The sequence below is a fragment of the Ricinus communis genome, chromosome 2 (genome assembly GCF_019578655.1).
Source record: "Ricinus communis isolate WT05 ecotype wild-type chromosome 2, ASM1957865v1, whole genome shotgun sequence".
NCBI classification, from domain to species: domain Eukaryota; kingdom Viridiplantae; phylum Streptophyta; class Magnoliopsida; order Malpighiales; family Euphorbiaceae; genus Ricinus; species Ricinus communis.
This window is the reverse complement of record NC_063257.1, coordinates 8,277,234-8,379,060: the sequence shown is the minus strand read 5'-3', so window position 1 is coordinate 8,379,060 and position 101,827 is coordinate 8,277,234. Positions and strand designations below refer to the sequence as shown.

Below are 101,827 nucleotides of genomic sequence, written 5' to 3'. Positions count from 1 at the left end.
TTATTCTTTTTTTTATCCGGAAGACGATTTCAAATAAATAGGTATGGAAGCTATAATTGTAAACCACGATTGAATTTATGGAAGCATTGGTTTATACATTCCTTTTAGTCTCAACTTTAGGAATCATTTTTTTTTTGCTATCTTTTTTCGCGAACCACCTAAAGTTCCAACTAAAAAGATAAATTAGGAGATTTTCTAGAAGACGGGGCTCTGCTTCTGGCGGCAACATGCTATGGGGTGGTGGTCCCGCTTATGGGGTTAAATCAATACGTTCTAAGAAGAAATTTTTAAATATCAATCTCATCGATCTCATAAGTATCATACCAAATCCCATCAATCGAATCACATTTTCGAGAAATACGAGACATCTAAGTCATACAAGTAAAAAGATTTATTCATTGATAAGAAAAAGAAAAAACGTGAACGGTGATTGGATTGCAATTTCTGGATTATTATATGATGATTTTTAAACTTTCCATATATATAGAAATAGAAAAAGATAGACTAGAAACGACATCTCTTATGTCAATGACACCAAAGAAAAGAGGATATTAAATGAATGGAATTGGAATATGGATGAAATATAATGAAATAGAACCACTTTGAGGTTCCTATGAAATGAGGCATGAAACGAAGAAACTACGAAGAAATTTCGGGAGTTACGAAGGAAACTTCGAGCTCATATTGGTCATGGGTTGAGAACGGGAATTGAACTCTATGGTGGTGATATTGCCCCACCTTATTTTGTTAAGGCCAAATTTTAAAATTTTGTATTCAATTTAAGAACTATTTTAGTCATAATAAGATCAGGTCATTAAATTAAACAAAATTAACCAATAATCATATAAAATAATTTCATATTTAATCTTATACTAATTATATTAAACCTTTTATTTTATTTCTTTTACCATAATATTATTATTTGCGGAATTTTTATTTTTTAGTATTTTTGATAAGTCATAAATGTCTTTAAAGATAGTCATTATTAAAAGTACAAATAAATTTATAGTTTTTTAATTAAAATAAAGAATAAACAATTTGATTTATTTTAATTAAAACACATTAAATTATAAAGCAAATTGGAATCTTTAAAAAATATCATTTCATATCATATGAATCATTATTAAAAATAAAAAATATATTTATAATAAAAGATTATTAAAGATAATATAAAATCTATGTGGATAGGTATTTTACTAGAGAAAATAAATATAATACTTATTTTTTAAATATTAAATAAATAATTTAACTAAGTAAATTTTTTCATAAACAAACTAAAAAAGTTAAGTTTTTATGAAGTGAACAAGATTTATGGACCACTAATTTTTTTTTATAAATTTATTGATAAATAAAATTATCTTTTTATATTAAATGGATTTTTTTAGTTTGGTGTTAATAAAATAGGGTATGGTAATAACACCACCCCTTATGCCTGCCAATTTTTTTAAAAACTTTGCATTGCAGAATAAATGCCTTTAGTTACTTAAATTACCCACCAAGTAGTTCTCATTTGTACAACTATTTAATGTACCATCTCTTACAATTTATTACTTTCTTTCTATATTAACTATTACGGAAAGAAATTTTATCTAAGCTAAGTCAATATTTTCACTTATATATTAAATTAATAAATTGATATAAATAATTAATTTTAAATAATAAAGTAAGTGGCATGTCATTTAAAATGTAAAATACTCGTATATACGTGTCATTCTCTTATTTATTATAATGTATATATTATATAAAGACTAGATAAAAATTATTCTGAAAAGAAAAAACTTTATATTAAAATTGATTGGTATAATCATATTTCTTTTCATTTTATTTTGTTTGCTTATTTTGGTTTAATTTCTTTTTTATTTCTTATCACACAATGTTAGGAGTTAGTTGAGATGATAGTTAAATTTATTCTCTTATTTTTTAATTCAAATACAAATTTAAAAATTGAATATGATATCATTTTTTCGAATTTGGTTTCGAATTTAGATAAATATAAAGTAAGCTTGTTAAAATGACATTATTATTTTAGCATTTTTCCTCTATATATTTTCCTCATTGAAATGTTCTTTTGCTTCTTTTTTTCTGGGGGTTGGCAATTAGGATCTCTCAATTGCAGATTGGACTGGTGATTTGGAGATATAAAAAAATATATATAACAAAAAGAAGAAAATATTATCTTTTGTTGAATTACCCAATTGTGGCCTAACATTTTTTAATCTATTTGGAGAGGGAGTAGGTGTCGAACCCACCCGAGACACGAAAGCAAGCAGATGGATTAGATAGTTTCAGCAACTCTTTAGCGTTATCCCTCTAAAATCTTTCATTTTTCATAGTTTTAATTCCCCACCTATAGCACATGGAAATTTTTAATTTCATAATTTTAAATATGATGAATTGTTATAATATTTTATTTATTCTGACATTGTCGCTAATAAATTTACATTATTTAAAAAAAAAATTAACTTTAAATAAAATTTCATTATTTTTATATTTAATTCAAATGATAGAAATTTATAAATTTATAAATTTTATATCTATGGGTTTTGACTAAATTCATATATTCTGCAATTTTTTAACCAAAATGATATTAAAAAAATAAAAAAGTGCAAACCTCGACATTATAAAAAAATAAATCTTACGTAAGCTTGATGTATATCCTTATCTATACATTAAATCGATAGATGATTGATATATATATTTATTAGTTTTAAATAAATTAATATGTGTCAATCACCTAATACCAAAGTGTAAACTACTTATAATATGTGTCACTCTTCTATTAGTTGCGATGTTTATACCACATTATAAGTTATTACACTTTGGTATTAGATGATTGACACATATTCATTTAAAAGTAATAAATATGTGTCAATTATCTATGGATTTAGCATATAGTTGGAGAGAAACACCATGTCTGGAAAATAATTTTTTTATAAAAATTACCCTTATAAAAATTAAATAGAAATTTTTATTTAGGCTTGGTGTATACATCACAGTTAATATGAGAATGACATATATATATGAGTGTTTTATACTTTAGTATTGGATGATTGACACATATTTTATCATTTAAATCTAATGAATATGTCAACCATCTATCGGTTTGGTGTATAGATTGGGAGAATGCATCAAATCTATTCAAGAATTTTTCAAAATAAAAATAGGGTGATGATTTATGACATTGTTGATGTGGTTTATCTTTCGTAGAAAAACCACATCCATTTCTTTTCTGATTTTCTTCGAGTCTTCATTTCTGAATTGTCCTTACTTTGTTGATCATTTCCACTTGAACTTTAATGGATGGAAGTAAAAAAGAATGGCTGAGAGAACACAACTGTAAGGCGTTGTATATATGCCATTGCTCAATTTGGAGTATTATTGTTTTAGTACATTAAGAACTGATCCTACAAAATCTATTAAAAAGCTCAATGAAGTATTGTCTCTTCTTAACAAATTTAGGAAACAACAATAATAACTCTTGACATTATACAGATTAATTATAACAAAAATAACAATTAACATAAAATGAAAAGCAAAGTACGTAAATTTACAGTATATTGCTGAAGGAAGCCATGCTTGGAGGAACTGGTATTTCTACATTAGCTTCCAACATTAAAACCACCTTCTTCATCGATGGACGTAGCGATATGTCTCATCTTGTATGCACCAAAGTCCAATGCTCAACATCCTCTTCAATGTTTCATCATCCACTTCTTCTCCACTGATCAGCTTGTGCAATTCATTTTCTTCAAAACAACTGTAGACCCATTCTGCAAGAATAGCTTTGTTCCCTGGAACATCCATACTCACATTCCTCCTGCAACATGTAATCTCCAGGAACACTATTCTAAAACTGTAGACATCTGCTTTCATTGTAATAGGCTGGTTCTTGTACCATTCTGGGACAACATATCCCCTAGTTCCCCTGATCCCAGTCATTGTCTTGCTTTGGTCTGGCATCAGCAGCTTTGCTAGTCCGAAATCTGATATCTTTTGCAGACCAATTCTCATCCATTAGTATGTTTCTCGGATTTATATCGCAATGGATGATCTGTGTCTCGCATTCCTCGTGAAGATAAAGGATGCCTATTGCTATATTTAAAGCAATTCTAATTCTGTCATCCCAATTAGGCCTTGTTTTGGATTTAGAAAGAAAGCTGCAAGTGATCCATTTTCCATGTACTCATAAACCAACAGTATGTTGGATTTATCTGGCAGTAACCGAGAAAGCGAACAAGGTTTCTGTGGTGAGTTCTACCTATTGATCTCATTTCATTTTGGAACTCAACTTCTCCCTCAGCCATCACTTTCTCTAATTTCTTTACAGCAATATTTGTCTGCCCATTCGATTAGGTTCCCTTGAAAGCTGTCCTAAAAGCTCCCCTTCCTAATTTTTCACGGAACCCATCTGTCGCCCTTTCGAGTTCCTGGTATGTAAATGATCTTAGAGAGACATCCCAAACCCGTTCTCTGTTTGCTTCCGTGGAGATTGCTTTGTATTCCCAAGCACGGTATCTATGAACAAGAGCACAGGATATTGCTAAGACAATGAACGCAATACTTAAACAAGTAACACCAGTAACTAATATACCAATTTGCAGGCCATTCTTGTTTTTCTTGGAGGAATCTGATCGCGTTTTTTTTTTTCTCCCAAAATTCTCCAATGTTTACCTTAATAAAAGTTGAGATTTGACCTTTTTGGGTTCTCCCAAATCTCAGAGGAAGCTTTTGTTTTCTGCACTCTTGATTCTGATTATATATATGCAGCTTCACAGTTGCAGTCTCCTAAAAATTCCTCTCTGCATGCAGCTCTTGTGCTGGATGAGAGAATAGAATATGGGTTGCCTTCCCATGTTATATCCCTCAGTTCATGCATGGTAAAATTACTCTCTGCCAAGCTCATACAATCAATTGAAGAGGAATTCTTCTTGCAGCCCAAATTCTTCTGGCTCTGATCAATAAAATCAAATCCAGCAGTACAAACACATGTAGGAACCCGATCTGCTAGAGTACAATATGAATTCAAGCCGCACAAGACAATTGGATCGCACAAGTGGTCAGATGATGACCATTCAATCGACCAATTACCGTTTTGATCCAGATTATGTGAATATAGCCTGAATATTCCATCCATCAACTGTTGCACGATAGATTGGATTACCAGATATAGTTCCCGAATCTTTCAGATTCTTTATAAAAAAGCCAGTAGAATTTAGCAGGTATAACTGCCCGTTGTGATTGAGACTCAAACTCACATTATTTCCAGCAGCAAATGTTGCTGTAGACCAATAAGCATAAGCTACTGCTCTTGGAGATTGTGAAGGATACATCACCAGGTTCACATCTGTTTGCATAATAAGTTCAAATCTTCCACTTGAATGATTTGTGCTGGAGATGCTAGCCACCAGTTGTTTCCCTGCCAGAAGGCGTTGTCCTGATATAATAGTGTCTGTTGGAGCATCAAAAGTCTGTCAAATGATCCTTGATTCTGAATCATAGAGTACAAGGTTAACGGAATCAAGCATGGAGGCTGAGGAAGCATACAGAGTAGCATCTGAAATGGGTATCTCCTGGCCTTGATTAAACTGTAAGACGAGCATGCCATCAGTACTCAAGGTCAAGATCACATCACTTGGAAGTGGAGTGTCATCGCGATTTGCCGTCCATATGACTGTTCTCTGCTGGATGTTCGCAAACCAAATGCCAACAGCAAAGCTATTCCCTTCTCGGTAAAAACCAAAAGCAAAATGGCCAGGATTTGATGAACGCAGTACTTAAAACAAGTAACACCAATAACTAAAATACCAATTTGCAGCTCATTCTTGCTTTTTGTTGAGAATTCACTCTTGGCCCCAAATTCTCTGATGCTTACTTTGATAAAGGTTGTCATTTGATCTCCAGAGTATTGAAACCTCCAAATCTCAAAGGAAGCTTTTGTTTCCTGCACTGTCGTTTGCTATATATTGCAGCTTCACATTAGCAGTCTCCTAAACGCTCATCTCTGCATGCAATGCTTGTACTGGATTCGAGTATATAGTAAGGGTCATCTTCCCATGATATGCTCGTCAGTTCTTGCATGGTAATATTACTTTCTCTGAAGCTTATGCAATCATCTAGAGTGGAATTCCTCTTGCAGCCCAGATTCTCTTGGCCCTGGTCAACAAATTCGAAACCAGGAAGACAAATACATGCAGAATCCTGATCCACAAGAGTACAATATGAATTCAGGCCACACAAGTTAATCGGATCACACTTGGAAGATGAAGACCACTCAACGGACCAATTACTGTTTTGATCCAGATTATGTAAATACAGCCTGAATATTCCATCTTCATCAATAGTTCCACGGTAGATTGGGTTACCAGATATAATTGCCCTCTCTTTCAGAGTCTTTATAGTAAAGCCAGTAGAATTTAGCAGGTATAACTGACCATTGCTATCGAGATTCAAACTCACATTATTTCCAGCGGTATATGTTGCTGTAGACCAATATGCATAAGCTGCCACTCTTGCAAATAGTACTGCAGGATACATCACCAGATTTCCATCTGTTTGCATATTGAGTTCAAATCCTCCACTTGACTGATTTGTGTTGGAGGTGCTAGACACCAGTTTTTGCCCTGCCAAAAGGCGCTGTTCTGATACAATATTGTCTGTTGGAGAAGCAAAAGTCTGCCGAATGATCTTTGATTCTGAATCATAGAGTACAAAGTTACCCGAATCAAGCATGGAGGCCGAGGAAGCAGACTGATTAGCGTTTGAAACAAGTTTATGATGGCCTTGATGCCATGTAAGACGAGCTTACCATCAGTATTCAAGGTCAAGGTCACATCACTTGGAAGTGGCGGGTCATTAAGATTTGCCGTCCATATGACAGTTTTCTGCTGGATTCTTGGCATCCAGATGCCTAAAGCAAAGCCATCTCCTTGTTGATAAAAGCCAAAGGCAAAATGGCCAGAATCTGATGACCAATATGAGTTGCTAGTTGTAATGAGCGAAGAAACTTTTTCAATAATGGAAGCACTTTGTTGAGCTGTTGCTCCATAAAATATGCAGCTTAGAAGTAATAACAGGAGCATTTCAGCAGCAAAATATGACTGGTAGAGAGTGCCTCAATCCTCGCAGAGCCCAGTGTCGTTTTTTCTTTCTTCTTTTTTGTGTTTAATGTGTGTTTATCACTTTCTTTCCCTGCTAACAATCCTACGACTCCTTCAAGAAATACATTTCCTTGCTCTTGCTTGCTGCACTATCAAATTAATGAAGTTCAAAGGAAACTGCTACTTTGATGAGACTTTGAAATATTCAATTCCATAGACTATATATTCAATTACTCGATCCTGACAGTTGACACAGTAAAGTGTTCCTTTCTTTTTGCTCTTGCTTGCTGGTTCATCAAATTAATAAAATTTCCAAAGAAGTTGGAATTCTGATCTTTGATGAGACTTTGAAATATTCACTTCCACAGATTATGCAAGTGAAGCTGCTTCTACGTAATTAAAACTATGAAGCATAATTCCATATTGTTTGTTATGTTCGACTTTTTAGATAGAAATTGCTCTCTATAACATTTCCATATCCCAAATTTTTCATCAGAGAGTTAACGGAAAATCTAACTTCTTACTTTTAATCACTACCATTTAATTATTCAGTGATGTGATAGGATAGGCCAGAAATAGAAAGTATATAGGCTCCATCAGAACACAAGCAAGTGAAAAATAATAATTAATATAAAAAGCAATTATATAAACAGTATTGCAATGACTAATTAAAATATTTATGAAATAATGTTAGAACATGACATTTAAAAATAATTATAATCATAATAAATTAGATTATCAGAGTTATTCTATTAACAGAATATAATAATATTTATTGACACAAATAAACTTTCTTTGTCTTCTCACCATGAAACCTATTTATTATTTTATTTAAAGATAGAAACAAAGAATCATTTTTGTGCAGATGCAATCCCTGTTTTTGTTTTTGGGTTATATATGCAATCCCTTTTCAGAATTTAGCTCCCAATGATCTAACCATCAAAGAAACAAACTGGAAAAGACCTAACCACAAAGCAGTAGCAAGAACAACATTCAAGTCTCCTTTTTCCGTATTCACACTGCAAGTAGTAATATTTATTTCTCTGCAAATGAAAATCTTGAAGGCCAATATTGGATGACAGATACAGTTCAATCACACTGATAAATAACCCATTTCCAATTCCTTATGGAAAAAAAAGAAAAAAAAAAAGACAGGAGACAACATCATAGACATTGGCAGGTTAAAAAATTTCAAAATAATTCTGTTGATGGTACAATGATTTCCATTCGTTTTGATTGCCAATGTACTTGTGGTTTAAGCCTGAACTTTTATCAACTCCATCATTAAGAATCTTGCTGATTATGAGGGTGCCACCAAAATTGGGCAATGAGCAAAATCTTCTCCATGTTTTCCTTCAAAGTGTTTGTGAAAGCTACATTACGATAACCTCTTTTAGTGATGAAGAAAAGAATAGATAAAATAAAATAGTGTTCATGTCAGGAATAATGCAGACAAAGCAAAATACTGGCCCCTCCAGAAAAGTGATTAATAATTGTAGTAGTCCTTGTTAAAGTAGTTCTATATATATATATATATAATGCTCTGTGGACTGCTTGATTCTAAAAGTTTCAGTAGTTCCTTTCCTCTTTTCTTTTTTTCTTTTTGTACTATTCTTTTTCTTTAAGCTATCAGATTCTTACATCATACTAATAATAATAAGTTCATCACTTCAGTTTGATGGAAGCATTCTGAAACATGTATTTGATACATATTTACAGATTCGGATAAACGATGGATTCAGTTTTTGGAATATTGTTATTAAGAAAACAGCTAGGCGGGCTAATGCTAATTAGATATAGTCTGATTGATATTTTTTTCCATAAAAATTAAAAGATTTCGAATTCAAATTTCTATATCATAATTGTAATTGGTGTGAATTTATCATAATAAAAAAATAATAATTATTTATATTATATAATATACCATCTATCGAATTAAATTAAATCGAAAAAATTATCGATTTGAGAAGGAAAAAAGGAAAAAAAAAAAGTGTGCATGAATGATGAATCCATAATAAACCATGAGCCTAGATATGTACTAATCAACGAACCCAAGTTTCATAATTATTGGGAGGCTAATGAGAATTGCAAGGTTAGGGTAGTGTGTGATTTGAAGGTTCAGAGTGGAGTTGCATTGCAAGCCCAAACAAACTCCAATTTTGACCTAAAATGGTGTAAGCAACTTTTCGTTTACACAGGACAGGACTAGACACTATCTAAACTAAACGTTGTTAAGGGGAGACAAGTAATTATATGCAGCCCCACAGTTGTGCCATAAATAATCATCTTTCACGATCAGGATAGAGTTAACGGATTGAAGCTTTCCAAGAAGCAAGAAATGCATCTCCTCCTGCAATTTCACAAAGTACCTGTCAGTCACATGAATAATTATATTTTTGAACTAAGTATTCCAATGTAACATGGAATTATAAACCAATGTATCAAAAATAAAATACAGAAAAATAGATAGCTTTTTGACTAAAAAGTAGTAGAGCAGTTTTCTTTGAGTTAATGGGTAGTTTTTTTTTCCTTTTTTATTACTGATTTTGACTTATTTAATTTTTTTATTAATTCATTAATTCATATCGGATACGGAGATAAAATATTTGATTTATTATATAATTTATTTTACTACTTGTGATTTGCACTTATTGATTTTACTTTTTATTAGATTAGAAAACAAAGCTCGTCTATCTATATTCTTATTTAACCAATATCCTTTGTTCTTTTTTTTATTAAAAGAATTTATCAATTAGAAAAATTCAGAATAATAATATAAATTGTTATTGAATTTTGCACTTAGTTTTATTTTGATTACAAAATTTTAATTTTAATTTAATTACATTATCAATATAAATCAATTATTCAATTTTAATTTTAATTATAATTTAATCACATTTTCAATAAAAAAATTAACATTTTATGTTTTTCTTTAACTATTCTTTTCTTATTAGTGTGTTTTTGCTAAGAGTCAATATATTTTTTTTATAAAATATTAAACTGAAATAAAATAAAATAAAATCTTATAATTAAACTGAAATTAAATACGAAATTAATAGGCAGTTATATCATCCCAAGAAAACAATGGAGCAAATATCAAAATGAATATCACACAATGTGCATGAACTTTGAATGAAACACATGCTCGACTCTCACAAAAACATCTATCCATTAATTTATTCCTTTGTTAGCATTGATTGCTTCACGGACTCTTTTCTGAATCCTGTTACTCCTTCTACTTTGCATGAAACATTCAATTCTATCATAAATACTTTATTCTATTGTCTCCTCCCAGTGGCTATATAATTAAAAAATAATAATAATCTTTTTATATTAACTTTAAAAGTGATATTAGTATCTCAATTGCATATAAATGAGATGACAAGTCTTTTTTTATCAAATTTTAGATATGTAATTACGTTAAAACTCTTGAGAGAATGTTTTGTCACTCGTAATAATCCTGCCCGACACGCTCTATATTAAATCTAGATATATATACACTGATAAAAAGTAATAATAATACATATGAGATAATAAACTTCTACCTCAAGAGTAAAATATTCTTGATATTTGAGCTAGATTTTAAGTGTTAATCATGAAATTTAGAAATAATTTGTGTTACTTGAGTGTGTATATTCATTGCCCAGTGTAATTCAGCCACATTAAATGATAAATACCCAAAAAGAAAAATTAATTAAGAAATTACATGTTAATGCATCCTCTTTCAATTTTTCATGGACCCCTAATTAATTTCTTTTATAAGTATTCTAATAGCAACCTAAGCATATGACAAAACCTAGTAAAAGCAAGGTAGGATGTGCTTTAATCATTTGCGGAAAACATGGAATGATCATAAAATAATTGGACATTAGTGTTTTAATTAATTACTTCAGTAATATTATATACCATGAATGATAATAGAAAATTAATTAATATGCTCTGTTATTATTGAATTACTAATCCGTGGGTAACCAAAAATAACCTTTCTATATAAGGCCACGACATTATTGTTATATTCACTAATTAGTTGAAGGTTTCTTTTCATATACAGTAGACATTTTAATAATTAATATATTAAATAAATTAAAAAGTTTTTTAAGTTATTAAATATTTAATGATCTAAAGCTAAAAATAAACGTACTTAAAACAAACACCATATGCAGGTTTAATGTCAATAAGTTATTACACTACTTTTAATTGATCAATAAGGTATTATAAATAAAATAAAAACATGACATATAATCTAATGATTTCTAATATTTTTCTGATACAATAATAATAGAAATTCTTTTGTTTAGTTATATTTTTTATAATAATTAAATATTCTATCTATCTTTTCATCAAATTTATTCGTTATCAAATATTCAATAGGAGAAAAAGGTTAATTTCTTAAAACAAATTATTAATGATTAAAACTATTATTAATTTATTAAATGTTAAAAATATAGGAGGGTCCATTATAAATATATTACTTAACAAAATGAATGTAAATAAAGTGAAAATTGTTAGTATTATAATAATTAAAGATGACAATTAAATCCTCAAATGTGAATGAATGATAGAGCTAGGTAACCCCCATGTTCCTCCCTTTTAAAGTCCATGAAAAACACCCTTTAGATCTTTTCCTCCATTAGTTAGCAGTAAGGCATATTCATGTCTAGAATGATGCAGACATTGCCATATAATTGGGGCCTAAAGTGCACTAACATTGCATGGATACATATGCTACCTTAATTTGTTTCTTTCTTTCTCTCTCTTTTTTTATTCTTCCTCTGCCTCTTTTTCTTTTCCTTCTTTTTATTTTCCTCTTCAAATAACTGGAATACAATCCTTATTTGGCCCTGACTCTTTATATTAATTACCCACTAGTAAAATCTGTTCTCTGCATATGATAATTAACCAATTTTCAGAACAAAGAATAATTATTTAAGGGTTATTACATGAAATTAATAGGGAGAGTTCTATTATGTTTTGCTTTTGTTCTTTATAATAATAATATGTTTTCTTTCTTGCTCTATCCACCAAAGAGGTTTTGGTATATTAGGGTTTTAACAGTAGTTGTAATGTGGAGTTTGCCTTCTGTCCTGTGTGCGGTCGTGCAAAAAGAGCAAAGTGAAAGTTAAGAAGAAGAAAAAAAAAGAAAAAGAAAAGGAAAGGAAAAGTAAGTGTGCACACTATGCCTTTTGTTTGGTAGCTTTTAACCCTAATTATAGTGTTCAAAATATTTTACTGCTTTCTCTCTAAAAGGATAAATCGCCAAAACCCAAAATATATGTATTTAAATAATGAAAAAAAAGTATTTATAATATGTATATAGATATAATTACTTAAAATTAAAAATTCTAACACTTATTATTTTTTTAAAATTGGCTTAATAACATAATATAGTTTCGATTAAGTTTTAAAAACTACTTAAATTAATAAGTTAAAATATATAGTTTTTATTAAGTTATTGGTTTTTTCATATTTTTAATGGAGTGATTTTTTTATACCCTTAATATTTTTTAAAGTATCAATACCAAATAAAAAATTATTCATTTAACTTTTATGTTATTAATATATCCCTTAAATTACTATTGACGTTTATGCTCTTATTCTTATATATTTATAAAAAAGTTATTTTTTATTATATAATTGTTATTTTTAAATTTTTTTATTCTCAATATGATTTCAAATATATATTTAATAACTACATTTTAAAACTTAATATTATAGTATTATATTTGTTCATTCAACGATTTTAGTAATTTTCAATATTCATTATTATAGTGTTATATATTCAGTGTTTAAACTTATTGTCCTTAAAAATGTTGTTTTTAAGGAAATATATGGATAAATTAAGAGAGGTACTCCTAAGGTATATTACAAAAAGAACTTCAGAATTTATTATTTTAAGAAAATATGTTAATGTCGAATGCTCTAATATAATAACAATTCATTTTAAGAATAAATTTAGGCTCATAGTTGATTTAATCATATATATATATATATCAAAAGAAAATGGGTAAAGAAATTAAATAAAAAGGAAAAACAAAGAATCAGACAAGCAATTGAACCCAATGAATACACCAAACCCCACTACCACACCTCAATGAAAAGAATTATAAAAGAAATATTTGTGGCCCCATTTTGCAAAGCAATTGTATTGGATATGATTTTATGCAAAAGAAATAAAAATAAAAATATTAGTGTCGAAATCAAAAGAGGAGGAAGAGGGCCCTCACTTTACAATTTTGGCTTCTTCTCTACAAAGTTAGCCTTTGGAAGCAGCCTATTTATTTTCCTCTTCTCTTCTTTCCTTTCTCTTTCTATCACTCTCTTATCATTCATTTCATTTTGATTTCATTTTTAATTTCCCTTCTTCAACATTTTCAATCTACTTTGCCTTTCCCCATCACAGCTAATAATAATTACTCTAACCAAACAAGGCGGCTGTCAAGGTGATTATTATGTTGTTTTTACAATCATGATAATTACTCCATAATAACCCATTCTTTCTTTTTGCTTCCTATAAAATCGAATAATTAAACGTTTAATATATTTTTATTAATTAATATAAATTTTAATATCTGCAATTAACTTTTACTCTATTGACTTTAAACATATAAATTGTTATAAAAATTCTTTTGAGTTTCACTATAGATTTCTTTTTATTTTATTTTTATAAAGTATAAATGAATCGGTAAATTCATCAATTTTTAAATTATTAAAAAGTCTGTTAAGAATCTTTTAGAAAAAGATGGATTAAAAATAATTAAATTAATTTAAAACCAATTCTTTTAATTTTTAGAAATGACTTATTAAATTTGAACATTAGATTTGAACGGTAATAATGATATGTGAATCCACCATTCCTTGTTCAGTAGTTATTTAGTTTAGCAATTAAGGTTCAACTACTGGTCTATTTCATGTTCTGTTGATTAAATTTATAAATATTTTAAGAATTTTATAATTAAATTAATTTTATAAATGTCGTAATTGATAATTTTAGTTTTACTCAATATACTCTTGCTATGTTTTCTCATGTTTTACTCATTGAATTGAATTTTAAAAAATATCATTATATGCACATTTTTTTATAAGTTAAGCTTTTATAAATAAAAATGCATACAATGAATAATAATCGCTTAAAATAGATTAGTAGTAAAAGAAGAGCTTCTTAATCTAATAAATTCTTTAATATTTTTAATATTTCATTAAATAACAGTCGCACTTGATTTACACTATTGTATCTATAAAAATCTCTTTTTAAATAACATTCATATAGTTTTTGAACTTATTATATTTGTTCAATTGAATTCCTAATAAAGCTAGTTATCAAAATTTCCCAACAATTTAGTTATTTTAATGGATATAAATTTAAAATTTTTTATTTTTATTATTATTATTGATTATATAAGATTCCTAGAGCTTCAAAATTTAACTACGTACATAATAAATATAAATTTATCTGAAGAAGATAATATTGTTTGTATAAAACCATAGTCGCCTTTCTATTTTTTTCTATTTTATTATTTTTAATTCAAATTTTTATTTTTAGTTTCTACCGATTATTTTTTAGATTTTTTTATTTATATATTTATATTTGAATAAATAAATACAAATCTTTCAGATCTGTTTGTGTTTTCTTTATTATTATTATTATTATTATTAGGATTTTTTAATTTCTCCTTTTATGGAGTTTTTTTCTTTCTTTTTGTAAGAATTTTAATTCCTTTTGTGGAGATTTTGATTATTTCTTTTATAGAATTTGAATATTTCGTAATAGATGCATTCATGAGATTTTATGGTAGTTGTAATGTTTATAGTAAGAACTTTTTCATTAATATTTTTGCAATTATACTTATTTAAAGACCAAAGAGTTGATTTGTAGTTTAAAAAGACAACCGAGTGGAGTGCGTAAATCCTCAAATTGTAAATAAAAATAGCTTTGCTAACACGATTGAAAAATATGAATACAAATTTTTATTATTCAAGTGAAACTCTTCTTTTATACGTTTTAATTATAGCGGTCTTTATTTTTATTAATGATTAAATTGTACTATTTATTTTTCAATGAATGAAAAATTTATGATTTTTATGAAAGAAAAAAAAAAAGATTTATCCGAAGAACAAATTTGGAACTATCATGTATTGGTAGATCTGTAAAATTTTAAAGGATTTACTATAATGCAAATACACTAGTCTACCAGGCTCTAGAAGATCCCCTAGAATTGTAGGGGATTCACCCCGATTTAAAATGCCACAAATTTACGATTTTATTGTTGGCAATTTTTCTTTTTATTTTATCTTTTTTATGAATAGGAGCTTCATTTGCTCATTTTAATTCCACCATTCCTTGTTTAGTATGAATTGAATACGAATCAATGCGTATAAATTCTTTGAAAAGAAAATAATTATTGTCAAAGTCAAAGATGATAGGAATGAAAAGTCTCGAAAAAGGGCGGCTAGGATGGTCATTGTTTTTTTTTTTTATATATATAATCATATTTCTTTTTTCTTTTCTGTTTATTAACACTTTTAATTTTATAATGGAAAATAAAATAAAAATACAAATTGGGTCATATATTGTCCCTCCAATCCAAATCTAAAGATGACAACAGCCCTTAATCAAAAAGTGGGTCCTAAAGCACCTTTGTAATTAACCCAATATTTTTAGCATCCTCAACTAATTAATTAAATATGGTGGCTCAAATAGTCCCACAAAAATTTAATTTACTAATCACAACCCTGATATATATATGACCCGATTCAAGCGGGTCTCGAATCCGTTTTCTTTTTATTAATCAATAACTTTAATTATGGCTTACTATTAATCAAGCATGCAGTGCTAAATCGTAATGGGGAAGCAAGCAATCAATTGAAAGGCCATTATTTGGGGGATGCGATTGGCATCATCAAATAACTTGTTTTTTTTTTTTTTTTGAAAAATATAAATTTAGAAATGCGAATGAGTCTAGTATTTACGAATATTCATCGAAAAGTAATATTAAATTCCTCACATTTAAAACTTCGTATTGGTAATCTAAATTGTTCTAATACAATTTTTGATTGAATTGAGCCTATTAACAGAAAGCCTACAGGGGAATTGGCTAAGGAGCTGTTTATCCACTATTCAAATAAAAGTTAAAAAAATGGCAAAAAACAAATATTTCAGTTTATTTTACTTAGTCTGTGATGATATTGCATTTTAATTCTTGTAATTTTGTTTTTTTTTTCGTTTTTATTCCTTCTGTTAAAATATGTATATATACATCGTCAAACATGCCAACAAAACATTTCATTTGATTTGTTAGATCTCTAAAAATTTATTTTACTTTAAAATATTTCTGAGATTTTTTCTAATGAAAATTAAATCCTTACATGAAAATTAATTTGTTTCTAATAAATAAAAAAATCAACTCCTGAATTGATGTACAACAACTTATTTGGAAAAATCGTCATTATATTTTCTTTGGATTTTAATAAATTGCTACGAAATTGATATTTATTAAAAAGAATTAGCTTGTAAAACAAAAAAAAAAAATTAACGCTAATAGTTTGATATTAACTGAGTTTGAAATTTCACAAAGTTTTATAGGGTTCATTGAGATAAGAGGAAAATAATTCTAAAAAATAAAAAATAAAATTTAATGAATTACTTTGTATTGATATTTAGAAAATTATTTTTTTATATTAAATAAGAATAGATAAAATAATAAAAAATATAAAAAGATGTGTAACAATTATTTTATACAAATTCAATGGCATTGAAATGTGAAAAATATAACAAAATATTATATAAATCTTTAAGGGTCTAATAAATCATGATTAAAAAGTTAGGAGATTTTTACTAATAACAGATTTTTTTTTTCTAGGAATTGATGACATCATAAACATAAAAAAAAAAAAATGAAAGAAAAGCCTAATCTTAAAGATATTCTATTCAACCATATTGTATAAACAAGGACTTGAAATATGAAGAGGAGTAGGAATATTAGACCTATATAAAAAGTAATATCCCAGGTAATTGGAGAAAATTCAAGATATCAAATGACATGAGACCTAAAACTTCCTACTGTATTTGCTAAAACTAAAATGATATATATCTTTGGGTAAACCCCTAGATTTCATCCCCACATCAAAATCTTTTCACTCTTCCCTAAAACTAAAATTATCTCTACACATTACAATTGCCTATTTGGTTATTGGTTTCAGCTAACCAATACATCTTCCTTCTTTGTCTCCTCTGTCTCTAAAATCCAAGCATCCAAAAACCTCAAAATATTGTTCCCCTCTAATATTTTCTATTTAATACTGTAGATAAATTAATTACATTTTAATATTATTTATATTAATTTGATTATTTATTGTTAAGTATTAAAAATCAATTAATATAAATTTAATAAATAATATTATATATTTTTTATTATAATTAAGTATGACACACTAAGTTACTTAAAATTTTTTATGTACCATACCTGTGCCACCCACCTTCTTTTAAAGTTTAAAGTACCTAACCCTACCCCTCGCTTGCGTTAAACTAAAGTACATGCCCGCCGCTTTTTTGACCAGTACGTCACGCTCGATGAGGGATATTAAAGTCATTTACCAAGGCAGGGGAATAAACTTACTTGACTTGAAAATTTTTGACAACGTGCCGCGTACATGAAATTACCTTAGCACCCTTCCACGGCACATGACATACAGGATACCTGCGTGCGTGCGTGCGTCCCTGCCTTCAAGAACAGCATAATATTAATATTGCACTGTTTATTCTTCCCTCTTCTCTTCCCGAGTTGTAGGACCTGTTTGGCTAACTTCTACTTCCCTTCGAGTTATAATCAAACCTGCTCGTGGGATGGGACGCCTGGTTGCCTACGAGCCGAGTCAATCAGCCTGACCTCTGAACATTTACCTAAATCCGGTCAGGTCAGGTTTTTTTTAGCCCTATTAAAAAATATATATTTCCTTTTTGAGAAAAAATATATTTATTTTAAAAGATATTTTATATGAAATATTAGAAAAGATATCTAAACTGAATCAATTTATAAATTTACTTGAAATAAGTTTATGAATAAATATAATTACAAATTAGTTAGGACATAGTAAATACAATCTCAATTTAATTTTTTTTATAGGGAAAAGTCTCCAACCATTTTTATATATTGTATTATATGATTAGAATATTTTTTTCTATTATGTAATTTCATTATTATCTATCCAACAAAACTAAATATAAATTAGTCATTTATTCGTGCGTTACATGACTATTATTATTATTATTATTTTAATTATAAATTTAAGTTAAATAGATATAATTTAATAACATTTTCAATATATGTTATTGATTTATAACATTTTAAAAAATAATAGCAAACTAACTATTTTTAAATATTTTTAAAATTTTAAAATTTTATTAATGCCATAATATAAAAAATATTTTAAAACTTATTTATTAATTAATTTTAATATTATATAAATTAACATATCAATATAACTGATATTATTATTATTTTTTAGAACTACATATATTTATTATATAATTAAAAAATTAATTTATTATTGAATATAATATTAAAAATATTATTTAAAATATTATCGTCTATATTAAAATTATTATCTAATTATAAAACTACTTTATTAGTTAATATAATATTAAAATATAATTAATATATTATTTCTTAGAATAAAATTAGTATCATTAACTGATTAAAAAATTATTAGTATTATTAACTGATTACAGAATTATTTATTAGTTAATATAATATCATAATATAATTAATAATATTAATTTTAGAATTAAAGTCAGTATTTAATTAGAATATAATTAATAAATTAATAAAAAATTATAAAATTATAAATAAACTTAAATCTCATATGTCAAAATAAAATTTTTATATGTTAAAATTTAAATATATACACTAAAAAAATATTTAAATCTCAAAAATTAATATATTTATATATATAAATAAACTCTAAGCTAATATAAATTTTATATTTTAAAAACAAGCTGAAGTTAAATATAATTATAAGTTATAATATTGTCACAATATCTTTGTAATGATAAGTTATACATATGACATAAAGTGACAATCAATGTAGGACGGTAAAATAAATAAATAAAAAATAAATTTATATAATTTTCTGAAAATAAATAACAAAGGCCCTTTTTCATCTATGTAAGACATAAAATATTTTTAAAATTAATATGGAACAAGAATTTATTTTTTCTTTAAATATAAGTTATTTACTCATTATAATTAATTAGTTAAAATATTAACTGAATTAATTTATTATATTTACATTGTTAATTCTAATACGTCGGACTCGTACATAATTTCTTTTTCTTTTTTAATTTATTTATGTTAACATATGGAGTACAAGTTAAATCCATTAATCATATAAGAGAATTAAATAAAAAATATCAAATTTAAATTTGATAAATTTAATTTGAATCTAAAGATTAAAATTAAAATTAAACTTGAGACTTATAAATTTAATCTGCCGAACATGAAATAGACCAGAAGGAGAGGAGGTAACTAGTTTAAATCAGAAATGAAATGCCAAACAAGTCCTTAGAATAGCTACAAGAAAAGTAAAAAAAGAAAAAGAAAAAATAAACAAAAATACTCCTAAAAATTATCAAAACAAAATTGAGAAAAAGGTTTAAAAATAATGCATTGGAAATGTCTACTCATATCATATCTTTATTCACTCGTAAATCTATCAGGGGATTTCATGCTTTGTTTCTCATATATAAGATAGCAGAGACTTTACTTGTTACTTTTTCTAATTTTCTTTTCTTTTTTTTTCTTTCTTTTTGTTCTCCAATTTCCATCTTTGACTCTCTCCGTACTTTTTATTTTTTACAAAACCAACGCCTCCCTCTCTCTCTCTTCATTCCTTTCTCTCCTCTCCTCCCGCCTTTTCCGGCTAGTCCGACACGACGCCGTCCTGTTCTCTTCTCTTTCAACTTCGTTTCTCCGCCGGAAAACAGCTTTCATGCGCCGGAAAGCTACTGTCACGAGCTGAGAGAATTAAAAAAGAAAAAAAAAGAAGAAGAAGAAGACGCTAGCTAGTTAGCTAGCAAGCAGCGGGTTGTTTTGAGTGAAACGTGGAGATTTTGACTTAGTTTCAGGTAGTGAAGAGACTTGATAATAGATCTGCGAGGGAGGTAGAGAAAGAGAGGTGTGGTTTTGATGTTCGGAGAATTAGTTAGTTAGATGGTATATGATGAACGGAGCTCCGGTGAACGATCGGAGAGGGAGGTGGCGTTTTGGTAAATTTCTTCACATGGAATGGCAGATCTTGTTAGTTTCGGTAATGCCGAACGTGACATCGAGCAGGTCACTTCAATTTCTTTTTTTTAGAATGCAAGTTCTCATTTTTAATTTCTTCTTCATTTCAATTTTCAGCTCCGTAAAATTACTTCCAGAGATGAATGCCTGAGAAATCCGTAGCCTTTTTTTTTTCCTCTTTGTTTTTATATATTTATCTATTTTTACTCTTTTCGTTGAGTAAAACAATGATTTGTATTTTCATTTGATATTAAAATGCTATATTTTGGGGATTTTGTTTAAGGTTCTGTTTGGTGTAAGGAAAATCTCTCTCTCTCTCTCTCTCTCTCTCTCAAAACTCTTTTCTATGGCATGTAAAATTACCCTGTTGGTGAGTAAAAAGTAGTTAAATGTCTTTCTTATTTTTTAAATTGTGCTAAATATTTTCTTTTCGCAACTTTTTAATTAATTGCCTATTTTTAGCAATTCAAATGGGGCTTTTGGGTTTTATTTAGAGGGAACCTCTGAGATAGGAGAATCGTGCATGTGCCTGCCTAATTTCGTCCATTGTACTATAGTCCTATTTTTTTGGTTGTAAAAAAGAATTGAGTGAAATATTAGTTGAATATAGTATGTCATTGCATAAAGCTCAATTTTACTCAAGTGCTCTGCAAACATATAAAGGTTATAGGTTAATAACCAACTTGTGAGATGTAAAAATAAAAATAAGCAATGATGCACGTTTATAAATTGATGTTATCCCACTGGAAATTGTTTGATTGAATAAAATGACATCATTCATTTAGTGTTCTAATGGTAAGTAGACTGGTGGAGTTGTAAATCATCTTTCTACCCTTTGCAGGCATTAATTGCTCTAAAGAAGGGTGCTCAACTTCTGAAGTATGGTCGTAAGGGAAAGCCTAAGTTTTGTCCTTTTAGACTCTCTAATGTAAGTTTAGCTCTTGAGTGTTTTATATTGAGGGTACTATTGGATGTCAATGCTAAAATGTACTTGGTTCTTTTTGTTTTAAGTGAAATTTTAAAAGTAAAATGTGATTCAACAACACTAGCTGTAATAAAAGAACTTATAATTTATGATACAGAGATTGATTTTTGTTGGTAGATTGAACTTTTTTGTGCTAATATATCTTCGACACTGGAACCAATGATTCAGCTAAATGTTTCTATTTAACTATCATCTTTTTATTTTATATTGTATTTTCTGATACATAAAAATTCTCAAGTCATCTTTCTCTCACATGAGCTGCAATTTATACTGAGAAAATTTGTCATTGGTAGGTAGTTGCTTTATGTTTGTCTGTTGGAATTTCTAAGAAATTAGTATACAATTGTTTGAGGTTGTTATTCAAGATATATTTTCTGTTATGCTTGTGCGCATGGATGATTGTAGAAGCAGGAATGCAAAATAGCAAGTAGTCATGAAGAAACTTTAGCCATATAGGATATTATTCATAGGGTTTATTAGACAACCTTTGCATATTTTTTATGCCTAAGTATATGTTGAAATTCTGCTTCAATCTCTTGTGAGTTAAGAATGCTTCAATGAACAGTTTTCCTGTTTATGATCTGCAACTTGTTAATTACGTAGTCTGCTTCCTCATTAAGAGGTTGTGAAAATCAGTGTTATGACCTAAACATCCTGCCATGAGCTATCTATTGCATGATTTGGTTTTTGATATTCTTATGTTTTCCTACTGTCTTTGTTTCTCTGATTGTCATGTTTTCGACAATTCAGTTTCTGATTCCATAATTCCATGTTCTGCCCTTCCTTCATGTACACAAATATCATTTTAACTATCTTATTGTTACCTCTCATGTCTAAAATCACAGGACGAAACAACTTTAATCTGGATTTCAAGTAGTGGTGAACGGAGTTTGAAGTTAGCTTCTGTCTCTAAAATTATTCCTGGACAAAGAACTGTAAGATTTCTATACATACTTTGCAACAATTTGATGCTTTTATTGTGATATTTATTGTATAATACACTGATAAAGCTTCTATATTCAAAATCACATTTGAAGCATTTCTCTTATGTTGTCAGGCTGTTTTCCAACGTTATCTCCGGCCTGAAAAGGATTATTTATCTTTTTCTCTTATTTACAACGACGGAAAGCGGTCCCTTGATCTGGTTGGTGGTGCTTTATAATTGTCTTTTCAGTTCTTTTGTTATCTGCTTAAGCTCTAAGCTTTACGTGTTGTTGCCTTATAGATTTGCAAGGACAAAGTTGAGGCAGAGGTGTGGATAGCAGGCTTAAAAGCGCTAATATCCTCTGGGCAAGGTGGACGCTCCAAAATTGATGGATGGAGTGATGGAGGCCTCTATCTTGATGTAATCCTATCTATTTTGACTTAATGTTTGTCTGCACTATGGTTCTTCATTTTCCTTCTGACACATGCAGTTTTGAGTTTAGTTTTGTTTCACTTTATCTAGTATTATGCTGTGGTGCAAAAAGATTGGATGTCTAATGACATTATGGCCAAACAATGACCACTTATCATATCAAATCGCTTGCTTAAGCTTATTTATTTATCTTTTTATGGGAAAGAGAGGGGTGTCGATATGTGAAAAGGAAGCTGGTTGTCTGCTACTGTAGTTAATGAGTCCTAAATGACACATAGATCTTGGCTTTCTTTTTGGTTAGAATGTGTATTGCTCAAGGTATATGTTGTAACCATCTTTAATGCAATCGCAATCTTATAAAGGAGAGTGATAATTATGATTTCTTCACATTTTATACTGTTGCGGATGATGTCTGATGTATAAATGTGTTAAAATTGATTTCAGGATGGCAGAGACTTGACGTCAAATAGTGCAAGCGACAGTTCCATTAGTGTTACACGAGAAATTAGCTCTCCAGATATTTCCGTCAGTTTTAATCCAAATATTTCTCCAAGGAGTTCTCGGCCAGAAAATTCTCCAAATTCTGATAGGTCACATGTAGCATCAGACAACACAAATATGCAAGTAAAGGGATCTGGTTCAGATGCTTTTCGAGTTAGTGTTTCTAGTGCCCCAAGCACTTCAAGTCATGGTTCTGCACCAGATGATTGTGATGCTTTAGGTGATGTATACATATGGGGTGAGGTCATATATGATAATGCTGTCAAGATTGGGGCCGATAAGAATGCAAATTATGTTAGCACTAGAGCAGATGTGCTTCTTCCCAGGCCTTTAGAGTCTAATGTAGTTCTAGATGTGCATCATATAGCCTGTGGGGTAAGGCATGCCGCATTGGTAACAAGACAAGGTGAGGTTTTTACATGGGGTGAAGAATCTGGTGGACGGCTTGGCCATGGCGTCGGGAAGGATGTTATTCAACCTCGTCTTGTTGAATCTTTGGCTGTTAGCACTGTTGATTTTGTAGCCTGCGGAGAGTTTCATACTTGTGCTGTTACAATGGCTGGAGAAATCTATACATGGGGAGATGGCACACATAATGCTGGGCTTCTTGGTCATGGTAATGATGTCAGCCACTGGATACCCAAGAGAATCTCTGGTCCACTTGAGGGACTTCAGGTTGCTTCAGTAACTTGTGGTCCATGGCATACAGCCTTAGTAACATCAACAGGGCAGCTGTTTACTTTTGGTGATGGGACATTTGGTGTATTGGGCCATGGGGACAGAGAAAATGTTGCATATCCTAGAGAAGTAGAATCTCTTTCAGGTTTGAGGACAATTGCTGCTGCATGTGGGGTGTGGCATACTGCTGCTGTTGTAGAAGTTATTGTCACACAATCTAGTTCCAGTATTTCATCAGGAAAGTTGTTTACTTGGGGTGATGGGGATAAAAATCGACTTGGGCATGGAGACAAGGAACCTCGCCTAAAACCCACATGTGTGCCAGCACTAATTGATTACAATTTTCATAAAATTGCCTGTGGGCATAGTTTAACTGTTGGCTTGACTACATCAGGACATGTCTTTGCAATGGGTAGTACTGTTTATGGTCAACTGGGGAATCCTTATGCTGATGGGAAGCTACCTTGCTTGGTAGAAGATAAGCTTTCTGGAGAATCTGTTGAGGAAATTGCTTGTGGTGCATATCATGTAGCAGTTTTAACATCCAGGAATGAAGTTTATACATGGGGAAAGGGTGCCAATGGGAGGTTGGGCCATGGAGATATCGAGGATCGTAAAGCACCTATTCTAGTTGAAGCTTTGAAGGACAGGCATGTAAAGTATATTGCTTGTGGTGCAAACTACACTGCAGCTATATGTCTTCATAAGTTGGTATCTGGTGCTGAGCAATCACAGTGTTCATCATGCAGGCAGGCTTTTGGGTTTACTCGAAAGAGACATAATTGCTATAATTGTGGTCTTGTGCATTGCCATTCATGCAGTTCCAGAAAAGCAACAAGAGCAGCCTTAGCTCCCAATCCTGGAAAACCATATCGTGTTTGTGATTCTTGTTTTGTAAAACTAAACAAGGTATCAGATGCTAGTAATCATAATAGGAGGAATTCTGTCCCTTGTCTTTCAGGTGAAAACAAGGACAGGTTGGACAAAGCTGAGATAAGACTGTCAAAGTCTACTTTGCCTTCAAATATGGATTTGATTAAGCAGTTAGATACCAAAGCAGCCAAACAAGGAAAGAAAGCTGATACATTTTCTCTTGTTCGCTCCTCTCAAGCACCATCTTTGTTACAGCTGAAAGATGTTGTATTTTCTAGCGCCATTGATCTGCGAGCAAAAGTTCCAAAACCTGTTCTTACACCATCTGGAGTAAATTCCAGGTCTGTCTCACCTTTCTCAAGGAGACCTAGCCCCCCACGATCTGCTACACCTGTTCCAACTACATCAGGACTTTCTTTTTCGAAAAGTGTTACTGATAGTTTGAGAAAAACAAATGAACTTTTGAATCAAGAAGTGATCAAGTTGCGTGCACAGGTATATTGGTTCAAGTTTTCATGTTATGCATTGATTGAGCTTCCTATGCTAATTATATATTCCTTAATAAAAAAATTTAGTTTTTTGAGTGAGAATTGCCTATTTGCCTGTTCCCTTTTTTGTGATGGAATTTGAGGATATATAATTTTGGGTGGACCTTTATGGGAAATATATTTATTTTGACCTCTATGTATCTGGTTTAGGTTGAGAGCCTGAAACAGAGATGCGACTTTCAAGAACTAGAGCTTCAGAAATCAGCAAAGAAGGTACAAGAAGCCATGGCATTAGCTGCAGAAGAATCTTCTAAATCTAAAGCTGCAAAAGATGTGATAAAGTCACTTACTGCACAGGTACTCCCACTTTTTGCATGTTGTGATATGTTATTTATTTGCCAAGTATTCATCTGTGCCATCAGATCAGGGGTTTCCTCTGGAATTGGAAAAGATTGGTTGCCATTAGCTCTGTTGACACTTCATCCGTAGTAATTGGAGATGCTAATATGTTGACATTCCTTTTGTTTAATGATTCTTCATATCATATTCTTTCTTTAATCTGTTGTAATTTTTTTAAATTTTGTACATTATTACCCCAGCTGAAGGATATGGCTGAAAGATTGCCACCAGGTGTCTCTGACTCCGAAAACATGAAGCCTGCTTACCTAACAAATGGTTTGGAGCCAAATGGTATACACTATGTTGATGCAAATGGAGAGAGGCATTCAAGATCTGATTCTATAAGTTTAACTTCTTTGGCTTCCCCCACTGGAAACGACTCTACTTTGTCAAATGGAGCTCAAGGTCCAGCTTATTCATTTCGGGATTCATTTCCAACCAATGGAAGGGATGACCATCCAGATGCCAGACTGTCCAATGGTGGAGGCGTTCAATCCAGTCATAATGTGTCAGAGGGTGTTGATGGGAAGGAATCTAGGTCTCTTCAAGATGGTGAGAATGGTATAAGATCGAGAGACTCAGCATTGGCTGCTAGCAGTAATCAAGTTGAGGCCGAGTGGATCGAACAGTATGAACCCGGTGTGTACATAACACTAGTGGCCCTGCGTGATGGAACTAGAGATCTTAAACGAGTGCGCTTCAGGTACTCTTTCTTTCAATTCTTGATCTCGAATCTGACATATTTATAGCTGCTCTTGTTTGTAAGGCTTGGAAGTAGAAAGAAACCAAAAGTGGCTAAGTACCAAAATATCAAGACATGTTGAGAGATTCTCAGATTGCTATAGTAATGCTGATGGCCGTCAAAGGAGTTTCCCCTCACTTTTGGTCAATTTATTTTTCTTCTCATCAAGCAGTATAAGATGCCAAAATATGGCCTATGAAGCTGTTGGATCAGATGTTGAATTATCTATAGTTTGCATGTGTTTAGCCATTGAAATATTCTAATATGGTAACCATTGATTATGAAAATGTTCTGCAGCCGGAGAAGATTTGGGGAGCACCAAGCAGAGACTTGGTGGTCTGAGAATCGCGAGAAGGTGTATGAAAAGTATAATGTTCGTGGATCTGATAAATCATCAGTTTCTGGCCAGGCTGCACGCAGATCAGAGGGAGCCATGTCTTCCTCTTCCCAACCTTAGCAACAAAGGAAGGGAGGGAAGTCCAGTCTCCACATATTTTGTACCTTCCACAATGAAGGCTTTGATGGTTAAGCAAGTTGAAGCTAAACCAACATCTGCTGTCTTCTTTTTTGTTCTCCTCCCCTCCTTCCCTCAATTTATTTTTTCTTCCATTTAATTTCTAGGGTATTTGCCCATTGCAAAATCTGTTGTATTGTAGTGTATATAAAAGCATCGACCGTGAGCAAAATTTTTTTCCTTTCTCGCATTCCCGCTCCCCACACCTTTTCACAACTGTTTATGATAGACAACACCTCCTCGAAAATCAGGGAGCCCCAGTGCACTAGGGATGCTATTTTATTCTTTTACAATTTTTGCTTCAGGTTGTGCATCCGGGGATGGACTTTTCACTTGCGTGCCTGACAACGCAGAGGTAGCTTCATCATGCCTTTGATTTCGTTATTCTAGGTATATCATGTATTTCCTGGATGTAAACTTGTATAGTTATTCCTGGACTATCCAGCTTTTGCTAGTTAATATTTATTTATTTTGTTAAAATCCATCCCTCTCAGAAATACAGACGCTTCCTGGAATCAAAATGTTTGGTTGCACTAGGCACTTTGGTTGGAGTTGGATCGTTAGTTTGTAGGATTTGGTTCTTGAAGAAGAAAAGCATCTGAGGCCATTTGTTTTTTGTTTTTTGTTTTGAAAGAGAATCGGGTTGTCCTTGGGGACCTGTACACATTAGCTCATACATATTTTGGGAAGTCTTATCTTGTAAAAAAGCTAGCTTTTGGGTTTATAACATTCTTTATAAGCATCATTATTGTAGGGAAAATGAATGGCTGGTCTATGTTTAGTTATATGCCACTAAAAATGTTTGATCACATTACTATTTACATTTATTATTATTTTGTTACTACTGCAATAATTACTAAAAAGAAAATCATCTTAGCCATCATCTAACCATAGTTGATGGTGAAATCATACTCGTACATCTGGTGAACCACTGTTGCTGTTTCTGCTGGCAATGCAGAATTTTTCTTTCGGGATGACGGTTACTCTTTCTCCTAGCAAGCAATGTTAACTTCCACTCCCAGTCCCACAACTGTGCTGCTTTGATAGTAAGGCTAGACAATCACTAGCAAGCTTTACGCCGTTTATGGCTCGAGGCTCGAGGGGCACGACACGAGTGCAGGGTTGTTTGTGCCCGGACCATGGTGCATTGCACAACAAACAAGAAGGACGGGCGAACCCATCATGCAAATGGGACCCACACTTAAGATCCAATGGTCTGTGATCTATGTTGCAAGTACCTCGACCACAGGTTCAAGTCTTTGCTTCCTTGATACTGTGATTGTATAGTGGAGAAAACATGCAAACTAATAAAACCATACGCATTTCGCTTCCAACTTCAAATCATTCCCTTCCCTGCAGTGGTCTTGATTTATGTAAATTTTTGATATTGCCTTAGTTTGGTTGGTTTACCTGTTACCCAATTGAAACTGTGGCCTTACATCATATAAGCTAATAGCAATTTCCAAAATGGGGGCTGACTGATTTTGTCAGATAGAAGAATGACAGAATATTTAGATCACATGTGTCAATATTACAGTCTTTTTTTCTTTTAATAATTTGTACGGAACAAAGTTTTGTTATCACCTATTAATATAGTAATAGATTTTTTGATATTATCTAAAATTTAATTATGTCGCACCTCCTATCGAATTCGAATTTTCACCTATACAATGTATAAAGATGTCCTTAAACATTGTATACGGTTCACCATTTTATTATCTTCGTAATTAATTATAATCAAAGGTGACTTCATTTACATAAAAATTCCACATCCTACTGACTTTATTGGTATCCATGCATATTTCAGTTTAACTTGTGCTTGTGAGTGGTGTGGATTATCTCTAACAATAATGTATTCTTTATTTAATAATTTTTTGTAGCAATGGAATGAGTCATAAAAAAAAATAAAAATAAATAAATCAGATGTTTGTCTGTTGATATTCAATAACGAGCTTAGAAAATGAGTAGTAGTCAACCAATAGGCTTAAGAAATAATTCTCTTTCTCTAAGTCAACTAATACTAGTATTATTATATCTACCAAGGAAAATTTTAATAATTAGTGGAAGGTTCTTTTTTTTTTTTTTTCCTTATGTGTCCATGTTTAACCAAACCCACATGAAATTTCTCCTCTATATGAAAATCCAAAGTTTAGTTATTTAAACAAACATTGACTTTTAGGTTTGTCATTGAGGATGACCATTTCTCTCATGAATTGCCCCCATTCTTCTTAAGTTAGATTTGAATTTCAATGCCTATGGGATAAAATTTCAACTCATTCTCATTGAACATTAAGGTGGCTGCTCTTTTGAACCTTTTGCTTACCTGTGTATGAATGAATGACCATTAAATTCTTGAGCCAGTTTTGGGTCATTTGAAATGAATATGATATGTTTATCTCAAGCTAAAAATGGTTCACGAACTTTTTACTATGCTTTTCCCAAATTGTTTTCTTTTTCCAAAATATTCTTTTGAAAATTGCTTTAAAAACTCGGAGTAGCTTTGAGAAGCAATTTATAAAAAATAGAAGAAAAATCAATCTCTCAAATTGAAAAAAGAAAATATTTAAACCTACTTTCTTAAGTACCTAGTGGCAATCTAAAAGGGTTCTATAGAAGTTTTGATTTTCCATGTTGATGCATATTTATTGAACATTTATGCAAGTATATGATATTAGGAGGCAGTTTTAATTAGATATACAAGGAAGTTCATACTTTATGACCTTATGCAAATCACACTTAGATTATGAGGGACTAAAATATTAAGGATACTTATCTTCTTATTATGACTCTTTCCTTAATTAGTCACATATTCTATCTACAATTTCTTTTTATTGTTTTAAGGGGGTGGGAGGATATTCGTATTACATTAAAGACACTTACACTTGCTATATTAGGCAAAACAATTGGGATTTTATTTTGTTTTATTTGATTTTTGTTTGTTTCAATAATTCTTGTGATCTTTTAAAATTTAACATCTCTTTGTTTCTTAAGATCTGCATACATATTCTTTTTGACTTTATTCTTTGTTGTATTAAAGATGGACATGCATGTGTATATATATATTAATTTTATCGCAAGAAAGGCTCTTATTATATTCTTAATTGCGCTTTTGTTTCTGACAACAAAAGTGCAGTTATGTCTGTGTATGTATATATATATATATATACATACAAAGGAGTAGTAGATATACATCCATCTCCGCAAGTTGCAGTAGACAGTGGGTAACTGGGTATGAAATTGCAACTGAAGTAAGCAAATGTGATATTCTCCATTGTATTTCTGTTCTATACCTAAGGCCAAAAAGAAAATTCATTAGACCTACATTCTGAAAACTGAGTGAAGGGTACTGAGGCAGGCAATGCTTTCGTAGACCTAGAGAGTGAGTAGCTAGACGTAGTAGTCAGAAAGGACTGTTTGAAGAAAGAAATAAAGAAGAAGAAGAAGATCTAGTTCATTAATTATTATATCAGATCAAATCAAAACAAACATGATATCACGTCACCTTCACATAATTTATGGGTATGTATGGTCACTCCCATCAAACTGTTTATTGTCTTGCACGCATTCACATTTTCAGACAGTGTGTAGTACGTACCGCCACACCCACTCGTATGAGAATCAGAATCATGAGCGTTTGTGCTCTTAATCTAATAAAAGAAAAGAAAGGACTGCTGCCATTGTTATCATATATCAGCTTTATACTCTTTTAGGCATGAAACTGAGCCAATTTAAACGATAAAAATGAAGTCTTCATATATATATATAGATAAGATAAATGCATCTCTAAGTAATTAGAGACAAATTATCCATTTCTATCGAAAATCATATAAATAAAAGTTTTCGTATACATATATAGATGATTGACTTTGTTTTTGTATCAGAAAAGTTGGACATATCCCATGATTATCAAGTGAACTAAAGTAAGGCAATGAAATTAACAATTAGAATGATTAGTTCAATAAAAACACCCACACAGGCCAAAACCTTGATTGACAAAAAGCAAAAAGCTTTCATGTTTTCAGACTAATTTTCTTGTTTGTGTACAAAAATAAATACTTTTGCTCAATCTTGATGCCCCTTTGAACTCGTAAAGATTCTATCTACAGCTATTGCTATACTAGAATTTAAAAAACAACACAAAAAAAGAACTCATGATTAAGATAAGCAATCTTCCCTTTTGATCTCATGAGAGCTAACAGAAGATAAAACCCAAAAAAAAAAAGGTTATAAGGAAAGAATTCCCCCAGTCAGCCCCATATACATACATCAAGATTTTTGTATGAGTAGAAGAAGAGAAACAAAAAAAAAAAAAGAAGAAAAGAAATACAGTCGTATATATTCTTGGGCTGTTGCTGTTATCCTTCATGGTGATACTGTTGTGCTTTGTAAGCCAATGTCATTGTGTTTCTTTGAAGGACCAGATGGTGGGATTGGCATTGCTTTTGGCAAGAAACCAAAGAAAGTACGAGGTGAATTTTGAGTATCGGGCTTGATCTTAAAACTTTGAGCCTGTCTTGAGCAATGAGAATGTGCAACAAAAAATATTAGCAAAAGAAGCCAGAGCAATACTAGAACTTGATGACTACTCTTTCCCATTATTTTCACCAATCCCAAAACCTAGCTGTGTGAGAACAGAGAAAAGAGGAAGAGAAGAGAACTTCAAAGAGAGAGAGAGAGATTTGGTAAGCTAAAAAGTCCAAGAAGAGATGAATCTGCTGATGTGCAAAACACAAACTTCAAAAGATTATGCTTATGATATGCATATAATATTATGGCTTATAAATAAGGAATACTATGTGGTATGTTGGTGTTGGTGTAGGGTTAAGGTTGGCTTGTAAGTGAAGGAAATAAATGGGTAGAGAGATATAGGAGCAATAGAAGAATGGGAAAAACAAAGAGGAAAATTATAGAAACATGGGAAAGTAAATGCTGGGTCATGTGCTACAGATTGAGCTGTTGGCTAATTTCTGTTTCTTGTGTTGGGCAATTGATGACTAATGCAAGTACCCAATTTTTTATTTATTTTTTGTTTAAAAACACTTATAATAATAGTCTTTTTGTGATTGTGTATTAAATTAGATTTTTTTGTTGAGGAAAGCTTATGAGAGAAGAAGGCCAAGAACGGGTCTTTAGGAGATGTGTCTTTTGAGTGAAAAATCAAAGAGGAAAACATAAAAAGGCCAAAAGGGCGTTTATTTCCCAAATGAAAGAAAAAGTTGGAAAGATTTGGAGAAAAAAGAGGGAGTTGTGTAGTTTGGTTAGGTGTTTATGTGGGTCCGTAGCACATTGAATGGCCGACTAGAGAACTTGAACAAAATAACATGCAAATTTTTGTCACATAGACGAAGTGAATAGACCCTGTAATTGGGCTTTTGGAGAACATGGGGTCATCTCTCTTTTTAACAGCCTATCCACTTCCCTAATTAATAGGACTGTCTTGCCAAATCAACTGCAATGGCATTATGAGTATATCCTATTGAAAGCTGTAAACTTGATTGGGGAGATGGGTAGGGGAATGTAGTACGGATGTTGAGTAGGGGAGCTAATGAATTAATAATATAAATAGGGGATAATAAAGACGTTGGCTCAACTCCACCGGTCAACAAGCAATGGTCTGGCTTATTTTATTTATAGAAGAAGAATGAGTTTTGCAGTCATATATAATGAAAGGGTGAATCGAGGGAGGGGTCCCATTTTGCCGTCTGAGGAGTTGGCAGAGAAGAAAATCTGAGGGACAAACTGATCTTTTTTTCAGGGACATACTGACGGAAAGTGGGACTTTGGTGTAAGCTGGAGCAGGAGGAAGAGGAAGAGGAGGATGGCATTAGCCCTTAGCTCTTAGCTCTTAGAGCTTTCATGAGAAGCACAAGGATTAAAAAGAAGAAAGGCTTTTTTTTTTAAAAAAAAAATTTACAAGAAATCCAATAGGCTACAAGAGAAACAGAATTTCACTTAATACAGAAATAATGGCTTGAATTTAAAATTTCAATTTAAAAACAATTGCTCCTGCCATTCGAATTAAATTTCAAATTTAATCTCAAGTGTTACTTTTTGAATTTTTAACTTTGTTAGAAAAAACGATAATTCAACAACATTTTTTTTCTTATTTAATATTTAAAGTTACTTGAACTAATTTTGAAGATATTGGCTAAAATTTATCTTAGCATAATTATATATTTAATACTCCAATTTAAAAGTTTAGTTGAGTTAAAAAAAAAAATTATTATTTCATCCACAACAGTTCTTTTTTTTTTTAACAACTATTTGCAATGTTATTTTTAAATTTCAGTTTCTTACTTAAATTTATATGATTAAGGAAAAGATGACTTTATTTTTTCTTAATTTAAACTAAAAGAATAAAAAAAAAAGAACAAAGAAGAAATAAAATTGAGCTATTACACTTTGAATGATGGGATGGTGAACGTGAGAGAGGAAGAGGAGAGATAAGTGGCAGATAAGGGTAAGCAAATCAAACTAGAAAAACCGAACCAACTGAAATTGATTAATTGTTCTACTTTGAATTTTTCATGTACTTTTTACTTTGTTTTGACAACTTAATGAGATAATTTTTATATGCCATAAAATTTTTACTTATATAACTGTCTGGGTGATAGTCTGAAAGAGATGACTTTCATTATATGGCTTATGATCCTAAATTTAAATTTAGAGGATGAAAATATTCTTTTTAATAGTATTCAGAACTACACTTCGGTTAGATCTTTTTTTCTAATCTCGAAATTGGTGTTGCGCTGACGGTCTTAGATTTAGTCCAAACTAACTGTAACTCTACAAATATTCTATAGCAAAAAAAAAAATGTAAAATCACACTCAGCAGGAATTGCTCCCATTAGTCACCCTCTTATTTTTCTTGTCTAATTTTTTTTTTTTACTTATATGGTGAAAATATTGTATTGAAATATTAATGAAAAAGATGAATTTCGGAACAAGTTATTTATAAATGATAGTATCATAAAAAAATAAAAAAAAATGTATGTAGGCGAATAAAAATCAAATTTAATATTAATAAATTAAACTTACTAAGACTCCGTCAACTAGAGTAGTAATAAAAGCCAGCTTATATTTGGATTGATCTATAGTAAACCCCCTGTCTATGATTAATTTCTTGGACTGGTTCTTGGCAAACCTCATCACTAAAATTATTGATCGTTTTTTGTTAACTGAATCGATAAATAAGTATCCTTTATTTATTTATTTATCTTTAATTTTTTATATTTTTAATTAAAATCAACCAGTTGCCTTTTTATTTGTACTTATAATTCATTAGTGAAAGACGATGGATGTGGAAGAAAGAGAGAAAAATTATATAATTTCGTTCACATTTTTGACATAAATGGGAGAAACCTTACCCAGAAAGCTTCGGCCTTTTAGTAGAACAACCCATTGGGCCTTGTATTAGGTCTCTCAATTGAAAGTAAGACCTTTCCTTTAGCCAATGCATTTTTCTTCCCAAATAATGCAGAATCAAAGAGAATATCGAAACCGCCGAGGATTCAGTCTGGTGGCCGGCCATTTACTACCGAAGGTTAAAATCTCAAATTCGACACTTTTTCTTCTTCTAAAATATGATGATTTATTTTCGAATTTATAAATAAAAACTTCATATTTCTATTAATTTAACAATTAATATGCTAGCCATATTTATCGTTTAAAAAAAAAAGAATATCAAACTTAAAAAAAAAAAACGTTATTAACCAATAAAAAGCGAAACTAGTAGTAATATCTCATACTTTGCATAAATATACGAGCTCTTTTTAGTTATGAAATACTCATAGAATTACAATTAATTTAAAATGAAGTGTGAATTCGATGCTATAGTATCAATCTTATTAAAAATTATTCATTTTTAAATATAAATCTTCATAGTTTGATGAAATCACTTAACTAATTGTATTATGTAATGGACCAAAGCAACAGATTAAGAAAATTTCCTATGGGTTTATTTACATTTAAAGTAGAAATATAAATCTAATAAAATGCACCAAAATTAACTTATAATACCTCTAAATGAACCAAAAATTGTAATGAATATTCTGAATATTAAACAAATACAACGTTAGAAAAAAGAATTTCATAAATCAAAAAGGATAATTTAACAAAGACTTTGATGCTGAATGTCGGCACCCACTCCTTCAGAAGAACAAAAAGTCGAATACAAATTTTTGACCCTAAATGCAAAATTTGGTAAAGAAAAAAGTCTTCGTGTGACGGGTCATTAGATTTGACTTTGTATAAAATATATGATCACAGCTAAATAACAGGCCACCAACGGCCGGCTCCTACGAGACTATGACGGACCAAGGCGACGAGTCCAACTCATTGGATTACTTTAAAAACTTGGAAAGCTACTCGACAAAGTATCATTTAATTAATGTGTCTAATAATTAATGCTCAATTGAAAAGTTAGCTGTTCTATTTTATTAAAAATGGGTCCATATTTCATCAATCCAATTGCATAAGATATGAAGTTAAACTTTGATGGAATCCATTTTAAACGTTGATGATGAAACGTATGTATTTTATTCTGTTAGTATTGTTAGTGTGGTATTTACATAATAAAAAATTAAAAAAATGCATCATTGTCGTCCTATATTATCAAAAAAATAATATTATATCAATAAATGATAAGATTATACAATTTATTTAATTTTAAAAATAAAATGAACCATATATATTGATTTAAAAAAAGGTACTATAATTCTAAGGTTAAAAATAATTAAATTACAAATATAGTTCTTTTTTTCGAGTAAGTCTAAAGAACTGTTGTTAGAATTTGAATTTAATTAATTTGATTAAGATGATAGTTAAAATAAATAAGAAAATGTAAAAACTTAACTAATATAATTGTAGAACTAATTATTTAATTGACCGGACTTTTATTTTTATAAATTATTTGTCCCTTTTATATTTTCAATATGTTAGATCTTTAATAAGTGTACGGATAATCAGGCTTGTAAACATGTTTAGATTGAGAGTTAAATTTGAGAAAATTATATTATTTTTAATGTGTAATGAAGTTGATTTGTCGTCAAAATATAAGAGATGGATTGTGTAGACTTACATAGTGAAAGAAAGTAATAGCAGAAATATGCAAATCTTAGTAAGTAAAATCTGAGTCAAGAGTGTAGACTCATGACTCATGACTCATGACTCATGAATGCCGTGTTTACAATTCCTATCCTATATTTTCAAAGTTTCACACGCACCATGCCTTTGTTTTGTCCATGTATAAACACATAATTCAAATAATAATAATAATAATAATAATAATAATAATGATAAAATAAATTAATATATGTGTATATAATGTGTACGGACATTTATTCCGACTCATATCCAATACATGTGTTTGAAAAATGATATTGTAAAGGGCTTCAAGTCTATGCCTATCATAACTCAATAATGAAAAAGAATCATTACTAATTAAATTATTAATTTTATATTTTTAATAATTTTATTTAATTATCTCAAAACTTTAAAATAAAAATATATATATATTTTTAATTTATTTTAAAAATACTTTTCAGTAATAATTTTAAAATTTAATAAAAAAAAACATGGCAAGTCAATTATATCTAATAACATAAAAGTTAGTAAACTAATAAAATATTATTATTTTTAAATATAAAATATGTAAAAGTATATATATAAAATTTTTAATCGTTATACTATTAAGTATATAATAAATTATATTTAGCTGATTTATAATTATTATTCTTTTAGTAAGTATAATTGACTTTTCACGTCGTTTTTTTACTGTCAAGATTTAAAAATTACGGTCGAAATCTTTTTGAAAATAAATTAAAAAGAAATATTTATTTTAAAATTTTAAAATAATTAAATAAATTTATTAAAAAATATAAAATTCAGAATTTAATTTATAATTAGGTTTAAAAGAATTCCATGGTAAGTGAAGAGTATTAATTAGCCATGTTTGAACACCAATAAGTTATTCTTTTAATTTGAATATGGATATTTTACTCTCAGTAATTCCAGCCAGTTGGTAGAAAATTAAGCCTAGCAAAGATCCCCGTGATAATGGTCAAGGGTACAACCTCCTTGCCTTGTATTTCTTAAATGCAAAATGCAGTTTGAAAGTGGATTCACGGCTGTTTGCCATTTAAAATTTTATTCAAATTAGAAATTGCACGTACCTAATGTGAAATTAGGGCACACAATTTACGTGTTTAGACTAGAAAAGATCTATGACAATAGAATATATGTATATATAGACTTATCAAAAGAATCATAGACGTATGCCAGCGCCAGCAGCAAACACACAAATTAGGCACACAAGTGCCACTCGTGTTACCCATGTTCCACGTTTGTCACTTTGGATCCCTGTTACCTTCTTTATCTTATTTTTCCATTTCCCCTGTTACCATTTTGCAAAAGGTAAGTTTCTGTTTGGCCTCTTAACTTATCACTCAGTTCAATTTGACTCCTTTTTTTTTAAAAATTTTTTTTTCTAAGAATAAATCTTTCTAGCCCTTTAACTCCAAAATTCTGTATATTTAAATCATCTTATATCCGTCTCGGCTCTTTTTCTTTTTGTTTTTTTATAAAGTGCGCAGTTCACTCTCAGTTTGTAATATGTAAAATAAGAATGGAAGAAGTTCATATTTTAGTTATCATTATTTATTCTTATTTAATAAAGAAATAAAAAAGAGTTATGGTAAAAATTAAAGATTTAAGAATACAAATAGATAAAACGACTAATTGATTAAAAATTGTAAATAGGAAGTTATACAACCTGTTTTTGAGATTACATAATTACAAAGACTTCATTTGTTTGTGTATTTAATATAAAATTAGAGTGATTACATAACTAAATAAAAATTAAATATTTTTCTTTTACATCTCGTAATTCATTCAAAATAGATAAATAAGATCGTAAAAGGTTCCCCTGTCATGTTTTTATCCAAATAAATACATGAAAATAAAAAAATTATCAAAAACTAATTCAATCAATAAACAACTCAATTAGAAAAAAGTTATTAAAAATAACTTTTAAACACATGTTTAAAGAAAAATCGAAAGCATATTATCATTTAAACCAATAACAAATCAATGTTTGGATTTATAATAGTGATAGAATTGTTGAAAAAAAAGGAGAAAAAAAGAAAGATGGAAACAAACTAATAGATATTGACAAAATATAGAAAATAAAAAGAAATAGAGAATAAATAATTAAAAAAGAAATATGAAGAAAACATTATCTTTTATTTATTAGGTTTCGTTCATAATTTTAGACATTATTTCATCTATTTAATTGTTATATTATTATTATTATTATTTTATCTATTTTAATCCATTTTTTAAGGCTTGCTCTCCCCGCTTTATAACCAAAGTACAAATGTGTTTGAAAAAAAATGCTAAATTTTGGGCTTAAATGACTGAGAAAGTTAGAGAAGGCCAAATTGAAACTGAAGTCTAAGTTCAGGGGCAAAATCAAGCTTATACCTTTCAAAGAAAAAAGAAAACCCGCGCGTTTGACCAACTGTCACCTAACCAAACAAAACAATTCAATTTGTTTACTCATTCAAAACGACAACGTCACCTCGCTTTGACTGTTTTTTCCCTACAAAACTCCCCCACCTCACCCCCTAAACTCTCTGGCTTTCTCAAAACCATTTTCTCTCTCTCTCTCTCTCTCTCTCTGTGTTTCTGAAAAGCAAAAAAAAAAAACAAAATGGGAAGAAATGAAGAACTATACATAACAGTACCAAATCTATTCCGCTGTCCGATATCTCTCGACGTAATGAAGTCTCCCGTTAGTCTCTGCACCGGCGTCACATACGACCGCTCCAGTATCCAACACTGGCTGGAGTCCGGTCACGACACCTGTCCCGCCACCATGCAAGTCCTTTCCTCCAAAGATATTATCCCTAACCTCACTCTCCACCGTCTCATCAACCTTTGGAACGACCACCACTCCTCCACTCCTCCTCCGGCGACGATTTTATCGGAGAAGCAAGTTAGGATTTGGACTGAGGAGATTAAGAGCGGAAGATTTGAATCCTTGGTCAAGATTGTTGAGTTCTTGCGTTGTTCTGATGCGAAGAAACGATTTCTAGCTGATTGTGATTTATTTATCGGGTCGTTGGTTTATACTTTGGCCAAAGATACCGGAGGTGTAGACATTGTGGTTATAGAGTTGATAATTAGGGTTCTGGATTTGATTTTGCTTCAGAATGGCGTCAAAGAGAAGCTTCACAGATTACTCAATCACAACTGCTTATCTCCGTTCCTTTTAGTAATAAAAAACGGCAATTTGACCTCAAAAATTGAATCCATTAGAGTTTTGGAGTCAATTTCACTCAGCAACTACCACCATACACAAACTCTCATTCCAATTCTCCTTGACCTGCTTGAAACGCAAAACAATTCCGTAAACGATGCTGTTTTGTCATTCTTGATATCTGTAACGGTAACTCGTTCAGTCAAGACTCAACTCGCCCAACTCAAACTCGTCGAGACCATATCCAAAATCCTCTCCAACCAAAACGCAACCGTTTCCGTCATTGAAAAGTCCATGAAGTTGTTGTCTATCGTTGCCACGTGTGCAGATGGAAGGCTAGCTATAAGTGAAGACCCCATGTGCGCGGGGTGTATAGTGGAGAGATTAATGAAAGTGTCAAAAACGGCGACGGAGGATGGAGTGATGGTGTTGTGGAGCTTGTGTTGTTTGTTCAAGGATGAGAGAGTTAAAGAGAAGGTGGTCAAGAGTAAAGGGCTGACTAAGGTCCTGTTAGTTATGCAAAGTGAAGGTGATGGGAACAGTGCAAGGAAAATGTGTGTTGAATTGGTGAAGGTTTTGAGAGTTGCAGTTAAGGATAATGGTGGTGTGGTTATGTGTTATGACACTAAGACTACACATATTATGCCTTGTTAATTAGGTTTTCGTTTTGTTAATTGGAGGTTATAATTTTAGGGAGGATAGTAAATTGGGGATTTTTTTTTTCTTTTGTATCAATTAACATACACACATACACAAGAAATGAAAGAGGATTGGTTCTCTGGTTCTACTGTAAGTTACTGACTTATGTGATGTAACTTCTCTAATGAAAGTTTTACACAATTGTTTTGACTAGATGGTTCGTGCAAATTCTTCTTCTTCTTTTCTGTGTGTGCGTGTTCTTGTTATCTTAGCAAGTTGAATTAAAAGGCAAGTGCAAGTAATATGTTTTTGAGATGACTGCCTAAACAAGTCTTGACTGGGTTTGGATTAGTTTTCTGCAGTTACTTAAAATCTGGGGATTTTGATAATCAAGCAGCCAAATCTGGGGCTTGCAGGCACAATTTTCCTTCTTGGTAGCATTGACTGTATTTGAGTTTTGAATTTGATTCATCAAATTAATTTTTTCTTTGGAAGAAATTGAGTTTTGATCAGTAACACTTTAACAGGATCAGATCAAGCCTTTGAGTTTAGCAGATTGAAAATATGTTTTAAGATAAAGACTTATGTGAAACTAATGTTTGTAAATCTTGGATAATTATGAAGTTGATAGGAGAATGGAAGTTTGTTTGGGAGGAAAGGAGAAGGAAAAAAAGAAAAGGAAAAAGGAAATGGGTATCACCCAGTTATTCTTTGTCCAAAAGAAGTAATCTTTATGGTAAAGAAAAACAAAAATAATTCAAGAAAGATGCTAAAATGGATTGCAAGTATATCCCTTTGATAATAATGCGATCCTAAAGAGCAATTGAAAATGTCAAAAATCCTGTAATTCTAGTAGTGTAGCACTAAGCAATTTGCATAGAATTTTCCCTTTGTTTTTCCGAACGCACTGTACAATCGCTAAAGTCCAAACTACAGGAAAAATGCATATAAATCTTTGGTCAAATTGGCCAAAGTGCATTCAATATTTGGGTGTGCGAATTAACTGTGAAGTATGAACCTTTTGACATTTCTTATAAACATTTATTTTAGGGTTGGTGTATCACAATGCACCTAGCGCATGCTTTGCTTTGCACTGGCCAACTGGACCACAAGGCATTTAAGTGTGTCTGTGTGTGTGGAATCTCATTCTATTCCAAAATAGTCGAAAGGGATACAAAGCTTCAAGAGAATACTGCCATTGATCCAGCTATATGTTTTCATTCATTCTACTTGATCAATTATGCCACATCAAGGATGTGTGCTGTTTGTGCCGTTCCAAAATAATCGATTAATCTGCTAATAAGTCGTTTAATCGTTGTTACATCACCATCGTTCCATCTATTACTCTATTTCAAAGACCAAATTAGCTCATTCTATCTCCAGTGTGTCCATATTTCACCGAGCACAGCTCCACAAATAAATTTGAGTCAATTATAGGGGGCTTTTCTCAATCTTGAATTAAGCAAAAAAATAAAGAACTATGGTCCTACTTGAATAGAAAATCCTTTCACACAATTTATTTCAAGAAAGGCCTATAGATACATGTTGGAAGGATCACAGTTCCAGGAAATTAGCTGCATTACATGAAGATTTCTGGTTGGAGACATAAAGTGCCAACCATGATAAGATACATAAAAGTGCCTACTTTTGTCTTCAAATGTTTTACGGCTGCAACTTGCAATATCAGTTTCATCTAGATTCTACATTTTGAGTTGAGCAGTGAGCTGCCTGCCTCAATAAACAATGTCACACTTGTAGATGGGTGGGTGGTGCTATTGGCAACTTGGTTTGAGATTTGCTAATTTGGAAATGGAAAATGACAGGCATCTACTTATTCAGTGAATCAATTGAAGCTTCATGATGGTAATAATCAAGCCATTCTGAAACCTAGACAGAGTAGAAAGATCTACTTACAGCAGGAAAAATCAGATAGGATGGTCCAATAATGCCTTGATAATGCTAATTTTTGGACTCCGGGCTCGGTGAATTGGGAAAGGTCAGTCTTGGTTCTGCCCTTGTTGACTGCACTATATTGATTGAAACAAAAGGGAGGAAAGGAATTTGAGGCATGGGTGACCTCGCATGTAAAAAGGACTATGTTGGTAAGATCTTGAATTCCTAACATATGCATCCACAAACCCCAAATTAACAACCCTGAGATTCTGCCTGATGATGGTGAGTGTTTTGATATGATCCACCCAATTAGACAACATCCAGTAGCAAAAATCTGATTGATTATTGCTCAAGCTATGCTGTTGATTTTTCTTCTTTCAAATTTCCTAGTAACAGTCAATTCAAATCATTTCCATCAATACACAATATTCTCACTGAATAGCTATACTCAGAATTAGATCAATCTTTGCTAGATCAACTAGTTTGAAGAAACACAAAAACAATAGACTTTATCTACCATAGGTTTCATCCTAAAGTTTTGCAATCGGTAACCACAACATTGTTGATTGTCCAAGTTGAGCTTCTTAATTTAACTTCTTCCATAGGCATCCAGTAGATTGCCTCTAAAGATGCAGGAAGCTATCAGTTTTGAGAAGCTAGTCACTTAGTATACAAGGGGAGAGGGGAATTTTTGCCAAAAGCTTAGTAGTACATGCTTGCATGGATGCTGCAATATCTAATCTTTTTATAGTCTCTACCAGCGAGGCAATGAACCTCAGGAGGCTGGAAATAGATTGGATGCTTTACATTTCCTCTGTTAGAAAATAGAGGACCTAGTAAGCAGAGGATTGATCATAAGTCAAATGTATCCCCCTACTGAAAGAACTTGCAGCTAAAATTAGATTCCATTATATAATGACTCCTTTGCAGCTCATCCTCAACCAATCGTTTAAAATCGAGCATAAAGAAAACATAAATCATTTAAGATAGAGAACAAAAACAATCCCAAAGTGATTAATCAAGCAAAAAAATAGTTATGTTACAACTGTTAGTCTGCTATGATGACAAACATTGTCATATCTATATTCCAAGGTTCCTAGTAGAATTAGGGACGATTGGGATCAAAAAGCTATTGGTCTTATAACTTTATCAAAGCATAATATGTGAGAGTCAATTAAGAACATCAAAGTTCACAAGGTGTGACCAAGAAAAAAGTGTCATGATTATTCAATAAGTAAATTTTTCGTACCAATAATAAGTTAATAACAGAAATTTTTTTTCTCTAAAATGTGTGCGGATAAAGAAATAACTATTTCTAATAAAGCCAGAATAAGAAGGATAAGAATTATCATTAATAAGGGCACCTGATACTCCATTGAAAGCCATCAATCAAGTAGGAGCCAGATCCAAATCACGCAACTCTTTATGCTTCAAATACTGATGCAAAAGAGTAAGCCTAGCTGTCTCAAATGCAAAGTAGCCCAATGCTGAAAAACATGCACTATGAAGCACTCTAGGACCCATCCCTCTAGTAAACCCAACCCATCCTTCCTCTTTCATAATCTGCTTCACAGTAGCAGAAACCCCACTATACATTGCAGCTGATACTTTATCCACCACTTCCTTATTCACCTGTGTCATCAACCTTGTCTTAATTACATCAAGTGGTGTAGTTATTGATGCTGAAATAGCTCCAGCCAATGCGCCACAACATACACTCTCAATAGGCTCTAAATATCTCTTCTTAGTCTTCCTCATCACAGCAGCCTTTAAATACTCAAATGAAGAATAACTCAAAACACCAGCAGGTAAATTTCTTAACAAAGTAGCAAAATAACCAGAATAAAGGCCCAATATACCATCTTTTTCCAATATTTTCAACATTACTTCCCATGATCTTCCTTTTGCACCGGCTTGCATTCTTTGTGTAATCAATTCTTTTGGTACCATAATAGCTGATGACACAATATTACCCATTGCACCTGCAGTAGGAGGGATAAGCACAGATGGGTACTTGTCCAATTTAGACAAAATTGATTTCCCAAATTCACAGGTACCAAAATACACAGCTGAAGAAGCTGTAGAACCAACAATAACAGCAGATACACCACTGTAGAACCCCAAAATACCCCTTTCTTGAAATGTCTTAACTATAGCATCAATTGTGCTGCTATAGATCTGAGAAGCACCCTTTGTTTGTAACTTGGTTTTGATAGTATCAAGTGGGTGTAAGCAAACATAAGTAAATGCACCAGCTATGCCACCACCACCAGCACCAATAAGGGCTCTCTCGAAAACTGAGAGATTTTTCATTAAAGACTGCACCTTTGGGCTGTTTCTTGAAGTGGGTTTGAGCCATTTTGAGAAATTGGGTGTGGATTTGGGAGTTGAAGAGATAGAATTTGAAGCAAACGGAAGGGACTTAATGATGGGTTTCTTATGGGTTTTGATCGGGTTTTGAGAAGGGAAGTGAGTGAAAAGATTTTTGAAGTCAGTTTGGATTACAGGGTTGAATTGATTATACGGGTCTGGTGCTGGTAGGCCTAGAGATGCGCAAAGATTAGCCTCCATTGATGAAAAGAAAGCTTTTTTTTTTTATTTGCTATCTCTGCTACTGTCGGTTCAATCCAAGCCGAGGTTTTTGAGATCGAGGTGAGAGTGGTTCAGTTTGACACGTCGTCGTTTCTGTATGTATTTGAGTGAGTGGAGAATGTTAGATTGAGGCTCAAAACGGTTCCGTTTTGAGTGAGTGGAGAATGTTAGATTGAGGCTCAAACCGGTTCCGTTTTGAGTGAGTGGAGAATGTTAGATTGAGGCTCAAAACGGTTTCGTTTGAGCTGCCAACGGACTGAGAGACTGTTCTTTAACTAACTAAAGAATACAATTATTTGTAGGACCATATAGCTAAAAAAAGAGAGATTTTTAGGTCCACTTTCTCTTTCTTCAATAACCAATAGTCTCCTTTCCCTCCAAAATTTTTCTCTCTAGGATCCACCCACAAACAAGTTCCTCAACTGAACATTGTTGACAGAAACATCAAATAAACAAGACTTCCAATTCCGGGTTCTTCTTGGTTCCAAGAACTCTGTTTATGTTTTAAACCTCTGTTTCTTTCAAGAATTACCTCTATCCAGCATCAATCAAACAAGAAATCCAAATTACCTCTGTTTCTTTCAAGAATTTCTTTCTGTCAAGAAATCTCTTCTAAACCTCTCTTTTTGTCAAGAATTAACTTTACCCACCAACCAAGGTTCATTCTTTTTCCCGTTTTTGCAATGCAATTTTGTACTTCACTTCTCTTCTGGTTCCATTTATTTCTCTTCTTTACCTTCAATTTCCTTTCACTTTCAAACCCTTCCTTACAAGCAAAGAATGTCACGCTCTATGGAGACGCACACCTTAGAAACAATGCCATCAGTCTCACCCAAGATCACGGTTGCTCCCCTCCACCATCTTCTTCCTCTTCTTCTTTCTTCTTTTCTGATCCATCTTCATATTCTGGTGTTGGAAGAGCTCTCTATCTGTACCCGGTTCGGTTCCTTGATTCCACAACAAGTATTCCTGCATCCTTTTCTTGTAGATTCTCATTCTCCATAATCAAATCTCCACTTTGTTCTTTTGGTGACGGCATGGCTTTCTTGATCACTTCTAATGCTGAATCTTTTAGTCTTTCTAATGGGTATATGGGTCTTCCTGGTCCAGCTTTAAACCCTCAAGATTCTTTTGTTGCTGTTGAATTTGATACAAGTTTTGATCCTTTTCTTTCTGATATTAATGGTGATCATATTGGAATTGATGTTAACACAGTTGTTTCTTTTGCTTCTGTTGATGCTTTGTCAAATGGGATTGATCTAAAAAGCGGAAAGCAAATGATTGCTTGGATTGAGTACTCAGATATTGCTAAATTGATTCAAGTTTGGGTTAGTGACTCTCAAAATAGACCTCCAAATCCTATTCTTGAAGCTAGAGTTGATTTATCTGAGAATTTTAAGGAGTTTATGCATGTTGGTTTCACTGCTTCTAATGGGCAAGGATCAGCTGTTCATCTTATTGATCATTGGAGATTCAAAACTTATTGGTCTGCCCCTGCTGCTACTAATGTACAAGCAAGTGAAGGAGAGGATTGTTTCTTGTGTTACCTTGAGGATTCAAGTGAAAATGGCGACCCTACTAATCTTGATGAGAAAACAAATAAAATGAAGGAGATAGCTTTGGGGTTAGGAGGTTTAGCTGCATTTATCTTATCGATTGCTCTAATATTGGCAATAATCTTTCTCTTTGTTATAAGAAAGAAAAGGGTTGTTTTTGGCAGAAGAACTAAAGAAGGCCAATTCTTTATACATAAAGGAGGACCAACAAGATTTTCAATTGTTGAGATAAAGGCAGCGACAATGGGGTTTCATCGAAACAGAATTATCGGGGAAGGAGCTTCAGCTACAGTTTATAAGGGGTCTCTTCCAGATTTAGGAGCAGTGGCTGTGAAGAGGTTTAATAAGACAGAGATTGAATGTTGTCGCAATCCATTCATAACTGAGTTTGCAACAATTGTGGGTTGCTTAAAACATAATAACTTGGTTCAACTTCAAGGATGGTGTTGCGAAGAATCAGAATTAGTCTTAGTTTATGAGTACCTGCCTAATGGTAGCCTTGCCAAAATCCTTCACAATAACACTAGCTCTTCAAATTTCCTCTCCTGGAAACAAAGAATGAACATAGCTCTTGGAGTTGCTTCTGCTCTTTCGTATCTACACGAGGAAAGTGAAAGGCAGATAATTCATAGAGATGTTAAGACCTGCAATATAATGCTTGATGAAGAATTCAATGCTAAACTTGGTGATTTTGGTTTAGCAGAAGTTTATGAACATAGTTCTTCGACAAGAGAAGCTACAATACCAGCTGGAACAATGGGGTACCTTGCTCCTGAGTATGTTTATTCAGGCGTCCCATCGGTGAAAACTGATGTTTACAGCTTTGGTGTGGTGGTGCTAGAGGTTGCCACAGGAAAAAGGCCTGTTGATGATGATGGAACGGTACTTGTGGATTGGGTGTGGGGGTTTTGGGAGCAAGGGAAATTGATAGAGGCTGCTGATTCGAAGTTAAAAGGGAAGTTTAATGGAGCGGAGATGCAGAGAATGCTGCTTGTGGGACTTTGTTGTGTGCATCCAAATCATGAGGAGAGACCAACTATTAAGGAGGCAGCTAAGATTCTTAAAGGTGAAGCACCACTTCCTGTTCTGCCATCAAGAAAACCGAAAGTTGGCTTTCAGTATATTTTACCTGAGGATTCTGATGGAAGATTGAATCTTGGTGGAGATCATAGTCCTAATACTGATGATGTTTCCTGGATGACACCTAGGAGTCATTTTGGCTGGGACTAACAGAGAATTGTTAAGTATATGAAAATGTGGAATGTAATGTCTGATTTTTTGTTGCAAATGTGTAGTATCCGCTACTACGTTTTATGCATTTTCTTCTAAAAATCTTGTAGACATTATGTATTCCAAGATGTTGAGATACTGTGGAGGGTTTTGTGATGTTCCTGAAAGATATCTATTAGATGAGAAATGAATGGTTTTTGCTTTGTATTTCATGCCAAAGAAACAGATCACTTCAACAGACCAAGTAATTGCACTTATTCAAGTCTATCGAGTTCATGAATTGATTCATAAGCCTTTCTGCTTGTGTTGTTGCATAATCTGCAGCTATCAACGAATTCTTACAGCTAACGTGGTACTTGTAAGAAGAAACAAAAAGGATTCTTTAACCTTTCCTTTCCCGTGCAAGAAGAAAGGGGAGATATGAACAGTGTTATTGGTGCTTTAATTATACCCAAAAATTTTAATCTTTCCATTTAACGTGATCTTTCTATCAGTTTGCTTAACTTTGCTGGATGCGATGTTTTCTTTGGCTCCTTTCTGGTTTGCCGCTACTAAGGTAAAGGTTTTACAACTTTTGTGCTTGTTTTGTTTGGAGCAATGTGAAAACTGAGGATAGTTTGCAACTTCTTATGTTAGTTCTGCATTTTGGAGAAACCCAAATGAGGAACTTTTATTTGTTTAGCGTATAATCAAGTAGGTGGCATGGCCGATGCTTTTGGCTTTACTGGCATTTTCTTTTTGCTTTTGTTTTTACGGCCAGGAAGTAATATGAAATGTCTGAGTTTATAAATCAGTTTCTCTGTAATCAAACAAAATTCAATCAGATGTCTTACGGGCAGAGTTGAGGGCATATTGTTCAACTCCCAAAATTTCAAAATTCATAAAAATAAACACCAAATAAACACAAACATAAAAAAATCCATAAACACATACATACACCAAATATGCTACAATCAGATTCAATGGAGTCAGAAATTTCTTTCACTGCCATTTCACCACCTATATTTGATGGAATTAATTATCAAATGTGAGCTGTCAAAATGGAAGCATATCTTAATGCCAATGATTTATGGGAAACTGTTGAAGATGGCTATGAAGTTTTCCCTTTGCCAAAAATCCTATTGTTGCACAAATGAAGAACCACAAAGAAAGGAGGCTTCGAAAATCCAAAGTAAGATCAGTCTTGTTCACAACTGTATCTTCTGTTATTTTCAAAAGAAGAATGACAATGAAAACAACATATGAAATATGAAACTTCTTGAAGCAAGAGTATGAAGGAAGTGAGAGGATTAAAGGAATGCAAACACTGAATTTAGTTCGAGAATTTGAGATGCAGAGGATAAAAGATTCAGAAACGATCAAAGACTATGTAGACAAGCTCCTCATCATTGCAAATAAAATAAGGCTTCTTGGTACTGATCTCTCCGATTCTAGAATTGTCCAAAAAATTCTTGTAACAATTCCTGAAAAATATGAGGCCACAATCACTTCCCTCGAAAACTCAAGAGATTTATCAAGCATCACTTTGGCAGAATTGTTGAGTGCACTTCAGGCTCAAGAACGAGGAAGACTTATGAGACAACAATGTTCCATTGAAGGAGCTTTGCTAGTCAAATCTCAAAATAATAATTATGGTAGCAAGAACAAGAAGAACAAGCCATGGAGTTTCAGCAATAATAATGACAACAAAACTTCTTAAAATTTTTCACCATGTCCTTATTGTAAGAAAAGTAATCATCCACAAGCGAAATGTTGGTGGAGGCCAGATGTAAAATACAATAAGTGTGGATAATTAGGACATATGGAGAAGATCTGTAAGTCTTCACAACAAGGAAAAGCAAAGGCCGCAGTTGAAGAAGTTGATGAAGAGGAGCTGTTTGTAGTATCTTGCTTTACTACTACAAGCTCAATCGATAGTTGGTTGATTGATAGTGGTTGCACAAACCACATGACCTTTGATTAAGAATTATTTAGAGATCTTGATACAACCTACAGCACCAAAGTCAGAATTGGAAATGGAGCAAAGATAGCTGTAGAAGGCAAGTGAACTATTGCAATTGAAGGGAGTGCAGGTTTAAAACTGATTCATGATGTTCTTTATGTCCTCGAAATTGATCAAAACTTGTTGAGTGTTGGTCAGTTATTGGAGAAAGGCTACAAAGTTCTCTTTGAAGATAAAAGTTGCATGATAAAAGATTCAGATGGCAAAGAATTGATCAAAGTTTAAATGAAAGGCAAAAGCTTTACCTTGAATTTGATTGAAGAAGAGCAAATTGTTGTACACAAGGTTGAAGACAACATAATGTTTTGGCATAAAAGGATGGGGCATTTTCATTGTCACGACCCCACCCGTGGGCCCGTGACCGGCACTAGGGAATGGGTAGGCGTAAGGCCACCGAAACCCGTAGTAAGCCTGACACTCACTGACTTAAACAAATCTCATCTCAAATTAATATTATTAAAGCCACAATTTATCTTAACAGCTACATTCTACATAAATACTTCGGTCTGCCAGAAAAATTAGGCAAGACCCGAAACTCATAAAATTTACAACTGATACATCTACTAATTACTACTGCGGAGAATCTAAGATTTACCAATTTACATACCAAATCAAATACATCACCCGATAATGAAGGAGTCGGGTTACTGAATAAGAGTCGCGGGAGGACTAACAGTCGAATCAAAAATAAGAAATGAGACTCGGTCTAGAGTGAGTTAAAATCAAATAATCTGGAAACTATTGCATTCTTCTCAGAAAACATAGATTGTTCAAATCAGTATATCAAATCATGCACATAAATACCAATCATACTATAATCATACCCTATTACTTTCTTCACAGAAAATATTGATCATTCGAATTAATATATCAACCATGCAAGTAAATACAATCCATATTATAATCATACCATAATAAATAAATAAATGAATAAATAAAAATATATTTTTACTTTTACGGGACGAGTGGCTCAGTAGAACCCTAACCCCAAATTCTAACAGCCATTTTGGCTCTCTTAATCCAATAAGACTGGCACCCCGAGAGCAATGCTCGACCAGGGACCTTACCTCCAGTCTGGTCACTTAAGTATCCAAATAAGCCGGCGCCCCGAGAGCAATGCTCGACCAGGGACCTTACCTCCGGCAATTTACACAAATCAGCCCAGAGAGCCATGCTCGACCAGGGCAAACCCATGAAAATCTTATTACATGTCCATGATCATTACCGGTGCGCACGCGGTCCTGATGTAACCCATCAGGCGGCATGTTCTACAAGCCACGTTTCCCAAGACACAATCATCCATTTAATAAATATCATTGTATAATGAAGTCATTCAACCATATCAAATTAATGATTAACAATTAAGAGTAAAACATCAGGCAGCTCAGGTGAAAAACTGATAATATTTGAAATTATTATAACATTACTATAATAATACTCATATTATCGTCAATAATTAATAATCCAGTAAAATTAATTACGTTGAGATATTAGTAACCATGTTAAACATAAACTTCCAAAATAGCATATTAAAATCAGACTTAGCAATAGTGCAATGATTAAATGACTTTAACTCACAGGTTTGGCGACCTCCTAGCTCTGCTCCGGTGCCTCGGTAGGAGCGAGCCGAACAAACTGACAATCTAGTTACGGAAAACAATTTATCAAAACGATGAAACAATTACAATAGATCCTAGGTCTAGATTCCTAGGACTGACTGTCTAAGAATCTCGACTCAGGAGAATTCTACCGAAAATCCGGCAGAACCCCCCTTACAACACGAACATTACCCCCCGTAAAAACGAGTCCAGGACCTGCCAGAAAAACACTCCAAATATCCAACAATTTAAACAACGGGAGTCGGGTCCCCAAACTTCACTATTTCCGACCTCACACAAAGACAAAATACGAGGCAGGCAAACTGACAGACAATTATTTTTGACTCACAAATATCATCAAATACTCAATATAATCCAATAGACACAATTAAACCAAGAATTTCTAAAATTAACGGGCCAAAGAAAATTACCGAGACGCTCGATCGCTCGGTCGACTCGCCTCCAGCCGCCGGAGTCCGATCGACGATCCGAACACACCATCGGACTCACAACGACGCGCTGATGACGATCCCCGCTTTCGATTTTTCGATCTGACACCCGATTATCCGGAGAGATTTGCGGACGATCTCGACCGTCGATTCGCAAACGAAGCCCGATCGCCACGAAACTGGTGCCATTTCGAAGCTTGAGCTGAGGAGAGTCGGGATACGTCCTCCGATCTTCCATAGCTCGCCGGAGCTCGCCGGAAAAATCCAAAAACCTCGGCTGCCTCCATTTTCTCTCTCCACCGGATCTTCGCTTCCGGCCACCGTCGACACCGCCGCCAAAACAAAGCCGAGGGCCGAGAGGAGTCGATCGGCACTAAGATCGGCCGACCACCGACGCCGGAAGCGCCCGCGGCAAGGAAGCTTCGGCCATCTTCCTCCTCGCTGCTGCCGGCCGCCTGCGGCCACCGACGGCCCCGACGCCAGCCTCCTTCCTCCGCTCCTCTCTCTCCCCCGACATCTCTCTTCCTCTCTTCTTCTTCCTCGACTTCCATTCCTTTCAATATCGACATTAGGCCCCCGAACTTTTCCTTATTACAATTTGGTCCCTCAACTTTCTTAATTACTTATAATCTCATCCTGCAGAATTTTAATTTGACCCCCAAACTTCTTTTTAGCCTTTCAATTAAGCCCCTAACTATTTAATTTGGGCCAAATCCGAATTATTGAAAATATACAATTACAAAAATACCCCTGACCGACATATTTATTTACGAAAATACCAAACTCACAAATTTCCATTAAACCCTCACAAAAATAAAATTACACTTTTAATCCTTATTCCAAAATAAATTTCCAATTAAATCTTACACACAATTAAATTAAATAATCAATTTCCAACTTAAAATTTAATACTACTAATCAATTATAATACCAATTTTCTCAAAATTCTTTTATAAAAACATCCCTTACAATTTCTATCATAATTTTCCAATATATAATTTTATTTATATAAATATGCATTTGGGAAAATTTGAATAACCAAAATATAATCATTTCTCAAATAGTTTACTTAATTAACTCCTTAAAAATCAAACTAATTGGATATGGAAAATAACTCATTTATTTATCTAACATGAACATTCAAAATTTGTATTTAAATCATTCCAATTAAACCGAATAAAAATAAAGCTAAAATTAATTTAAATAAAAACTTATTATTAAATATATAAAAAAAATTCCGGGTGTTACATTCATCATGCTGCTTTGCTCTATTTAAAGAAAAATGATCTTATGAAAGAACTACCAGAATTAGAAGAAGGATTACCTGAATGTGCTGCTTGTCAATATGGAAAACAAACAAGGTTGCCTTTTCCAATAGGCAAATCTTGGAGAGCAACAAATAAGCTGCAATTGGTACATACAGATGTTGGAGGACCTCTGAAAACATCATCTTTGAATGGCAGTAAGTACTATATTGCTTTCATTGATGCTTATACAAGAATATGCTGGATTTATTTCATGAAGAACAAAGCTGAGGTTGCTGACATTTTTCTACAAGTTCAAAACTTGTGTGGAGACTCAAAGTGGCAGAAATTTGCAGATGTTAAGGTCAGATAATGGAACTGAATATACATCGCAAAAATTCAGCAAGTTTTATGAAGATGCAGGCATTGAACACCAATTTACAGCACCCTACACCCCACAACAAAATGGGGTTGTTGAGCGCAAAAATAGAACAATTATAGAAATGACTAGATGTCTGCTTCATGACAAAGATCTTCCAAAAAAATTATGGGCATAAGCAGCAAATACAACAGTATTTTTGTTGAACAAATTGCCATCAAAGGCTCTTTCAAAGACTCCTTTTGAAGCTTGGTATGGTTTTAAGCCAAAATTGTTGAACTTGAAAATTTTTGGTTGCTTGTGTTTCTCATATATTCCACAAGTTAAGAGAGATAAACTTGATAAAAAAGCAGAACCAGGCATATTTGAAGGCTACAGTTCAACATCAAAAGCCTACAAAATTTTCTTGCCACAAAGTAACAAAGTCATTGTTAGTAGGGATGTGCAATTCTTTGAGGCAGAAAATTGGAGCAAAGAAAGTGAAAATCAACTTGAGATTCAGGAGGACAATGAAGATGATATGGATGACCAACCAATCAGAGGAACCAGACTACTCTCTGAAATTTATAAGAGATGTAATGTTGCCGTTATGGAACCTGCAAACTACGATGAAATTGCAACAGATCCAAAATGGATAGTAGCGATGAAGGAGGAGCTCAATATGATTGAGAAAAATCAGCCATAGGAGTTGGTGGATAGACCTGAAGATAAGAAAGCCATAGGAGTCAAATAGGTTTACAGAACCAAGTTGAATTCTGATGGTTCAATAAACAAATATAAGGCAAGGCTTGTGGTGAAGGGATATGCTCAGATGTTTGGGGTAGATTTTTCAGAAACTTTCGCTCCTGTTGCTAGACTGGATACTATAAGGATGCTACTAGCTCTTGCTGCATAAAAGGGCTGGGTTATACACCAAATGGATGTCAAATCAGCTTTTCTAAATGGATATTTGGAAGAAGAAATTTTTGTAGAGCAATCTGAAGGATTCATAAAGAAGAAAAAGTTTATCGGCTGAAGAAAGCCTTGTACGGCTTAAAACAAGCCCCAAGTTCTTGGTACAATAGAATTGATGCACGCTTGATGAGCCTAGGCTTTGAAAAGAGTCTAAGTGAATATACTCTGTATGTTAAGAAGGTTGATGATGAAATACTGGTTGTCTTTTTGTATGTTGATGATTTACTTATGACAGGAGATTCAAATGAGTTGATTGAAGAGTTCAAAAAATGAATGAAAGAGGTGCAGCAAAATGATAGTGAAATCTTTATGAATCAAGAAAAACATGCAAAGGAAATTCTTAGAAAAGTTGATGGAGCTGAAAAAGTTGATGAAAAGTTGTACAGAAGCTTGATAGGATGGTTGATGTATTTGATTGTGACTAGGTCAGACATTGCACATGCAGTAAGTTTGTTGTCAAGATACTTGCATTGTGCTAGTGAGATTCATTTTCAAGCAGCCAAAAGAATTCTCAGATATGTTAAGGGCACGGTTAGCTATGGAGTGAAGTTCCTACAGGTTAAAAATTTCAATCTTTGTGGCTACAACGATAGTGATTGGGCTGGAAGTGTTGATGACATGAGAAGTACTTCAGGTTATTGCTTTAGTTTTGGTTATGGAGTCTTTTCATGGTGTTCAAAGAAGCAAGAAGTCATAGCACAATCTACAGGAATATATAGCAATACCGCAAATCAAGCACTTTAGCTTAGAAAACTTATGGCTGATTTGCACATAGAGCAGAAAGAGAGTACACAGGTTCTTGTTGATAACCAAGCTACAATTTGAATTACTAATAATCCTGTATTTTATGGAAAAACAAAACATTTCAAGATAAAATTTTATTTTCTAGGAGAGGTGCAAAAGCAATGTGAGATACAACTGGTTTATTGTAAGATAGAAAATCAGCTTGCTGATTTCCTCACAAAATCATTGCTTAAAGCAAGGTTTGAATATCTTAGACAGAAACTTGGTATGTGCAGTCTTTCAGTCAAGGAAGAGATTGTTGGAGTAAGTGACTCCATATGCAAACGCCTGAAATGGTCAAGCTTTAGTTAGAATAAGAACTATTCTTTATGCAGATTTTTAGGAAGTAGTTTATGCTTTCTTGTAGCAGATTTCTCTGCAAATTTAGTTATATTTTGATGTATAAATGGTATATTTGAGATCAATAAAAGTATATCAGATTTTCCTTTCATATCTACTAATCTTTTTCTTTGCTCAAAACCAACATTTGTCCTTTAGTCTATTCCTCTTTTAGTCAGTTGTCATTTAGTGAGGTGTCAATTACAGCTGTATTGTTGAATTCTAGAAGAATTCCGTTATGGTCATTTTATTAAGTGTGGAGAATTCTACTGGCAAAATCATTATTGAAATAATACAAACATTTCTTCCAAATCTTCCCATTCTCTCTCTCTCTCTCTCTCTCTTTTGCTCATTTTTTTTCTTCCTTTCATGCGTTCCGACAGGAATGCAACAGTGGTATCAGAACAATCCGATTCTGATTTAACCTCTTGCTTCACTCGCTCAAATGGCTAAGAAAAGTAAGGCTACAACCTCAGGAGTTCAACAAAACATGGAGGAGCAAGTCCAGATGATTGAACAACGAAACCAAGAGTTTATGAAGGATGTGTATACCCATTTGGAGCTGCACAATAAGCAGTTATAGGAGAATCACAACTTATAACAGATGATGCAGACCAAGTTAGACCAGATGATGGAAATAATGAAAACACTTGCTCAATACCTAATCTGGCGTCACTCCACCTACAACAGCAACAACTACCAACTCACCTTAGAAGAATAGTGATCATCAGAATGTGGTACTGTCCCCAGCCTAGAAAGCAACAGGAACCACTATTAATTTTAGAAAAGGCTTATTGCCCACTCCAGTTCCATCTTCGAATACCACCAAAGAAGGAGGAGAATCAAGTAATACCTTCAACACTAGTCATCCCAACAGTAACCATATTACGAGCTCTAGATTGCCAAAACTTGAGCTATTCACTTTTGAAGGTAATAACCCCAGAACTTTGGTTAGAAAGTGCCACAAGTATTTTCAATTATATGGAAAGAGGAGCAGGAGGTGGATTTGGCTATCTTATATATGGGGGAAAAAGTAGACATTTGGTATCAAGGGTGGCAAGGGAGTAGCACAGAAAATGATTGGGACAAATTCTCTGAAGCCTTGTGTCAAAGATTTGGAGAGTTGACTATTTCTAAGGTAGTGAAGGAGTTTAATAAGCTGAAACAGAAGGGGACAATGAGTGAGTATCAATAAAATTTTGAAGAATGATATTTTGTCTCCAGCTTCATTAGTGGCCTGAGTAAGAAGCTAAACCAAGCCGAAGGATATTTTGTCTCCAGCTTCATTGTCAAAATCTTCAAATCCTCAAACCTAAACCAAGCCTATGAACAAGTTAAATTGCAGGAACAATCTATCAATGCTATGCTTAAGAAACAAAGATTTCCACCTAAAATAACCACTCCTTACAACCCCAAAAACACCGCCATACCACACTATTCTTCAACAGACCCCTTACGAACTACTCTCCCACAAACCTCAAAACCTCCATTAAAACTATCACTAAGGCTGAATCATAAAACAAATTAAAAAAATATGTGAATAGTAAACCTGAGACCATGAAACCAAGACATAACCAACCTGAATTTAAAAGAAATCTTAGGCAATGTTTCAAGTGTGGAGACAGATATTATGTGGTACATGTTTGCAAAAGTAAACAGTTGAATGCTGTGATTGCTACTGAAAAAGAAGTAAAAGATGAGGAACATGAAAATGAGGAGTTGGTGATAGGAGAGGACACTGACAATATGGAAACCTCCATGCATGCTATTGAAAGGAATGACAGTGCTAACACTCTTAAGATAAAAGGTGAAGTAGGTGGAAGGAGTATACTGGTGCTCATAGATAGTGGAAGCACTCATAGTTTTGTTGCCATTGGCATGGCTAAAGAGGTTGGGTGTGCCATTAGCAGGAACAAAACTTTGGTGGTCACAGTGGCAAATAGGCAACACATGCTCGACAAGTCCACCTGCATGGGGTTCAGATGGTGCATGCAAGGGCATGAATTTGAGTATGATTTTAGGACTCTAAACTTGGGTAGTCATGACCTAATACTAGGGGTCGACTGGATAAGACATTACAACCCTATCAATTTTGACTTTATACATATAAAGCTCTCATTTGTCAAGGGACAAGATAGAATAGAGCTAACATACATTACTGATGCTGGGGAGCTTAAATTGATGTCCTATGAAAGGCTATAAAGTTTTCTGATAAAGAATTAGGAGCAAGACACAGCTCAATTACACTCCATCACCTGCAATATCACTGGAGATGAATCCAACAGCTCTTTAAATGCCTTAAATTTTCCTTCCACTGTAAGTATTCTTGCACCCATAGTTCAATTACTACAACTATATGAATTTGTCTTTAAGGAGCCACAAACATTACCACATGCAGTATCATTATATTATTGAATTGTAGAAGAATTCCATTATGATCATGTTATTTAATGTGAAGGATTATATGGCAGAATCATTATTGAATTAATACATACATTCCTTCCAAATCTTTCCATTCTCTCTCTTTCTCTCTCTTTTCTTCTTCCTCTCATGCGTTCTGACAAGAAGGCAACACTTTACTAAGCTGTCAATGACAGCTTTTAACTATCTTTTTTCTTGACAGATTACTCGACTCAAGGAATACAAAATACACTTACATTTGTACTTAACTAGTGCTGAAATTATAACTAAAGTAAAATAAACATTGCATGAGAAAAGAAAGACAAGCTAGACATCAAATTAAACTATATTATATGCAGCTTGACACTGTTAACTTGCTGCAAAAATTTTGTTCCATCCAAAAAGACTTTCAGCTTTATTGTATAAGGCAAATCTCATGAACATTAACACTCCTCCTTGAGATTTACCTTGGATATCCCTAGCTTAATTCTCAGAAACTCTAACCTTGTTCTTGCAAGACTTTAGTCATCAAATCAGCAAGCTGCAAATTACTTGAACAATGGTGCAACTTCACAAACAAATTCTTTCCCGCATCCCTTATAGAGTGAAGTTTCACATTGATGTGCTTAGTCCTGCCATGTTGAATAGAAATTTGAGCAATATCAATGGCTAACTTATTGTCACAAAACAAATCGGTTTGAGAGTCTTGAATCTGTCCCAGATCATTAAGTAAGTTTCTCAACCATATAGCATGGCTTGCAGCATCTGCAATTGAGATATACTCAGCTTCTGCAGTCGATTGTGAAACGACATCTTATTTCTTTGTGTTTCAACAAATAACTCCTGAGCCTAAAGGAAAACATAGCCAGAAGTGCTCTTCATATCATCTATACAACCAGTCTAATTGCTCTCAGCATATCCTATTAATTTCACATTTTCAGTTTTCATATACCAAATACCAAGGTCTGTGGTACCTTTCATATACTTCAACACTCTTCATGCAACCCCTATATGAACATTGTTGGGTGAACTCATGAATCTTGATAGCAAACTAGTAGGGAACATCAATTTTGGCCTAATTGCTGTCAAATATAACAAACTCCCTACAAGGCTTCTAAAAGTTGAGGGTTCTTCAAGCTTCTCACTACTATCTTTAGAAATCTTCTCATTCTGAGTAAGAGGAGTAGAGATTTCTTTACATGACTCCAATTTAAACTTCTTGAGAACATCAATAGCATACTTTCTTTGTGAAATCAAGATACCTGAGCTGCATTAGTGTATCTCCATCCTAAGAAAATAATTCATGAGACCTAGAATAGACATTTCAAACACATTTTCCACATGGCGAGCATTTTTTATGATCTAACAAGTGCGAAGGAAATCAGCTCAATAAATAATCACATTGAACAAGTGGATTCTTATTTTATACAACCAAGGTATGCTTCAGTTATTGGTACCATCATGAACAAGCATGGTGACATTGCTCGAGATTTTCCAATCAGAAGCAATAAAATGCCTACTCTTGCACTAGAGAGGGTTTGCGATGTGATATAGGATTTAGGAGCTGTGCAATTTATACTTCTTAAAAAAAGTCATCTGCAATGCCTGCATTTTGCTATCACTGATGTTGAGTTTAGGAAGCTAGATCGAAATCGATATGAGAAACTTGAGTAAGCAGTTAATCAAGTTAAGATATGCAAGAACCCGAAAGATAACAGAAAAAAGATGGATAAGATTGTTGCATCTAAGAAAAAGGTTCTTTCACTGAAGATGACAAATGTTGAAGTTGCAACCAGAGATCGAGATACTAGAAATGAAGTTGCATAAGTAGCATCAAAGAGCAAAAGCCTTAGTAGTGCCATTGGTGATGTTTCATCTAAATGTAAGCACTTCCATCACTATTCATTAATGCGTGGATTGCTTTATATAATTTTCCATGCAATGATAAATCATATATAAATGGGGCTACAGTTTTCTTTATTGGAGCATTTTGTTTATGCAATTTTGTGATGATCATCAGGTTCCAGATTATGCAATCATATTCTTTACAATGCACCCTTTAATATATATTAATTTGATTTCACAATCTGAAATGCAAGTTCTATTGTCATATTTCTATTATCATGAGAGGATCCAAAGCCTTTATAATGACTTTGGATTTCTATTGCCTGATTTATAGTTTATTCTTATATGGAATAGGGTTTAATTAGACCCTCAAATTTTACAATTAGGTTCAATTTGGCCATTTTTAACTCTTATAGCCAAATTAATCCTTAAACTTTTTGAGTAGGTTCAATTTACCCTTTTTAAGGGAGTTCGTTGCACGCGCTATAATAAAAGCTTGAAATATGATCAAAGTGAGCCTGACTACAAAGTTTGAGTACCAGATTAAACTTTGTTACTTCTGAGTTAAAAATTAAAAATTAAATATAATTCTTTTAAAATTACCACAAATCAATAAAACATCAAAACCAACTCATCATCGCCGCCATTACTTTTCCATCACTATAACAATACTTTTAAATAAAAAATTACCAATATTATTATTAGACAATGAAAATGTAATTGAGATTTTACAATCCAACACTACCATTGTCACTTCTTTATCAACCTTCACATAACTTCCACTAACTAATTCAAAATCTACAATATAAAAAAATTAATATATAAATTTAATAATATAATTAAATCAATTATATGTCAAATTATTTCTTAAACGGTCAAGTTAAGCCGCACAAAAAAGTTGAGTGGCCAAATTAGCCTCTATAGATGCGTGCATTTCATTCTCTTATAAAAGGGCTACATTGAAGATATTCAAAGAGTTTAGGGGTTAAATTAGCTGTAAAGTTAAAAAGGTGAAATTGAACTTGACTACAAAGTTTGAGGGTCAAATTGAACCTTATTCCTTTTTATTTTTTAAACACCATAATCATCTTTAGATGAGTTACCGTGAAATTTCCCCTTAGGTTCAGTTCCTGCAGCATTTGGTTGACTAGGACTCAGGTTGGAAAGATGGGGTGTTTACATGGACTTACTACTGGAGTTTTGTCGGTCTTGAGTTCTTCTCTTTTCATACTTGGGAAAGGAGTTTTGTCTGTCTTGAGTTCTTCTCTTTCATACTTGGGAAAGTGATTACCCCCTTCTTTTTTTCTCATCTTATATCTGTTTTTACCATTCAACGATTGTGGAAGATTGAGCCCAAATCAAAAGGGAAGAGAAATGCATTGACCATACCTATAATCTATTAATGTGCAATTACACAGTGGACACTGGAGCTGACTTATAGGAGCAATATTTGTCAGTTTATCATCATTTTGAGTTGCAAGTTTTTGTTAACATAGTGAGGATGCACACGGTTCCCCATCAACATCTCCATATGTTTGTCGTAATCTTGTTAATGCACATGAAACCAGGTCTTGAAGTTGAATTCAATCCAGGAGTTGAAACTACTAGCGGTGGATGCATAGAGAGGGAGAGACATGCACTGTTTAGGATCAAAGATGAGCTTATAGACAACTATGGTCGTCTCTCTTCTTGGAGGAGTGAAGAAGACAAAAGAGATTGCTGCAAATGGGCAGGCATCACTTGCAGCAACCTGACGGGACATATCACAATGCTTGATCTTCATGTCAAGATGAACGTGTCCAGTTACAAGCCGCTGCGAGGTAACATGAGTGATTCTTTGCTTGAACTGATACATCTTACTTACTTGGATTTAAGTCAAAATGATTTTGGAGGAAGTCGGTTCCCAAATAACAACGGCTCCCTTGCCAAGTTACAGTACTTATTTCTCTTCAATGCTAATTTTACTGGCACCATTTCATCTATAGTTAGGAATCTCTCCAACTTGCAATCCCTTGATCTGAGTTACAATCATTTTGCTGATAATGGAAACATTGAATGGGTTTCTGGTCTTTCTTCACTACGTTACCTTAACCTTAGAGGCACTCCTCTCGTCAGGCCAAATGATTGGTTGCAAATTGTTAATAGGCTTCCTCAACTAGAGAACTTGACACTATCGTCTTGCTTTTCTGGGAATGAGATTCCTTTGTCTCTTTCCCCTGTTAATTCTTCTTCAGCTCTTACAGTCCTTGATCTCTCTCGTAATAACTTCGTCATCCCATCAATAATCCCATGGCTTTCAAACGTCACTCAAAACATCAAGCATCTCGACCTTTCCTTTAATTCTTTCTCAGAAAGCTCTACTCTAGATGCAATTGGAAATATGATTTCTCTTCAAGGTCTTCATCTTTCTAATACTTCACTTGTGGGTGGTTTACCCAGATCCTTCGGTAACATGTCTCAGCTGAATTATTTGGACCTCTCCAGAAACAATCTGAATGTACAGCTTTCTAAGTTGATTCAGAATTTATCTGGATGCACAGAGAAATCCCTAGAGCATTTGGCCTTGCATGAAAATAAAATAACAGGTTCCTTGCCCGACCTCAGTGGATTTTCATCTTTAAGACATCTATATCTCGGTAACAACAGATTGAATGGGACTATAGATAAAAGGATTGGACAACTATATGAGCTAGAGCGTCTGAATCTTGGTTGGAATTCATTGAATGGTGTCATCACCGAAGACCATTTCTTAAATCTGACCAATCTGAGGGACTTGATATTATCTGGTAACTCCCTTATTTGGAATGTAACTTTCAACTGGGTTCCTCCTTTTTCTTTAGGTATCATACATCTTCAGTCCTGCAAATTGGGACCTCATTTCCCAGAATGGCTTCGAAGTCAAAAGAACTATTCTGAGCTTGACATCTCTCATAATGAAATTTCTGATTCAATTCCTAAGTGGTTTTGGGACTTGTCTTTTGCATCTTACCATTTAAATCTCTCATATAACCTATTTTCTGGATCCGTGCCTGATGTGTTTGTGCATATGCAAAATCTACTGTTCTTGAACTTGGCTAATAATAATTTCTCTGGTCAAATTCCAACCTCCATAGGATCTCTTTTCAAACTTGAAACGCTAAATTTAGCAGGCAATGCCTTGTCAGGAGAGTTACCTTCGTCGTTAAAGAATTGCACTTTGTTGAGTTTCCTTGAGCTGAGTGGTAACAAATTATCTGGAAATGTACCCACTTGGATTGGGAAAAGCCTATCATCTCTGCAATATCTTAGTCTACAATCAAATCATTTCCATGGAAGCATACCCTTGGAACTGTGCCAATTAACAAATGTTCAAATTTTGGATCTCTCTGTGAACAATATCAATGGAACCATACCACACTGCCTCAAGAATTTGAAAGCAATGACTGGTCAGGATTCAACTGGAGCCATCTTTCATTCCTACACTTGGTTTGATGGTTATTCAACTCATTATAATTTTTATATTGACAAGGCATTGGTTCTTTGGAAGGGGAGGAAGTATGACTATGACAAAAGTCTTGGACTATTGAGGATAATAGATCTTTCAAGCAATGAATTACAAGGAGAGATTCCAAGGGAATTATCAAGCCTCTCAGAGCTTAAACAATTGAATTTGTCCAATAACAAGTTGACTGGTGCAATCTCTCAAGAGATTGGTTTCCTGAAGCAATTGGAGTCACTTGATCTGTCTCAAAATCAGCTATCAGGCAGAATTCCTGATAGCATGGCTGGTTTACATTTTCTGTCATTCTTGAACTTGTCGTACAATAATTTGTCAGGGAGAATTCCATCAAGCACTCAGCTTCAGAGCTTCAATGCTTCTGCATTTACTGGTAATCCTGCACTTTGTGGATTGCCTCTTACACAAAAATGCCCAGGAGACGATGCAAATCAAGTTCCACAATCTAATACGGAAAGTCAACAAAACGCAGAAGATGGAGATGGATTTAGGAAATGGCTTTACGCTGGCATGGCACTTGGATTCATTGTCTGCTTCTGGGGTGTTTCGGGTACTTTGCTTTTAAAGCATCCTTGGAGAGAAGCCCTTTTTTAAGCTTTTGGATAACTCAGCAGATTGGCTTCGTGGGAGAAGATTCCAGAGGAAGTTTCAAATTTAGAATTCATAATCTTTCTTTCTCTTTGAATTTGACTAGGTAACATTTCGGAAAGGTAATAATTTATTTTCTCTGCCTAACTTTCATTTGTTTCTTGTTCTTTGTTTTTTTTATTAATTATTTTTTTTTTCTCACCCTAGGATAGGAGCTACTTCTATTTCATAAGTGTGTGAAGGAATGAAATTCGGAAGGCCAGAAAGTGAAATATTAGTGGCTACTTTTGTATCTCATGTATAATAATGAAATGTCATTATGAAATGTGCTATAGCAAATCTTCACTTTGTTTTTTCAAGAACTTCTTTCAATAGCATTGTTCATACCTCTGATGAAGCTTGACCTCGAGTATCATCAACCTTGTCGAATTGTAAAAGTGGAGCAGGCACAACCAAAATTGATATCTGAATCCGAAGTAATCTTTCTTTTCCAGGTCACTGATTCTGTTCCGATTATTCATCTTAGTTTGGGTGTTACAATTCAAACAGTACTTATTTCATAGTTTTCCACTTTTCAATCTTTCATTCTAAGCATAAAAGTAGAACATAGCTTGAACATGGAACCTGAGGCGCCTCAGGTTAAAATTTAAATTTCAAATTAATTTACGAGTAAGCCTGCGTAATTTGGAAATTATAATCCCAAATAATATGAATCAAGATATGTTGAATAGAATACTGTACAATACATAAATACATAGCCTAGAATAGCCACTACTCCTATCTATAGCTAATAAGCAGGTTATACGTGTCCACTAAATACTGCTGTAAAACTAAGCTAACTAAACTATCCATCTGGAAGCATGAAATCTACGAGCACCAATGTGAACATAAAGGGGCCAGTCAAGGATGATTATTTTTGTCAATAAGTTTTTCAGGAGTGTTAATTGTTAACTTGGAGCTAGATCTCCCCGCGTGTTCATTTGGGGGACTGATAAAAGCTTACGGCTGTGACAAATTAGATAGAAATCCTCATGTTAACTATTAACTTGAGGACATGGAAATCCTTAGCGCTCAAGTCAAAGTCTCGCTTTCTCAACATTAGACCCACCTTGGAAATTTTTGGTGTGAAGATGTTATGTTTAAATATTAATGGATGGTTGACAAAATGAAAGATGATGAAACACGGATTCTAACAAAAATGAGTTCAAGATGTGGTTGGAAAATTGCGGAGAAAGATAATGTAATTCGTTTTGGCGTTTCCTATTGACTGGGATGAAGTTTGGCACCTGACCCTGAATGTTTTTACTTGCCAAATTAGCTTCTGTCCATTTACTCGGTTGTTTTTTCAGTTTGAAGTCCATTGCATGCCTTTTTGCTATAAAAGCAGTATCATATGCCACTCAAACCAGTTCCTATATACCAAGCAATCCTGTAGATCAGTACCCGAAAGCTTCTTTCCAATTCTTACATCATGATCATGCTGATAGTGCAACATCTTCATGCATTTGTTGAGCTCTGTTTAGCAGTAATAATGGAACCAGCAGCTGTTGGCTATGGAAACGGTGGTGTTGGATGCATAGAAAGGGAGAGACAAGCACTCCTTAGGGTCAAAGAAGAGCTTATAGATAATTATGACCATCTTTCTTCTTGGGGTAGTGAAGATGACAAAAGAAATTGCTGCAAATGGAGAGGCATCACTTACAGCCCCCTGAGAGGTAAGATAAGCCATTCCTTGCTTGAACTGAGGCATCTTACTTACTTGGATTTAAGTAGTAATGATTTTGGAGGCAGTCCTTTCCCATATAACAATGATTCCTTCACTAAGTTACTATACTTAAATCTCTCAGATACTAATTTGGGTGGTGCCATTTCATCTATGCTTGGAAATCTCTCCAGGTTGCAGTTTCTTGATCTGAGTTTTAACTATTCCCTCGATATTGGAAATGTTGAGTGGCTCTTTGGTCTTCCTTCTTTAAGTTATATTGACCTGAGTTTCAATCACCTTAACAGTCCTAATGATTGGTTGCAAATGCCTAACAAGCTCCTTCACCTGGAAAGCCTGCAAATAGGATTCTGTTTTTCTGCGGATGATGAGATTCCTATGACTCTTTCTCCAATCAATTCATCTTCATCTCTTACAGCTATGGATCTTTCTTACAATAACCTTGTAATTCCTTCATTATACCCATGGTTGTCAAACATCACTCAGAATATCATACAACTTCGCCTCTCTTTCAACAATTTGCAAGGTTCAACTCTAGCTGATTTTGGGAATATGATTTTTCTTGAAACTCTTTCTCTGTATAATACCAGACTTTCTGGAGATATTCCACAATCATTCGGAAACATGTCTTGATTGAATCAGTTAGACTTAGCCCAGAATAATTTCAGCATACAACTTCCTGACTTGATTCAAAATCTATCTGGATGCACACAGAAATCAATCCAGTATTTGTACTTGGATAAAAATCAAATAACAAGTTCATTGCCTAATCTCACTGCATTTTCATCTTTGAGAGGCCTATATCTTACAGAAAATAGATTGAATGGTACTGTAGACAGAAGCATTGGACGTCTGTCCAAGCTAGAATTTTTGTACCTTGGTTGGAATTCATTGAATGGTGCCATCACTGAAGATCATTTTTCAAATTTGTCCAATTTGAAGGATTTGGTATTATCTGGTAACTCATTTATTTGGGATGTAAGTCTCAACTGGGTTCCTCCTTTTCGTTTACGTTCTATAAATCTTCAATCCTGCAAGATGGGTCCTCATTTCCCTCAATGGCTTCAAAGTCAGAAAAACTATTCTCGCTTAGATATTTCTGATGCTGGAATTTCCGATTCCATTCCCAAGTGGTTCTGGGACCTGTCTTCTGGCATTTACCACTTAAACCTCTCCCACAATAATTTGACTGGGCCTGTGCCGGATTTTTCATTGTTATTTGTTTTCTTTCCTTTTGTTGATCTTGGTTTTAATCGTCTAGATGGTCCATTGCCGTTGCCTCTATTTCCTTCAAAACTCACATCCTCGAAGAATAGCTTGGCAAGTTATAGCTCTAACAGTGAGACAATAATTGGGCCGTTGGTCTACCTTGACCTCTCATCTAATCTGTTTTCTGGAGTGATTCCTGATGGTTTTATGCATGTGCAAGACCTAATTTTCATGAATTTGGCTAATAACAGTTTGTCTGGCCAAATCCCAAACTCCATAGGGTCACTTTGGAAGCTGGAAACACTACATCCAGAAAACAATGCGTTGTGAGCAGAGTTACCTTTGACTTTAAAGAATTGCACTAGGTTGAGATTTCTTGAACTAAGCAATAATCAATTATCTGGAAACATACCCACATGGTTCGGGGAAAGCCTATCATCTTTGAAATATCTGTTGGGCTTATAATATAAGTCCGGTCCAAGTTGGTTAATGAATTGAAAAAGTTTAATTCATCACTTTGTCCAAATTCATTAAACCAAGCACGTGGACAATAAGGAAGTCACGTGAAGAGTTTTCAATTGGTTTTAATCAATTTATGCTCTCGTTTCTCTTAGGGATTGCGCGACAAACAGAAGAGAAGTTAGCCGCGTGAGAGAGAGAGTGGAGAAATGGAGAGAGAGGAACACAAAATTGTAGAAAAATTATACTAGAATTTTCTATGAATCAATTATTGTGTTAGACTATTATTAAGGAGTATTGGGTATAGATTCAATTACACTTTGAAGAGTTAATTCTCTAGTTTTTTTTATCTATAATCATAGAGAATTATAGAATTTTGGCTATAGAGTTGATTTTGGTATTTTTGACCGGTGATTGTTCTTAGAGTTTTTCTTGATAGTAGATTGATCGGAGTTTGACCCGTGGTTTTTTCCTTTACACTGAAGGGCTTTCCACGTAAATCTCTTGTGTTGTGTGATTGTGTTTTTTTTTTTTTTGCCGTTTATATTTTTTTCTTTATATGGTTGGTTTGATTTATTTTACTCAGCTATATCGATATTGCCCCCAACAAGTGGTATCAGAGCTTTTTTTTTGGTTTTTGCTATAGTTGGGTAAATTGAGATGGATTCTTCCGCTGGTTCGATGATAAAACTTTCAACTACAAATTATTCGATATGGAAGTCGATGATGACGGATTATTTGTACTGTAAGGAATTATTTGATCCTATTAAATTAGGTGCTAAGGCTCCTTCAGGTAAAACCGAAGATGAATGAGAGAAACTACACATGAAAGCAGTTGGTAATATTCGACAATGAGTGGAATTCAGTATCTACCCTCACATCAGCAGTGAAGTCGATGCACAGGTGCTGTGGAAGAAATTAGAAATAATGTATGAGAGGAATGCTCAGAATAAAGCCTCTACGATTAGGAGGTTGGTAAATTTGAAGTTCAAAGATGGGCAATCTGTAGCAGCTCATTTGAGTGAGTACTAGGATTTGGTTAATCAGCTAGGCAGCATGAAGATAGTACTGGATGATGAATTGCAGGCTCTATTTCTCTTGAGCTCTTTGCTAGATAGTTGGAAAACATTGGTGGTGTCTCTTGGTAATTCTGCTCCGAATGGCCTTGTCACTTTACAAATGGTTAAAGACAATATGCATAACGAGGAAGTTAGGCGGAAAGATTTGGGTTTAGACAACTCACAGGCTCTTGTCACAGAGAACAGTGGCAGAAGTAAGAGTAGAGGACCTAAGAAGCATGGTAAATCTAGGCAAGTCGAAAGGTGGGAAATTCACATGTTATCACTAGGGTAAGGAGGGGCATATCAAGAGAAACTGCAAAGCCTTCAAGCAGGAACAAAAGAATGAGAAGAAGTCGGATGATGAGAGCACAACTGCTATTATTTTTGAAGGAAACGAACTGGTTGGTCTTACTTTTGAAGAGGAGTGTAATATTATTTCAGAACCCCATATTGAATGGGTTGTCGATTCAGGAGCATGTTTTCATGCAACTCCCATGAGAGATATTTTTTCTATATACAGGTCAGGAAAAATTGGAAGAGTGAAGATGGGGAATACCAGTTATAACGACATAGTAGGAGTCGGTGATGTAGTTGTGCAGACTGATTTGGGGTCTACATTGACATTGAGAAATGTCCGACATATTCCTGGTTTGCGGTTGAATTTGCTATCTACTTATTCATTGGATGAGGATGATGGTTATCATAGTCACTTTGGTGGTCTGAGATAGAGGTTGTCTAAGGGTTCTATGGTTGTTGCTAGAGGTTAGCCTTTTAACAGGCTTATGAGAACTCAGATGAGATTCTTTGGATGGCGAAATTTGAATCATTTGAAGATGATGTTTACCTTTGACATGTGGCATAGAAGACTGGCTCATATTGGTGATAAAGGGTTACAAATATTGGCAAAGAAGTCTCTCATTCCCTTTGCCAAAGGTATTAGCTTAAACCCTTGTGATATTTGTTTGTTAGGGAAGCAACATAGAGTTTCTTTTAGTAGTACTTCTAAGAGAAAAGAGAATGTGCTTGATTTAGTGTATACTGATGTATGTGGTCCCTTAGAGGTTCAGAGTAATGGTGGTAATATATATTTTGTTACTTTTATTGATGATACTTCACGTAAGGTGTGGGTGTTTGTTTTGAAAATAAAAGACCAGGTGTTTGAGTGCTTCAAGAAGTTCCATGTCATGGTGGAAAGAGAGAAAGGTGGCTCTTTGAAGTATCTTCATAGTGATAATGGTGGAGAATACACATCAAAGGAGTTTGAATCCTACTGTGCAAATCATGGCATTAGACATGAGAAGACGGTTCCTGGCACCCCACAACATAATGGTGTAGCTGAGAGGATGAACAGAACCATTGTGGAGAAGGTTATTTGTTTGCTTAGAATGGCTAATCTGCCTAAGTCATTTTGGGGTGAAGCTGTTCTTACTGCCTGTTATTTGCTGAATCGATCTCCATCAGCTCCCTTAGAGTATGATATTCCTGAGAGAGTTTGGAGTGGGAAAGATGTTAGTTACTCTCACTTGAAGGTGTTTGGCTGCAAAGCCTTTGTTCATGTACCTAAGGAGTAGAGACAGAAACTTGATGATAAGGCCACTCCGTGTATTTTTGTCGGATATAGAGATTTAGAGTTTAGATATAGACTATGGGATCCAGCAAAGAAGAAGATTGTTAGATCAAGAGATGTGGTGTTTCATGAGCATGAGATGCTAAAGTCAGATTCAGCTAAGGATTCGAGCACTATTACTGTAAGTAATCCTTCACTAGTTTCTCCTTTAACTAATGATGCCATAGGAGGAGAGATGATTGATGAACATGGGATGGAGAATGAACCAGTTCAGATTGATGATGTTGGTGGAAATGTAGAGGGTGTTGAGCAGGGGGAGCGAACCCCTCCAACTTTAATTGCAGAGACCAGGAGATCTCCTAGAGGTCAGATTCCATCTACTAGATATCCCAGTTCAGAGTGGGCTTCTCTTGCTGAAGAGGGGGAGCTAAAGAATTTTGAAAAAGCAGTAACTCATACAGATAAAGGGTATTGGATGAGAGTAATGCAGGATAAGATGAGTTCTTTGAAGAAGAACAACACTTATGAGTTAGTGGAGCTTCCAAAGGGTAATAGACCCTTAAAGAACAAGTGGATTTTCAAGATCAAGAGAGATTATGAGAAGTTAATGAAGTACAAAGCTAGACTAGTGGTGAAGGGCTTCAACCAGATTAAGGGAGTTGACTTTGGTGAGATTTTTTCTCCTATTGTGAAGATGAATTCTATCAGGTTAATTCTCGGATTAGCAGCTAGTATGGATCTTGAAATTGAGCAGTTAGATGTGAAGACTGCATTCCTTCATAATGATTTGGAGGAGAAAATCTACATGGATCAGCCAGAGGGGTTTGAAGTGAAGGGAAAGGAACACATGGTTTGCAGATTGAAAAAGAGTTTGTATGGCTTGAAACAAGCTCCTAGATAGTGGTACAAGAAATTTGACTCTTTCATGATGAGTCATGAGTACACCAGGACAGAGGCAGATCATTGTGTGTATTTCAGAAAACTACCAGGTGGTAAGTTTGTTATCCTTTTGCTATATGTAGATGATATATTGATAGTTGGACAGGATGCTAAGGTGATTAATAGATTGAAGAAGGAGTTGTTTAGTGCTTTTGATATGAAGGATCTAAGCCAAGCAAAACAGATTCTGGGTATGCAGATTGTTCGTGAATGGAAAGCCAAGAAGATATGGCTGTCACAACAGAGCTATGTTGAGTGGGTTCTAGACAGATTTAACATGAGAGATATAAAGCTGGTCAGTACTCCTTTGCCTAATCATTTTAAGCTTAGCAAGAAGCAGTTTTCTTCTAGTGAAGAAGAGAAGAATAAGATAGCAGCTATTCCTTACTCATCTGCAGTGGGGAGTTTGATGTATGCGATGGTTTGCACCAGACCGGATATAGCACATGCAGTTGGTGTTGTTAGCAGGTTTCTTCTGAATCCAGGAAAAGAGCATTGGGAGGCAGTGAAGTGGATTTTATGATATTTGAGAGGTAGCTCGAAATTGTGTTATGTTTTGGTGGTTCAGAACCAATTCTAGAGGGATATACAGATGCAGATATGGCAAGTGATCTAGATAGTAGGAAATCTACTTCTGGATATGTGTTTACTTTTGCAGGGGGAGCTGTCTCATGGCAGTCAAAACTACAGAAGTGTGTTGCCTTGTCTAAAACAGATGCAGAGTATATTGCAGCTGCAGAAGTCTAGCAAGGAACTACTCTGTTTGAAGAGATTTCTTCTTGAGTTAGGTTTGAAACAAGATTGTTATATGGTTCATTGTGACAGTCAGAGTGCACTTGATTTGAGTAAGAATGCCACATTTCATTGTCGTACTAAACACATTGATGTGAGGTATCATTGGATTCGTGATGCTATGAATAGGAATGAATTTTTGTTGAAGAAAATTCAGACCGAGAAGAATCCAGCTGATATGTTGACTAAGGCGGTGACTCGAGATAAGCATAATATCTGCAGTGCTATTGCAGGATTATCTTCTATTTGATTTGATGAGAAGCAGACATTCTTCCCATGGACTGGAGGGGGAGATTGTTGGGCTTATGATATAAGTCCAGTCCAAGTTGGTTAATGAATTGGAAAAGTTCAATTCATCACTTTGTCCAAATTCATTAAACCAAGCACGTGGACAATAAGGAAGTCATGTGAAGAGTTGTCAATTGGTTTTAACCAATTCATGCTCTCGTTTCTCTTAGGGATTGCGCAACAAACAGAAGAGAAGTTAGCCGCGTGAGAGAAAGAGTGGAAAAATAGAGAGAGAGGAACACAAAATTATAGGAAGATTAGACTATAATTTTCTATGAATCAATTATTGTGTTAGACTATTATCAAGGAGTATTGAGTATAGATTCAATTATACTTTGAAGAGTTAATTCTCTAGTTTTTTTATCTATAATCATAGAGAATTATAGGGTTTTTTGGCTAGAGAGTTGATTTAGGTATTTTTGACTGGTGATTGTTCTCGGAGTTTTTCTTGATAGTGGATTGATCGGAGTTTGGCTCGTGGTTTTTTCCTTTATACTAAAGGGTTTTCCACGTAGATCTCTTGTGTCGTGTGATTGTGTTTTTTTTTTTTTTGCCATTTCTATTTTTTTCCTTTGTGACTCAACTATATCGATATTGCCCCAACAATATCTTAGCCTGAAATCCAATCAGTTCCATGGAAACATACCTTTGCAAGTGTGTCAATTAACCAATGCTCAGATCTTGGATATCTCTTTAAACAATATCAATGGAACCATACCAAACTGCCTGAAGAATTTGAAAGCCATGACTGACAGAAATCCAATTGGAACCATCAGACATAATTATCTTTTGGTAGAGAATGGTCTTACATTGTATTTTATGGGAGCAACAGAACTTTATATCGACAAGGCATTGGTTATTTGGAAGGGAATGAAGTACATCTGTAAGAAAAATCTGGCCAGGTTTAGGATAATTGATCTTTCAAGTAACAAAATAGAAGGAGAGATTCCGAGGGAATTATCAAGCTTGTCTGAGCTTAATCAATTGAACTTGTCGAACAACAAGTTGTCTGATATAATACCCGAAGAGATTGGTTGTCTGAAGCAATTAGAGTCACTTGATTTGTCTCAAAATCAACTATCAGGCAAACTTCCTTCTAGTATGGCTGGCCTAAATTTTCTGAATACCTTGAACTTGTCGTACAATGATTTGTCTGGGAGAATTCCATCAAGCAATCAGCTTCAGAGCTTCAGTGCGTCTGTATTTATTGGTAATCATGCACTTTGCGGGTTACCTCTTACACAAAAGTGCCCAGAAGAAAGTACTACTCAAGCTCCAAAATCCAGTACTGACAGCCAGCAAAATCAAGAAGATGGAGATAATGAATTCAGGAGATGGCTTTATGCTGGCATGGGACTCGGATTCATTGTTGGCTTCTGGGGAGTTTCCTGTACTTTACTGTTGAAGCGTTCCTGGAGACATGCATATTTCCAGCTCCTGGACAAATTGGCAGATCGGCTATATGTGACACTAGCAGTGTACAGGAGAAGATTGCAACAGAAATCTCATAGCTAGATAGAATCATCCCCTCTCCTGAAATGGCTGCCGAGGTTCGTAATGTTTTTTCTGTTTGTATTTGACTAGAAAACATTATGTTTGTTGGATCATAAAATTTACATTTAAAAGTAATAACTTACAATAATATATGGACTAATTTATCATTTTTATCTTTTTTGACCTTAGGAACTTCTGGTACTGCTACTGCAAATCCTGATACAAAAAGAAAAATGGACTATCTTTGAAGTCTATTTCCCTTTGAAATTTCTTAATGCTGTGATTTCTTTTCAGGGTTAGATATGCATTTCAATATAACAGGAAATAAAACTAAAAAATAAAAGATTTTGTTCAGTGTCCAATTAGCAATGCTAGTGACATTAATTAGCACCAAAATAAATTATATTATGTGGACGTGTCTCGTCTAAATTAATAAAATGAGGATATTTTATTGTTGCAGAATTTTTTAAATTATTTTTATATATCTTTTTATAAGTAATGTCTTATTTTATTAGTTTAAATTTTTCTTTTTTGGAGAATATTAGTTCAGTGTTTAAATGACGCTAAATTTTTCACTACGAAAAAGTGGATAAAGATTATTCTCAATTGGCTACGCGCGGTCAACACCTTAGACTCTTCTAAAACACTCGTTATAAACGTGACCTGTAAAAGGCGACATTGCTCACGCGCCATAGTTTCCGCAGCTAATAGCAAGCCACATCCCCGCCTTTCTCATTTTTGTAGAATAGAGTTCGTTATTTTTTTTTTTTTCTTCAAGAACATCAACAGTCCAAAAATACATTTAAAGAAAGAGAGAGAGAGAGAGAGAGAGAGAGAGAAAGAAAAAAGAGAATTACGACAAAACCCTAAATTGTAATCCGTAATTAAGAACTCTGATTCCTTCAAAAACAAAGCTTTCTAATCTTTCAACTTTTTACCCTCTTCTTTGCTAAACAAACGTTACACACCATTGTTGTGTTGTTGTGGGAGTTCTTATGTATTGAACTCAAATTCTTTAGTGAGTTCAATTGTTGCCGTTTTGGTTGCTGGGTTCTGCTCTCCTTCTCTCCAAATTCATGTTGCCACTACCTTTTCACTATGGTTAGTTTCTCTCTTTTGCATGTTTAAATTCTTGAAACAGGGAATTTGTTTCTTTATTTTAAAGTTTCGGCCCTTTTCGATCAGTGGGTGTTGGGTACTGAGTGTTTTAGGATTATGGCTTAGTGCAAACATAAATTATAATTATGACTAAGTGTTCTAATTTCATGGTTATGTAGATTATAATGTCTTTATGGGCTTACTTTGAATTGTTCTTTTTTCTTTTTCTTTTCCTCAGTACATATTTTAGATCATTGTATTGAGTAAATTTCATAGTATAATTGGAATGTGAATTCTGGGAATGTATTCTTATGTCATAATTTAGGGAAGTTTATCATATAAGGTTGCAATCTCTTAGGCTTATATGTGTGGAAATTTATGTTTTTGTTTTAGAAACTGGTTCTTTGTCTGGTAGAGGTTTTAAAAGAGACATTTTGTTTATCTTGTAGAGGTCGGAGGTCGGTATTATGACTTTAGTATAGAAGAATGAAGTGTGTTAAATTTAATTTAGCTGATGGTGGTGGTCCATTAAAGATTACTTGTAGATGTAAAATGAGAATTTGGCTTAAAGTATCTTATAGAATATATGAGATTTTGATTTTATGTTTTTGATTGTAGATTCACAAAGACATTCAGAGGAGCTTAATTATAATTTCTTGCATTAGCTGTTTAGGTTTCTTCAGCAGTTTTCGAGGTTGTGTATTTTTTTAGTAAGAGAACTTGGATTGAATGTGCTTCTTGTGGTTGCTCTGCATTCCGTAGCTTTTTGTTTGCTGAAATGGTTTTCCAGAGGCAAAGAAAAGAACAAGTTGCTGCAATGGAATGCAATTTTTCTTTTATTAGGAATTACAAGGTTAAGTACTGTCATCAAGTATTGTGGTAACTTGTACCACTTTAAGAGTGAATAGTTGATGGTTACATCATATCATATCAATTGTGATTTATTGGATTTTGGCCGATAAGTTGGTGAACTAGTGGACAATAATTTTGAGCTGCTGATCTATCTGCAGATGAGACTAGGAAACTGCAGATAATTTGCTTTTGCAGCTTCATTTACATTGTTGGAACCCTTGTTAGTGCTTAGAAGTACTAGGGAAGGAAGCATACCAAAGAATATTCATTTAAGAGCTACTGCAAAGAATATTTCAAATTTCCTGAAAATTTGTGTTGCCCAAGCTTATCTCTCCATCTTCAATTCATTTTAACAACCATGAATGCTTGTTGTGTAATGGCTATAGTATCAGGTATTGTCTGATTAACCTTACTAATGGGCCTTTTTAGCTGACTACCCATATTTTTGTCCCAGTTGTTAGCGCTATCCTCAGACAGATTTATTACTGTTTTCCTTCTCTGCTTATTCTTAATAATACAATGGAAAAATTATTATGTACTGCTTGATATGTTTTTTCTTGATGCTGGTAAGCATTTCTACCATGCTGTTGAGCTTTTTGTGTGGATCCTTCATTTTTCATACGATAAATTTATTATTATTTTAGCATAAGGAACCTTTTCTGAGAATTTCTGATATAAGTTAAGTAAAAAAGATTTCTCAAGACACTTTCTTTTTGCTCTTTACTGATTTGATTCCCTGCCCATTGAACCTCTTTTATATTATCATTATTACTGTTATTATTATTATTATTATTTTTTGAGCCTATATTAGTCTCTTGATGCTTGACTGATAGAGATGCAGAGCTATCAGCCTTCACCTATGTTGTTGGTTTGGATGCTTTCAAATTGATGCCAAGTTGATTGAGTGAAGTCAAAATCTAAACCACTCTTCAGTCTTCTTTGTTAATAAAATAATGGAAAGAAAAAATTTCTGCTGCTTGTTTGACAGAAGTAAATATTTTAGTTCAATGAAGCATAGTTCCTTGTATAATATTTAATGAACAAAACACTGCTGGTATTTAGAAATTGGAGACTATCTGATCCTGTACTGGAGTAGTACTGAATGTTCATTTAAACTTTTATGGGGTTCTTCATCTTTCAATTCACATATATGTGCTGCTCTTGTTGGTTTTACTATATTTTTAAGTCATTGCTGATGCATTTAATATTTCTTTAGAGCTTCTCATTCACATCTCAGTGGCTGATCACTAATAATTAACAAGTAAAGGAGATGAATGGTATCAGATACTTCATATTGTGATAGTCATATAATTTAGTGTGAAGTAGGATAAATTTTATGATTTACAAGATGTTAAATGGCATGACTCATGAGACTGCTTTAGTTGATTTAGCATTTTGACATTTATCTTTCAAGGGAGTAAATTTTTGGGCTGTGTTTGATGTGGGTGCTGGACCACTAACTGTTCAGATGCCGGATATTGTAGAAATTTTATAAACATGCTGAGTAACTATGTATAGCATTGATTGTTTAGATGTTGAATTTCCATTTTCCTGAAATTGCACAAACATGCTGTAGTAACTATACAATTGGTGTTCTAGGTGACTATTTGTCAGACATGTGGTGATGGAGGCTTCTCTAATGCTTTGATTTTTTGTGATGAATGTCAAGTTTATGCTGTGCATTGGTAAGTAAGCCCTTTATATATTCGTGATGTTAGCAAGATCTATATTTCTGGCCGAATTGATTTTGCATTGGCATGAAATAATAGCTTCATCAGAAAAGTTAAAGATAGAAGCATAGTCAGAAATGACACCTAAATTATGCAGAGGCATAACCAGATATGACAAGCGACGGAGGGGCAGTGTTGTCTTATCATATTTTGTGCTACTAGAGATTCTTAGTACTGATCCTGTCCCTCAATCTATAAGGGGTGTCGTTGTGTTAATTTTAAGTAAAGAGCTTCATAATGACTGATTGACTGTTATGCATTTGTTTTCTTTAAATTTTTTGATATTTATATATTTGTTTTGCTGTGGTAAGTTTGTCCTGACTATAGTTTGTCCTTTCTTTGCTCCAGCTATTGCTTGGCTATTTTGCCAGCAACTTTTGATGAGTATGTATTGTGGTTGTGCGAGGATTGTGAATCCATCAAGAATTTAAAGCAGAAATCTAAGAAAAGAAAAGTCAACAGTTGCTCATTGACTAATTCAAAGGTTGCAGGTCTGGAAAAGAGCTCCTCTGTTCAACTGCATGATGCGGATTGCTTAAAGACTATTGATAAAAATCAGGAGTTTGAATCACGAGATGCATTGGATGATCACATCACCAATGAAGGGGTAGAATCTCATGAAAGTAAAAACTCTAAACTGGATGTTGGTGACCTTCAACAGCTTGAGACGAATTGCTCTGATGATGAACAGAAAGATGAGAACCATGGAAGACGGCATGGTTTAGATGAGGGCGGCATCATCAATGAAGAGGGTGGATGTATTGTGGCTATACCTCTGGAGACAATTTTTCCCGAGGTTGGGGAGACAGGGCAGAAGCTTGAGAAAAAAAGGAATGATATGGATGAAGACTGCTTCCATGAAGAGGCTGAAAGGCGGAATGGTTTAAATGAGGGCAGTCTCCATGAAGTGGCTGAACCTTGTAATAATAACTATCAGCTGGTTATTTCTCCTGAATTAAGTATTATAGAACAGAGTTATATCCATGCAAAGCCGATAGAAGAACCAATTTGGAGGCAAGATGTTTCTATTTTTCCCATCTCTGTCTTTTAGAACCGTTTGGTAAGTTATTGATTGATATATATGGTTTGGTTTACTTGATTAACAGGGGTAGCTTGAGCATACAGGACAAAAAGTTTTCTATAATGGTCGGACTTGTTGCTCACGTCTCTAATCTAGCATGTCTTAAAGTCAGTGAGGAAGCAAAATCAATGCCAACTTCACTTTCACCGGAATTACTTCCCAGGTCCATTATGTGGCCTAAAGGTTTTGCAGAGTCGGGGCCAAGGGATGATAGTATTGCTCTTTATTTTTTTCCAGATAGTGTGAGGTGGGTAACTAGTAGTTATGCTTTAACTTTTTCTTTTGTTTTTCTCTGTTTAATTCTTTTAAAAGCTTTTTTCTTCTTTTCTAATAGGAACGAAAAGGCTTTTGATAGCCTAGTAAATGACATGATCCAATATGACATTGCCATGAGAGTTATTGTTCAAAATGCGGAACTCCTGATATTCTCTTCTACATTACTGCCAATAGAATTTTGGAGTAAGGCCAAATATTTATCTATTGAAGAGCTCTTTGTGCCTCTTAAATGTATAAATAAAATCGGTTTAATCTTCCTTTTATAACTTAATTTACAGGATTCCAGGCAAAATTTTATTTGTGGGGAGTATTCAAGGGAAAGCGGTCTACAATTGTAGCAGTTGATGCTGTCCCTGAAAAGGAGAAACATCCCCTAGAGTCCTCAACCTGGGATAGACGGAGTCCTGTAAGTCCTTTAAGCAACGGTAGTAATGGTGTTGACTCGGTACATTCCACACAAAGTCCATCAGTGCTATGACTCGTTAACAAAGTCTGTTTAGGGCATATCTTGTTTAGTAGTGACTATTTCCACACCAGTGGCAGTGCCGCATAACCAAATTTTGGAGTACACAGGGTAAGAGGCTCTATGGGGCATCTGCTGTTTCTGGTAGTTTTACTGTGTTCTCTGTTGTCATTGTAAATGCTTCCTTATGCTTCAAATGTCAAAGAAGACAGAGAAGCATGACACATTTTACAGAACAGGATTTTGCAATTCAGCAGTAGCCCGATTAAAGAGTTAACTATGAAATTTATTGGTGCAGCGAACATGAAAAGCAGTAAGTTGGTCTTCGGTGACTGCGCAAGTTTTGGATCATTGTGAAGAGGTTCAGCACATTTTTTAGTTCTTGTTTTTTCTTCCTTTTTTGGGTTAATGGATATTTTCCCATGGCATTTTCGAGCTTGCTCTTTTCTTAGGCATCTTGATAAATTGTTCTTATTCATCAGTATATATATATATATATATATATATATATATATATATATATATATATATAAGAAAAGATGTGTAATTCTTCTATTTCCTGTACAGCATAAGAAAAGTCTGAAGATGGAATTGGATAGGACTTGGTATTTTGATGACAATAGATTCTAGTAGATGACTCAGTTGTATGTGTTGATTAATTGTGCCCAATAATCAATAATGCAAGTGAAAAGTATGAGATAATTTACTCTTCAATAACCTAGTCTCGAATGACATATTGGAATTTACTATTAAAAAAGAAAGAAACTTCACTTGATTATTTCCAACTTTCCAGGCTTGTCAAGCTGACATAATTATGCACAATTCTGGTTTATTTAAATATTAATCCAGCCTGTTAATGTCATGCCAACCAAAATCTAACTTTGTATTTCAATAACTACTACTTTCATAACTTGATTAGTATAATAATGTAAATTTCAGCTTTCATGGGCTGGTTTTTTCTTGATCAAAATCTGTTCTTATTTAACTACTCCCACATCGTGGCCTTTTCCAAAATTAAATATTATCTGAATATGACTATAAAAGATCAATCAAGTGATAAAGTATAAAAGGAGCTTCCTTTTTTTTTTTTTTTTTTTTGACTTTGTGGCCCCAAAAGCAAAGTACGCCTTGAAACTCCAACTAATCCTTTTGTCTTTTTAATAGAAAGGGTAATCCGGCAAGTTCAAGGTTTTGTCCTGGTCAACTTCAAAGTGTTTGTTGTCACATTCTTGCAATAAAATGTGGGGTAAAACGTTGATGGATTTATCCTTATAAACAATGTCTTTTCTTCTTTGGAAAGTCTAATGAATTTATATTCTTCTTCTTCTTCTTCTTCTTTTTTCCTTTTTGTTACAACTAATGAATACTTCAAGCTAAGTATGGCAGCATGCTCCTAAAGATTTTTCTAAGTGAAAGTCAAGGTCAATCATTAAGAGGAAGCCAAGGGTGCAACCATTTGTCCAAGATTGATTTGGTTGAATCCTTTCTTTCAAGTTCAGCTTTCACTTGTATACATATTACTCCTAATTCATTTGATTTGGTCAATCTTGATCACTTGGAAACTATTTGATCTGCATTTCCTGTACCATATTTTGATTTCTTTTTCTGCCTATTAATATGAGCCAAACCCTTAATCCCAATCACTTTTTATTTTCTTCCTACGCCTTATTATCTTAAATTTGTCTTACTTTTTACTCTAATCAGACGTCAGCATTATTTGAAGAAATACAAAAATTAGAAGATCTCTAAAAGTATACTAAATATTAGAAATTTTAAAATTAAATTTTTAAAACTATGCCTTAGCATAAAAATCTCTGTATCAATTTTCTGGAATAGATCAGTATAGAGATCTACTTTTAGATAATTAAAAATATTTTTTAGCTTAAATTAATTCAATCGAAATTAATTTAAAGCCTATGCAATAGAAAATAAAAATTACTACAAATATATTATACTTACATTTAATAACTAAATATTAGAGAAGTTTGTTTTCAATCCGCCAAACTAATAAAATTATTACATATTAAATAAATATGTTTATTTAATAATTTCCATGCACCAATTGAACATATGTAATATTTTATTGTCCAACTAATAAATACATTTCATTTTATTCATCTAATGCAATATAGTATGGTTTTATTAAAAGAAATTAATAAAAAATATATCTTATTGATTAGTTAAAAGACACATTACTAGTAAAAAATATTTTATAAATATGATTAATAATATATTAGCACTACATTATTATAAGTTAATAATGTTAATTTTTTTGGTACTAGAATAATTTATCATTACTAAAGTTTAAGAAAAAATTAGGTTCCATATTTTCTAATTAAATGAACGATAATGATTTCAATTTGAAGATTTTACTAACAATCAAGAAAAAATTATAGAATAATTAATATTGTAATAAAATTGAACCTTAGTCTTTCTATTTTAGATTTGGACCATTGAGTTTATATTTTATTAGAGAATAAAATTGAGATTTATTTTTGGTAAGAATTTTTATATTTGGTTTTAAGTTTTCTTAAGATTTGGACTTATTATAAAAATAATTATATATATAAATAAATAAAAATATTTTAAATTAATTTTAGTTTTAGTTCGGGATAATATGAGATAGTTTAGTATAGTTTTCAGTATAGAGAACTAATGAGATCTAGAATCATACTAAAAGAAGAAAAAAATGGTAATTTGCCCTTTGAACTTAGAAATCAATGAACAATTCACCCATATTTTAATTTTTTGGTCATTTTACCCACCAACTTATAAAAGATAGCCATTGTACCCATTAATTAGCTCTAAACTACCGCATGACTTACAAGCTCAAGTTTACTAAATATATATATATATAAACCATCGATGTTTCTCTCTCTCTCCTCTCCGCTCATATATTTCTAACAATAAATTTTTGTAGAATTAAAGCTAAATTGATTCACTCTTCATGCCAATCTTTTGCATTTGTGCCCATTTTCTCCCAATCTCTTCCAAGCCATTCAAATCATAGAGTTCATCAACAAAAGGATTTTTTTATATAGATCAAGATTACAAAATCAAAAAATAGAATGTTATTGATAAAAAGAAAAAAAAAAGATAGAATATAAAAGAGAATAGAAGCAATAATTTAATTTTACAAATTTGATGGTGGGAATGATGATAATGTTGGCGGTGGAAGAGGATATAAAGGACGACAAAAAGATAATAAATTGTTGGTGGTGGATTTTATGCAAGAGATGAGATACTACTTGTATGTTTATTTGTAAAGAAGAGTTGGGTTTAATTTCAATTTGTTATGTTGATTTTGAAATTTTTTTTCATTGTTAGTTTTAGGTCATAAAACTGTCAGTATTTTATTTAAATATTTTTTTTTATTATGATTTAATTTTAGTTAAAATAAATAAATAATGAGAAAATTTGATTTCTTAATCAACTTTTTTAGAAAATATTATCTAATAAAAAGAATTTACGCATTTTAAAGTGAAACTGAGTCTCACGTATCAGTTTCAAACTAAAAAATGAATATTTTGGCCACTTTTGGCAAATATGTAGGTTAATTGGCTAAAAAATTAAAAAATGAATAAATTGGTCATCATGTCCAAGTTTAGGGGGCAAGTTGGTGTTCAAGCCAAAAGAAAATTGATACTCTATCCTCACTCAACCCTAAATCCAAAAACTGAAAAGGAAAAGAAAACCAAAGTAAACTATGGGCTCATTGTCAGTCCAAGAAAAATAGTACTTGTCAACATTAAAAATTAAATTCAGTGAATAGGGTTTGGTCGGATTAGCATTCAATACACTAAAGGCATTTAAATCAAAATTATGAGAAATGAGTTAATTTATCTATTAATATTTGTACTAATTTTCATTAAAGTTCAAATTATGGCAATTTAGACATTTAATTTTTATTTTTTTATATATTTTATAGTTCTATCCAAATTTGGTAAATTTGGAATGGTAATACGAATGACTAAATTGCATTAAATAAATAATTTCGTTCGATTTTAAAAGTAGAATTTTAATAAGTAAAATATTAAAGTCAATTTTAGTTCATTATTTAGTCATTTCATTGATAAAAATTTTGATGATAATATAAAATTTATAATAAAAGTAAAATTTTATGCAAAGTTAAGTTGGACCAAGTTAGATAATTCATACACAAAAGAAGGCAAGTAAGGCTTGAAAACACCTTTTTTTTTTTCTTTCTTTTTACTCTTCCTGTCTATATGTCCTTTATGTTCTGTCATGGTCCTGTTGCTGAAGACATGAACATTTATTAAAGGGAGAGGAAAAGAAAGAAGGAACGTTAATGTTTAGAAGGGGCATTTCTCATCACATGTATGAGAAATTGCCATAATTTTGGATCTCTTGCCATCAAAACTTACTGTGAGGGCGATGTGTACGGTTCAAATGGCTGGAGTAAATGCAAAGTAACTTGGCTTCATATAAGCCTCTAGTTCAAGCAGAAACAAAAGAATAACATAACAAACAAAGATAATGTGGGTATAGCTGTTCTTGTTTTTAGATGTTATTTTAAATTATGCCCACTGCATAGTTCTTTCCAGCCAAGAAGATGATTAATTAAAAAAAGTTTATATTTAATTCATGAACAAAGTTTTTTAATTGCCAAATATGCATAGAAACTGCCACATTAATAATTTGCACGAAATGTGACATAGAAAATATTGAAAGATTCAACCTTTGTGATTGCAAGAGTACATAATATATGAGACGAGAAAGTCAACAAAAAACTTAAGAACCAAAATGTTATTGTTTTTCAATTACATGCCATAAGTGACATGACAAAAGAATGGTATCAGGAAAAAAAAAAGGACCATTAGATAATATACAGCAAAACTGTTGTATCATATGACCCACCAAATTAAAAATAAGAAACATGATGCCATTGACAAGTCTCCAACTTGCTGACCTACCAAAAATCAGATTTCCACTATAGCCCTTCTATCTCCCCTCTTTTCCACGATGAATGAAGATGATCATACACTCAAAAAGAAAAAAGGAAAAAAAAAAAAGGGAGTCCTAATTGTATATCTTTATGGTTCCTATAGAAAAAGAAGATTGAATAAAATCAATAATCAAAGATGTTATTGAAATTGTTGAAAAGGTCCAGAGATGGAGTTGGAGAAGCCGTCAACCGAGGAGAAAGAAATGTTGTAGAAGGACTAGGCATGAAAGTACCCTCTAAGAAACTCCTATTACCGTGAAGAGCAGGGCTCAAATCATGAAGAAAGCTCATCATATTTGGATCAGATGGTGGAGAAAAAAAGTTAGGTGATATTGGAGGAAGTGAAGATGGAGCTGGGGATAGAATTCCGTGAAACAAATTACCTGATCTTTCCATTACTTGACTCATTTCAATTCCTTCGAAGAAACCAACATCCCCACTTGGCTGCACTTGCTGCTTCATATTCTCATTTGGTGACTTAGCTTTCTCTATTGTAGCGAATCTTGCCGCTGGTGATATTGCACCACTATAATCATTGAAAGGATTGGATGATGAATAAGAAGTAGGGTTTGAGGTTGAACATGCAGCAGAAGAAGAAGAAGATGATGACGACGACGACGTCGAGCCTGTAAGGCGCTGGACTAAATTCATGAAGTCACTAGGGTTCGTATGGATAACTTTAGGTGAAACTGTGTAGATAATGACCGGCGGCCGCGGCTGGGATTGTTGGTATTGCTGCTGCTGGTTTTGATGTTGCTGTGATGGTTGTGGTGCGACAGGGGGTTTCTTGATCTTGTGTGAATCCTTACGAACTTTTAGAGCCGGTGGTCTTGGACCTTGGAGTTCTTTTCTTGGAGATCTAGTGACAGGAAAGTCATAAGGATCCATGTTTCTTTTATTTCAATGATAAAACACAAAAGAAGAAGAAGAAGAAGAAGAAGAAAGAAATGGTAATTAAATTAGGAAGAGGACAACAAGAGCATATTATTGTCTTGTGTATGAACATATCGAGCGAGTATATAAAGAGGGGAGGAGAAGAAATATTTAAAGAGATGAAAAGTCAAAGCTAAGAAAAGGGTAAAGAAAGGAAAATAGAAACAAAAAAAGAAGGAAAAATTACATGATGGATTTTTCTTGGTTATTTACTTATTTTGGTAGATTACATACAGTGGCTGGATAAATTAGAATGTAAAAATTAAATATATGTCACTTTTTAACTATTTAAATAATAAAATATATTCAAAATATATATAATATATCCAATAAGTATAATATAACTTGTACATAGTTTTTATGGATTAGTAATACAAATTGTTATCTAAATTTATATTTAGTGTCATTTCGGTTACATATTTTATTATAATATAACTTTTAATTTAAATAGTATATTGATCACCTCCATAGTCCATATTATTGGTGTTTGAAAGTGCTGAAATACAAATGTAAATATTTAAATTAACTAGAGATTAGCATATTTAAATTCTCTTTTCCAATCACTTAATAGAATGAATGATCAACTGATTTTGTATTTAATTTAATTCTAGTTATAAGTTTTAATTTATAATCAAAATAAAGTAAAATATTATTTACTAAATTCAGTGATTAACAAATCAATTAATTAATTTAAATGATCATATTAACAATTCGGCACCTTTAAAAACAAAATAACAATAGAAATCATCAATGCACTAACTCAAATTAAATGATTTTATTAAAATGAAACAAACTAAAAAGATCCTTCATTTTCCCTGGATAATCTTGCTTGTCAATAGTAAGCCAAGGCCGGTTTCGTGGTGTAATGAATCTTTGAACATGTCCCAAGCCCCAAGCTTTTTCTTCTTGAAGAATGTCCAGAAAGAGTCATGTGCCGCGTAGGATGTCCATGTCAGCAAAATCTAGCATGCGAGTTTGCGTGTCAATGTGTGACTCAGTGGTGATGTGAGCTTGACAACATAGAAGGCGGGCTAGTGGAGCCACCAGCGTTACTTGAGAAAGCTTTGTGATGGTGGGGTGTGAGTCATGCCCCTCATGGTGCACCTGTGTGCCAAGGGTGTTCTTATTTCAATATATTTTCTTTTAAACTACCGAGTGATAATAATAATTTAAGATTCTGCTAGAATATTGTTGTAGTATTTTATTACTATAGAATATGTATTTTAATTATAAATAAACAGTTAATATTATTTTAAATAATTTACTAATTTTATATATTTTTAATTAAATCAAATCAATATCAATAAATTTATATACAATTTTAATTATTTATAATTATCGAGTAATTTATTAAATTTTAAAAATTAAGCAATGTAATAGATAAAAATAATATAATAGATACTGGCTAACTATATGCTATATGTCAATTTAGTATCTAATTAATAATATAATAGATGTTAGATTTAATTATTATGATTATCCAACAGTTGTTTAATCCATTAAATTTAATCATAAAATATGGTTGACTATGTATCAAAAAATATATGGTTGACTATAGCTCTTGGAATGAATAGCTGAGAGTATGCCTATAAAAACTGGACAACTAATCAATTTTAATATAATTAGAGTTCTTTTTATCAGTTGTTGGATTTTTAATTTTCGGTAATGGTTGTTGGAATTTACTTTAATATTTGAACTAAATTTCCATTATTATTAGTTTTTCTATGAAAAGTTTACTTTGTCCCTTCAATGAATTAGTTGTGAAAGTCAAATTGCTTACAACTGTTTATAAAAAGAACAGCATTTTCATGAGACATCTTCCTAAGATAAAAAGAGGCATCTAACTGAAACTGAGTTTCTTGATTTTGTTGGTAAAATATACTTTTAATAATTATCATTTTCATCTTCTCACAAGAAGGAAAAAAAAAAAAGATTATGATTTTCATGAGACTAGTAATTCTAATAGTGCCGATATGATCAGTTAATGAAGTTTGATTCTTCATTTTCCTATAAATTAAAACGAAGCTTAATTGTCGCAAACAAAAGAGCATGTTTTTCTTCTAAAAGGAAACGTCGTACCAAAAATAATAGCAAATTCTCTTGTCATAATGAAGTTACAGAATATTAAATGTCATCTAAGTATATATTTGACCAAAAAAAAAATGAAAAGAAAGTTATTTACTCAATTAAATAAGTATAAAAATTTAGCAATTAAAGATTTTTGCTTTGACCCTAATAACTATTACTCTTAAAATAGCACTACCTTGCTAATATTTTGTTGCACTATAAATCTAACATCATATAGTAAGGAGTAGTTTACATTGGTCCTCTGATAATCAATTTCAATAAAAGTAATAATAATTGAGATTTGGATATAAAGTGAAAAACAAAACATTAGGCCAAATTCATTCATATATTTAATTATTGGTTTGGTGTGGGTATTGATTGTATAATTTCCAAAATTCAAATGAAATGACTTGTGATTAATATTAAGCAGATTGGGGGTATTCAAGTGCATGTGATAAACATGTTAAGTAACTTTCTCCACTTCACTGTCCAGCAATGCGAGATTCTCGACCCACTAACGGGGATTCTAGATTATATGTGTAATGTGCATTGCTCAATCACAGCATCAGCTACCAAAATATGTTTTATTATTTAATATTAATTATTAATTTATTGAAAGTTTTGCTGGAAACAACTATAAAATTACACATAAAAATAATATTGTTTTGCTAATGTTAAAAAGAATTTCAAAATTGAAAATTTTCTACTTTAAGAATATGTAAAGAAATCATAAGTATTTATTATTTTATTTCTAATATGCATAAACAATTAAAATATATCAAGCTATAAAGAAAGTCTTTATGTGAGTAACAAATGATCACTGATTGTTTTAGAAAATTAGCAGAAAATAAATAGAAATTAGTGATAGCAAAATGATGGAATTTAATTAAGATCTAATGGAGCTAAAAATTGCTGGTTGCTAATTGGATAATGAGAAGTCAAGTTTTAAACAGGAATAGGAAAGCAACTAGAACTAACCCTTACAACAACTTGTGTTTCTAAACTTTGTATAGCACCCTCCAATTTTTGCAAAATTACAGCAAGGCATCAGAACTTTTGTAGTTTAGCTTTTTTGTCCTATGAATCCTTCACCCTTGTGGAAGCTTTTTCTTGCCTTTGCGGGCCGAAGAGACATGTAACTTTATGTCATTGAATTGCTGTGCACTTGTCTTTTTTATTCAAATGTCGGTGATGGGTCCAAGTTATTCATGGGAGCCAATAGAAAAAATTGGTGTTCATAGTAGATAAAAAAAGAAAAGGAGAACTTTGTTGCCCATATATTATCCAGTAGATAACAAGAACATAATGAGATCAACAGTGAAATTGGATTAGGATTTTCTTTTAATTCAGATGAGACTTATTGGACTATAAAGTCCATTCACTATGATAATTTGCTTAAATGAAAAAAGAAATTTGAATTCAAGACTTTTCTTGTATAACTAAAGTGCTGGCCACTTGATAATTAGCTGCTTTAATGGTTTTTTTTTTTTTTTAAATTATAGGGAGAAGTACTTGAATTTTAAATTCTACTCAAATTGAAATTTGAACTACTGTCAAATTAAATTTTTGAGTAATATGCACATATCTTAATTTTATATGTGTAATATTGTATTTAGCTTTCTTGAAAATAAGTTCTAAAATTCTCCCTTAACTTTAAATATTAAGATTTTATTTATAATTATATATATATATATATAATAAAAATCTATGAAGTTTCTTTTACATTCACTTTTGTTATTTTTCTTGAATTACTTTTTTTGGAACTAAATTAGTGTTATTTACTGTCCAAAAAGAAAAAGGTCAAAACCTTGCAACAAAATCCCAAGCAGCCTTTTCCATATCAAATTTGAGCAGCAATTTTTCAACAAAAAAAAAAAAAAGAGAAAAAGAAAAAAAATATTAGAGCAACCCATTTTGAAAAGGTGTGATTTGATCGAGAATAGATTGACTTCCAGTTTGTGGCAGTCAGGAGTCAAAACTATGCATCTTTCAAATTGGATGCAGTTGTCATATGTACTAGCAATTTGTATTAGGTAGCTATGTCTCTTAACTACGCTTTAATTATTTTATCCCATCAACAGGTACAGTTGACGGTTTCCTTATTGAAAGCTTCCCAAGAGAATTCTCCCCAAAAAAAAAAGAAAAAGAAAAGAAAATTCTTACTCTCAATTCTTTAGTTTGTGTACCTGTATCAATTTTGTGGCTGAGATGTTTCTGGGTTTTTCCACAAACTGATTTTCTTTTTTTCTTAATAGTTTTCTAGCCAGCGAGAATGTTTTGACTTTTCTTTTTATATAAATATATTTAGAATGTGCCGGATATTGATTATTGGTGATAAAACACTTTTTTAAGAGTTTATGACAGCATTGTGTCCAAACATTTTTGCTTTCTTTTATATATATATATATTTATATATAAGTTACTGATAAGCATTGCATATTTTGCAGCTGCAGTAACAAGCATCCCTTGCAAGCGGTGTTTTAGATTCGGACAGACAACATTCAGGTTAGCTCCTTGGCACAAGGTTCTCCATGCAAAAGTGGGCCTAAGTCCTGAACCGTTGGTGCCAGAGAGACCGTATTCAACTATCTTTTCCAGTCTTGTCTATTTAGTATTTACTTCTAATATCCTTTTCATGGATGGCAGAATTCACAGAAAATTAAAAAATTAATCAATAGACTCTTGCTACTTTATTTTTTTCATTTTAAAAGAACTTGTTTAATTGTCAGTTTCTCGAGTATTAAGTCTTAAACGAAGAACTGGGAAGTTATAAATGAGACAGGTAAAGAGACAAGTTGAATCCATCTCAAGTGGACATGGTCTTACTTGGTGTCGAGATTCTAGTTAGTGTAAAGGAAAGGAGAAAAGGCAAAAATAGGGGGAAATACAAAAAGGGCGACTCAGACATACTGTTTGGATACATGACCAGACTTGGATAAAGCACAAACCCATGAGACTTGAGGATAGAGACAGCATGTTGAAGCAGCTGGCCACCTTCTTGTTTACTTTTTCAATCCCTCTTTTTCTTTAATCCTGTCTATAAATTTAATTATAATGACCTTCTAGTTATAAATTCATGCATAGTTTCATTAATTTGCTTCTCAAGACGAGTTCAAATATGCAATAGCCGTCCGCTTATTACCATTGCATTCAGTGCTGAAATTAGTGGTGAGCATAAAAAAGAGCAAACAAATTAATTCATCAAAAAATTAACTGAAATCCAACTATAAAAATATATTAATTAAATCATTAATTTTGACTTTAATTTTCAAAGAATTTAGTTAAACAATTAGTTTCTAATTTCTAATTTTAAAAACTCAATGATCGATTATATTTTTATCATTAATTTTCTTTTATATATTGTATATATATTTTAAAATAATTTTAAATTAATAACTCTTAAAATCTTCACGAGTTAATTAAAAAACAGAAGAACCAATTCATTAAAAATCTCAGAAGGGTATTTGTAACTATTATTTAATTAATTCTTGTCTTTGTGGTTTTGCCTTGAAAGTGCCCTTCTAAAGTCATTCTGTCATGAGGCAGCGACTAACAGTGACTATCTACCGCGGGGTCAAGAATGCTCCTACGGACGGGGATAGTTTTTGAAATTGAGACAGACAGAATGTGTCTCTCGCTCCTAGCCACAACTTTCAGCGCTCACTCATTTCTTTTTGGAAGGGAAAAGACTTGTACGATCCTGCTACATTATATATATATGCCAAATACTATTTGATACATTCCTTTCAAAAGTGTCCTTTTAATCACCATTTCTCTCAATGAAAAAATAGTGCTGCTGCTTCTCATGGCTTCTGTATAATCCATTTGTGTTCTCTCATTTTCAAATTTAATAAGGCTCCTTGCGTGTGTCATACAACCCCATGTAAAAGAGATATGCTCTAGCGTTTTAATGATTTGAAAAAACTAAGTATAATTTAAACTTTTATATTGGTGTTGCTTCGAACAAGGCATCACACACAGGCGCCCCTGTTTAAAGTATTAACCAGATTCATGGGTTCATGTCTGTTGTTATGTCTTCATCTTAATGTGTTAATATACAGGTAATCCTTAGTATCTTTTTTTTACACTGCAAAATGCTGAATTTCATTGCAGAGGCCTAAAGACTAAGCAACAGACATACTGGGAAATGAAACCCTCATTTACTATTATAGCTAAACAAAAAGATTCGTCAGAAAATGGAAAACAATAATCATGTTTCCAAAGATTTTTAAGAAACCCATTAAGGCAATTAAAAGGAAGGCAATAGAACCACCCGTAAAAGTCTTGCGGGACAAACTCTAAATCACTATTTCTTTTTTTAACTTATTATACCCACCTCAAGTCAAGTACTGTTTGATTATTTCAAGTACGAAATATGACAAATCATGGAACTATATATGCGGAAAAGTGAAGGTAGAAAGTAATATGACTTGAGAAGGTACACAAATTTGGTCACTGCATTACGGCACACAGAAGCCAATCAACATGTACTGAAGTTCTCTGATGCCCTAATAGCGAGGCAACCGCCCAATAGTGTGGACTTATCCTATTTCACATGCATGATGCTTGTAACTGACAGTATTATAGGAGCAACAACTTATTTATATAAATATATTTAATTTTTTTATGTCAGAAAATAGTTGCTTCACGTTTGCTGTTACCAATGTCATATGGAACTTGGGAAGAAAAAACGATTAGCCTAAAAGGTAATTGTTCAGTAGATACTCCTTAATGTTAATAAATCAAATTTAAATTTATCAATACTTAACTCCTTAGCTTGCAAACTCATTCGTTTATAAAGTGGTCAACTTATTCGTGAGTTAATTGATTAATTAACTTATTAAATAGGATTATAAAGGGTGCAAGATTATATTTTTATATTATAATATTTTTATATTATAAGTATAATATGTAAATAATATTTTTAAAGACTAAATAAATACATTATATTGTTAAATAAATCAACGAAATTAAAAAATTCAAGTAAAATTTGAATTTAATATAAATTTTAATGAGTTAAGTTCAAAATAAACTCAAATATAATTTGAATTCAATAATACTAAACTCAAATTTCTATTGAAATTCATATGAAATAATAATAAACCAAACTAAATTTATCTAAACACGGCTTAGCTCGGTTAATTTACAACCCGCAATAACATAATAATAATTCATCCTGCTTCATAATTTTGGAATTCATGTGGAATGAGCTTCAACACTAGCTTAGTTTTAGGCACGAGTGAGCACTACATATATGAGGTCATCATCACTCATGGCACGGTTGCAATGAAAAGAAAATATGAATGGCTCTAAGACCAACTAAAATATATAACAAAAGAAATCATTTTTCACATTAGGAAGAAGAAATCTCAATTCTTAAAAGCTAAGGGCATATCTACACAGATGAAGTTCTTTGTATAATTAATAAATTAACGTGGAAAATTGGGAGAATAGGAGAATTTCACTTAAAAATCATTGCATTAAATTCTGTGAGAATGTAATGCTTCTTTTGCTGCACATGGATGTTTTGATAAGATAAAATGCTCGTTTTAATTGACTTCTGAAGAAGCAAACATCGGTTGCCTAACATTTTCAATTCTTGCCACTTTAGGAACATCAATTCTTCAAGACGGAAGTCACCTTATACCAATCAAGTAACTCCGGCAGCTGGAGGCTCTTGAAAGCTTGTCATGTAGGAAAATGTTATAGTCAAATAATGTAATGAGTTTGCTTATGAAACTTTGCTGCAGCAGTGGATGTTGATGGGAGACTGGCCGTCTAATCTTTATACTTCGGGTGTTGCCCTCTCTTTGAGGTTATTATATTATTATCCTCTCGAATAGCTCTTTTTTTAAAAAAAAAATTCTTGAATACACAAATGAAGTATGCAGTATACTCTTTTAAATTCGTTATAGAAATTAGATTAATTGAAATATATATAAAGTTGGGTCAGAAAGTAATTCTTGACTGTAAAAACTTGATTTAAAATGTACTGTTATTCAGATTTGAAGATTGGATTAATCGAGGAGATGCGTCTAAAACTGACAGAGTACCAGTTATTGATTTTTTTTTAAGAAAAGGGCTATTACCGGCTTCAAAAGGAATTTGCTTTTGGTGGAAAAGGACAAAGTAGATATGCCTTTTTTACCAATTTCTGAAAGGCATTAATTTGACCGACAGGGATCTTTCTTTAGATGTAATTGTTGGGCTTTACATCACAGTACAAAATGGGGCCTATATAAGCCTACTCTGGATCCTGCATTTCATTGATACTTACATACAGTTGCTGCTCAAGTCCCTTCTCTTTGTTCTGTGTTTGCACTGCCTTTCCGTCTTCAAATTCAGTTTACAAGTAATAATGATTTGAACTAACAAGGTTTCAGTTGTTTTGTGTACTAGTAGTATTTTCTTATTGTGGAATTTTATGGCAGTCATAGAGATGGCGAAAGAACTAGAACTCGGGCATTCTGAAAGATTGAATGGATTGATTGAAGCTGCATCAGTGCTGAGAATTGCAGGAAAGGATAGCTTTGTAGTACCAGCATGGAAAATTGGATGTAAATCCTTGAGTACTGTTCAACAAGAAGATAACAAAGACGAGGCTGACATAACTGAGCAAAGAGTGCAGAGTTTCAATGCGAGTTTCATGGTCAATATCGATGATCTTGTCGACAATGTTTCTGAAAGCTTAGAGAAAACAGGTTCCTTTCTTATCAGGATTTATAGAAATGGCTTAATACAGGCTATTCTTTTACAATTTTCATGCAATAATACTAAGTACATTAGACTTTAGTGGTGGCATGATTTGGGTACTATCTGGCTATCTCTTCTATGGCTTCTGATTCGGTTATCCTCTCATACAGGAAATAATACAATGGATCAATCTCCTTCAGAAGATCCAGTTTTCTGCTTGCAGAAGAAAATGCAAATTGAACCTACCTTACCTATAGCTCTCAAGGTAATATTCTAACGGGTCACGGAGTGTTCCTTTTTAATACAGGACGCCAAGAAAAATAAATGGGCACATTCTTTTTTATTTTAACTGGTCCTACTTGGGTGATAGATTCACACTATTTTCAATATAAGTTGTTCATGCTCTAATTAAGTACTCCCTAGATATTTACCAAAAGAAAAGGCAATAAACTTTTCTTGCAAGGTAGATTTGATAGGTTTCTGTCATAATTAATTAAATCCAAAGCTAAGATGTTCCTCTTTCCGGTTGCTTTTTGCAAAATTATCTAGAAGGTGCGATTAGTTTACTATGTGTTCCGAGTATATGCAGTTTCAAGATGTCAAATACAAGGCTAATGCAGAAAAGCACATACTTAATGGAATTAGCGGGTCAGCTAATCCAGGTGAGGTTCTTGCTCTTATGGGACCGTCAGGAAGTGGAAAAACAACTCTGCTCAATCTTCTTAGTGGAAGGATTAACTTTAACGGGGGTGCCATCACTTATAATTGTCGACCCTATACCAAGTCCTTAAAGCGAAGGTACAAATGAAGTATGGAGTATGCTTAGACTAATTTAGGTATGATCATCGCTAAATTAGATATATGGCTAATTAATTCTGTGAGATGATTATGGGTGAAACAGGTTTGGGTTTGTGACACAAGATGATGTTGTGTTCTCTCACCTTACTGTCAAAGAAACTCTAACCTATGCTGCTTTGCTTCGTCTTCCAAAAAACTTAACAAGAGAACAGAAAAAGGAAAGAGCCATGAATGTTATAAGCGAGCTAGACCTTGAAAGGTGATTTTCCTCATTCATTTTTGTTACTATATAGTATATTAATTTTATTTATTTTTGCTACTTCCATTCTTTTTTATAAGTGATATATCTTTCCTTTCTAGCTAATAATTTGTTATATTTCAATTTATTCACTTTAAAAATAATTTATTGACATATAATAAAAATAATCGATAAAAAAATAAAAAAATAAATATAATATATCAATTATTTATTGAAAAATAACTAAATTATATTTAAAATTAAAAATTAAAAATTAAATAATATAAATTAGATTTTATAGTAAAATAAAATAATTACATAATTTATTCATAGTTTAAAGGTGATCCTCCTGTCCTCAATTTTTTTCTTTTTAAACATTGAAGAAGAGAAAGTATTATAATTTAATATTAAATAATTAATATATAATTTATTATTTAAAATTAATAAATATGTATCAATTTTTTATTAATTTAATATATAAATAGAAATATTTATTAAAATTAGACAAAAATTTCCCTTATTTGAAAACTAATATTCTTATCTATCTCATGTATGACATGCCACGTCAAACACCAAAATTTTAAGGAGGGGTTGATTGTAAAAAGATTAAAGCTGAGTAGCCGGAATAGATCAAGTGGAAGTTCAATAGCTGTAGTAGAATTTAGGAACATAGATATACATATAATTGAGTCTGAATTACTGACAACTCCCATCTTCTCAATCAGTCACTCTTGTTTAACAAAAAACCAATCATTCTCAGATGCATCATATGATAAAGCTAAGATGCCAAAAAGCTATCTAATATCTCCTGTCATGGCCATAACATAGTCACCTGAAATATTAAAAGAGACCTCAAAAGTTGGAAGAAGAAGGAGACATTACTCTCTTTTGGTCCCACCGGAAGTAGTGAGGTACGGAAAAGACAATTAGATCTTCTAAGATTGTAGGGACTCCCATTTTCTTCTTTCTCCTTCCCGGCCACATAATTTATTCTTGGTGCCTCTAACCTTATGTTTGGAACGATGGAGGGAAAATAAAGATGAATAATAAAAGGGAATTTTGCACTTTACTCTGTGTGGAAAAAGGGGAAAATAATAAAGAGAGAAAAAAAAATCTATTTTCTTTTTCTTATTTTCTCTCTATTTTGAAGAGAAAATAAGAAGAGCGAATGAAATGTTTTATACTTTATAGTATATTTACTATTTTATAATTTCTTTTGCTTTTTATCTATAATATCAATAAGAAAGTAAAATTGTTGATGGGTCTATTTCAAGCTAGATTTAAAAATTTAAAGAGATAACTTTTTCATTGTTGGTTTTTTAAAAAGTCTATTTTTGTTTTCTAAATAATTATATTGGATTTGATATATATTTTTATGATAATTTTCTTTTAGAAAAATTTAAATTTAAATTTTATTTATTTATTTTGTTATCTCCTTAATTAGTGTGTTATATTATTTTATTACATAAAGGCTAAAGTAGTAAATCTATAAAATAATAAATTTTTTTCTTTCTTATTTCACTTTCCAAATAAAGAAAATATATTTACTTTGTTTTCTTCGTTCTTTATCCAAACATAAGAAAAATAATAAAAAAAAAATAAAACTTATTTTCATTCTTTATTTTCTTTCCACTCTAAAAGATAAACAAGGGATAAAAGTTTTGTAGCTCTTATGAGGATTTGAATCTTCAATAAACGGACAAAAGTTCACTTTGCCACTTAAATTTACTTGCAAAAATTAAATACACATAATTTAAATCTTTTCAGTAAATATCTTTTTAAATTTATGTCCAAAGCTTAAATATATTTAATTTAAATTTTTTAGCAAATAGCTTTCCGGGTTTCTGTCTAAGAGTTAAATATACTTAATTTATTTATTTTTAAATGAAATTATATTAAACTTTTGAATTTTAATTGAATTATAAAAATTGAATATAATATTTATTTCATTAATAACCCTCTGAATATTAAATTTTAATAAACATGCTCTTGTATAACGTATCAATGGATATTGTATTAGTAAATTAATAAAATAAATATTATTTTTAATTTTTATAATTCAATTAAAAATTAAAAATTTTATATTATTTTATATTTAAAAATCTAAATTGAGTGTATTTGATCATTAGATATAAATTCAAAAAGCTATTTGCTGAAAAAATTTAAATTAGGTGAGTGTACGAGATAAATTAACTCTCTGTCATTCACTAAACAGGTTAGGAATTGTTGTTGTTTATTGAAAATTTAAATTTAAATTTTTAAATTAATAAATTAGTTTTTTATTTTTTATAAATTGCTTTCTTCAAAACACATTTTTAGGAGGTCAAGAAAAATATGCTTTTAAAAAAATAATTTATTTATTTACCTTTTCTAAAAGCAATTTTTAATTTAAAAAAAAAATTGAGGTGGAATTCCCAAGCTCCAGCACCAAATGACTCTTTATTGTTGCCTATATCAAGGGAAAATTTGATTTTCTTTGCTTTTAAGTCTTTTTATTCAAAAAGACTTAGAATTTATTTTAAATCAATATGAGGAATGGCCCTTGGAAAATCCAAATGAAACTAGCTAAAAATAATTAGGGAATTAGTATAAAGAAAAAGAAATAATTTAGAAAATGCTTATCTAGATTTAATTTATATAACATGGTAAATATGAAAGTAATAAGTGATTTATATTTTCAATATTAGATCATTGACACATATTTTATTATTTAAAATTAATAAATATATATTAATTATTTATTAATTTAGTATATAAATAGAGACATATCAAAAGTAGATATAAAATTTCTAAATAAACTTTGTCTGAAAATATAAAATAGCTATTTCGTATTTTAATTGGAAACTTGGTTCAAACATAGCTATTGCCTGCCTTAAGATTTGGATAATTATACAACAGCATTTTCTAAGATTCCATTACGCATGGCGGTGAAAAGAGGAAAGTATATCTAAAAGAAAGGAGAAATATTTATTAAACGAAGAGAAGATTAACAATTGAATTTAAAATTTATTAAACGAAGAGAAGATTAACAATTGAATTTAAAATTTCTTATCACAATAATAAGAATATAAAGCATAATAAATTAATTTTACAAAATAAAATTGGTAAAAGAGGATGAAAGATAATTATTCCCCTTCTATTTCCTTTTCCTCTTAAAGATTTTAAAAACTAAACACGATTAAACCTAATTCTATTCTCTTTCCTTCCTTTTTGATTATTCTTCGTCCATGCACGGTTTAAATGGTTGTCCCAGAATTGATGCATTCAGCATCTCTGAAGGTTCTGGACTATAATGGCCTAAGTTTATACTTCTTCTGGAAATAATGGCACTTATGAGTTTAAATAATTCTTTGTCTCCGTCAGAAAAATGTTAACATTCATTTATGCCAACATCAGGAGCCAAGATACTGCGATTGGTGGAAAATTTGTGAGAGGGATATCTGGAGGTGAAAGAAAAAGGGTCTGCATTGGCCATGAGATCCTTCTCAATCCATCACTTCTTTTCTTGGATGAGCCAACATCAGGTCTGGACTCAACAACTGCGCTCCGAATTGTTCAAATTCTGCAGAACATGGCAAAGGTGATAAAAAACTTTCAGAATAATTAAGAACTGAAGATGTAAAAAAGATTTAGCGTTATATAAATGCAGTTATGTTTTGTTGTAGGATGGTAAGACAGTGGTGACTACAATCCATCAGCCTTCTAGTAGGCTGTTCAGTAAGTTTGACAAACTTCTTCTCTTGGGAAAAGGAAGCTCCTTGTACTTTGGAAAAGCATCAGAAGCAATGTTGTACTTCTCTTCAATTGGTTGCAATCCACTAATAGCAATGAACCCAGCGGAGTTTCTGATTGATCTTGCAAATGGAAATGTAAATGAAAAATCATTTCCTTTAGAGTTGGAGGATAAGTTCTTTCTTGAGAACAAAACTACAAAGGGCCTTCCTTCACCTGCTGATGTCCATGAGGTCAGTAATAAACTAATTTGTTTTATTCTGTCTTTTGGTACTTCCGAAACATTTAAAGGGGAAACGGCTTGTCAAGGTTTGAATCCCTGAAGTACACACTCGACCGTTGAGCCGTTAGCACAATAGCATTGATCTTTCACTTACCTTTGATAAAATTACATGATAATATTAGACCTCCACAAAGTAAAGTCTTGTGCATTATAGAAAGGCCATTTATTTATTTGATGAAAACCATTTTGCACAACAATCGTAATTACTTCAATTTTCCACCCTGAAGTATCTTCTGGAGGCTTATGAAGCAAAGGTAGCAAGAATGGAGAAAACAAAATTCATAAGGCCTGCTGCAATAGATGGTGAGGTACAGATTGTTGGAAAGTTGAATCCATGGGAATGGGGAACAACTTGGTTGGAGCAATTTTTTGTTCTTGTCAGCAGAAGCTTTAAAGAAAGGCGACATGAGTACTTCAGTTTTATGCGTGTAACACAAGTTGTTGCCACCGCTATAATAATAGGATTACTTTGGTGGCGTTCTGATGCTTCATCTCCTCAGGATCTTGAAGATCAGGCAAGTTAATTTGGTTTACATTGGTTAGCACTTCTAGTTAATGCGAACGCATTACATATTTTAATTCAGAAAGCAAAAAAGTCTCGTGCCATTTGGCACGACTTCTATTATATCGTTATTATTTGTAATGCTTTCCAACTGTTAACCATGGTTCTAGCAGGCTGGATTGTTGTTCTTCATTTCAGTGTTTTGGGGCTTCTTTCCTCTATTTACTGCGATATTCACATTCCCACAAGAAAGGGCCATGCTAGCGAAAGAGAGAGCAGTAGGAATGTATAGACTCAGTGCATATTTTGCTGCCAGGAATATCAGCGATCTCCCTTTGGATCTAATAATGCCTACGGTGTTCATGTTGATAGTATATTTTATGGTTGGATTAAAGATGAGCTTTACTGCATTTTCTCTGACCACGCTAACGGTTTTTCTCAGCATTGTGGCCTCTCAGGTACTACTTGAATTTGCTGCTTCGGAATGGAAATTCATGCCTTTTCTAGATTAGTATGTCTTGCAGTCTAATAATTTTTCACGTGTGCAGGGTCTTGGACTTACTATAGGTGCGGCGTTCATGGATGTAAAGAAAGCATCAACACTTGCTTCCATTATTATTATGACCTTCATGTTATCTGGTGGATTTTTCCTTCAGGTAGGATGCCTAAGATCGAAAATATAATTTCTGTAAATGCAATTTCAGTATGTTGATGTTAATTGATATGTAATATTTGAACGCAGGATGTTCCGTCCTTTATGTCATGGATACGCTACGTTTCTTTCAATTATCACACATACAGGCTACTCCTGAAGATTCAGTACTCTTTCTTAGATTCATCTCCTGGACTGAGTTCTCCTCAATCTCCCCTTATCACTGATTTAAGACTAGTTCATGGAAGAAAAGAAGTAGCCGCAATGATGGTGATGATTGTTGCCTATCGCCTACTAGCATACTTGTTCCTAAGGAAAATGAAGCAAGGAAAATTAGCTTAAGTAAATGATTTTCAACAAGTTCATCAAGACACGATTGGTTCTCATGTACCAGGCTATTGGAATGAGGGGAATGAAGCTAGTAATCCATGCTAAAATATCCAATCAGATGATGATAGCTGGACTAGAATCATGTTTTAATTAGTGGGTATTCTATCAATAACATATCTTTTTCTGGTCCCCTCTCTTACCCTTTATTCCTTATCTCTATTTTTCTCTTTATATTATTCAATTTCTCATCAGTTAACACTATGTTTGTTTAGTTAATCTTCTCATCAGCCATATTACCTTAGGCATCTGATATTAGTTCATCTCATTAAAGATTATGCTGAAATATCTACTTAAACTTATCAGCAAACTGTCTCAAAAGAAGGCGACTAGCTAATTTTGTCATAAAGGTTATCTTCTACTCTGATATCTCTTGCGACAAGGTAGAAACTTTTCTAGTAATTTCTTCAGTGCAAATGCTATTAATCTAGCTACACTAAACCAACATTGAATTGAGCAATAATCTCGAGCATGATAGGCTGCAAGAAAGAAATGAACAGGGCATACAAATTTCACATATCAAATCTTAACTGAGCTGACTTCATTAATTAGGCTCGAAAGTGCAAGAAATACGGACAGAGAAAGCTGGGAAAACATTTTCGAAGTGCTTAATTTATGGTCAGCTGTTTACGTTAAATCCACACAGATTTTCACACCCCTTAAAATACATGAATATCCAAACTGTTCAAGAAAACAGAAGAGGATCAGGGGGTATGGTCTCAGAGGCTGCACAAGCTAGGTTGCTTGTGCAGGCTTCTCATCCCTGACCAAGGGAGAAAGTGAGCTACCTTTCCTGCCTTACCCATTTCAGAATTATTCGTTAGAATAACCGTTAAAATGGATCTCAACATATTTGTATATATTACCATCACACTTATAAATGAACTCAGAATTCTTAGTCTTCTGTAACAATCATCATAGTTCAATAAAAGTTCACAAGGTATCAGAGCTGGTATAACCAGTCATCACCTACCAAATCAAAAGTTCACAATTCAGCCTTCAAAAATGGCTCATAACGAAACCACCAAAATCACCAACATTGTGTTGCGAGGCAGCTAAAATTATTTTGAGTGGTCAAAATCAATTTTCATTGCCCTCAGCAGCAAGAAGAAAATAGGATTCATCACAGGCAGCAAACAAAAACCAAAACCAGTAAATTTAGAGGCTCCAACAGAGGAAGAATTGGAGAAAATAGAGGAGTGGCAATCGACTGACCATTTGGTCATGTCTATGATCACCAACACTATGGAAAGCCAAATCACTCGACTCTCTATTCTTATGGAGTCATCGAAAGCAATATGGGAAAAAATGAAGAATCTCTACGGCCATCAAAACAATTTTGCACATATTTTCAAACTTAAACAGGAACTATCTCAAATCGCACAGGGAACCAAAAGTTCCACAGAATACTCAACGGAAATCTTAACAAGGTGGGAAGAGTTACAAAACTATCTCCCACCATCAAATGACCTAGAAGAGTTACAGAGAAAAGCGGGGCAAAACTTAATTTATACTTACCTTAGGGGTCTGGATTCAAGCTACAAGGGCTTGCGATCACAGATCCTTCTTGCTTCTCAACTGCCCTCAATAGACGTTGTGATAGCAACGATTCAGCGCGAGGAAATAAGAAGGAATACTATGAACAGCGTTCCAGAGAGCACAGACAACCAAGTCTACTTCACCTGCCACGACCAAGATCGACAGAGGGGAGGACCGAGCGCCATCGAATAAATGTGACCACGGCAAGAAGTAGGGCCACCATCGCGACGGCTGCTGGCACCTCCATCCTCAGCTACGACCATCACGAGGGTGGGAAGGGCCTGGAGCCCTGAAGAAAGGCGAAAGGAGAATCAGAGGGAAAATGGAAGAAAACCCTAAAAGGAAGGGTATATTTCTGGGTGCTGGGGCGTTATATGCAAAAAATTATATGACACCCCGACCTGAAACTCGACCTGACACTCTAGGGTTTCCTCGACCCGACTCCAAATGCAACTTAGCAACCCGACCTTAACCACCCGACCCGACCTCACCATCACTTGGATCTGACCCACTCATCTAGGCTTGGCCTAGGTTTGCCTCAGGCCCATCCGACTCCTTCAACTCAGCCTGCCCACCAGGCCCATCTGGCTCAGCAAGCCCGCCCGGCCCAGGCCCAGCCCATTATACAGGCCCAAATGCAGGACATTTTGGCCCAACTCCAAGCCTTGGTTCAGCAGCCCCAACCCGAGGGGTCAGGTTCGGTTCAAATAAATTTACAGTCGTTTAAAAATAATAGTAGATCTAATCAAAATGCTTAGATTATTAACTCTGGTGCTACTGATCACATGACCTGGGACCCTGCAAAATTATAAAAAATTCACCCCATCAGAGATTCCCATCATGTG

At 32.9% G+C, this 101,827-nt stretch overlaps 12 protein-coding genes across 16 annotated transcripts; 8 read left to right on the top strand and 4 right to left on the bottom strand.

Annotated features, from left to right (window-relative positions):
• Nucleotides 1–4,349: 4,349 nt before the first annotated feature.
• On the bottom strand, nt 4,350–5,890 carry LOC125369239 (G-type lectin S-receptor-like serine/threonine-protein kinase LECRK1). The gene is made up of 5 exons (XM_048371242.1): nt 5,806–5,890; nt 5,514–5,722; nt 5,256–5,468; nt 4,846–5,137; nt 4,350–4,540 (listed from the first exon to the last, which is right to left on the bottom strand). The coding sequence occupies exons 1-5, from the start codon at nt 5,888–5,890 to the stop codon at nt 4,350–4,352; spliced, it is 990 nt and encodes a 329-aa protein (XP_048227199.1).
• An 86-nt stretch (nt 5,891–5,976) lies between these two features.
• On the bottom strand, nt 5,977–7,079 carry LOC125369238 (G-type lectin S-receptor-like serine/threonine-protein kinase LECRK3). Its single transcript, XM_048371241.1, has 2 exons — nt 6,806–7,079; nt 5,977–6,692 (listed from the first exon to the last, which is right to left on the bottom strand). The coding sequence occupies exons 1-2, from the start codon at nt 7,077–7,079 to the stop codon at nt 5,977–5,979; spliced, it is 990 nt and encodes a 329-aa protein (XP_048227198.1).
• Nucleotides 7,080–19,796: 12,717 nt separating this feature from the next.
• On the top strand, nt 19,797–27,701 carry LOC8277859 (PH, RCC1 and FYVE domains-containing protein 1). 3 transcript variants are annotated; one of them, XR_001535714.3, is made up of 10 exons: nt 19,797–20,425; nt 21,219–21,305; nt 22,208–22,297; nt 22,420–22,506; nt 22,588–22,707; nt 23,164–25,266; nt 25,470–25,616; nt 25,859–26,361; nt 26,698–27,269; nt 27,409–27,701. XR_001535714.3 is itself a non-coding variant. In XM_002526080.4 (9 exons), exons 1-9 carry the CDS (start codon nt 20,378–20,380, stop codon nt 26,855–26,857), a joined length of 3,345 nt encoding a protein of 1,114 aa, XP_002526126.2. In that variant the 5' UTR covers nt 19,797–20,377; the 3' UTR covers nt 26,858–27,701. The 3 variants fall into 3 exon arrangements, 1 of the variants encoding a protein (XP_002526126.2); XR_001535713.3 differs by having other exon boundaries at nt 26,698–27,304; XM_002526080.4 differs by having other exon boundaries at nt 26,698–27,701.
• A 10,834-nt stretch (nt 27,702–38,535) lies between these two features.
• On the top strand, nt 38,536–40,025 carry LOC8285081 (U-box domain-containing protein 29). Its single transcript, XM_002526081.4, has one exon. It carries the CDS (start codon nt 38,625–38,627, stop codon nt 39,825–39,827), a length of 1,203 nt encoding a protein of 400 aa, XP_002526127.1. The 5' UTR covers nt 38,536–38,624; the 3' UTR covers nt 39,828–40,025.
• Nucleotides 40,026–42,905: 2,880 nt separating this feature from the next.
• Nucleotides 42,906–44,380, bottom strand: LOC8285082 (protein MITOFERRINLIKE 1, chloroplastic). The gene has a single exon (XM_002526082.4). The coding sequence runs from the start codon at nt 44,274–44,276 to the stop codon at nt 43,095–43,097; it is 1,182 nt and encodes a 393-aa protein (XP_002526128.2). The 5' UTR covers nt 44,277–44,380; the 3' UTR covers nt 42,906–43,094.
• An 82-nt stretch (nt 44,381–44,462) lies between these two features.
• On the top strand, nt 44,463–47,284 carry LOC8285083 (L-type lectin-domain containing receptor kinase S.6). The gene has a single exon (XM_015723550.2). The coding sequence runs from the start codon at nt 44,981–44,983 to the stop codon at nt 47,081–47,083; it is 2,103 nt and encodes a 700-aa protein (XP_015579036.2). The 5' UTR covers nt 44,463–44,980; the 3' UTR covers nt 47,084–47,284.
• A 1,096-nt stretch (nt 47,285–48,380) lies between these two features.
• On the top strand, nt 48,381–48,782 carry LOC107261801. The gene has a single exon (XM_015723551.2). It carries the CDS (start codon nt 48,381–48,383, stop codon nt 48,780–48,782), a length of 402 nt encoding a protein of 133 aa, XP_015579037.2.
• Nucleotides 48,783–60,275: 11,493 nt separating this feature from the next.
• LOC8285086 (receptor-like protein EIX1) lies at nt 60,276–63,833 on the top strand. Its single transcript, XM_015723553.3, has 2 exons — nt 60,276–63,282; nt 63,368–63,833. The coding sequence occupies exon 1, from the start codon at nt 60,578–60,580 to the stop codon at nt 63,164–63,166; it is 2,589 nt and encodes an 862-aa protein (XP_015579039.3). The 5' UTR covers nt 60,276–60,577; the 3' UTR covers nt 63,167–63,282; nt 63,368–63,833.
• Nucleotides 63,834–64,429: 596 nt separating this feature from the next.
• Nucleotides 64,430–73,118, top strand: LOC125369237. The gene is given in 10 exon segments (XM_048371240.1): nt 64,430–66,421; nt 67,418–67,572; nt 67,666–67,873; nt 68,133–68,329; nt 68,582–69,141; nt 69,184–70,048; nt 70,202–70,623; nt 70,777–71,103; nt 71,622–72,748; nt 72,882–73,118. Coding segments are annotated over 9 exon segments (5,556 nt in total). The 5' UTR covers nt 64,430–64,691; the 3' UTR covers nt 72,714–72,748; nt 72,882–73,118.
• A 344-nt stretch (nt 73,119–73,462) lies between these two features.
• Nucleotides 73,463–78,630, top strand: LOC8285089. 3 transcript variants are annotated; one of them, XR_003079953.2, is made up of 8 exons: nt 73,463–73,793; nt 75,861–75,919; nt 76,242–76,327; nt 76,721–77,386; nt 77,479–77,700; nt 77,788–77,912; nt 78,008–78,303; nt 78,491–78,630. XR_003079953.2 is itself a non-coding variant. In XM_015723546.3 (7 exons), the coding sequence occupies exons 2-7, from the start codon at nt 75,917–75,919 to the stop codon at nt 78,205–78,207; spliced, it is 1,302 nt and encodes a 433-aa protein (XP_015579032.2). In that variant the 5' UTR covers nt 73,463–73,793; nt 75,861–75,916; the 3' UTR covers nt 78,208–78,630. The 3 variants fall into 3 exon arrangements, 2 of the variants coding, with proteins under 2 accessions (XP_015579032.2, XP_015579035.2); XM_015723546.3 differs by having other exon boundaries at nt 78,008–78,630; XM_015723549.3 differs by lacking the exon at nt 75,861–75,919 and having other exon boundaries at nt 78,008–78,630.
• A 4,302-nt stretch (nt 78,631–82,932) lies between these two features.
• On the bottom strand, nt 82,933–84,192 carry LOC8285090 (nuclear speckle RNA-binding protein B). The gene has a single exon (XM_002526090.4). It carries the CDS (start codon nt 84,044–84,046, stop codon nt 83,282–83,284), a length of 765 nt encoding a protein of 254 aa, XP_002526136.1. The 5' UTR covers nt 84,047–84,192; the 3' UTR covers nt 82,933–83,281.
• Nucleotides 84,193–92,435: 8,243 nt separating this feature from the next.
• LOC8285091 (ABC transporter G family member 22-like) lies at nt 92,436–99,576 on the top strand. Its single transcript, XM_048370641.1, has 11 exons — nt 92,436–92,510; nt 92,590–92,859; nt 93,022–93,116; nt 93,441–93,649; nt 93,753–93,908; nt 97,284–97,467; nt 97,553–97,852; nt 98,130–98,417; nt 98,578–98,862; nt 98,953–99,060; nt 99,147–99,576. Exons 2-11 carry the CDS (start codon nt 92,598–92,600, stop codon nt 99,396–99,398), a joined length of 2,139 nt encoding a protein of 712 aa, XP_048226598.1. The 5' UTR covers nt 92,436–92,510; nt 92,590–92,597; the 3' UTR covers nt 99,399–99,576.
• Nucleotides 99,577–101,827: the final 2,251 nt, after the last annotated feature.

What these genes read in the sequence shown, in the direction of transcription:
- LOC8285082 (XM_002526082.4), bottom strand. Translation starts at nt 44,276, where the DNA reads ATGGAGGCTAATCTTTGCGCATCTCTAGGCCTACCAGCACCAGACCCG.
- LOC125369239 (XM_048371242.1), bottom strand. Translation starts at nt 5,890, where the DNA reads ATGACAACCTTTATCAAAGTAAGCATCAGAGAATTTGGGGCCAAGAGT. An exon ending in CAAGAATGAGCTGCAAATTG is followed by an intron (nt 5,723 to 5,805) that starts GTATTTTAGTTA and finishes TTTACCGAGAAG; the next exon opens with GGAATAGCTTTGCTGTTGGC. An exon ending in GAGGGATATAACATGGGAAG is followed by an intron (nt 4,541 to 4,845) that starts GCAACCCATATT and finishes TCATTGTCTTAG; the next exon opens with CAATATCCTGTGCTCTTGTT.
- LOC8285090 (XM_002526090.4), bottom strand. Translation starts at nt 84,046, where the DNA reads ATGGATCCTTATGACTTTCCTGTCACTAGATCTCCAAGAAAAGAACTC.
- LOC125369238 (XM_048371241.1), bottom strand. Translation starts at nt 7,079, where the DNA reads ATGCTCCTGTTATTACTTCTAAGCTGCATATTTTATGGAGCAACAGCT. An exon ending in CTTGACCTTGAATACTGATG is followed by an intron (nt 6,693 to 6,805) that starts GTAAGCTCGTCT and finishes TCTATGATTCAG; the next exon opens with AATCAAAGATCATTCGGCAG.
- LOC8285081 (XM_002526081.4), top strand. Translation starts at nt 38,625, where the DNA reads ATGGGAAGAAATGAAGAACTATACATAACAGTACCAAATCTATTCCGC.
- LOC8285091 (XM_048370641.1), top strand. Translation starts at nt 92,598, where the DNA reads ATGGCGAAAGAACTAGAACTCGGGCATTCTGAAAGATTGAATGGATTG. An exon ending in TTCTGCAGAACATGGCAAAG is followed by an intron (nt 97,468 to 97,552) that starts GTGATAAAAAAC and finishes GTTTTGTTGTAG; the next exon opens with GATGGTAAGACAGTGGTGAC. An exon ending in CTGGTGGATTTTTCCTTCAG is followed by an intron (nt 99,061 to 99,146) that starts GTAGGATGCCTA and finishes ATTTGAACGCAG; the next exon opens with GATGTTCCGTCCTTTATGTC.
- LOC8277859 (XM_002526080.4), top strand. Translation starts at nt 20,378, where the DNA reads ATGGCAGATCTTGTTAGTTTCGGTAATGCCGAACGTGACATCGAGCAG. An exon ending in TTATTCCTGGACAAAGAACT is followed by an intron (nt 22,298 to 22,419) that starts GTAAGATTTCTA and finishes TTATGTTGTCAG; the next exon opens with GCTGTTTTCCAACGTTATCT. An exon ending in TAAAGTCACTTACTGCACAG is followed by an intron (nt 25,617 to 25,858) that starts GTACTCCCACTT and finishes TTATTACCCCAG; the next exon opens with CTGAAGGATATGGCTGAAAG.
- LOC8285086 (XM_015723553.3), top strand. Translation starts at nt 60,578, where the DNA reads ATGCACACGGTTCCCCATCAACATCTCCATATGTTTGTCGTAATCTTG.
- LOC8285089 (XM_015723549.3), top strand. An exon ending in ATAGAAGAACCAATTTGGAG is followed by an intron (nt 77,387 to 77,478) that starts GCAAGATGTTTC and finishes CTTGATTAACAG; the next exon opens with GGGTAGCTTGAGCATACAGG. An exon ending in TTTTTTCCAGATAGTGTGAG is followed by an intron (nt 77,701 to 77,787) that starts GTGGGTAACTAG and finishes CTTTTCTAATAG; the next exon opens with GAACGAAAAGGCTTTTGATA.
- LOC8285083 (XM_015723550.2), top strand. Translation starts at nt 44,981, where the DNA reads ATGCAATTTTGTACTTCACTTCTCTTCTGGTTCCATTTATTTCTCTTC.
- LOC107261801 (XM_015723551.2), top strand. Translation starts at nt 48,381, where the DNA reads ATGCAAACACTGAATTTAGTTCGAGAATTTGAGATGCAGAGGATAAAA.